The 144179-nt window shown below is 42.6% G+C and overlaps 2 protein-coding genes and 1 non-coding gene across 4 annotated transcripts; all 3 read right to left on the reverse strand.

Moving 5' to 3' along the window:
- Positions 1-4161: 4161 nt before the first annotated feature.
- LOC142196362 (U6 spliceosomal RNA) lies at positions 4162-4265 on the reverse strand. The gene has a single exon (XR_012715202.1). It is a non-coding gene; the product is annotated as a U6 spliceosomal RNA (small nuclear RNA).
- Positions 4266-13221: 8956 nt separating this feature from the next.
- On the reverse strand, positions 13222-66063 carry MTMR4 (myotubularin related protein 4). 2 transcript variants are annotated; one of them, XM_075263870.1, is made up of 19 exons: positions 65644-66063; positions 60421-60452; positions 40388-40474; positions 34452-34568; positions 33155-33237; positions 32465-32631; positions 32175-32271; positions 29582-29695; positions 28144-28343; positions 27917-28045; positions 26599-26710; positions 25560-25755; positions 25299-25484; positions 24951-25121; positions 24092-24243; positions 19560-20631; positions 18915-19025; positions 18310-18398; positions 13222-15728 (listed from the first exon to the last, which is right to left on the reverse strand). In XM_075263870.1, exons 2-19 carry the CDS (start codon positions 60421-60423, stop codon positions 15551-15553), a joined length of 3264 nt encoding a protein of 1087 aa, XP_075119971.1. In that variant the 5' UTR covers positions 60424-60452; positions 65644-66063; the 3' UTR covers positions 13222-15550. The 2 variants fall into 2 exon arrangements, with proteins under 2 accessions (XP_075119971.1, XP_075119969.1); XM_075263868.1 differs by lacking the exons at positions 60421-60452; positions 65644-66063 and adding an exon at positions 42826-43005.
- Positions 66064-75007: 8944 nt separating this feature from the next.
- Positions 75008-94325, reverse strand: LOC142194634 (caspase-1-A-like). The gene is made up of 10 exons (XM_075263891.1): positions 94301-94325; positions 91969-92229; positions 87141-87188; positions 86613-86660; positions 83402-83472; positions 81624-81803; positions 81077-81332; positions 78446-78580; positions 77199-77308; positions 75008-75587 (listed from the first exon to the last, which is right to left on the reverse strand). The coding sequence occupies exons 1-10, from the start codon at positions 94305-94307 to the stop codon at positions 75498-75500; spliced, it is 1206 nt and encodes a 401-aa protein (XP_075119992.1). The 5' UTR covers positions 94308-94325; the 3' UTR covers positions 75008-75497.
- Positions 94326-144179: the final 49854 nt, after the last annotated feature.

The raw sequence follows: 144179 nt of genomic DNA on the forward strand, positions 1-144179 counted from the left end.
TTTAAGAAATTATACAAGTTCAAAACTTGTGTCAAGGATCCCCATATCTTCAGGTCCTTATACAGTACTACTATCTAAAGCAATGGACTGAGGACATTATTATAAATCATCTCACTGACAAAGAAGTCACATTTACCTGATATCAGAGGAAGCCATTGTCTGCTTTATGTGACATCAGATAATATGGCCTCTTTACTATGATACAATGATTTATAATAATGTCATTTTCAGGACTTATTATTATTATTATTATTATTATTATTATTATTATTAATAATAATTTATAGAGCACCATTCATTCCATGGTGATTTACATTATTATAGAATTCCAAAGTGCTGTACATTATTATATTAATTCCATTCTGCTGTACATTATTATATAATTCCATAGTGCTGTACATTATTATATAATTCCTTAGTGCTGTACACTATTATATAATTCCATGGTGCTGTACATTATTATATAATTCCTTAGTGCTGTACATTATTACGGTATATAATTTGATAGTGCTGTACATTATTATATTAATTCCATAGTGCTGTACATTATTATATAATTCCATAGTGCTGTACTTTATTATATAATTCCATGGAGCTTTATATTAATATATAATTCCATGGTGCTGTACATTATTATATTATTTCCATGGTGTTGTACATCATTATATTAATTCCATGGTGCTGTACATTATTATATTATTTCCATGGTGTTGTACATCATTATATTAATTCCATGGTGCTGTACATTATTATATTCATTCCATGGTGCTGTACATTATTATATTCATTCCATGGCGCTTTACATTATTATATAACTCCATGGAGCTTTACATTATTATATAATTCTATGGTGCTGTATATTAATATATTAATTTCATAGTGCTGTACATTATTTTATAATTCCATGGTGTTGCATATTATTATATGAATTCCATAGTTCTGTACATTATTATATAATTCCATGGTGTTGCACATTATTATATTAATTCCATAGTGCTGTATATTATTATATAATTCCATGATGCTGTACATTATTATATTCATTCCATGGTGCTGTACATTATTATATAATTCCATGGTGCTGTACATTATTATATAATTCCACCGCGCTTTACATTACATTATTACATAATTCCATAGTGCTGTACATTATTATATAATTCCTTAGTGCTGTACATTATTATATAATTCCATGGTGCTGTACATTATTATATAATTCCATAGTACTGTACATTATTATATAATTCCTTAGTGCTGTACATTATTATATAATTCCTTACTGCTGTACATTATTATATAATTCCATAGTACTGTACATTATTATATAATTCCTTACTGCTGTACATTATTATATAATTCCATAGTACTGTACATTATTATATAATTCCATAGTTCTGTACTTTATTATATAATTCCATGGAGCTTTATATTAATATATAATTCCATGGTGCTGTACATTATCATAAAATTCCATGGTGCTGTACATTATTATATTATTTCCATGGTGTTGTACATCATTATATTAATTCCATGGTGCTGTACATTATTATATTATTTCCATGGTGTTGTACATCATTATATTAATTCCATGGTGCTGTACATTATTATATTCATTCCATGGTGCTGTACATTATTATATTAATTCCATGGCGCTTTACATTATTATATTCATTCCATGGAGCTTTACATTATTATATAATTCTATGGTGCTGTATATTAATATATTAATTTCATAGTGCTGTACATTATTTTATAATTCCATGGCATTGCACATTATTATATTCATTCCATAGTGCTGTATATTATTATATAATTCCTTAGTGCTGTACATTATTATATAATTCCATGGTGCTGTACATTATTATATAATTCCATAGTACTGTACATTATTATATAATTCCATAGTCCTGTACTTTATTATATAATTCCATGGAGCTTTATATTAATATATAATTCCATGATGCTGTACATTATTATATTCATTCCATGGTGCTGTACATTATTATATAATTCCATCGCGCTTTACATTACATTATTACATAATTCCACGGTGCTGTACATTATTATATAATTCCATAATGCTGTACATTATTATATTAATTCCATGGCACTGTACATTATTATATTAATTCCATGGCGCTTTACATTTGAGGGTTTACATACAGTACACAAAATACACAAACAAATATAATACTAACAGTGACCATCTGGCACAGTGGGACAGAGGGCCCTGCCTGCAAGGGCTTACAATCTATGATGGAAGAGGGATAGAGACAGAATGTGAGGGGAGAGACTGTACAGATGGCGGTGTGGTGGCAGTAGTGTTACTGGAGGTTGTAGGCCTTCCTGAATAGGTGAGTCCTCAGAGTCTTCTTAAAGCCTGTGATTGTGGGGGGGGGGGGGGGGTCAGTCTTATGCGATGTGCCTTGGTAAGGAGTTACAGAGTATGGGGGATGCACAGGAGAAATCTTAGAGATGGTTGTGTGAATAGTGGATAAGAGCAAAGCGGAGTAAGAGGTCTTGGGAGGATCTGACGTTACGTATGGGCAAGTAGCAAGAGTTTAGGTCAGAGATATATGGAGGGGACAGGTTGTAGATGGCTTTGTAAGTCAGTGTTAGTAATGAAGTCTATTGGGCAATGGGTAGCCAGTGAAGGGATTGGCAGAGGGGAGCGGCCGATGAAGATCGGGGGGAGAGGAGTATTAAGCGAGTAGCACAGCTTAAGATGGACTGGAGGGGGATGAGAGTATTTGCTGGGAGATCATGGAGTAATCTAAGCGGGAGATTATGAAGGCATGGACTGGACTAGTATCTTAGTAGTTTCAGGGGTGAGGAAGGAGCGGATTTGATGGATGTTCTTGAGTTGGAGACAGGAGGAGGTGTTGAGGGTTTGGATATGGGACTTGAAGAATAGGTCAGAGTCCAAGGTTATTCCAAGGCAACTGACCCGTGAGACAGGTAAGCATGGTTCCATTAACTATGATAGATGGGTCAAGTAGAGGGGCTGTATGGGGTGGAGCAAAGATAATGAACTTCCGTCTTCTTGTTCTGAGCGTGCCTCCTCCCATGTATGTTTTTACCTGGACATCTATAATAAAGTTTGGACTTTTTAACTCACAGGGTAAGTGCCAAGTTTTTTTCTATTCTTTATATTGCTTGAACTCCGTTTTCTCCATGCTGAATTTGAGAAAGTGGGAGGAGGGAAAGGAGGCTATGGCTGCTAGACACTTTAGAACTCTGGACAACAGAGAGGTAATGTCTGGTCCAGAGAGGTATATTTGAGTGTTGTCAGGAGGTAGTATGCGAGTGGGAAACACTGAATGTGTGGTAGGTGATGTATGAGGAGATCCAGGAAAGGGCCAGGTCTGAGATACCAAGGGATGAGAGCATTTCTAACAAGAGAGAGTGGTGGACTCTGTCAAAGGCAGAGGAGAGGTCAAGGAGGAGGAGGACAGAGTAATGGCATTTGGCTTAAGGTCATTAGTGACTTTGGTTAGGGCAGTTTCTGTGGAGTGACAAGGTCTGAAGCCTGTCAAAGAGCACATTGGATGAGAGATAGGAGGATAGTTTGGAGTGGATGTGTTTCTCAAGCAGTTTTGAGGCGTAGGGGGGAGCAGTAAGATAGTTGGCTGGAGACGTTGGGTCGAGGGACGGTTTCATAAGTTGTGACAGTGGCACGTTTGAACGCGGAAGGGAAGGATCCATTGGTTGAGGATAGGTTAAAGAGATGGGTTAGGGCCAGAGTAATGACTTCAGTGAGTTTGGAGATGAGTTGTGACTTTTAGACTGTCTTCAGCAGTAGATACTTTGTGTGACTACAGCATCTCCACCTCCTATAGTTTCATCCTGGGATAAATTGGCACCACAGGCCTCATGCATGTAAAACAAAAGCTGCCAGTGTTGCTCTTAGCAACCAGATTTCAGCTGTCCTGTTGCAATAAAATTTGGGCAAGTGACCTTATCGGTTACTATTAGTAACACTGGTGGTACCTTTAGTTAGAAGTTTGCATGCACAAAACATTTCACATTTTTCTGCTGCGGTTTCCCTATAGATATAATTGAAGCAGAAAGTCCGTAGAGAAAACGTCTGAGAACTTTCTGTGCAAAGTACTGCAGGAAGAACCAAGATGTGTTGTCACCGTGGTTTTTCCCGCAGCCCTTTTTTTTATGGAACACTTTGTCAATTTGCGTGTCATCCTTGCGCAGGGGCCATGCTAATCTTCTCCGTATCGTTACAATTATTTTTTAATATATGTGCTTGTAAAGCATGCACTCCCAAAGCACTTTTTTGCCATACACAGTTTTTTTCTTTGTTGTAGTCCATCTGTGTGGAAAAACTCATGACATGTCACTGTGAGCACCATTGACATGATGTAAACTTGCACTTCGTCTATGGTTTGTGGAAATGCTACCTTGTTCCTTCTGCTGATGGCTTATCTCAAAGAAGTTTTACCCAAAGTGTATGTTTTTTCCTACTGGGCACCATGATGGACATATGCCTTTCTATAAGTATATAAAGTAGTTGTATAATCTGTTGTATACATTTGACAAATGTGTTGGGAACAAATGAGAAGTTATTAGAATTAGAGGTAAAGTACAAGTTGATGATGAAGATACCAAACCTGCAGTACTTACCATTGTGCAGACTGTTCTCAATGCTCCCTGTTTATCTCCTACTGATAGTTTGCAGATAACTCCAAAGGACAGTTTGATGGAGATTGTTCACGTATAAACCAAGGCAAGAACACAGCGATTGGTCAGCTGAAAAACACCCTCTGACCCTCCGCCCCAATAAATCATTTTTGTGTGTTACTTTACCCTCTTCTGGGTCCCTCACCTTTTCCCTCATAGGGAATATTGTGCAACTGAATATAACCACATTATTATTCTGCTTAACTCATTCCTGCCTTACTGAATTTTCTAGTTTTTTTTTTTTTTTTTTAAACCATAACTTTTATATCTTTCTGTTCACAAAGCCGTGTCAGGGCTTGTTTTTTGTGGGACCAATTGTACTTTCTAGTGACAACCTTTATTATTCAGTGCAGTGTATTGAGAATCCAGAACCAGTTCTAAAAGGGGAGCAATTGGAATAAAAAACTCAGTTGATATATTTTCTTATAGGTTTTGTTTTTATGGTGTTCACTGTATGATAAAAATCTTACATTTATTCCATGGATCAGTGAGATCACAGCAATATCAAATTTAGAGTATGGTCCCACGTTGCGTAAACGCACCATTTTTTGTTGCAGGTTGTGCTGTGTTTTAGCCAAATTCATCGAGTGGCTTGAAAAGAATTGAAAAAAGTAATAGAAAATCTTAGGCCCCGTTCACACCAAAGTCAAGAATGGATACAAAAGTAATAGGAATTATATGGAGGTTCTTATACTTCTCCCTTTTGCTCAATGCACTCTTGGCTTTGGCTCAAAAATGCAGCCAAATCTGCAACAAAAAATCTGCGTTTCTGCAACATGGAGCCTCATCCTTACACATTTTTTTCTGTTAAATCCACACCTGACTTTGGCTCAAAAATGCAGAAAAAATTGCTGATGCTTTATTTGTACCATTATGGAGTGTATATAATTTTTGACAACTTTTTATTCCATTTGCCTAGAGGAGAAGTGAACAAAAATTAGCAATTTGTGCATTTATATGTTCATCATACTTAATCTATACTTGAGTTTGGACATTTTCAGATGTGGCAATATCTACCTAATTTGATCTATAACTATCTGATTTGATTATTTGATTATCCTTTTTTTTTTTTTTTTTTTTTAAATATTTATAATGTATTTTTATTCTTTTAATTTATATTTTAGACTGTTAAAGGGGTTCACTGCTTATACAATGTACTGCAATACTTTACAGTACAATACATTGTACAGTGTTGGCCAAAAGTATTGGCAGTGGCACCCTTGCAATTCTGTCAGATAATACTCAGTTTCCTCCATAAAATGATTACAAGCACAAACTCTTTGTTATATCTTCATTTATTTTGCTTGCAATGAAAAAACACAAAAGAGAATGAAAAAAAGTGGCCCCATAGTACAGTGCCCCCTAGTAGCCTCACCACATAGTATAATGCTCCCTCATTGGCTCTACAGAGTGACAATTCCTTGCTACTTATTGGATTATTTTTGTAGGTAATGGCCAATATTATACACAAGAGCATATCTCCCAACTGTCCCAAATTCTACAGAACAGTTCCGGATCGTGTCCTGGTCGTTGGGAGGTATGTCCCGTATTCAACTCACCTGCGTCTGGTGAGGAGACAGAAAAGTTGAATACAATGGTGAAGGATCCATCCACGGACAGCGCTTGCTTCACCACTGTTTCCCTCCCTATGCTCCGGCCCCTGTAGGTGCGATGTGATGATGTCACTCACATCATGCCTGCAGCTCCCTGTACACTCCAGGACACGAGACAGAGCAGCAGGGGAGCGAGGATAGGTATCAGTGATTTTATTATGTTAACCTTAGGAGGAGAGGGCAGTAGACTGGGGAGAGATAACGGGGGACATTAAACTGGTGGCAGCTGAAGGGGGGAAATTAAACTAGGGGCAGATGAAGGGGATGTAAAATTGGTGGCAGATGAAGGGGGGCATTAACCTGGGGACAGTGGGCTTTAAATGGGGGGGGGGGCAGATGGAAGGTGACATTAAACTGGAGGCAAATGGATGAAGACATTAAACCGTAGGGTAGCTGGAGGCATGTCTGCCTCTCGTTGCCCCCAGTTTAATGTCCTCCTCTGTTTGTCCCCCAGTTTAAACTGAGATACAAGGAGAGGGACTTAATACTGTAGTGCAATTGGAGGGGAAACATTATAATGTGGAGTCATGTAATATTAGGGTGACTATAGGAGCATTATACTGTGTAGGGCGCCACATTTTATCACTCTTTCTGTCCTTTGAAAGTCAGGAGGTATGCACAACAGTCCTTGATCCTCTACAGGCCTGCCTCCTGCTCAGGTCCAGCAATATTCATCTATTTTGTGTCCCTCCTGCAGCTAAGCAACCCCACAGCATGATATTGTCTTCCCTCTGCTTCACAGTTGGACTTCTGCAGGTCCACAGTCTGAAGACTACTGATGTCAGATGTTTCTAAAGCAATGACATAATTTTTGGAACTATTTAAGATAAGATAAGATAATCCTTTAATAGTCCCACTGTGGGGAAATTTCAGTATGTTACAGCAGCATGGTAGTACAGATACAGGATAATACACAGTAATATAATACGGAAGTAAACACACATAAGCTGAGAAAAAAATACTAGGAACCCATATCAGCTAAGGAAGACTTCAGGATCATTTAGTTCTCTGTGCGGAGTGCTCTTCGCTTGGTCTGATGTAGATTATATAGCCTGGTTGCGGTTGGAAGGAAGGACTTGTGATAGCGCTCCTTCTCACACTTGGGGTGAAGCAGACGGTCACTTACAGTGCTGCCAAGTGCCATCAAGGTCCCATACATGGGGTGGGATTTATTCTACCACATGGAACTCACCACAGACAGTATCCTTCTGTCACCCACCACCTGTACTGGGTCCAGGGGGCTCCCCAGGACAGAGCTGGCCCTTCTGATCAGCCTGTCAAGTCTATTTCTGTCCCTGGTTGATATACTACTCCCCCAGCAGGCCACACCAAAAAAGATGGCTGAAGCAACCACAGAGTTGAAAAAGGCCCTAAGAAGTGGCCCCTGGACTCTGAAGGCCCTCAGCCTCCTGAGCAGGTAGAGTCTACTGTGGCCCTTTCTGTGCAGCGCCTCCAGGTGATCAGCCCAGTCCAGTTTATTATTGAGGAGCACACCCAGATACTTATAGGTCCTGACTATCTCAATGCATGACCCTTGGATCATGGTAAAGTCAACTTGCTGCATGTAAATTTCTGATCCACTAGAATTTTGACTTAGTGAATTACAATGAAATGATTTATACAGTAGATATCCGAAACAATCTGCTTAAACTAGAGTTTCTTGCTATGGAATCCGTGGAGGGGATAAATAAGAGTTTGAAAGGCTTCAACCTAAATGTGTGGAAACTTTCTCAATTGCAGCTGTCACTCAGCTACATTACTTCAGTAGAGTAATGACTGTTTGCACAGGGCCTTTTATGAGATCATCGCTCTTGGCTTCTAAGCATCATCATTGAGACATGCTCCGTTCCATCTATGTAAAGTTCCAGTGATCCTTGCAGTGTTTGGGTCCATTCACACGGAGTAACGTGCTGCGTGATGTGGCACGTATACGGCGTGTGAGACTTTGCGCGCCATATACGCTCCCATTGATTTCAATGAGAGCCTGGATCGTATACGCCGCGTTACTTTGCGGCCGCAAAATTTGAGAAATAACTAACTTACCATATACCTTGTATGACTTTTATTTGGATGTACTATTTTTCTCCCTTCTGAATTTTCTTTTGTATGTTATAATGCTTTTTAATGTGATTTAATAAATATACAATTTTTATTCACATTCATGTGGTAGTTTGCCTCCTTTTGGTATCTAGTGTAGTTTGCCATTTGTCTACTGCGTTCATGCTTTGCTCCTGCTACTATCACCACCTTCCATTCCTTGTTACCTTCTACCAGATTTTTACCCTGGTTGGTTATTGATTCATGGTTTCTGACCACTGCCGCTAGTATTGCCTGGTTTTACTCCTGGGAAGCTCCTAAACGTTATTCCTGGCATTTATTTGGGCTTCAGTCTGGGTTTTGATCTAGTTGCCTCTCTTTGAATCTCATGGTTCCATCAAGGTCTTCTGGTCGCTTCTTCCAATGTCTTCTAGGTCCTTCCAAAGTCTAATCATAGACATTGCTCTCAGTAACTCCTGGTTCCATCCAAGGTCTGCTACTGGTTTATCTTCATCTCAGGCCTACTTCTGGTTTCACTGCTCCTGTGTTAGCCACATCTGGCTCTGCCATTCCTGTGTTGGGTTTATCTTCCTTGTTCTCCACATCCAATCTGCAGTTCACAGGTACAACTTAAAGGGGTTATCCAGCTTCCAAAAATTATCTATAAATACATCCCCAGCAGTGCTGAATACCTATTGTTCCCTTATGCACCTGTTTCTTGATTTTATTTTACTTGAGACTTCTTGTATCACTGTTATTTACATGCAGTGAATGTGTGAACAAACTAGATTTCCCATGATACATCTCCCTCTCTGTATTTGCTACTACAACGGAGGGTGGGGGATTATTGGGCAGTCTTTTTAAGCTATCAAATGAAACATCACAGAATCATATGACCTCAGATGCGGGAGCGATTCATTACCTGTGATTTCATTGGAGAGGAGAGCAGGGAGATATGTTGCAGAGGTCATTTTCACATTTTTAGGGACCCTAAAGGAACCTACCAGCTCTCCCCCCATGATTCCAGCCAAAAACATCACTTCACTACCATCTTGTCGACATTGCAGCCTTGCTGGGACATGGTGGCCAGCCACCAACTATCCACTACTCCATCCATCTGGACCATCCAGAGTTGCACAGCACTCATCAGTATACAAGACAGTTTCAAAATTCATCTTCCTGCTTGTCTATGTGGAACGCCCTTCTTAAGGTAAATTCACACTGAGTTTTTTGGTCTGGATTTTGACGCGGAATCAATCAATGGGTTCTTTTTTCCCACGAGCGGTTTGTTCCTGCTCACGTAAAAAAAGAAGCGACATGCCCTTTCTTGAGGTGGATTCTGACTCAGCCGCAGACATCCGCCTCACGACACTCCTGACCGACTAGGCCCATTCATTTGGGCCTAATACGGAGTGGAATGCCATGACTGGATGCCAGTGCAGTCCACCGGCATCCAGTCGCGGGAGGGGTTTCTTGGACCAGTTTCTGACACGGCTTCCCGCGTCAAAATCCAGACCAAAAAACCCTGTGTGAACTTACCCTTAAGTAAGTATTAAGTATATTGTACTTCAATTCAAGAGCCTGAGTGTGTACAAGCATCAAATTAAACAGTAGTAGACGCCATTTCTGTGTCCATTACACTTTTATAGCCGGAATACACATGTATTAACCACTAAATAAAAAAGGATAGGACCTGGACCAAAACATATGGTTGTATGTATCTGTTATGCTTTGGGGGACATGACAGGCTCCATACCTATGTGACCTAACATTGTTATCTTGACTGCTTGTTATGGAGAAGAACATTCTTGTCCGAAGTAGAATCCTTATAGCAACCAATCTAGTTCACCTTGATAGCTCTCTACTGTTATACGGCACAGAGTATATATTTCGCGCTCTTAATGGACCATTACAGTTTTGAGATTCCTATCACTTTAGTCCTGTGAAAAATTCATATTGTGCGACTAACACTGCAGTGGCACCCTGCTAATTTTTCACTAATGAAAGTTAATGAGTAGCATTGTGACCCCTAAGGTACTGCAACTGTGACTTTCAGTAACGTCAAGGCCTCAGCAGTCCCTGACATCAGACAGAAGACAACAAGCAATCGTGTGGGAGCCCAGGGAAGGTGAGTAACACAGATCATAACAGAGCCCAGAGTATAACAGCAGTTTCGGTTTGGCCATGTTTTGTCTGCATGAAACCACCGGGCGAACCTCACAACACATACGTTAAAAGGGGTATGATCTAAATAATCGTTATTAATTGTAATCAAGGTACAGCATTCAATTAATTAAGACTTTGATTTAGGCCATAATCACCCAGCCCTAATGCAAAGGCACCATGAGCTTAACAATATCTGAACCAGATCAAGTGAAGATTTGCTTTCGTGAACAGCTGCGTTCTGAAGCCCACAAGGGGGCGACAAACCATTGAAATAGAATTGAAGTCAATACATGGAGTTACACAGAAATCTTTCACAGTACGCTACATGTCCAGGTGTGAATACTGCATCTAGACTTTGTGGTCAAGGTTTTTGTAAAGGAGTGTGTGCTTCTGCCACTTCTAGGATGTTGCCATTAGTTTACATCATCTCTACATTCAAATTTGTCACATGAAAAATGCTCATTTTACCTGCAAAAGGCCTGTGCTTTTCCCCATAGAATATTATGTCAGTCCCAGTTTTCTTTTAGCAACTTTTTATGATCTTTAGGGTTGTGTCACGCAGTTATAACTACGTTCAAATCTGGGGCCATAGGTACTTATAAGTGAAAGATTATTTTACAGACCATGTATCATTACAGAATTGAATGCAGTTATAAGGGTGGTGCAGCTCCATGTACTAGATGTGCTATAGCCATATCTAGTCCGATTGTCACTTCTCTGTAAGTGAAACAGAAATTAATTTTCGCTGGATCATAATTAGCAGTACAATAAAACTGCATGGCCAGTGATGATATCCAGCTAAAATCACAGAGAAGAGCACCACTGGCCTGAGGACAGGATGAGACTATAGCTGCACCCAGTACATTACATTACACTACACACTGCAATAACTGCATTCACAACACTATGTGACATCCTCATTACAAGCGATTTATACCAATACACTGTATTTACTATGAGGGGTAACTCTACTATTGTTTATTTCAATGATGTAACATGGTTATTGTATGTATCGCTGCACTTAGCTTATTACTGGATTCATTTATGCTAATGATGTGAGAAGATATATACATGTCTGGACACTTGTATGACTTGTATTATACATTGCTTGATAATGACTTTAATGAGGAGATGAAACGTTACTGTTAACTGCTATGGGTGAATAAAATATATCCTTTTAGACACCGTTGGATGCCGCTTTGTTTTTTTTTCTTTAATCTCTTTTTGGAGTTACTTGCTCTTGGACTATGCAGGTGGTCTGACAAGACTTTGCATCCCTTTGATATTTGGATTAAAACTGCACCGCTTCCTACCTATGCTTTGTATTACTTAATGACTAAGTTGACCTCCATACTCTCAAGCTACTACGATAACCACCAGCAAAAGGAGTTTGCAATCAAAAAATTATTGACTGGTGACCCTTCCAACTTAGACACCTTGATTTATTACCAGCCCTTTCAGTCCACAGTCACAACTCAGTTAAACAACCTCCCTTTGTGTCCTGGATAGGCAGAATGTATTATATAACATCTTACACACCCCACAGATTTCTTCATCTAATGCAGACAGTCCCTATTTATATACCGTATACACTTGAGTATAAGCCGATTTTTCAGCACAGTTTTTATGCTGAAAAAGCGCCCCTCGGCTTATACTCGAGTCAGGGTCCCAAGCCACAACTATTAACCCTCATTTTGTTAATACAAATGCATTGGTCAGGGGCCCGATCGGTTCCCTAACCAATGCATTTGCATTGGCAAAATGAGGCACGGAGCACAGGACCTTCAAGGACCTGCATATATTAAGCGAAGGGGGAGTGTCCTTCAGTGGTTGCTACAGCAATGCTACAGGACACTCCCCCCAGCAAGAGAGAAGCAAGCCCAGGAGCCCCCTGCTTCTGTGCCTGCATCGAGGAAAGGAAGCTCCATGTAACAAAGTAAAAGTAAAACACACAGGTACCTGCTGGAGTTACTATTCCTAGTAATGTCAGGAATTTGGGGTTATTAATTAGTTTCAGTAACTCCATGTGCCTCACATTAATAGCAGATAACCCCATCATGTCCCTCATATTAACCCCTGTGTGCCCCATATAAGGGTTACTAATATGTGAGACATATGGGAGTACTAATAAAGGACCTTAATTATGAAGATACCTAATTATTACCTCCATATGTCCCACATATCAGTAACTCTTATGAGAGGCACACAGGGGTTTAATGTGAGGGACATGATGGGGTTAACTGCTATTATTATGATCCCCATGGAGTTACTAAGCTGCAATACACATGACCAGACTTTTTATCTGCAATGGTGGATAAAATTATGGACTATTCAATGGGCCCATACACATGCTGTAGATGCCGTTGCTTTTGCGGCTGTGTGTCCAGGCCAAATTGAAGAGCTGCAACTTATGTCTAGACTTATACTCGAGTCAATACCTCATCATTTTTCTTTCTTTTTTTTTTTTTTTTTTAAATCCCTGTTTGGGTCTACATAGTCCTTCCCCTACCTAAAAACTGAGGTCTTACCTTATCTCCTAACACAATTGGCTGTAAGTTAACAAATACTAGACAAGGCCCCTAATGGCCACATACTTGATTAATAATTTAATAGGGTACTTCATTTAATTAATAAAAAGGCAACACTTTTCCTTTACTTGGATTGTAAAATTGCAAACACAGACAAAACAAAATGTGAACAGAGACCATCCCCGTTATAGTTATTTTATTTGAAGTGTCGTATTGTCACAGCACATATCAGGTTGAACACATATCTTACAGAGATATAATCAGTATTAACATTTTATTTGCATTAGTTTAGATTGTTTTAATTCCGTTGCATCCCTGTTGAGCGAATTCCCATCCCAAACACTCTGCTTTGAGGGACAAGGTAGACATACATAATGCATTTTTTTCCACAGTACACAGATATGGAATATTTTTCCATGAACATTTCCACATCACAATAAAATGCCCTCCTGGGAAGGGAACATGACACGTTCTTCTGAAATGAGGCAGCAATAACGGAATTGTTTCCATCGCTTCTCGCAGGATTCAATTTGCAAATGAAAATGGATTTTGTGGCTGGGTGGTTAAATGAAGTCCATATTCTAAAATCTAAGCCTATTATCATGGATTCTTGTCAGATCTGGGTTGGCTACAGGGGTTAACCATTATGTGAGTGTGAACCAAGACCAAGGCAAATAAGTCTATATGCATAGATTCTGAACCAGTTACCAAAGTAACCAAGCTCCGAATCAGTAACCGTCTGGTTTGTTGCTCGCAAGAGTTCCTAATACAGTGAGCCTATAATATAAACTGGCCACTGTTTCAGTCAATATTAGTATGTTGTCTAAAGGTGGTGACTTCTTGTCGGAGGAATGGTTCAGGATCCTTACATCATACATAGAAGTACCCTTCGGAGGATACCGGCTGTGCTACATGCTTATGCTTTCCTGCACGTATGATAGGACTACACAGTATGAAATAAGAATGTAGAACTTAACCAACCATTCCTAGTGAGGTTACATGTACCTACGTGGCTTAAACCATGTTAAAAATGGCATACCTCTTTCAGTGAGCGATCGTACCAATATTCAACTACGTCCTCCCAGGAAGCAGCCATGCAAGTCGGATGAGACAATATTGTCTAACAAGTTTTCTACTACACGGAACCATAGTGTACCAAGGGTTGTTAAGCAGATTGGTAAAATAGGCGCTGCATAGAAATAATTGTACACGTTGCTTCTGGATTGACCTCACAATTGGTGTCACCAAAAGACAGCATAGTGCGTTCAGATCTAAGCTACGTTCATGTAAAAAGGACCCCACAGCCAGCAATCTCGCTGCTACATCTTTGTCTGGCGTTGTCAAAGTGGAGACTGGTTTCACCCCCTCAACCAAGCCCAACACCAAAGTGGTATTGGCTTTTTAAGACCGCTGAAAAAAAAGAAAATCCAAAAGCTAGCAAGAACCAAGTATTTACACGACAATGCTGAAGCAACATATGACACCTCATGGCTGATTTATGTAACAAAGTGGTACTTTACAGATCAAGAGTAGAACAAAGAATATCCATTTCTGGCATCACAAAACCTTTTGGTATCAACATTTCATCCCTTGTCTGGGTTACATTGGTTAAGTGCACAAAAATTCATATAGCAGCATTTAACGTGAAGCCCCTCAAACGGAAACCAGAGAACAGCCAAGACTCGAAGGAGACGCTTTAACCACTCAGGAATCAAGTTTTAAAGGATTCTAACAAAAGGTAGAGTTAAACTGAAGACATAGATAAGAAAGACAAACATAAAGAAAAGTAAATGTCCATAGACACAGATGAAATACCAGTATAGGGTCGAATCGCCCGAGAGCTGAAGACGTACAACTCCAATTAAACCCTTAGCAGCAAGAGGCCAACTACTATTTGCAGCAAATTCCTCCACCAAGAAAAGGGTTAATATTCACAGTTTTTTTTTTTTTTTAGCACTCTGACCCTAATATTTACATGTAAACCCTGCATATTACGATGAAAAGGGCCCAATCCAGGACATTCTAACCACGTTTGTAATTTACTCCAGATGAAAGGCAGCAGGGGCAAAAAACCCTATCAGGCCACGATACAGCACACTTAGACTTTTAAAAATAGGATAAAAAAATAAAAAGAGAAAAATAAAAATATATATAATACAGAAAAATGCAGCTTGAATTCTTGTCATCTATCTTCTCTGGGCTCTTCTGCAACCAGATTGTCTGTCCACATTCCTACAAATGTTACCCTAAACCATACCAAGAGAAATCGAATACCAAAATCTTCTAATTGTTACAGAGAACCCTAAAAGGCCATCACATATCCTACACTTTACATGGGGAACGACCCTGTCCTGGTGCAGAAATGTAATGCTAAGGTAAGCCAGTGTGTTGCTTACAACCGAGGGAGGCGTTCACCGACATGCTTACGTATTAGTAGTCACGCCGTTCTCTTAAATCTTCATCTTGGCTGCAAGGAACTAAAGAAGGAGCATTAAGCCAGACATCATTCAGCACTCAGCTTGATGCTGCAGCTAGGGGTTTCTTTAGCTGTTGGGACATAAGTTCCCTAGCTCGACTGACTTGAATGTGGTCATAACAAGTATTGCAAACCAAGACAGGATCGTAGAGCTGTTGGTCTGGAATTGGAAGCTTCAGGTGGCAACAGCCTGCACAAAAAACGTTTCCACAGTTCCTAAAAAGATCACAAAGAATTACTTGCACACAATGGAAATGCATCAACAGAATTTCATTCTCAGCTTTAAAGGGATTCTACCACTAAATAACTATTTTTTCTGCTTTAGACGTCGGAATAGTCTTTAGAAAGGCTATTCATCTCTTACCTTTAGATGTGGACTCCACGTCGCCGTTCCTTAGAAATCCCAGTTTTTACTGGTATACTAATGAGTTCTCTCGCAGCAATGGGAGCGGGCCCCAGCGCTCAAACGGCGATGGGAGCATCCCCACTGCTGCCCGAGAATTCTCTCCAGCGATGCCTTTTTCAGCTGCATCCTTCCCTTCTCTGTCGTCTTCCTTCTGAGTCAGCAACGACGTCTGTGCAGTTGGCTCTGCCAATGAGACACTAATAGAGCCGACTGCGGCCATATTTTTGAGGCCGCAATTGCGTGCACGCGCAGTACGCTCCTCAAAGTCTTCGCCGAATAGAGCGTACTGCGCATGCTCATAAGGTCTGTACAGACCCTCTGAAGCCTGGATGACTTCACTCGCGCGTTGGAGGTCTGTACAGACCTTACTGAGCATGCACAGTACGCTCTGTTCGGCGAAGACTTCGAGGAGCGTACTGCGCGTGTGTGCAATTGTGGCCTCAAAAATATGGCTGCCGGTCGGCGCAGGCGTCGGAGCTGACGCAGAAAGACGACGACAGAGAAGGGGAGGATGCAGTTGAAGAAGGAGGCGTCGCTGGAGAGAATTCTTCGGCAGCAGTGGGGACATCCCCATCACCGTTTGAGCGCTGGGGCTCGCCCCCATATGCTCTGAGAGAACTCATTAGCATACCGGTAAAAAAAACGGGATTTCTAAGGAACGGTGCCGCAGAGACCACGTCTGAAGGTAAGAGACGAATAGCCTTTCTAAAGGCTATTCCGACGTCTAAAGCAGAAAAAATAGCTATTTAGTGGTAGAATCCCTTTAATAATAGTGTTTTTATGAAAATATCCTTTTTTATTAAAAAACAAAAAGATGTAAACACCGGTATATTGTACTCGTGGAGGCCTAGCTAAGGCATGATAACCTAACACATGCACACAGGGTCTATAGGCATCTCTCCTGTGACTCTCCCAGGTCTCCAGAGCACAGGACTATATACACAGTCCAGTCATATTAATGTGATCACCGCCTACTTTTGACATCAACATTAAATAACCAATCGCAGAAAGTACGTGTCATCAGGGGCCACAAGGTGGCTCAGTGGTTAGCACTGCAGCCTTGCAGCGCTGGAGTCCTGGTGTTCAAATCCCGCCAAGGGCATAAAACCATCTGCAAGCAGTTTGTATGTTCTCCCTGTGTCTGTATGGATTTCCATCCCATATTTTCAAAAACATACTGATAGGGAAAAATGTACATTGTGAGCTCTATGTGGGGCTCACAATCTACATTTAAAAAAAAGAAGAAAAAAAAAAAAAAAAGAAAGTACGTGTCATCAGCCATCTGGGTGCACTCATCATTGTGGAAGGCACGATGGATCAGTATAAGTATGCATCTATCCTTGCGGACCATGTTCACCCCTACATGCGAAATGTTTTTCCTCAGGATGATGGCATCTACCAGCAGGACAATGCAACGTGTCATAAAGCTCGCAGTGTACGTGCATGGTTCGAGGAGCACCAGGATGAGTTTAACGTACTCCCTTCGCCAGCAAATTCCCTGGACTCGAACCCAACCGAGAATCTGTGGGACCACCTCGATCGGGTTGTTCGCACCATGGATGCTCAACCGCGTAACCTAGCGCAGCTGAACATGACACTGGAGTTGGCATGGCTCAAAATCCCAGTGAACATCATCACAACATCCCCTCTCTTCCTGCACGTCTCGCAGCGGTCCGCTCTGCCAAAGCTGGTTATTCTGGATTTTGACAGGTGGTCACATTAATGTGACTGGACTGTGTACCATCACATCACACCATTAGTTAATTGACACTTTTCCCATTTATTGTGGCTGCTATAGAGCACACACATCATGCTGCACTTTTCATACAAACAGGGTCATTTCAACGATGCTTTTAGAGAAAAAATAGTAAATACAAATTACACAATTTCTCTTCTAAGTACCAAGGCCGGATTCACACAAACAACTCCTCTCCGGGAAAAATAGTGTGTGTGCGGTCTGTATTTCCTGGACTGACCTTGGCAGTCTCAATGGAACTCATGGCATCATAGTAAGTTATGATGCAGTGAGCTCCCAAAAGGCTGGATCGCTACTGCACCCCTAGACAGGGCTCAGTCATGTGAATCGGGCCTAGAATTCAATTAAAGGTGGTTACAGCCCCATATACCTTCCTTTAGTCAATCCATATTATGATAGAAGTCCTGGGTCTAATGTATTTGTCATAGTATAACACATAACTGACTAAAATGTGTCAGAGCACATGGGACTCCTCTAAAAATGATTGGATTCCCAGTTACAAAGCAAATGGGTCTATGAATAAATACAGGTATAAAGATCAGCGTTCACTATACTGAAATGGAGGGCTAATTCTAATTTATGTGGAGTGGACCAGCACTTATAATGCAATGCCCTGCGGGCAAACAATAACTTACCTGCAGTGGTGCCTCCGTTTGGCTAGCCAGAATTCACTGTCACAATTGAAACAATGTGAAGCCATATGATCGGGAACCCATCTTGTGACCTTTGTATTGACGATGGGAGAAAAAAAGGAAGAAAAGAGACATTCTTGTAAGACTATTCCGTTTTCTCAGTCTAAGATTCTGTTTCTCAGTAGAGCGGCCTCTCCCCATCTGATATTAATGATGTTTCATAAGAATAGTACAGCCAACCTCTTTAGCCCAATGCACAAAGGTGGCAGCAATCCAAGACAGACCCACAGATTTCGGAGATGGATTTACTGCTTCATATTATAAAGATGATCCCTATACAATGCGTTTTACCGTTAATAAAATAAATGGACATGGTAATTACAAAGAAGTGATAAAGTATCTGACTAGTGAGGCGGTATGAATCACTAGAAGGGGGAACCCGAGTCCCTGCTTCATCTTCCTCCTAGGGGTAGTGAGGAGGTGTCAGCGGAGGTCAGCATGCTCCTTACTGCTCCAGTCATACTCTATGGCATGCACATGATCACAGAATCCCTTAGAAAAGGAGAACTTTAAAATTTCTACTAAAGGGACCAATGCTAAATAGTTACCTCGGTATCCTTCTTATCCACTGGCTCCCAGCTAGTCTCTGAAAGTCGGTCTTCACTTTTATCAGAATACAGGTCATCTATATCACTGCTGTCTGATTCTTTTACACAGGTCTGTAAACAGAAAAGCGTTATATGAAAACAAAGAAGAGTACAGAGAGTCCTTGATATACATGTACAATAGTTTATGTATTGAATTACTACAATGCAGATTTGGGGTTTGGAATCCGCACTGCAAATCTGCATCACTTTACAGAACAGTGCATGTGAAAACCAGTGAATTTTCAAGGATTCAAGGGTTAGGATGAAACACCCAACCACAAAGATGTAGGTGGAGAGAAGGGTTAGGCATGGTACACCATTTCAACATGCCTAATCCTCTTGTTCGTGGGCAAATGATCCCCCCTTTACCAAACGCATACATTCCTGTCATCAGAAAAGATAGCCATGTTAACAGCCTTAGGCTGTATTCACACAGAGTAACGCGCTATTTAGCGGTGGCGTTGCCCGGCGTTAACGCGGCGTATACGCGGCGTTAACGCGGCGCTACGCGGCGTAAACGCGGCGCTATGTGCAAAAAACACAAAAAACGCCTGGCGTTACTCTGTGTGAATACAGCCTTAGTGTATTTCCACGTAAGGTACTCACAAAATCATCTTCATAATCGGCCTCAGGTTCTGGAGGTGGAGCACAATACTGTCGAATTTCCAGCTGTAGCTGCAACTCCCACACCTGTCTACGCAACAGGTCAACCTCCTGCTTATAGCTGGCTTCCATCTGTCTCAGCCGCTGTTGCACAACATCATTGGGTATAGGTAAACCATCGTCATCTTGATATAAGAGAGGGGCAGGAGAAGGACAAAGCAAAGGAAAGAATCGCCCAGAGTGAAGAGGCCTGTTATGAGAAGCTATCGAACCTCTATAGCTTTTCATTGACGGGCCAGAGCAGTGCATTGAGGCAGGGAAGTTGTAGGGAATCTTTGCTGCATCTCTAGATACACATGAGCCGGCTGTATGTCTTCCATGCCTACTATGAAGGCTTCTTGTAGAGTACTCATATGACAAATGACGACGGAGTCCAGTTTCACCAACAGGAACAGATTTCATCATTCCTTGTAAACTCTCCCAGTTAGATGCTAAAAAAGAAATCTCATTCCTTGGTATCTGAGATACCACTTTCCTATCAGTCCTACATGACTCCTTTGCCATCTTGATAGATTTGGTCAAATCTCTACATGAACTATTGACATACATATCACCCGCTAAGTTTGGACAAGGTGGTTTTGTCAAGGCTTGACAATCCTGGTCAGTGATAGATATTGTTGTAATAGTCTGCTCTTGTGTATCTATGCCATTTTCCAAGTCAGTTTTAACATTGTCACATTTCGGATCTGAAGATTCGGCTGTGGGATTTGATGAAATATCATGTTTCATCAATTCATTATTATTATTATTTGGGGCTTCAGTGACTTCTTGCATAGCTCCTTCATCACCTTCACTGACATTATGATCATCATTGGCTTTTTCTTCCTTGGTTTTGATATCTGAGGCTTGCTGCAGAGGGCTGTGACTTTCCGTATCGCTGCCGTCGTCATTGCTGCTTCGCGAGTCCAAGCTAACTTGGTGATTATTTAGGTTCGGGTCACTAGAAGTACGTGTCAGTATTCCCCCACTGTCACAAGCAGTGAGAAGATTGTCCATTGAGCGAGTTTTGGGTAACCTGGCATAGGGGATAAAACATAAAAAAAATTAGGGAAAATAAAAAACAATAAAAGCAAATCAGTTTGGTTTATATCCTATCCTACTAATATTATAAATGTGAAAGTTTGTGTATTTGGATGTTTGTTCCTCAATCACGCAAAAATGGCTGCAGGGATTCGGCTGACATTTGCCACATACATGCTTTGGAACCTGAAATGAAACATAGGCTACGTATTCTGCCAGTACATGCTCGCACCTCGCGACCACTAACCCCGAATTCTCCTTGCCGCCAGGCTAATGGAGCTGAGATGACGTCATCCACTCTCCTTGAGATACTTTCCGATAGGGCCACAGGATTGTGTGGGTGGCACTATGAACGCTGTAAATGCTGGAGAACATGCTGCCGACTGCAAGCTCGGGAGCATCCGGACCACGTGCCTGTGGTGTGGGGCCGCAAGAAGTAGTTTGCCTGCGCCGGCTGTGTGCGCACGCCGGGGGACTGCAGTATTCGGCCTCTGCAGGGGAGGGGGTTCGCGTGCGTCACAGTCTTCAACGTCCGTTTAGCCGGCTGTGCCGCAGCGGCTGCTGGCAGATGCATCCGATGTGTTTGGGGTTGGGGGTGTCCATGGGGGCACGGGATGGGTGTGGGGCGAATGGCAGGGGACTTTTGGGATAGGGTGACCGGCGGAGAGAAGGCCACATGCACCCGTGCTTTGCAGGAAGCTCTGCATACATTGGTTGTGCCGCTCTGTGACTCCGGTGGCTGGGGGTGGGAGGACTAGAGGAAGGGGGCAGCGCGGGGGGAGCGGGACTACTGACGGAAGGGAGCGCGTTGGTGGGTTGTGCGGGTGGGGGTGCTAATATATCTATCATATATATATATATATATATATATATATATATATATATATATATATATATATATAACCCAAAATCTCTAGTAGTCTGCTCTATACAAATCCACAGTTCTCGCCCGATTTGGGTGAAATTTGGCACGCCCCCTCTCCATGCACAGGAGCAGAATACTGCGCACGTTACATCTTGCTAGCGTCCCCCCGTCATGAGATTGGAGCCCCTAAATTTAGGCCCTATACATATAATGGAGAAATGTGAAAGTGAAAGCGCTGAGGGGAAAACAACAGTTGTGACTGCCAGGGATGGATTATAGCGATGGCACCTAAAGGGGCCGCACCACCACACACAACACACAAACACCATATAAACATCACACAGGCAGCACACATACACCAACCCACAAGCACAACACCACACAAACACCAGACCCCTCTAGACACACACAACACAAACACCACCCCATAAAAACCACATGCACACCACACACACACACGCATGCATGCAAGGACCACACAAACACACTCAGATGGATGCACACTACACACACGAATGAACAGAGCACATGCGTACTCACACACAACGACCGCACGCATGGACACTTGCTCATATGAACACATACACGCATACATATACACGGACCACACACATGCATGCACACATGCATACATAATCATGGATCACACGCATGCACACACATACATATACACGGACCACACACGTGCATGCACACATGCATACATACACATGGATCACACGCGCGTGCACACACACACACACGCATACATACACATGGATCACATGTACACGCACGCATGCACTGACAAAACATGTCTAGTATTCTTAGTGGCTGCTTGCACACTACAGTATTTTTCATGGGCCTCCAGGCCATGGATTTGGCAGTTCCATAGACTTCTTTATGCACAAAGCTGTGAATTTTGCAGGCTTAGTGTTACTGTAGTGTGCAAGCAGTCTTACTGAGCAGCAATATTAATCAGGCGAAAAACTGCCTCATAGTAAGATTGCCATTATTGCTTACAGGGAGCTTTCATCACTGATGCCCTACAATAGACAGTTGTTTAACTGTAAACCAATTTTACACTTTTGCTCATGAACTACTTATAGATTACACTGGAGGGAGGAGGGGAATGGATGCACTATTGATGTTAATTGGGTGTAAATCAGTGGCATAACTAGGAATGGTGGGGCCCCGTGGTGAGCTATTGACATGCCCCTCCCCCCAACACTGAAGACCCCGACCAACCCCCCCCCCCCCCACATTGCTGCACACACTATTATACCCCATAGTGGCCCCTGCACACAGTATTATCCCCCATAGTAGCCCCTGCACACAGTATTATGCCCCATAGTGGCCCCTGCACACAGTATTATACCCCATAGTGGCCCCTGCACACAGCATTATACCTCATAGTGGCCTCTTCACCCAGCATTATGCCCCATAGTGGCCCCTTCACCCAGCATTATGCCCCTTTGTGGACACCCATGAACAATTATTATACTCTGGGGGCTTTTCAGACCACAGAATATAATAATCGGAGACCCAGGTGAGATACAAACATAAAAAAACACTCTTACTTACCTATCACTGGCTTCGCTGTACTTCCCGCTAATGGAAGCCATCTTCAATGACGTCTGGAACGTCACGTAACCATGGGGCCTGCGTCGCAATGCAAAGGACGCATGCCCCCGTCATGTGAAGTCAGGGACGTCACACAAGTAGGCCCGAAGCCTTACCGAGAGGCAAGTAACACAGTTTTTTATGTTCCCTTACCTCCCCTGGGCTTCCGGTCATTATATGTGGGGTCTTTTCAGTCCCTCGAGTATAATAATACTGTTTGTGGGGCCCGCAGTGTCACTTACCGATCCCGGGCGCTGCCAGGATTGGTAAGTAAATAGGGTCTGTTTCCATTTGAAGTAACTCCAACCAGTAACGGCCTATTAAAAAAAAAAAAAATGCAGCGGTAGTGGCTGTCACCAGGCCTCCAAATGTCCTGGGCCCTGTGGCAGCCAATATCGCTGCTACCCCGGTAGTTGCACCCCAGGTGTAAATGTTTTGTTTGTGTAAGGTACATAAGTTTTAATTTTTGATAAAAAAAAATAGTTCAAAAAACAGTTGTGATAGTTTATACTACATAATATGTATTGAATATAAAAAATCAATAAAAATGTCGAAATTAAACAAAAAAAAGTTGTTCACATCAAGGTTACGACAAATTAGTAAAATGCCAAAATAATAAAAATTTAAAGTGGAAAAAAAGATTTACTGTAGCGTTCTCAAAATGTCAATTTCAGTATGATACTGAAAATTTTACTTTAGCATAAGCAACAATTTAACATGTTTTCCACGAACTTCCTAAATGGCAGGCACTAAAAAAAAAAAAAAAAAGAAAACCCAAGCGGCTTCTACTCCGAAACTAACCTGATCCTGCAATCACATGTGCCACGCAATTCCCTTAGGAAGCAGGGGGCAGCAATAGTGGAACAATACATGGCAATGCATGTATATACTTTATAACAAGACTACGATATGGTAGTAAACAGGTTTGTAAAAGAAAATGAAAGCAGAGTGAGAAGAAAAGATTTTATTTCATCTTGAAACCGTATACCTGTCCAGTGATCTAGAATTGAAGTCTTGTCCTTGAGAAGCTGGTAGGTAGAGTTCCATCCCATCATCTATAGGCATACAAGGTGAAGATGCAGGAATGTATACAGCTGTCCACAGCTGAAGAGCCCGAACGTGACAAACTGGGTGCAGAACCTACAGAACAAGAGAGTTCATTCTGGTTATATATATATATATATATAGTAAAAACACATTGCACAGCATATTATCAATTCTAAGTTGGTCATTTTGTGGAAATGTAATAAAGTAATTCCCACTGGTCTGTTTAATTGGCTGCAGTGGGGATGTCACCATATACTCCATGTAACTGCTAATGCCTATCACTGGTCTCGCAGTCTCATGCTCTGAAGTGGTAAAGCGTGATATGTGATTGTCATGGTGCCAGAAAGTAATCAGTTACCAGAAGTAATGGGGTGAAATAGTAACTGACACTACTAACACTTAATCATTAAAAACAGACATGTGATGCTAGTGTGAACAAAACCTTATTTGTTCCACAAAAAAAGCTTGTTTTCGTTTTTGGAAACAATAGGCAACTATTGAAGGGATCTTCGCAATACTGATGGTCTATCATTGTCAGATTAAAGGGGGTGCCAAGATTTGGACCGTCATACCACTGTTTGGCAGGGCAAAGCTGCAATTCCCTGCACTGCTTTTCTAAGAAGAAGGCGCCCAGGGAGACGGACCAATGTATACAATAAATAGGTCAGCTGTACTCTGCTGTAGCAAAAAGGTCATTGTCAGGAGATGCCGAGAGTTGGATCCCCACTCATCCCAGAGAATCCCTTTAGCAGCAATTATTTCTATTTCAGAAGAGAGAGAGGTTCTTGCATTAGACTTACCATCTCACCACCAGGCATGTAGAGAAGATTGTGAAAGTTCTTGTTACCAGTTCTCAATAGTGACCAAACTGAGCAAGTTCGCTTGTAGATGTTTCTGGTCTCTCGTTCACATGGGTTATTGGAGAGGAAGGTTCCATAGAGGCACGAGTAAGTGTGCTGCACTAGCTTCACCTAGGTTTACATAACATGATATTATGGCTTACTGTGTAATATTTTTCCAATAATATACCTATAACACATTATAATTCAACTAAAATCAGATTGTTCATTATTGTAAAAAAAAACTGCACTAAATGTATGAAATAAAAAACAAACATTCTCATCTCTGCAAATCAATGTGTCCTTTACCAAGAAGGCATGGTTGAATTCAAAGTGGCAAGGAAACTGATGGAGAAGCTGGTGGACACAGTCGAGCCACTGCAAGAAGACAGGACATTGCTCATTTTGATCTTCAGAATTTTCCTGATGACCACAACGATCCCCAAACTTATGGCCATAATCTAGCCAGTCTGTCTCCACCAAGACTTGGAATCCCTGAAGAAGAAACATCCATCGTTAACTTTACAAATAAACAGACCAAAACATATGTCTGCTGTAATAAATGCTGACCTCTAAAGTCCGGTAATATGGGTCCAGGAGAAGCTTTGCGAGGGATACTATCTGTGGGGTTCTGTCCCAGCCATCTGAGCAGTGAACCAGCACCGGACGCTCTTCTCGATCCACTGCGTTGGCCACCACTGTGGCAGCTTTCAGCATGACAGAGAGGTGCTGCAGCCACTTAGTACTTTCCAATGCTGATAGCCAGCTACAAAACACATAAAGGGTTTCACCACCAAACAGGTAAGTGGCATCTTGAGAGAGAAAGACCATGACGATGGCATTAGTGGATGGAAATGAAAAAATGGTCAGGCCAAGGATCATGAGGGACAAAAAATAAAAAATTAAAAAGACAAAAAACACATGCAGTCTGAGAAAGCAAAATGACTATATTTTATGGTTTGTATTAAGTTGAAATGATCCTGGCTATTTTATACTTTCTGGCTGGTTGCAGAGGCGATGGCCAGAGAGTGCTGAGACCATTGCAGTGTCCAGTCATGCGTACAATTGGTGGGAGGCCCAGACGTCAGACCCCAATAACCAATAAGTCATGGCATATCCATGTTCAATAGTGGGGAAAAAAGTGGTCAAAATACTTAAATGGAATTTGTCGGATCTATTTGGGACAATGAACCACCCACATGTCCTTATGGACTGATGGTTAAGGGTAAAAAAAAAAACCTAACACTTTATATTTGCCTAGAGAGGAGACAGACGAGTAGTATTAGTCCCGACCCCTGTGAAACTGGCAACACACACCATACTAAAGCCAAAGTTTACTGTTCTGGATTCAGCCAAAAACTGAGCCAGTGCAGGGAGTACAGCAGCAGGGTAAGGTTCCACCCCCCCCCCCCTAACTGTGTACACAGACAGTGTTACAATACTGCCATTTGGGAAAAGACCCATGGGTGATTCAGTGTCCCAAATAGATCTGAAAAATTCCCTTACGTACAATAAATACTAAATGCTACAGACATTTGGCCACAGAAAAGGCCAAAGTTCCAAAGGAAGCTAAAAGTTCTTACAAAGACTTCTTCAGTACAGAACTTACTTTCCTGGATCAGGCACTTGGTTGCACACAGCTCGCAGGTACTGAAAGCTATTCCGGATGGAGTGAATATTTGCCATTCCCATGAATGCGACTTCACAGTTTGGATAGTATTCTATTGGGAAAAGAATGAGAAGATAAAGGACTTCGATACTCGGGGAAACTATATAAAACGTCAGAAAGAAGAGGGTCATTATAAGACAACTATAGCATATCCGGGAGATGCATTAAGTGTCTCATATATGCAGGTTACTCAGGGAAGTAGTTGCTCCATCCAGATAAACAGAAAAACAAAAACAAACCAAAGCTTCAAGGTGGCTTTCCCAGTTTGTTCCCTTGTTCCCAGTTAAGCAATAAGTCACCTCAGCACAGAAAGGATTGCAATGGATAGCTAGCATAGGGCCCACCATTCACAATGGGACATGGACTCAGCTTAGATTCCTCACAATGGCATCTAAACAGGTGCCTAGAAAATTGTCCCAAAGACTTCACTAAACATCTCCAGACTATGAATATCTCTGGTCTGAGTGACTGCTGTAAAACATCTCTCTATGAAAACAGTTAAGCAATAAGTCACCTCGGCACAGAAAGGATTGCAATGGATAGCTTGCATAGGGCCCACCATTCACAATGGGACATGGACTCAGCTTATATTCCCCACAATGGCATCTAAACAGGTGCCTAGAAAATTCTCCCAAAGACTTCACTAAACATCTCCAGACTATGAATATCTCTGGTCTGAGTGACTGCTGTAAAGCATCTCTCTAAATGCTGCAAACAGCAGCTGAAGCAATATACATGTACAGAAAACACTACCTGGTTTGTAGAAGTGCAACATATTTTAGGTGAGACATTCCATTATAGCCCTTTCCTACAGACACCATTGGTACCAGTATTTGTAAGCTAAACACAGAGGAGGTATACATTTTTACAATATACGTTTTCTTTCTGTAGGTTCCACTTTTGTTCTTACCTTGCAAAATACCTTGTGTCAGAAAAAAAAACCCAGTGAAAAATTACAAATGCAGATTTATCTGTGTATGTAGAGAGTTTCACGTCTACCTATTCTATCATCTTATTTCAGTATTCTCTATTGTAACTGCATTTTAAGCTGCAAGTCCTGAACTCTGTGAGTTTTTCCCACTAAATACATTAAACCTCAATCCAATAGTGTTACGGCTTTCATGGCCACCTCTCTGTAAAAACTGGGAACCAAATACCCAATTCTCATGATCAGTGGGAGGCCTGAAGTCAATCCCATAACATTCCTTATTCTATAGCAACATCTCCTAGATTACATTCAGATGAAACATTTAGTTACCTTCACATTCGCAGCCTCCACCTTTGGCTCTGTTTGCTACAGCAGCAGTATAAGATCTAGCATCCAGGATTAAGAGTTTCTGAGGTGCTCCGCTCCCCTCAATACCAGGGCAGGCAGTTAGAGAAGAGTCTGGAAATAGCAATGAACACTGTCAGTTCTATCAATCTATTAAAAGTTTCTAGCTTTATAATGTGAATGCCAATAAGTGTAATGATATACCGTCTTACCAAAGTCTGTATCGCCATTTTCATTTCCATCGTTGCTACTTTTGTTGCTGAAGTTAACAGCAGCAGCGCGTCCGCCTGGATTCAGTGCACAGGCCTTTGCAATAGAAGTGACCAAGTACTCATCATCTGCATTGCGCCATCCCCACCAGCTGATCTCTGGCTGACTGCAACGTGCGATCACTGCTCCTGTTCTGGTATGTCTACAACACAACACAGTAAAGAACTGAATCCTAGCTCTGGTGATTACCAAAAGTTTAGAAATAATAAATTGCCCTTTAATCATAAGACTTTTCATGTTATGCACCAACTTCTTAATTTTTGGAGTGGCCTATTAGCAGCTCAGTTGCACTCAAAAGAATAGGATACAGTTGTAACGCCAAGCTGTGGCTCCTTTAAACAGTTGATCAGTGAGGGTGCCATGTGTTGGATCCTAACTAGAGATGAGCGAACACTATTCGAATAGCACGCACCCATAGGAATGAATGGAAGCGACAGGCACGCCGACTTTGCCGGCGGACGGCCGCTTAACCCCCTGCGTCCATTCATTCCTATGGATGTGTGCTATTTGAAACGGGAGTTTCGAATAGTGTTCGCTCATCTCTAATCCTAACCAATCTAATAGTGATGACCTATCCTAAAATATCCTAGTACTGGTAAACCCCTTTCAACTAACGCCATTGTACTGAGGGGCTTAACTGGCATTTGTGCCACACCAAATGTTAGCATCCTCAATTAAACTTCTTGTACATTATATAAGAGCAGTGACCACACTAGATACTGGAGTCACCAGGGCGGTGTGGTTGTCGTGCAGAGCCAAACAGTGATAGTTGTTATCTCGCCCACACCTCCCTGATAGACATTCCCCTGTGTGAGTATCTCATACTGAAGTCATGCCCAGGGGAAAATCGATCAAGTAGTAACAGGTGTAATAACAGCTATGACTGTACACAGCACCCTGACGCCACAGTGTCTCTGGCATGTAGTAGTGCGCCTGTTGCGATTAAACTTTATTACTCTTGCAAACTGTAACTGCAAAGATTTTAACGCCAAAATGTTTTTTTCAAGCCCTTGAACACCAGTGATAGATTCAATGTATCCTGTGACTATCAACGATGATAGTTGCCATCATCTGAACGCCACATATAGGACTGCAAAGGCAACTGGCCAGCATGTGCTGGGGGTAGCCATGGCCAACTAGACATTTATACTGCCGTCAACATCTTCTAGTGGAAAAAGCAAGCAGCAACCTGACCTTTAGCTTAGCTAGTTTTCAACATGGTCAGTAAAACTTCGAGAAGGTCCTGTTATTATACAGTCACCAACGTACAACTATTCCGTTTACACAGATTGACTATTAGGGTTATTTGATAGTGCTATATAGAGGAGAAAAGAGGAAAAGATAGGAGGTGCACTAAAAGTTAAAAAATGCTAGCTCTACCTGTAAACCACAACAGGAATCCTTTTCCATGATCTGAATGAAGAGACATTCTCGAGCTCCTTGTCGGTGATCCAGACAGGGACCAAGAGCTTCTGCGGGTAACTTGCACACAATCTAAAGAGCAACCAACACAAGTGAACCATTATTACAATAGTGAATATGTTATTAATACAATAATCATGTGATGGTATACTAGGAAAGAACAAACATGTTACTATGCACTCTACTGCCACTTGTGTCAGAAAAGAGTATTACATTATAATGAAAAATAAGATACACACGCACAGGCACAGACATACATAATAGTAAGGGCTCGTTCACATCTGCGATCGTACTCCATTCTGCAGATTTCCATTTCCTGCACAAAACAGGGGCGATGAAAACCTGCCGGCATGTTTCAATCCCATTTATTTGAATGGGCTTGAAAAGTCTCCGGCCATGTGCGCCGGTGAGCGTTTTATGCTCTCCGCGGCTAAACCGGTTTTTTTAAACTGGACAGAGTCAGACATGCAGTACTCCGTGTCCGGTTTTAAAAAAAATCAAAAACCGGTTTTGCCGCGGAGCGCATAAAACGCTCCCCGGCGGTCACAGCCGGACTCGGCATGACAAGTTTCCATCTTCTGCATGCAGAAGATGGAAACCTGAAAACGGAGTTCAGGCGCTGGTGTGAACCCAGCGTCAGATGTGTCCACACCGATTTTGCCACACATTTTGCTTGCTTGTTTTTAATAGGAATCTATTACTGATGTCTGCTTAAGTTCAGCATGGAAAGTAAGAGAGACAAGTCAGAACACAAGGAAACCTTGGTTACTACATGCGGATTAGCCCCATTGTATGAGATTAATCTGCATGTGGATGTGCACAAATACGTTGCCCAAAAAAAAAAAAAAAAAATTTAATTAATTAAAGAGGACCTTTCATCTCCTGGGGCACATGCGGTTTTATATACCGCTAGAAAGCTGACAGTGCGCTGAATTCAGTGCACTTTCGGCTTTCACTGTCTGTGCCCCAGGTGAAGAGCTATCAGTACCGATACCGTAGCTCTTCACTGTCACGAGGGCGTTTCTGACAGTCAGTCAGGAACGTCCTTCTTCACAGTAACGTCTATTGCCCTGTACTGTGAGAGCGGTGAGGAACGCCTCCCTCCCCTTCTGATAGTGCTCATCCATAGACTAGTACTGGGGGGGCGTTCCTCACTGCTCAGCGCCATGGCTGGGCATTAAGGAACGCCCCCTCTCACAGTACAGCACTATAGACACTACTGTGAGGAAGGGCGTTCCTCACTGACTGTCAGAAATGCCCTTCTGACAGTGAAGAGCTACGGCACCAGCACCAATAGCTCTTCACTGGTGGCACAGAATGTGAAAGCCTTCAGTGCGCTGAATTGAGCTCATTGTCGGCCTTCTAGCGGTGTAAGGTCCTCTTTAAGCCCCACTTTCCACAGTCAACAAAAAAAATCCATTAATTGTATGTAGGGCCCATTCATGTCATATTTTGATCTTCAGTTTAACTAATCAAAAAAAAAAAAAAAAAAATGCTAAAAACAGATGAAAATAGATGAAAACTGATAACCATCCATTTAAAGAGACAGTCAAATAAAAACAGATTTAGGACAGAAAAATAGGACATCCTATATGTTTGTGTCGCACAAAAATAAATTGTTCCATTATTAACAGACTATATGAACACATACTGTAGTTCAACAGTGGAGATCCAAAAAAAAAAAAAAAAGGTGGAAAATGACGACTGCGGATCAAAATATGATGCGAGCGGCCCCTAAGAGCCTCCTCATATAGGGTTTTTATGCAGATTTCACAAGTGTTTTCCATTCCAAAATCCACATAAAACCTCCCATTGTTTTCAGAAGCAGTCAGTGACACATTTCTTAAGGCAAAAAAAGAAGAAATATACTATACTGAAAACAATGTTGTGTTAAAAACTTTTTTTTGGGTGACCACATACTGCTAAGCCCCAAATGGTTAAAAACCAGTGACATGTTTGTGACATATTTCCACATAAGGTGTTTTATGCATCCAGAAAAGTGGGACAAGCCTAAACATGGATGTAAATTTGTATTACCATGTAGAACAGATTTAAGCCATAGCTGAAAAAACTGGGAATTTCAGTCCTATCTTGTAAAATGGGCGAAGCCACCCCAGTGCTCTGTCACAGCTGAATAATTCTAAGAAACAACTGTAATAAAACGCTCTTTATTTTATACTTGTGTCTTTAAATACTGTAAGTCTCCAGCATTCACAAACTAGGAAACTTCCTCAACTAAAGCAAATAAAAAGCTAAAATCCAACAATCGGGTTCTGAATTTTTCCCCAAAGTTTTAAAGCACATCGAGCAGTAAACAGTTTGCTTGCCAATGTGCACAGTCTTGCTTTTCCTTAACCAGGTTTCCTAAATGTCCTCTTTATATGCGCGTCTGAGCCTGCAGCACATTCCTTCCTCATAGTTGTGCCAATGATAATTATAGGGGCGAGCAAGCCAAAAGAAATGTGTGTAACATCTGCCAATACATATGGAGCAAAAGACAAGGAGGTAATGAAAAAACATAGCAGCACGACGTATGCATTTAATTCCTCACTTGTAGTTGTGGTTGATGTCAGACACTCGCCAGGCATTCTGCATATCGAAACCCATCCGCAATAGCTCCATCTGGAAGCGATCCTTTATATGGTCACCTAAAATGAGGCCGGACACAACAATGGAAATGAGTAACCAGACAACTCATGAAATACATACAGTGAAAACTTGACCAGGCTCTTGATGTGGCCTTGCAACTTCAACTTAGATTTCAGTTAATACTGGCGTGAGCGTAACAGCTGGCAAACTTCACTAGAGCCTGCACTCTGTAATAATACGGATGCCATTTACCTGGGCGACAGAGGTGAACATGATGCTCTTCATCATCCGTGCAAATCCCCTGACACCAAGCATGGTAAGCAAATGCAAACAGATCTTCTTGTTTGGTAGGACGTGCGGAGGCTCTGCTCAGTCTCTTCAGCCACTCCTGGCATTGCTTGAAAGTGGAAAAGTGACATCTAAAAAAATGCAAAAAAATGTTATGAGATAATACAATAAATTATGATACTAGTTGCTACATGATGCAGAATGGATAGTGACAGAGGGGAGAAGTTGTTTGTAGGGGGCGTCACACAGGACAAGTGCAGTGCTTGGCTATCTCCATCAGTCTCATTGGCTGGAGCCGATCGGTGAAGGAATGACCATCACGAAGCACGGACCATAGTTGTGGAGCTCAGTGGGCCCGCAGTGCTCCTACATTCATCATCTATGCTGTGTACAGGCAAGACTGTCACTGTCAGTTTCATCCACAAGCTGTTACCATTGGTTAACAAAACCATATTCAGCATAAAATGAAGCTGAATTTGTAGGACGCTGGAGTTCAATGCTAAAAATACCATAAACAATAAACTTCTAGACTTGCGAGACTACAAACCTGGAGCGTTTAAGTAGCAAGTCTTGCCTTACAACACAACAATAAAAACATATATGTAAAATTTCACGTTGTGAAGAGAATTTCCAGCAAATACAGAGCGAGTTTACCTGACTACTTTAGAGTCCTTGCATATAATTTGTAGCTGGAACATATCACGGCTCTCCACAGTCTCAATCATCCTTAAAGGCACCTACAAAAGCAGAAAAATGTCATTATGGCTTCTATTTTTATAGGATTCATGATAGAAATAATCAGACATGGACCATTGACAAGGATATCACCCTCCATCTGATTTATAATGGGTCCGTTAGGATAGGATAAAGCAGCAGGCTATGCATACGGCTTCTGCCAGCGGAATCATTGATCAGTGCAGAATCTGGATGTTGGATCCCCACCGATCTAATATTGATGACCTATCCTGTGGTAGGTTATCAATATCTACTAACTATGTGTCTGCTAGTGTTATTAATGGGTTAATAATGAGTGATTTTGTGGTTTCTCTGGGAGTACCTAGCATCTTCTGCATTTGTTTACTTGGTGTGTGTAGCTACTTGCTGCAATGCATTCTGGTAGTTGTAGGCTTTCACTATCTCCAGCTCACTCTACCCCCCCCTCCCTGTCTCCCTAGCTATTCTTCTAGCCTTTTCTAACTCACTCAGCCCACCCCGTCTCCCACTCTATTATATTTTACCTGTCTTCTTCCTTCTGCTGGGAATGCACAGCACTGTGCCCGTAGCCTTCAATACTTCTCTAACACACAGGCTCCCAGCTTGCGCAATAGAGATGTATTGTTGGCTTCAGCGATACCAACGTCATCGGAGGAGAAGCCGTTCCCCGGGGAAGGAGGAGGCCCAGATAGGAAGAAGATGGGAAAATATGATGGTGTGGATGTGGGTGGGGGGAGTAGTAGTGATGATCCGTTTCCGTAAATGGGGAAATGGATCGTCACCGGATAGTCAGAAAATGTCCCTGGGGTGGTCACTTGACGGACACAGGGATATGGAAAATAGGTATTTTTGATTAATAATGTAAGTTAGAAAGTAGGAGAGGGGAGGGGGTTTAGATTATTGTAGGATTTTAGGGTTATCCCAGGTAACCCTTTTAAGAACTTTTTCCCTATCAGTATGTCTTTGTAGAATGGGAGGAAATCCACGCAAACACGGGGAGAACATACAAACTCCTTGCAGATATTGTCCTTGGCAGGATTCAAGCCTAGGACTCCAGCGCTACAAGGTTGCAATGCTATCCACTGAGACACCGTGATGCCCCCCCCCCCCCTTTAAGAACTTTATTAAGACAGGTTCCATACAGACTCTATAGAAACATCTCACAAATTAAATAAGGGCCTATTCAGATGGCCTGCAGACGGTCCTCACAGTCCCGACCACTAAGACTAAGACTTACATTGATGACAGAGTCTTTGAACTTGATGTGCAGCCTGTAGTTGGAGACTGCTATGACAGCATCATTTGCACTTCCTAAATACTCCACGCTCTCGCCTGGCAGCACTTGGAAAGGTACCTAAGTGTAGGAGAAAAAAATAAAAAGCGTAGATGACAAAAGAGCAGACGGATTACCTCTAAGGGAAACATAATTAAATGCAAAAGAACATAATTTCACTCGATTAATAATGTACTACAGCTCCTGCACAGTCTGTCTTTAATTCAAGGCGCTCCCATTTCACGGTGTTCTCATCTGCATAAACCATATACCATCCTGATGGTTCGCACAGGAAGACACAGTCTGTGACTGATCCTGATGGATTGTCCCTGTCCTCTAGATTTATGCATTTAATATGGAAAACATTTTCCAAATGAGGTTACTAAACATATACACACCTTCATATAATAACCATCTCCTACAGTAAAAAAAAATATTAAAAATGGGGCTGAATGCAAACACTATAAACAATAAGCAAAATCAATAGAGATTATGTATCCCCAGTAATACCCATACTAAAATAACCTTAAAGGGACTGCCCAAGACCCAGTCAAAACAGGTACAGATGACCTATACACAGTATCAGATTGGTTGGGGTCCAATACCCGAACTGATCAGCTGTTTCAGCTGTCAGAAGTTGTATACAATGTAGCCTGGGGGAGTAATGCTCCCCGGCACCACCATGACTGGTGCAGGTGAAATGCAGTTCAGTTCCCATTCACTTTAAGGCCGGGTTCACATGGAGTATTCTGGCTCGTCATTTGGTACGTAGACACCGCGGGAGGATTTGCGGGCCGTATACGCTCCCATTGTTTTCAATGGGAGCCGGTACCGTACACGCGGCGCTATTTTGCAGCCGTGATTTTGTGGTGGCCGCAAAATAGCGCCGAGTGTACGGTACCGGCTCCCATTGAAAACAATGGGAGCGTATACGGCCCGCAAATCCTCCCACGGCATCTACGTACCAAATGACGAGCCAGAATACTCCGTGTGAACCCGGCCTAATAGGAACAAAGCTGCTTCCGGCCATTTACCCTATATATAGCTGATCGGTCTGGGGTTTAGGTGTGGGACCCGCACTGATCAGATACCAATGATATATCCTGTGAATAGATCAACACTATCCATTTTGCCTTTAAAGGGAACCTGTGACGCTGTGCATTCAGAATGATATATTGAGGAGTCTTCTACAACTATATAACTTGGATTTCATATCTTATTCTGGGCCTGGTGGGTAGCGCCTTCCCTGTAGAAATCACTGACTAGCATCTCCCACCGGACTCCTCAGCTTGGAATAAAATAAATACATGACATGTTATACTGAATTTTCCCCTCTCACAAATCTGTATAAGATTCTGTTCAGCTACTCCTGCTCTACAATATGTTGTCTGCACATCAGATACCACTGTAAAGGGCACATGATACATAATGTTCTGCCTTCCACCCCAAGGAGTTGTAGGTTTGTACAGCCCTTGTCTTGGGACTGCATGGTGTTCCAATAGAGACAGTTCTGGGAATGAAGGTAATGTGTGCGCTTTCGACATCACACTGGGAGTAGACAAGAACTCACACGGAGGTGGAAAGGGACAATGGAAAAAGAAAAGAACAATATACACAGAACTTTTCTCTCTGCATTTATTTTTTAAGACTGTTCAGGGATGGACACCCCAAACAGATTTCAAGCCCTTGCGTGAACCCAGCCTAATATAGAAGAATCACAGGTCGAGGACCAAAGATGATGTGTACCAAAATCCGCCAGATCCCCTCACAGATCACACTGATCATTGGGTATTTCATACGTTCAACTTGTGTTGGGTGACAAGAATGTTGTAATGACGCAGTGTGACATGGTATCTAAGACTGTAATTGGTGTCACAACACCACACAACACGTTACTACGACAGTCATAGAAGAGCCGCACAAATCCAATCCAGTACACAAGTCGGAATGAAAGTTTCAAACCTTCCAAGCCAGGGCCACGTAGAAACAAAGCAATGCAAATACTATCTTTTTTTTATAGATATGCAAATCTGCACACAAGTGCACTAGGGGTGGGGCCAAATTTGGGAGATTTGCCTACGGATCAGAACAGACTCAAAATGTCAGTGACAGCTGGAGGGGCCGATGTTGGGTGCGATTACAGAGGAGAGGTAGGTAAATAAAGCCCACCGATGCACTTGCATATTCAATAAAACATTACCCTACACTGTTATTGGTTTACAAAGCATTTTGGACCTGACAGACTCTCTTTAATGCAAGTCACATGTGACAGTGCCTTGTTTGTAACCATCAGTAAAGTTTTGCTTATATGGTGCCCAAATCGAAGTGTCACAACAAGTGAGTTGCAAATGTTTTTTTGCTGTGTGACACTCATGACACGTGACGCCATGTAGCCCTAACCTGAATGTTTAAGCCCAATGCAGACCACTCCATAAAAGCTCGATTTATTCAACTTTGCAATTGCATACATTTCTTTCACGTGTCCAGTTTTAGCACCATAGAAAGCTATAACATTGTCAGCGAGAATCTTTATGTTGGCAATTACTTTATAAGTGTACGGGCGTAGCAGAAAACATTTGTGTCCATGAATAATTTACAATCCAAAGTGGCCAAGAATAAAAACACAACTAACAAGAGCCAAGCGAGAACATATCAGAATGTGCAATGATATAAAGGACTATCAATACACTGAAAGCCCAAAGAAGTAAAGGATAGCACACAAGAGAAAAGTTTTAATTAAAGCAATACTGGCATAAAAGCAAAACACAGCACAGCTAGAACCCTGCACCCTGCATTGGTATAAGCTAATCTCCTAAGGGCTCTGAACAATACCGAATATACAGCCCAGCTAGATATACACTTAGAGGAATCACGACATGCTACGGCACCATTTATTAACCACACAAGGACGGTTTTTAATTCTACCTGACACCCAATTCTGCTTACGGGTGTTGTATGAAAGTAGCAAGTACAAAGAAGCTCTCTGCTAAAAACAGTGCCATTGTTGTTCACAGGCTGAGTTAGGTATTGCAGTTCAGTCTTCTTCAAGTGAATACTGCAATACTAGAAGTAGCCCATAGATCAGAGGTCAAGTTTCTTGCAGAAAACCGACATGTTTTTCTAATTTCACGAAGCCATTTCAAGAACGGATGCCTGAAAAACAACACGTGCGGTGCGGGCCTCCCTGCCCTGATGACTGCTCAGAAACAGGAAGAACTTGTTTCTTGAACAATGGAATCAGAAAGACAAATTTACTTACAAGCCAATATTTATAGAGCAAGTATATACTCCATAATGCTATAGAGAATACACACAGGAGTTCACTTCTCTAATAGGATTCACAAAACACAACACCTATACCATGTGGCAAGTTTCTATAAGTCAGGTAACATTCAAAGAAAGACTCCAGCGATGTATATTTGGCCTCTATAGTGCAGCCTATGCTGTGATTACAGAATAACAGAGTACTGTATTCAGTTTCCGGGCCATTTAAAGGGCTTGTCCAGATTCAGTAAATAAAGGTCATTGTTTGTATAATAATATACTTTCTGCATTTCTTATGTGATAGACAGTCCATGGTCATGTGATGAACACACATGGAGCACAGTAGTCACAGATCTATCTTGTGGGGAGCCATCACATGACCATGAACAGATTTTTATCCACTTGACAAGGAATGAATGACAGCAAGCAGAGATCTAGAAAACCACAAGGAATTGATTCAAGTATAATGGAAAATTGTATAACTTCAGTGCACAAAAAATAACATTCATTAGCTGAAACTGGACAACCCCTTTAAAGAATTATCCAGGATTAGAAGGCACGGCTGTTTCCTTTCAGCAAAGCTCCAATTCCTCTTGTCCATCCCAAGATGTAATATGACCATGTGATCAATAAATTATGTCACTGCCTGAGAAGCGGAAGTGGAGCCTCTATTGAAAAAAAGCAGCCATGTTTTCTAAACCTGGATAATTCCTTTAAAATTATCTTAATTTCTTTTTCCCACAGATATGGTTGCCCTAAAACTACATTTCCCACAATGCCTGTGACTGTTCAAAGACACATGGTGGCACCTCATCAATCTGTTCTGAGCCCTATTTAAAGGGATCCTATCATTGGATACCATTTTTCTGACTAACACGTACGAATAGCCGTAAGAAAGGCTACTCTTCTCCTACCTTTAAAATGTCTTCTCCAGTCCGCCGTTCGGTAGAAATCTGGGTTTTCTTCAGTATGCAAATGAGTTCTCTCTCTCTACCGCACTGGTAGCGGTCCCCAGCGCTCAAACAGCACGGGGGCATCCCCAATGCTGCGAGAGAAGTCTCCAGTGACGCCTCCATCTTCTTCTGTAATGGCCGCTCCCTGTGTCTTCTTCCGTCCTGGGTTTCAGTCTTCTAGGCCTCGGGCAGAGCTGACTGTGCCCGGGGCCACAAGAAAATGGCCACTTACTCAGTAAGCTGTGTGAGCGGCCACAAGAAAATGGCCGCTTACACAGCCTACTGAACAAGCGGGCATTCGCAGTCATTTGCATACTGAAAAAAAAAAACGGATTTCTACTGAAAGGCGGCGCAGAGAAGACATCTAAAGGTAGGAGAAGAATAGCCTTTCTTAAGGCTATCCCTACGTGTTAGTTAGAAAAAAAGGGTATCCATTCCCCTAGCTACCAATACATCTTGTAAGATGCAGTTTCAGCCCATCTCCACTTCCTATTGTGATTGATAGATTTCTCACTGTCAGCTCTTACCAGCAGAAGGCAGGAATAGCAATGTGACGCATAGGAGTTTCTTTTATTCTTTTCCAGACTAATATGAAATATATGAAGGAGTCCTAGCTAAAAAGGAGTTTGCAGTGTCATACCTTCTCCTACAATTCTGTCAGCAACAAAGATACTGCAAGTTCACCTCTGAAGATACGGACAAACAGGAGGAACTTAAACCCACACTTCTGTAAAACTTTTTTCTCGCTCTTGATAGAAAAGGCCTTTTTTTCCCCTTTTTATTTTTTAATTTCCCCCATTCATTTACAGCCACATGCACATAACTTTATATATTAGGCAGCAGAGAACGGCCAGTGTTTGAAGGTGCTTCAGGAAAAACAGATAAAAAACTGATCATTTTGACATGGACCAAATTGTGATGGCTAAATGATGAGATCAGAGCATCTCCAATACAGCAGGTATTGTAGACTGTTGTTATACAGTTATACTATAGAAAATGTGGGGACCACTGGGAACCTACAACAGGCTCACTGATTCACATAGGAAGTAAAAGCTCGTCGGATCTGCTCTGATCCCACACAAGAAATATGGTTGAACAAACTGCTTACAAAGTTTAAGCAGGCAACGAAAGAAAAAAAAAACAACCAGGGATTCCTGGTGGTCCCATTAAAATGAAAAGAACAGGGGCACACGCTTGTCTAACCATCACTCCATTCAGAACGAGGAACAAAACACCCCTGTTCTCCTGACTGGTGGAACCTCTACCGATCTGCAATTATCCGTCATCCTGTACATAGGGGATACCTTGCTAAGATGGAAAAACTTCTAAAGGATCTGCTGCTAACATCTTAGTCCCACAGACCACCTTGTGCAGTCCATGCCTTAATGGGTCTAAGCTGCTTTGGTGGAACAAGGCGGTCCTTCATAAGTATGTTATAGCTGATCGTAGTATATGGCAGGACGTACAGATCAACAGCGTTGTGGTCTCATATTTCTGACTGGACTAGTAAGACCAGTCCTTAAACGTGTTGGTCATCTGCAATGAAGGAAATAGTTGTTCCTGCTGAGCACAATTTGGAAGGCACTGGTTTTTGAGTGCTTATAGCTGTCAGCTAAAATCCTGGCTTCTACACATAAGAAATACTAGAATACCATCTTCACCTTCCCACAGCAGAGCTCTTACCTGTAACTTGTCCTCCTCTTTCACTAGTTCCCTGGGTGGGAACAGATCCTTGGCTTGGATATATTCCAGACTGGGTGGCTCTTCACCCTGAGTGAAAAAAAAAATAATACAAGTTATTTCTAAAAAAAAATCTATGCTTTTTAAAAGGAACCCTAAGCTAGAAATGAATGATATAAGTAAATAAGAGATAATCAGCGGGAGTTCTGGAACATGCAGAATGTCCAATAGAGAACACAGGGGTTAAACTGGTTACACATAGCATAATATATGGCCAATATGGCGTGATCTGCTAGTCTGGCACACTGCTGTGGTACTATTTGTGCGGAGGATCTGACATATGATTAATCTCCCACATTCAGAATGATCATAACCTTGCGTGTATGGCCAGCTAAATGCTGGAATCACAGATCATGGCATTTAATGGAGTGGCTTCAGTGGTTACTCAGAAACTGCATTAAGGATTCCATGATTCACAAGAACAGGGACTATGCTCATGGTTCCTTCCTTCAGTTTCTCTTGACTAAATTGATAAAGATCAGCAGGTGTCCAACACCCCAGACCCCCATGGATCAGCTGTCTGAAGCAGCAGCAGGGCTCGTTATAGTCACAGCACAATAATCGGACATCTGCCTGGTAATCAGCTGTGCACCTGTGTGCTCATCACATGACCATGGACCGTAAATCACATGACCATGGACCGTAAATCACATGACCATGGTCAGAGTTTTATCCTCTAGAAGTAACAGAATGAATGACAGCAAGCAGAGATCTAGAAAACCGTGAAAGACTGATACAGAAAGTATATTGGAAAATTGTATATCTTTTCATTGTACATTTATTTGTCAATATCCGTCTGAAAGTGGCCAACCCCTTTAATCATATAACGCCCACAAACTGTGTCTATATATATATATATATATATATATATATATATATATATATATATATATATATATATGTCACAGCTTATCCAGATAAATCCAATGAAATGACAAGTGTGCTGTAGTGGTCTGTGGATGGCAATCTAATAAATCTAAGATTCTGCAGCTAGTCTATTGAATGTATAGATCTCTATGACCAGTGTCTTAAAGGAGAGGCATCCTGCTCGAGCACCGCAACCAAATGGAGTCCCATGCAAACCAAAGTCTCCTTCCCAGGTGCCAGCTAAGAAGAAACTTGCATGTTCTCTTCCCCTCACCACTCAGTTCCAAAAACAAAACAACAGTGAAGGATGAAGAAATACCAAGAGGGTCCGAGGAGCCATTTTCTTACGGTTATTTCTAAATCAATACCACTGTACATAAAATCAATGGACGTAATAAATCGGGCCTAGAGTGCTTTTTCCAATCTTCTTCTCTCTGGTGTCATACTTAGCCTTGTTAAATGATTGGGACTGAAGAAGGGACGGTGGTCAATGGCCGAGTTTTCTGGAACCATTAGTGCTTGTGAAATTAGTTACCCGATTGCAGATAGGTTTTATACGCTGTATATTTTTTATCAGATGTTTCCATTATCCTATTATACCTGTAGCATTCATGGTATTACAATTAATAAGACCGATATTTCATTGATTTACCCCATGTGAGTTTACATTGCTACGTAATAGATTCCCAATAATGAAACCTCCAGGACTGAGCCAAGCTCTTGGCTAGGTACACGGATCTATAAGCTTTTAGGAAAGGAAGGATAATGAAGTTCTTGTGAAATTTGCCTCCTCACTTCTATAGAGGAACACAAAGCAGGACATTTATCTATGTACCATAAAAGCGTTATATACAGTGGTAAAGACGTGGGAACGTATAGGGTTTGCAGAGCAATCATTTCTATCCGGACCACATCCAAACAGCACAACCTGCCAAGTGACGATGTACTTGGCAGACAGATGGTTTGCTGTCACTGGGCCTAGACAGGTAAGACCTCTGCACCATTAAAACGATACGTACTTTCTCCAGATCAGTCAATCATGAACAAGCAGAACACAATATCCCTGGGAATGGATATACGAGAACCAGCTGAAAGCTTTATCTCCATAAAAAAGCTCCTTTGTCACACACAGCACCTCCAAGGTGCCCAATCTATGTGCACACACCCCTCACAGGCAGAACGGGTACCCCCAGTGTGTACAACAGCAGGCACACAAACAAAGGCACGACTAAAGCAGGGTATCCCCTAGAAGGGAGTGGCTAAAAAGGATTTTCCACAACTATTCACTACAGAACACATAGAGGTGGCCTGGTCGCAATTGCATGCCAAGTCTAAAGACCCTTATAAGAGCGAGCAGCTACATAACACAGTATGCCAGGTGCCAGAGGTTGCTCAGAGGGTGTACAGGTCTCCAGTAGCACCCTATCAACCCCTCCCCCAGCAGATAACCAACCCTGATCTCTACCATGTAGAAGAAGCCCACCCTCCCACCTTGTGAACATTAGGAGACTCACAAAGCAGCTGAGCACCGAACAGTGTGGGCGCGGAGAGGGCTCAGTCATGCTGACAGTGTCCGGCCGCAGCTCACACACAAGGGCTGGGCCGGTGTAACCATCGCGTCTCCTCTTCTGCTTCTGCACCCAGAGCCAGCTCACTGCAGCCTCTCCATCGCACAGAAAAAGGGAGGAGGTGGAGGGAGGAGCAGGTGCTTCAGCTGTCTGTGCTGCCCGATGCCTCCTCCTCTGGCATGGAGTCAGGCACACACACCCCCTCCCATCTGCCGGGTAACCAGGCCTCAACAGGAACACCAACTACATCTAATGTGAAAATGGAGCTAAAACGTGGAATGGGATTCGGATTCTCCATTTTACCCAAACCCGGAACTGGCTAGTAAATGGAGGCCAGCATTCTCTTACAACACCATCTGCTGTCTCTCTCAGTCTATAACAAAGGTCAAAGCAACATATATGTGATGCCTTAGCAGTAACTTCTACCTCATGGCAACAATACAGGGCGTGTGTGTTTATATACATATAGGTGCACAAACACACATGTGTATATATATATATATATATATATATATATATATATATATATATATATATATATATAATCTAACAGTTACCGTTAGATGCAAATGGATATTTATTGCTCTTCTGTGCAACATAAGCATTTACTATTTAACTACAGGTACATTCTGGTTTATTGTGCGCCAAAATCAGGTAGATTTTTGGTGCAAAATGTCGCATCTCTCTTTACGAATAAGTATTAAAAAGATTGCACTGAAAAGAACAGGTTTCTCCAAAACACTAGCCGAACCTCAAGTATGTCTAGACAAATGGGCCTGGTCTAGAGCGTGACACTGTGCACCATAATAGTAAAACTTTAGGCGTAAAAACAAAGCCCCAACTAAACCGACATCAAGTAATACAACGTTACAGATTTATATTACCATATAAGCTACTGGAAGTTTTGTGCATTTTCTAACTATGAAGTCTACGCTGCTTATAAACTCGGGAAGATTAGTAAGTCTGCTCTTATATTCTTTAGGGGAGGGAAGCGGAAGTGTCTTACGTGCCCCTTTTTGTCTACCAAGTGCAAACAAAAGAACTGGCTTCATGAGCGAACTCCTCCAGCGTCTATCCTGTTAGCACAGCCACCGGTCGGCATTCACACATGAATGGCACTCAGTCATATGCAGGCTATACTAAAGCAGCAATATAAGGGGATGTGAATGGATATTGCATCCACTGCATAGTAAAAGACAAATATATAGATATTTTTTATGAATACGTCCAAAATACCTATAATCTCCCTCACGCGGTCTATGTGGCTAAACTATTGAGCACATAGTTTTGGGTCACAGTCAAATATGAAGAACCCCTTAATGAAGCCACAAAGAATCCTTAATGATCATTTCCATTGTTCTCATCAATGGGCCGCGCAGCCAGCTATTCCACTGTGAGACAAAGAAGATCTCTGCCAGGAGACCACAGCTCTCTGATAGGGGCAAAGAACAATATGTTCATTGTCAAGACCCACTTACACTATCCCAGCAACTCTTACAACTCTCCAGGACAACAAGTTTTCATTTAGAGTTACAAAATAAATATCTCTCGCTCATATATGTATATATATATATATATATATATACACATACACTGTATATATATGTGTGTGTTTGTATATAATATATATTGTGAGGAGGTGACAGGCAAACTGCTGGAGTCCAGATATATCAGCCCCTGGTTTCTGACATATGTATGGTCTAGAGAGGATCTGGAGTAGGCCTCAGCCCAGGTGTAGATCCTTGGCTCATTACTGCGTCAGAAAAAGGCTGCAGATTCCAATGCAGATCAATGAGGTGAAAGGAGGTGTGTGGTTCTGTCCTGTAACCCTGAGTCCAGTGAGACAATATTGCATCTGTTTTGTTCATGAGACTGAACGTAAGCCACACGTATAGTTATGTTATCAGTTCTGTTTAGTTAGTTGCTCAGACAAGCAGGTTTTTATTTTATTTTTGCATGAAGTTAAGGCTGTATTTTGTTTTGCTCATTTTGTGCCTGAAGTCAAGGTTTATTTATTTTTCTGTTTATTCCTAAATAAACCAGTTTGCTGCATATTTTGTGTCCCTGTCTTGACTGTTTAACTAACGCTAGGTTCACACCTGCGTTCTACTCTCCGTTCTGTGCTTTCCGTCTTCTGCATGCCATAAGACGGAAAGCACAGACCGGGTCCGGCCGTGAGCGGCAGTGAGCGTTTTATGCTCTCCGCCGCGAAAACGGATTTTTTAATCCGGACACAGAGTACTGCATGTCCGACTCTGTGTCCGGATTAAAAAACCCGGTTTCGCGGCGGAGAGCGCAAAACACTCACTGCCGGACAGCTTTCTCACCCATTCAAATGAATGGGTGAGAGACTCCTGCAGGTTTCCGTCTCCTGCTCTGTTTTATGCAGGAAACGGAAACCTGCAGTACGGAGAGCACAACGCAGATGTGAACGAGCCCTTAGGTCTGCCCGCATCTCAAGCGCCATATGTGGGAAACCTGGGGCTGATATATCTGGATTCCAGCACTCTGCCTGTCACTTCCCCACAATATATATTACATACATATGTATGTATACTATATATATATATATAAAATATATGTGCGTGTGTAAAAATATAAATAAATACAAATGCACAATGTATGGTTTACATTGTTTGCCCCCCCCCCTCCCCCCGGTATATGGTATAGAATTTCTTCAGTATATGACATGTAGAAGAAACCAGTGAGTCACAATACACGCCATGATGCCCACATTTCCATTTCACATGTCCCCCGTGATATTTTACAGAGTTTATATAGCTATACAACTGTTAAGCTGCCTACTGGAGGTGTAAATGAAATGCAAAGAAAACCCCAGACTGTCAGAAATAACACCTCGCTCTCCTATATACATACATATTACAGCTCACAGTTTACCCAAGTCTCCTGTATTGAAAGCTCAGCTCCCGCCTGCCAAAAATATGGCAAATAAAAATATTACAATGAAAGATTCTTTAAGACGAACACCCAAAACTGAAGCAACAAAATGGTCTTTGAGTAGGGCACTCTTCTGAAAGATGAGAGAAATATACATTGATTATACAGGAATTGAAAATCCGTCATAGGTCAAGCTCAGAGATGGTCTTTGGAGATTTTAACAAGATATATTGCTCGCTTTTATCTCATTCCAACTGGGTTCAGTCGTATCATGGCACATGAAACAGCAAAAGACAATTGCTGATGGACCAGTTGTTGACCACCCCTCTCCCGAAGAACACCCAGGGCCCTATGGTGCCCTGTAACCTGTACAGAATTACATTCTTGTGTTTTGGGGGATTAAGAAACATACCGGCTATTACAGAAATCCACAAAGAATTCACTGCCAATAGAGTTACTTCTATAACACACCAAATTAGCATTTAAGGAACCATACCTGCCCCCCCTCTCCCCGCATGCACCCTTAATCTGATTATTTTTCATACTGTGTACTTCAGCATTACATGACCAGCTACAGACAGTACCAACTCTACCTACTGGAGGACAATGTAATTATTCTTCTCTCTTTATATTCTCCTACACTTGCGTTGTGTAACCGTATGGAAATTCCATCACCAATTCTGCTTGAAAAATGCAGAGAAAAAAAGTCCTGCAAGCATTTCTCAAGCGGAAACCCAGCAAACCCCATTATAGTCTATTGGGTCCACAGGTAACAGCTTTTTAAGTGGATTGGGTTTCTGTTTTTCGGGTCCCGAGTGCAGATGTGAACCTAACGTAATCTGAGACCCCAAGTATACAGCCTAGTAGATCAAACTGTCCTCTCCTACACTATAACTGTGTGATAGTAACCGTCTTATCAGCAGTATCTAGTGATAGGGGTTTCTGTCCCACTTGTGGAGTGTGTGTGTAGTATAGTCCATGCAGTTTCACATATACAGGGCGGTCTGGTGTTCGAGATGGTGACACCATTGGGAGAAGACTCCAGCAATGCTGTTGTGTCAGGTACGTTGTACTGATGTCGTCATATATTGTCTATGTTGGACACAATGCACAGCGTGGGGTGTTCAATACTAGTTCCTTTCTTCATCAAAGTTAGAAATTGTAATCAACTACTTGGGTCTAAATCGTCACCAAAGCTCTAGTTATAAGAAAACGAAAAATATAGTCAGAGGGACAAGATTACACAATTGCACCGTCATGGGTTACTAAGGGAAGGACCCAAAGTAGAGCCTTTGTAAAATCATATGCCTAGAGCTCAAACAAGAGTGATTTGATAGATCCCTACAAAAATGGAGCTATACTCCCCCAAGGTAGATATAAATGTGTAAGCGTCCAGGGATATTACACACACAGCCAGCTGATACTATGTGGCAAGGCCCGTAGGGTAAATGGTATTCTCTCGGTCTGACCCCTCAAATCAGCCTCCAACACCCCAACCTGAGAGTCAATAAAGTATCCCTCATATTAAGGTGGTTAACATAAAAAAAACTTACTACGCATTTCACTAGCACCCTAAGCGGTGTGGGATCATCAGGGGATGAGATAGAGTAACCTCTCAGTCTGACTGGTACAAGGCAATGGCATCAGAGTCCCGATTCTGCCTTCTATATAAAGGACAGATCCCGCCCATAGGGTGGAGTAGCCTTGTGTAGCGACCAGTGAAGGGGTGGAGTTAAATGCAGATAATCCTTCCTCCATCCATCCCACCAGTCATATGACAATCCATGGGGCGTGAAGAAAAATGTGATGAACACATGATCGTGGATTCTTAGTGCCAGTACATATATAGATAGCGGCGCACAGACTGTACCACATTATCACACGTCATCTCCCGCTAGAACAGCTATATGTATCACATAGGGATACAATGATAAACAGTAGAGATGAGCGAGTACTGTTCGGATCAGCCGATCCGAACAGCACGCTCCATAGAAATGAATGGATGCACCTGGTACTTCCACTTTGATGTCGGCCGGCTGCTTAAACCCCCGCGTGCCGGCTACGTCCATTCATTTCTATGCGAGCGTGCTGTTCGGATCAGCTGATCCGAACAGTACTCGCTCATCTCTAATAAACAGTAAAGTACTCAAAATAGACAAAATGAACAAAAAAGCACATGGGGGTATTAGAGAAACAGTTAATGAGTAATCCATGATAAGCCATAACTATGACTTGTCCACAACTCAAAAGATGAGATGTTAAGACGTTTCTATATACAATTGTGGAGCAAAAGATGGCTAACAGTTATCTGGCTACCTTGTATCAAGGCATTTGGATAATAAAAACCAGAACCTTGCACAAAAGGGACTAGGACTTTTTTTTTGTATGGCCCAAACTCAATAAATACTGTATTTATATGTTTAAAAACAAGCATGCATGCTACTCCTACAGCCCCCAAACCATCCCCAAATCAGGGGAATAAAAAAGATGAAAATAAGAGTAACAACATAAACGTCAGAATGGAAAAAGGGTGACCATATACAGTTAGGGCCAGAAATATTTGGACAGTGACACAATTTTCGCGAGTTGGGCTCTGCATGCCACCACATTGGTTTTGAAATGAAACCTCTACAACAGAATTCAAGTGCAGATTGTAACGTTTAATTTGAAGGGTTGAACAAAAATATCTGATAGAAAATGTAGGAATTGTAGACATTTCTTTACAAACACTCCACATTTTAGGAGCTCAAAAGTAATTGGACAAATAAACATAACCCAAACAAAATATATTTTTTTCAATATTTTGTTGCGAATCCTTTGGAGGCAATCACTGCCTTAAGTCTGGAACCCATGGACATCACTAAACGCTGGGTTTCCTCCTTCTTAATGCTTTGCCAGGCCTTTACAGCCGCAGCCTTCAGGTCTTGCTTGTTTGTGGGTCTTTCCACCTTAAGTCTGGATTTGAGCAAGTGAAATGCATGCTCAATTGGGTTAAGATCTGGTGATTGACTTGGCCATTGCAGAATGTTCCACCTTTTTGCACTCATGAACTCCTGGGTAGCTTTGGCTGTATGCTTGGGGGTCATTGTCCATCTGTACTATGAAGCGCCGTCCGATCAACTTGGCAGCATTTGGCTGAATCTGGGCTGAAAGTATATCCCGGTACACTTCAGAATTCATCCGGCTACTCGTCTGCTGTTATGTCATCAATAAACACAAGTGACCCAGTGCCATTGAAAGCCATGCATGCCCATGCCATCACATTGCCTCCACCATGTTTTACAGAGGATGTGGTGTGCCTTGGATCATGTGCCGTTCCCTTTCTTCTCCAAACTTTTTTCTTCCCATCATTCTGGTACAGGTTGATCTTTGTCTCATCTGTCCATAGAATACTTTTCCAGAACTGAGCTGGCTTCTTGAGGTGTTTTTCAGCAAATTTAACTCTGGCCTGTCTATTTTTGGAATTGATGAATGGTTTGCATCTAGATGTGAACCCTTTGTATTTACTTTCATGGAGTCTTCTCTTTACTGTTGACTTAGAGACATATACACCTACTTCACTGAGAGTGTTCTGGACTTCAGTTGATGTTGTGAACGGGTTCTTCTTGACCAAAGAAAGTATGCGGCGATCATCCACCACTGTTGTCATCCGTGGACGCCCAGGCCTTTTTGAGTTCCCAAGCTCACCAGTCAATTCCTTTTTTCTTAGAATGTACCCAACTGTTGATTTTGCTACTCCAAGCATGTCTGCTATCTCTCTGATGGATTTTTTCTTTTTATTCAGCCTCAGGATGTTCTGCTTCACCTCAATTGAGAGTTCCTTTGACCGCATGTTGTCTGGTCACAGCAACAGCTTCCAAATGCAAAACCACACACCTGGAATCAACCCCAGACCTTTTAACTACTTCATTGAATACAGGTTTACGAGGGAGACGCCTTCAGAGTTAATTGCAGCCCTTAGAGTCCATTGTCCAATTACTTTTGGTCCCTTGAAAAAGAGGAGGCTATGCATTACAGAGCTATGATTCCTAAACCCTTTCTCCGATTTGGATGTGGAAACTCTCATATTGCAGCTGGGAGTGTGCACTTTCAGCCCATATTATATATATATATATAATTGTATTTCTGAACATGTTTTAGTAAACAGCTAAAATAACAAAACTTGTGTCACTGTCCAAATATTTCTGGCCCTAACTGTAGATAAAGGAGCTTATAAAAAAAAAAAAGAGGGAAAAGATAGATGTTCATTGATGCCCCCTGGGGATACTGACCTAAATTTGTGTATCCATCTACACGGTCTGTAGTAGGTGTCGGTCCAATCACCCCCGCGGGAAGTGGGATTAATTATAACCCCATAAACTGGAAAAAGTCTGGTTGTCTGTCATGGCAGGTACATGCATGATTTGCCAGAGGTACATTGGCAATGTTTTATAATGCGCTCTCATCCTCACCCGCAGTTCTCACTTGGTCTTTCCGATGTAGTCTCTCGGGCAGGAGCATTGGCCTAAATAATATATATATATTTATTCTCAGAGGTTCACCATGAGCTCATATGACTCAACTGAAGACGAGGTTCCCATGATTTTTTAGATAGAAAGGAATAAGTAGATGAGTTATATACTGGAGAATAGATACATATAGAGAAAAACATTCTGGAGAGCTTCTTACTGCAAGGCACTAAAAAAGCATGGCACTGGTCACCGAAGTGGTACAAAGACCTGTCCTACCCAGTTTATCAAAATCTGTACCACGGATAAACCATCAATATTACATTTTAAGGAGAAGGACAAACATTGCAGAAAAACAGTTTTTTGTTGCAGATTTTGCTATGTTTTTTTTAGCCAAAGCCAGGAACAGATTTCAAAAGGGAGAAGTATAGGAGCGTTCTTTTATATTTCCCATTCCTTTTGTAGACATTCCTGGGATTGGCTTGGTCAAAAAAAAACCCAAAACCAACCCCCCCAAAAAAAACAAACAAAAAAACGGCCAAATAAAGCAAAATCTATAACAAAAAAAACCAAGTTTTCCACAACATGGGAACTACAGGAGCGTACTGAGCGGAGTGTGATCCCAGCCGGAAGAAGACGGGGTTGCTGTTAAAGATGAAGACGCGCTGGAGAGAGGTCTCTGGCAGCAGTGGGGACGCCCCCATCGCGGTTTGAGCGCTGGGGCCCGCCCCCATTGCTGTGAGAGAACTCATTTGCATACCGGTTAAATTGGTATTTCTAAGGAACAGCGCCGTGGAGACTACATCTAAAGGTAAGAGATGAATAGCCTTTCTAAAGGCTATTCCGATGTCTAACGCACAAAAAAAACAAAAAACAATTTAATGGTAGAATCCCTTTAAGTAATTTTACATGTTTTCTAGGAAAAGGGGGTGATTTGAACGTATTTCTTTTTTTTTTTTTTTTTTAGACCCCCAGAGGTCTTCAACCCCAGGGGGTGTGATCACTTATGCAATGCATTACAATACTAATGCATTGCAAAAAAAAAAAAACAGCAATTCTATTGCAGGCTACTTAGAGTAGACTGCAATAGAATCCCTTGCATGACAGGGCAGGGAGCCTTCACAAAGGATCCCAACCCGGAGTTAGCTGGTGATCACCAGGAAAATGGTGCCTCTGTCAAAGCTGACCGAGGAGCCAGAGGGGTTAATATCCACGATCGGTGCAGGCACCAATGGTGAGCATTAGTGTTAGGGTGTCTGCTATATAAAACAGTGTACACACGGCGGCTATGGCAGCTGCCTGGCTCCCGAGCATCCGCCATGTTTAAACGCCCGGCATCCAACGTATTAGCACGGCGGATGTTGGAAGGGGTTAAAGAGGACCTTTCATGTCCTCAGGCACATGTGGTTTTATACAGGCCAACAGTGCGCTGAATTGTCTGCTTTTCCGTTATCTGCCCCCAGACTGGACATATTGGTGCAATTACCAATGTCTGCTCACTGTCAGAAGAGTGTTCCTGACAGTCTCACTGGACTGTGAGGAATGCCCCTCCTGATAGTATTGTCCGTAGTTCTGTACATAAAACCACATGTGTCTGAAGACATGAAAGGTTCTCTTTAAAGGGGATCTATCACTGGGTAGTATGTAGATTGCCTCAGTGGTTTCTGAATAAGTCTGTTTTTATTCATTTGCTAATGAGCTTCCAGCCAACCAAAAATTTCCCAGCAGCACTAGTCTCTGCTATTCTCTCCTATCTGTCTGTGCAAACAAGAAGCTGAGTCATCATCAGTAGCAGCCTGTTCTGTATACTACCATAGGAAACAATAGCAAAGGGGGTGCACGATGCATCGTGCACCCAGTCTAATTGGCATATGAATAAAAACGGACTTACTGAGAAACCACGGAGGCAATTTACATACTAAAGGTAGGTGTGGAATAGCCTTTCTAAAGAAATGATTTTTCCCAGTGACAGAGCCCCTTTAACTGTGGATTTCTCCACATGCATGTGTACTGGGTATCTGGGAAAGATAGTGGGCATCTGAATAAGCTTTTGGCTAACGTGTAAGGCCAGCTCAAACCTTACAAGAGATTCAGGTTCACAGGCCATATTATGGCTACTTAGATCAGGAAGAAACCATGGTTTTAGGCTGAATATTCAACCAAAAATAGTAGGTCCGCACTCCTTGGGTTCCATAAAATATAACTTTTAATAAGCCATTAAAAGCTCACACAACATATAACAAATTGTGAAAAGATTAGAAAAAGACGCATAGTGTCTAAAAACGCCGACGCGTTTCGAAGCTTTACAGCTTCTTAGTCATGGTTTTAGGCTGTTTGCAACTTATAGTGTCTCTTGACAAAGAGACAAAGTGGAACTTGAAAATCCCAACTACATTCATCATCTGATGTCACCCTGAGCCTTTTGGCGCTTTGAGCATCCAGATCATTTTAGCCATTCTGAAGTATAAGCTGAATTTTTCAGCACAGTTTTTGTGTTGAAAAAGCCCCCCTCGGGTTATACTCGAGTCAAGCAAAAAAAAAAAAAAAAAAAAAAAATTTGGGGGGAGGAGGGATCTCTGACCAGCCGCAATAGTAATGTATAGAATCTCCCATAAAATAGTAAAAACAACAAAAAAAAAAAGATATATAAAAGATATATATTTTATAGAATACATATAAAAGTAAAAAATTACAGTGAAACACATACACATTAGGTATCCTGTGTCTGACAGTGCCCGGTCTGCTGAATATAGGGGATCTGCCGTGCTCCTGTTCCGTCGGGAAAGGGTTAATAGGAGCACTGCAGATACCCTATATTCAGCCAGACTGAATTCCAAGTGGGGGAAAAATATCCCAGTCCTCAAGCTCAGGGAAGGGGCAGACAGACAACCAAAACACCCCCTCCCCTTCCCCAGCAACTACTGCACCCAAAAACTCCGACCATTTTAATTTTTGAAATTTTCCAGTAGCTGCTGCATTTCCCCCCCTCGGCTTATACTCGAGTCAATAAATTTTCCCAGTCATTTGTGGTAAAATTAGGGGCCTCAGCTTATATTCGGGTCGGCTTATACTCGAGTATATACGGTAAACCTTTTTAGTCAAGTAGGCAGTAATACTGCACCCAAAGACCCTGTCTCTATAGAAACCACAGTGTTACGACCCATTTGGCGGCACAGATCTGCTTTAAGGAGACACCTATAAAACAAAATGCAAAAACTAAAATATCCACTCTGATGTTTGGTGCACATTGTGCAATTTCTCTATAAACAGCACATTCTTCTGAGATTACTGATACTGGCAACCTTCAGGAGGTAAAAGTGAGTGGTGGTAATTACCGTACCAAGCCAGTGCTTATCCAGCCGGGTCATAAAATACCAGAGGTCAGTGATGTGTGGGAGGAGAGATTTGATAAATACTGTACAGGAGATCACAGCTATGTTTCATAGAAAATAACTTTAGTTAGATATCAAAAATTTGGCCAAGTGAATTTTGGCAGATACACTTATTTATAAATTGCGACTTGACCAGGCTGTGATATTATGGAGGACATAGGATGTGCATGTAAAACTGAAGTTTGGTTAAAAACTTTATCCCATTCCCGCCATAGGCACTTTTTGACACCCTGCCTTCCAAACGGCATAACTTTGTTATTATTCCGTTCACAGAGCCATATGAGGGCTCAATGTATGCGTGATAAATTGTACTTTTTAATGGTACCATTTAATATTCTCTATGATATATGGGAAGCTTTTCTGTTCTGTGCCCCTGGTTAAGAGCTATCGGTGCCGGTACCGTAGCTCTTTACTGTCAGAAGAGAGTTTGTCAGTCAGGAACGCCCTTCCTCACAGCATCGTCTATATCGCTGTACTGTGAGAGTTGTGAGGAACGCCTCCCTCACCTTCTGATAGTACTCGTTCCTCAGCGTCATGGCTGGGCGGTAAGGAATGACCACTCTCACAGTACAGCGCAATAGACGCTACTGTGAGGAAGGATGCCCTGAAGCTGATCGTGCGCTGAATTCAGCTTTCTAGCGGCGTATTAAACCACATGTGCCCCAGGAGGTGAAAGGTCCTCTTTAAAAAAAAATTCTAAATATTCTGACGCATATAACTTCTTTTTTTTTATTATATTGCATGGATGGGGTTGCACAAAGGGCCTGATGTACTTTTTAGTTATACTATTTTGGGGAATTCCTGACATTTTATTGCTTTTTATTAAAATTTAAAACCTGCGCAAGTCCATTTATGCTGTGTATTTGGAGAGGGGATTTTATGGAAGTCTGCACCACAATTTCCATATTCATTGCAGATTTAATCTTGTGAAGACATCCTGGCCAGGAGCCTCAAGAGCACAGAAGCTGTTTGCAGAAACACCTGCCTTAGTGGCTGCCCGGGTCAAGCAAGGCTGATATGCACCCAGCAAAATGACAAATATAAACCTGAACTACATTCCTGTAAAATGCCAAGCTCTCTGGCTCTATCAGCGGCTCCCCTGACCCAGAGTTGACGTTCTGCTAACTATACATTAATGGCCGTTTGTTTACTTTGCACCTTCACAAATTTAGATTCAATTTTGGGATTTGGCGTGAACATGACTACTTTCACGGCGTCGTACACAGGATAAGATCTTGAAGGTTATCTGATGTCTGAGCGGGCAGTGACGCAAAGGTTAATAAAATGTCAAACTTCTCAAGTTCCTCATGTACATGAATGTTTACATACTGTACATTCAATACTGGGACAGAGATTAGTTTACCGTTTTGTATACAGCAATCTGGGATGTAGTCTGGCTATATAAGACAAAAGGTATTAGGGCTTGGTTTATACCCCATCATCACGCACACCGCAAAAGAACGGTGAATTGAACATTGCCATTTATTTCTTTAAGTTGGTAACACCCTCACTGCACCAAATAGTTCATAATGATAAGAACTGCGACATCTCCGCAACGCGGGCAATGACTCGCAAGGGAAAAATGCGGATTGATTAGTTGGTTGATGTGCTGAATCTGGTAGCAGACGCCCTTCAATCTGCCTACACACAGCTTGAGATTACAGGAGATTTTGGTCGATGACAGACTTGGTAAACATTTTTTTTCTCAACTTTTCCCCCAATATGGCTTTAGTTTAGTTGGTTATGTTGGCGGTGCGATAGTCCAATCAAATATGTGATAGGTAAGTTAGCTTGAATGCACAGAAGCCAGATCTGTGGAGTCGATAGGCCAAGCCGACCAAAATTCCTCTATTTTTTTTGACAGACTGACTCCTGCTCGGACTCATTCACAAATGGCTAGTAGTCATGGTCAGCCAGAAGAAATAAAGATCCTCTCATTCATTAGAAAGATAGTGATTGTTGCATATTTATATTGATAGGAATTCAAACAATGCATGTAATTATATAATAACAATAATAATAATCATTTTATTTTGAAGACTGTAACTTTTTTCCAACTCCAACTCTAGCCAAGCTTGGTCCAAACTAGGACTCCACAGCCCTGACAGACACATCCACTGTGAGAAGGTGACAGGCAGAGTGCTGGAGTCCCAGTATATCTCCACCAGGTTCCTGACATATGTGTGATCCAGGGCAGGTCTTGAGTAGGCCTCAGCCCAGATGTGGGTCCTGGGCTGTAAAAGTCTGAAGAGCCTGCACTTTAGGGCAGATCCTGGGAGTGAGAGGATGTGTCTGGGTCTGTCCTGAAACACAGAGTCTGGAGAGACCATACTGTGCTATTTTATGTTTGTTTGGCTGGTAGTAAGCCACACATATAGTTAGATTTTTACTGTTTAGTTAGTGCTCAGACGAGCATGGTTTTCTTTGACATTTTAGCCGGAAGTTATTGCTGTATTTTATTTTGCTTATTCTGTACCTGAAGTCAAAGTTTATTTGTTTTGACTTTTTCCATAGAAACCTGTTTACACCAGCCATTGTGTCCCTGTCTCTGACTGGTTGGGTCTGCACCATTGCAGCCATCAAGCTACCTTTCCCACATCACTTAGCCTAAAACAACTGGCTGGAAGGATCCTTTGCCTTCTAGTAGGACACACAGAAATGAATCCCTCCCCCCTAGACTATGCCCTATCCCCTCAGTCCTTTCTAGCTGAAAAGGGAACTGATCAGCATAAATGACCTTATAGGTTCCCTGCAGAATTTCTATACGTTTAAGGGACAGACAGTGGATCAGAATCTCCTGTTCATTTTTATCATTCATAGGGTTAGTGCCCCCTTTACAGTAACCATATATTTAGAACTACAGAGTGACTGACAGCTATAATCTCAGGTCCTGTTGTGTCACGGTCATGTGTTCAGATCATTGCAGATAGCTTTCGGCATTGTAATGTATTTTCAGACACTTATGTACATCTGTGATCTCTAAAAACAGCAGAGACCAAATGCAAAAGCTAACATTTAACCGTCACAGTAGGAAGCAAACGTGAGTTCTTATACTATAACAGTATATAAAATCACAATAGTATATCCATGTGTTAGAGAGAACATGCTGAAGACGGGCACAGCCTCTCACCTGTGTGAATAAACAACGTGGCGATGTAAATAAATATTTTTTGTGCACGATGGTGTCAGATGAAAGAACCGCACGCCGCTTGTTAATGACTGACAAACCAAGGTTACAGCAAGATTAATATTTCACTGTACTTGTCTCCTTTGGGTGCTTGCCCTTTCTGTTACAAAGGTGAAAAACATTTGCTTACGTTCTATTATGTCTCCTAACCTTGCACAACTTCTGGTTTATACATTTTTTTTCATGTTACGTAATATTTTTGTTGCCTGTGTTATGTGAAGCGCCATCTTGGAGTCGCTTTGAATGAATCCACAGATTAAGGAAACCCATTTTCATGTTATCTGTTATTAGATGGGTCTTTTTGTACTTTTTTTTTGTTGCATTTTTTACATTTCAAAGATCATAACTTTCTTATTTATCCATCAACATAGAAATATTAGGGCTTGTTTTTCGCATGATACTTTGCCATGAAGTTAGAGTAGATACAATGTTTAGCTTTTAAAATTCTATGAAAAGATTTTGTATGGCAGAATACTGTATATTTTAGCAGTTGCCTTACAGACCGCCATACATGGCTACACTAACACCCCACGATCAGGAGCAGGCGCCATCCACTTAAAGGCAGTCTGTCACCAAAACCCAGCACACCAACCCACCATGCAGATAGACAGGTTAGGGTGACCCAAATAAAGTGATTGCGCTTATTAAGCTGAGCAGTTTTTGTCAACAAGCAAATGAGATCTTTGGAACAACTACTTACCGTACATACTCAAGTATAAGCCGAATTTTTAAGCACAGTTTTTGTGCTGAAAAAGCCCCCTCGGCTTACACTCGAGTCAAGAAAAAAAAAAAAAATATATTTTCCTTTGTGGGGGTCTATGACCAGCTGCAATAGTAATGTATAGAATCTCCCATAAAATAGTGAAAAAAAAGGAAGCTTTAAAAAAATATAATAAAAAATAAAATAAATAAAAGTTCTAAATCCCTCCTTTTCCTAGAATACATATAAAAGTAGAAAATTACTGTGAAACGCATACACATTAGGTATCCCTGTATCTGAAAGTGCCTGGTCTACTGAATATAGGGTATCTGCAGTGCTCCTATTCCGTCAGGAAGGGGTTAATAGGAGCACTGCAGCTACCTTATATTCAGCCAGGCTGAATTCCACGTCGGGAAAAAAAAACCCAGTCCTCAAGCTCAGGGAAGGGGCAGACAGACAAGCAAAACACCCCCTCCCCTTTCCCAGCACCAACTGAACCCAAAAACCATTTTAATTTTTGAAATTTTTCAGTAGTTGCTGCATTTCCGCCCTCGGCTTATACTCGAGTCAATAAGTTTTCCTAGTTTTTTGTGGTAAAATTAAGGGAGTCGGCTTATACTCGGGTCGGCTTATACTAGAGTATATACGGTACCTCTCTGTAGATGCCAACACCCTCATGTATGTGCATACTGACAAAATTGGTGACATTGAATGGGACTTGAGCTGCAATAGTGCAGCAAGTATACAGTGTGTGCATCTGGCTATTCCCAGCTCTGCACACTGTTGAAAACAGCGGATAGCTGAGAGTGATGTCGAACACCCACGGGTTTTTATAACAGGTTAACTCAATGATTAAAGAATGTCAAAGAATGACTATAATCACACAAGAATATAATAAAATAATAACTGTTTAATAAATGAATAGAGATAATTAATAGATGAGGTTACAAAAATGCAAATGTTCACTGGATGGGCAGAGTAACACAGACATTCACCAAACATTCAATGACATACAAAGGATTTGCAGGGCATCCAATAATCTCAACTGAAGCTAAACTAGCCATAACCTATAGAGATTTTATAATACATTTGGGGGAGGAGGAGGAGGGTCTTCAAGGAAGTTTATGAGTTGTCAACTTATAACATGACCCTCTATGGTACAGGAATTTGGGGGGAATGTTTATCAAATACAGAGTGATCAGTAACAGAAATTATCCTATAGATGGACAGTATGAAATACATACAGACTTCTCATTAAGATATTAACCTGGTCTATCACAGAAATAAGACACTATCATTTTGTGGAAAAATCATGTTCTATTATAGGGGTTCCTCCGGGCTCCATGTGTAACTGCTGTTTTAGTGGTCTGGCTCTCCATTGTTTGGGACTGGGACGGTCCCGAACAACATAGAGCAAGTGCTTGTGTGAACCCAGCCTAAGCTATAAGACATTACAACAGTTTGTGTTGGTGGTGCCTAGAGAGAATAAGGACTCATAGAGAAGACTAAATAGTGTACACAGACCCTGCTTAGCAGCAAGAGTTCCTGTTAGCAATGCTTCAAAGGGTAAACTTCTTAAAACAGAATTCAGATTAAACATAAATGAAGAAAGCGTGAACGAAAAAAAAAAAAAAAAAAAAACATTTGCAAAAAATTTGATATATGCAACTAACAAAACTACATATTACACTTCTGTGTTTATTCTGTGTGCCATAACTTTCAAAGACAAAGGCTACACAGCGGATCTGGCCAAGGAATGTGCCACTACACTCCCGCACAACTGATGAACATGAATGATGGATGTCATTGTGACATGTGAGAAGAGCAGCGCTACAATGTGGTCTTTGGTCACATAACATGTATCACAATTTAATGGGGTTGTCCAGGATAAAATCTTATTTTTTTTAATTAGACCACGGGAGGTGAAAAAAACGTGAACAAAAATAACACCCTCACCTGTCCTGGTCCTGCAGCTCTGTTGTTTTCTTCCATTTTCTTCTCGACGGCACATGATCGCTGAGGCCAATCAGTGGCCTCAGTGGTCACATGACACTATCTGTGGTGTCCCCAGGTCCTATTCTTAGCCCACTTATTGGCCTCAGCAATCGTGTGACACCAGAGGACACCGGAGCACCAAGGACAGGTGAATGTTTTTTTTTGTTTAATTATAAAATAAAATTTTAGCCTGGACAACTTCTTTAAGTGATGAAGCTGACATATTCCAACAAAGCTCCATGAGATGGGAGAAAGCTACGCTACTGTGCAAAGGTTTTAGCCTGATGTGGAAAAAATGCTGCAAAGTAAGGATGTTTCCACAAACAGAAATATTAATTGTTATTTTAACACTTATTTACTTTGCAGCATTTTTTCAACACCTACCTGAAACTTTTACACACAATTTGCATACTTTTTTCCACACAAAGATGATTGTCTACAACATATCTTAATTCACCAGCTGCACCTTGACAATGAGAAGTGAAAACAGATTTTTTTTTTTTTAATTTTTACAAAGTCTCATTAAGTTACCATTGTGTACATTTTTTTTAAAATACACACACAAAAAAGTCATAATCCTGGCACGTGTAGAATTTGGACTAATAAGCTTAACTTTCTTTTTTCTCAAACCACTTAAGGAATGGTTAGAACGGGAGAAAAAGGGGGGGGGGGGGGGTGTAGGGGGGACATGGCCCAACACATCAAGTATAATTTCAGCTAGCAAATTCTCATTTTATGTTCTGGTCGATGGGGCAGCCCAAAGCGACCCACCAACAATGTTGAATGTCTCCCAACTAAGGCTACATGGAGAACATATAACAGTTAGCTGCGCCAAGTTATTGACGCTCAGTTCCACCTTAATAAGGTGAATGGCTTTCAATAAAATCTAGGACATCAAAACATGAGAAAAGGGTTACTTACCATAATGTGGCCTTATTTAGTTGAACACAAACCTAGAAGAAAAAGACGTGACTTTCAATACGTTGCACAATCTTAGACATAAATAACACAATATCACACAAACACTTCTGTGCAAGACAACGCATAGGGTGGAGTTGAGTAAAGATTTCATCAATTCACTTCCGTCAGCATAAAATATGATCATCAGCAGCAAATACCCAAAAATATTGACCCAAAGTGTTAGGATAGCGCTACATAGTGATTGTGGCTGCAAATAAGGATCACATTTTCAGCAGGCTGCTTTGCAGCGTAATGAAAGTGAATGGGTTGTGTAACATACACTCACCGGCCACTTTATTAGGTACACCATGCTAGTAACGGGTTGGACCCCCTTTTGCCTTCAGAACTGCCTCAATTCTTCGTGGCATAGATTCAACAAGGTGCTGGAAGCATTCCTCAGAGATTTTGGTCCATATTGACATGATGGCATCACACAGTTGCCGCAGATTTGTCGGCTGCACATCCATGATGCGAATCTCCCGTTCCACCACATCCCAAAGATGCTCTATTGGATTGAGATCTGGTGACTGTGGAGGCCATTGGAGTACAGTGAACTCATTGTCATGTTCAAGAAACCAGTCTGAGATGATTCCAGCTTTATGACATGGCGCATTATCCTGCTGAAAGTAGCCATCAGATGTTGGGTACATTGTGGTCATAAAGGGATGGACATGGTCAGCAACAATACTCAGGTAGGCTTTGGCGTTGCAACGATGCTCAATTGGTACCAAGGGGCCCAAAGAGTGCCAAGAAAATATTCCCCACACCATGACACCACCACCACCAGCCTGAACCGTTGATACAAGGCAGGATGCATCCATGCTTTCATGTTGTTGACGCCAAATTCTGACCCTACCATCCGAATGTCGCAGCAGAAATCGAGACTCATCAGACCAGGCAACGTTATTCCAATCTTCAATTGTCCAATTTCGATGAGCTTGTGCAAATTGTAGCCTCAGTTTCCTGTTCTTAGCTAAAAGGAGTGGCACCCAGTGTGGTCTTCTGCTGCTGTAGCCCATCTGCCTCAAAGTTCGACGTACTGTGCGTTCAGAGATGCTCTTCTGGCTACCTTGGTTGTAACGGGTGGCTATTTGAGTCACTGTTGCCTTTCTATCAGCTCGAACCAGTCTGGCCATTCTCCTATGACCTCTGGCATCAACAACGCATTTCCGTCCACAGAACTGCCACTCACTGGATGTTTTTTCTTTTTCGGACCATTCTCTGTAAACCCTAGAGATGGTTGTGCGTGAAAATCCCAGTAGATCAGCAGTTTCTGAAATACTCACACCAGCCCTTCTGGCACCAACAACCATGCCACGTTCAAAGGCACTCAAATCACCTTTCTTCCCCATACTGATGCTCGGTTTGAACTGCAGGAGATTGTCTTGACCATGTCTACATGCCTAAATGCACTGAGTTGCCGCCATGTGATTGGCTGATTAGAAATTAAGTGTTAACGAGCAGTTGGACAGGTGTACCTAATAAAGTGGCCGGTGAGTGTAAAAGTCGCAAATATTTCAGCAATGTTGGATTTCTTTACACTGTAGCGTTGCCTTCATGGTAGATGTGTAGATCTAGCCTAAAAATGTGTAAGAATAGCAATTTTTGTTTGCAGTGGATGAAATAAGTGACTCAATATAAGGAGATGGGTATCCTCGAGGGGCCACAGCTTTACTACTCTACTAGCAATAGTAATGGATATGCCAACACTATATTACTAGTAGTCCCCTCTATATACTACAAGCTAAACCCTGCATGTGGTACGCAGCAATGATAGAATACAAAAATCCATTCTAAGCATTTTTTTTTACATTATTGGTCAACCAGTCTCTTCAAAATTAGCAAAATTCTTACCTGAATGTGTCTAGAATCCTATGTACCCCGGCATAGTGCTTGCACTTCTACAAGGTGAAGTGAGCTGTCTATTGTGCCAGCCTATTTATAAGGAACTGGTCATCAGCAGCCAATAATTAGAGAAATAAGATTAGGGAGTTTTCAATTAGGGATTTTACATTTCAGGGACATTCCAAACTGTATAATACCTAAAAGTTTAATATCAAACTGTGCGCTACTAGTAAATAATGGGTAATAACTGGGGGATCCGCTCTGGTTAAGGCCCGTTTCACTTCTGCTTTTTGGCCATTCTGTTCCCAAATCTGCATGAAAGATGCAGAGAGAAAAGCACTTCTCTCTGCACATTTTTTGTGCAAATCAAGAGAAGGTGTCTGTGTATGTTTGGGGAGGGGGTTGTTGTGCTGCATTGGATAGGCCTCACCAGTGGCTTGAAAAGACCTGGTGACGTCACAAACATGTTACTGGGTCTATTCCTGTGGCCGCTGTGTCCTCAGACACAGGATTGGAGCCAGTGACATATTTGAGTGACATCACCAGGTGTGCACCACAGCAACAGTGCGCACCTGAACTGACAGTAGCATCAGACACCAAACCACCAGGGACAGGAGAATGTGATTTTTTTTTTTTTTTATGTTACACCTTTCCAGCCTACTCTAACTCTTCCAGTTCCTGGACAACCCCTTTAAACAGCATGGAAACAAAGCAAGAAAAAGGAGGAAGTTACTCAACAAACGTAACAAAGATAAAAAAAAATGTTTATTGATAAATACAACAAAAAAGGGACACATACAGGTAGATACTTTGACTGAGGCACCAGAGGGATTAATGCCTGCGATCAGTGTGGGCACTGATCGCAGGCATTAGTGCCAGGTCTCTGCTGTATAAAACAGAAAAGGCTCGGTTAAAATGGCGGCTGCTGGACAGCCGAGCGGCTGAAATATTTAAACACTCCACATCCACTGTACTAGTGTTCATAAGGAGTTATTATAGGGGATTATTGCTACAGTGAGGTTTTAACATGTTACAGTACTAGCAAAGTGAATGAGTATTTGTTAAATCACATCCATACAGTCTGGAAAAACAAACATGTGAATTTTAGCTGTGGAATTGCGAACAATGTCTGTGCTCCCAAGAAAAGGCCTAGGTCTTTGCATGCAGCAGAAACACAATCGTACTTTACTAATAGGTAGTAGTAAAAAAAACAATTACTGATGGGGCCGAGTGCATTATGTGGGGGCCACATGGAGGGGACATTAAATTATGTGGGGGCCACTTGGGAAACCTTTGAACAGGGCTTGCATGACCAGCACTTCATTCACGATTATAAGGCTAACAGGACTCTAATCTCCAGCAGTGGCCACAGCCCCCACGTAGTGAAGGATAGGTCACGCAAGTGCACTGGCGTTCCAGTCACAAAAATGCTTTACGGGAACTTAGAGCCCCCCATCTTGAGGGAGCCAGTGGTTGGTATCCAGTGATCAGACGCTTATCTCCTTGCCTTGTACCTGTCAGAGCCTTCATTATTAAATCCGCCCAAAGTTTTCATCTGCGCTGCACATCAGTTTATGCTCAGAAATTTTGGTGCTCATCATATGGTTAATACAATATTTTCTGCATGCATTTCTGAAAATCCAAACTGCATGTAGGCTAAGATTGAATATACCCATACAGAGAAAAAACTCCAATTCATTACACATCAGGGCTGCACCCAGTAATGATCCAATGCAGGAATGTACTGCTATATACTACAATAGATATATAAGATATATGCATTAAATAATAGATGGAGGAGGCTGTATGCAGAATAAAGAGGAGCATTCAGACATGCTGTATGGTGGAGCAGGAGATTCTGGCTAATCCCATCCACACATTACAGAAACAAAACCTACCGCAGAAAATCACAGCATGTCAATTACACCTATAGAAACGCTGGCATTTTCCGTATAGATATAACAGGGGCAGAAAATCCGCAGAAGAAAACTCTTAACTTTCTGCGAAAAACGCTATGGGAAAAAAACACAATGCTTTTACGCAGCGTTTTTTTTTTTTGCTACAGTTTGCTTATGCGTGACCGTAGCCCCATTGCACGGGCCTATGCCGACTAAAGCAGCAGCGCGATCCAGGGCTCCTAAGCGCTGCTTAGGACGGATTCAGACCCGCGCCCGGTCTCCGCTTTGTGGGTTTCACTGACTGCCGACAGGAGACGGAAACTCGGAAGTCAGTGTCCACCCGTGAGTGTCTTCTGGTCTCCGAGGCAAAACCGTTTTATTTTTTAACCAGACACAAAGTCCTGCATGTCCGACTTTGTGTCTGGTTACAAAAAAAAAAAAAGGTTTCGCCGCAGAGACCAGAAGATGCTCACAGGCGGACACTTTGCAAAAGTGGGTTTGAAAAGTGAGGGTGCCTTCACACGATGTAACGCTCCGCTCATTTTGTCCATTTTACACGTGTAAAAATACATGTGTAAAATGTAGTTAGCCATTGAGTTCAATGGCTTTTTTTTTAACGCGCGTATTTTTGAGCGCGTTATTTTGCACACGCAAAAATACTCGCGTAAACCATTGTACTCAATGGCTTACTACATTTTACACGTGTATTTTTACACGTGTAAAATGGACAAAATGAGCGGAGCATTACATCGTGTGAAGGCACCCTGACTGCCGATTTCCATCTCCTGTCCAGTTTCTCGGGCAGAAGATGGAAACCTGAAAATGGAGAGCGGGCGCTGGTGTGAACCCGCCCTTACTAGACTGGTCCTCAGCATACTTCTCCCTCCAATGATGCCCGTCCCGTAGTCAGGACCCCGCCCAATGACCTGGCACTCAGCACGTACTTTATCAGACTGGTCACTGACGTTGTAATAAACTACAAGTCCAGTAACTGTTGTCTTGTCATACAATGAAGAACAGGGCGGTTTATGGAGGACGGACAGCTTTATGTTCTGTGGAGAGATATAGGGACATATAGGGCCGCAGATATATGGGGCACGTCTGTTTTAAAATTCTTAAAACATGAAGAATACCAAATGGGCTACTTTATTTTTTATTATTACAAACCACACAACAGCCATGAAGTAACAATAATAATTAACCCTGAGGCCTAATTTTATCCACAATGTCCGACTTGTGTGTTTTTCTTTGTTCAATTGGTATTTTATTGATTTCCTCTATGGGACTCGCAAATCTGTGCAATGGGCCCCCTCCATCCCTTTGGTTGGGGCGGGTCACACAGAATTGCAGTCCCTCTTCTTATCACTTCTCCTTCCCATAGAAATGGTTTCTTCTGGTATCTGCCCCCCCCCCCCCTTTTCTGTATTACAGGTGGACTTACCTGAATTGCTCGTGCAGTTTCTAGAAGATTCTACAACTCTCCAGCCTCCCGTGAAGGCTTCCCTGATTGGCTGGCAGGATTTGAGCACGAATCCGCCAACAGTATAAATTCATCCTCTCGTCAGATAACGGTCAGTCAGCTGACAGGACTCGCCGGAGCCGCCGCGCAGCGACATGGAAGAACTATTACGTCAGGGGAATAACAGAGCTGAAAGTGCTGGCGGTGAGGGGTGGTTGAAGGGATGTTTGAGGTAACCACCTAGTGCCTCAGCTCCACTGTTAGCATGGTTCTTCCGAGGTCTGAGGAAGAGGCGGGTCCGAGCACTGCCCTGCCGGATATTGTCAGTGGTGACGCAGTACCTGCGGAACAGAACCCGGAGAAGAGGAGACGCAGTTCCTGACAGATTTACTCCCCTCCGACGTCACCGACAAGGAGCCGATCACTCAGCAGGAAAGGCTCCACCCCTGGACAGAGGAGGGTGCTGAAGGAGCGAGGACACAGCATCGAGCTGCAGAGCCTGGTGCTGGGGCGGGAACCTGACTCTATTGTTAACCCTCTTGTGTCTGATCTGTTTAGGAACCAATTATTTGACCGTATGAGTAATGTTCCTACAGCTCCCTCTGTTGCTAATATTTGGCTGGTTTGTGGGGTTACAGCTACACAGGTTGCTTCCCCTTTGATTGAAAATTTAGTTTCAGAGCCTTCTGTTCTAGTCCTTATGTGGACAAGGCTGTTGGTGTGTCTGAAGTTTGCATGAAGGATGCCATGACTTGTCAGGTCTGCCTGTGAAGAATATTGACTAGCAAAGCCGCTTGGCAGACCTGCAATCACCCTTCTTAGGGCTCGTTCACACGGGGTGGATTCTGACACCGAATCCAGCTCAGAATACACTCTCTCACAATGGAGGTCTATGTATACCGCTAGATTTGTTTTTTTCCTTGAGTGGTATTTTCCAGCTCACAGAAAAAAAGAAACGAGCTACCCTTTTCTTTAGGCGGACTCTGCGGCGGTTTCAGCCCCGGCGTCCGCCTCGCGGCAGCACCCTCCGGACTACACTCGTTCATTTGAGCCTACTCTGGAGGGGGAAGCCGCGACAGTTGTGGCAGGTGCATTTTGGTCCAATTCTGATGTGGCTTCCCGTATCAGAATCAGGGCCAAATGCACAGGGATTATCCCCGTGTGAACTAGCCCTTAGGGTGGGTTCACACCTGCGCCCAGTCTCTGCTTCGAAGGTTTGTTTCCTGCCTGAGAAACTGGACAGGAGACAGAAACCGGCAGTCAGTTTTCAAACCTATTCATTTGAATGGGTTTGCAAAATGTCCGCCTGTGAGAGTCTTGCGCCTCTCTGCAGCGAAACCGTTTTTTTAACCGGACACAACGTCGGATATGCAGGACTTTTTTCCAGTTTAAAAAAAAAAACTTGCCGCGGAGACCAGAAGATGCTCACGGCCGGAAACTGCCAGGTTTCCGTCTCCTGTCCAGAAGGGCAGAAGATGGAAACCCACAAAATGGAGACTGGGCGCAGATGTGAACACACCGTTACCTTCTACTCATTCCCCCTGAGTTCATAGGATAATATATCACAAGCTTTATATATTTATTAAACTGAGTGGCAGTGCTAGCCATGAACATACACAGAGTATACATCAGAGGATCGTAAAGCAAATACAGGCAAAAGCACAGTACAATGCAGAAAATAAAATGCGATGAAAAGAATGATACCAAATGAAGTTGTGGTCTGTTTCACTAAACCCTCACTCCTATGCTTCAGTGTGCTTTCTTCAGGCAGTACCCAAGCATGTGCTAACATGCTTCCCAGAATCAGTACTCTCCTTGCTGAGTCACCAAGAATCTTGGTATTCCTTTTAGCATGTGGCTAGAGCACCACCCACACCTCCGTTACAGATAGCCCCCTCCTCCTTCCCTCACTGCAGAATCTTGGGAAAGAGGGGTGGCTTCCTAGGTGCTGTTAAAGATGTGTTTGGGGTAACTATCCCCGCAGCATAATGAATTTATTGACATTCTTCCTCAATTACCATATTTAAACTTTGACCGCATTCTTACCCACATGGGTAATTGTCAGCCAGGATTCAGTGGAGCTGCTGCGCCCATCTCTGGGGGTTTAGTCACCCAGACATGGGTCTTTTACAGTTTGTGGCCATTATTATCGGTATTATTTATAGATTGATGACTTGTTTCCATTTCAGTAGATGCCAAATATGTCTGTGTTCATATTACCCATCATAAACAATGTGGCCTCATTTTATCCACAATCACTTGTGTGTTTTTTCTTTGTTTAGAGGGGCATTTAATTGATCTACTGTATGGGACTTGCAAAGTCCTTGTACATTACACCAATTTTATTTATTTTTTTGTAAAAAATGCCTCTAATAGTTTTCAAAACTGAGCATGGCTTTGTAAATTGGGGGTCATTTCACCCTCAGGAGTCATGTAACGAAGTGGGGAGGGGGGGTTTATGAGCCACTTACAGATTTTTGATGATGCTCCTTGGTCCTGATGTATCTGCTGGTGGACGGGGGGGGGTCACATGAGGCCCTCGCCATTGCTACCCTTTCTGGATGTCTTGCTGTCCCTGCTGATGGCTAAGTATATTATCCGCTAAGTAAGCAGCTGGGAGGGCAGTATATGAGGAAGGGTATGTTTACATACCACAAGCCGAGTGTAGGTACTGTAGTGCTGTCCCATAGACTTTAATGGGGCAGTGCCTATACTTGCCTCTATAGTCTGTATGGCGAGTGAGCAGCATATCTTGCGGTCTGTATACTTTATAGAGAGCTGCACTGTCTTGGTACGAGAGGTCTGTGGGTGTCCTGGGATTTAGGTGCACGCAGATCTTATATTTATGGACTGTGCTAACGCTAAGGCATCAATGCTACAAACTGAATAACCCCTTAAAGCACAATTGTAAACAGCAATTACTTGACTATTTCCCTGAAGAAACTCAAGAGAGTTATGACATCCACATAAGGAAACTGAATCTATTTTTAGACATATGCCAGAAATAAATATGAAGGAAAAACTCATTGAAAACTCAGACCAAAGAGCAAAGTCCTGGCAGAAGAAATGTCCCTAAAACCCTTTTCACCTAATTTACATAATAATGCAACACTGAATTTCATGAAAATGGACCTGGAATACAGAATAAGAAAGGCATCTTTGGAAAGTGTAGAAGCTGCTCTACAAGGTGCTGTCATTAGTTTAATACAGATTTTTCTACTGATAGACTCCCCCACCTACACTAGCCATACACCTTAGACTTCTGAAGTGGCAGACTAAAGTTGGTCAGAACCAAAATCTGTTGTGTTGGATTTTTTTTCTGCCATGATCTGTTTGTGGGAGATTATTGTATTGAGGGCCTGTGATTATATGAACTTTATTAGTATTGGACGACTTTCATTTGTTAATTAATGTATCTGGGATAATTGACTGCTTGTTAAAAAGTATGGGATTGTTCATGTTTTTGGGACGATTGGCTGTACGACTGACCAACCACATGCGATTTTCTAAATCTAATGTTGATGGAGAGCTTTACCCTTCAGATGTCCCTGAGGACAGGAATTTACCTGCTTATGCTATCCTATGTACTATTCTTCTCATTTGTACATACCACAATAACAGACATCAACAGTAAACGCTCCGTCATTCCGGGCCATTCATGAGGGCTATATGGCGTCTGAACCAGCTGCAGCCTCATCTTCTACCTTGAAAAGGATTTTACTGATGCTTATCACATTTATTGTTTTCAGCAGCAGTTGTTATTCTCGTTGAAGTTACTCATGTGCATTTGTCTATACGTGTGCACCTAGAAAAGATACACCATAGGACAGGAGGATATAAAAACCTCACATCATCCTGGTACATCCTGTACTGCCTGTTGTGATGCTTCCTGCATTCTGCTCCATTATAAATCCTCTGGTGCAGAAGGTCACTGTAACAGGAAATAATTGGTGCACTAAGTCAGATAGATGAGCAAGCATGGTTACAGTGGTCAGCCGCACCTTTAACCCTAGCAAGCATGGACCTGTGCTGTAAGAGGCAGCTGTGCATCAGGACATTATTATGTATTAGTATCACAGATGTTGTGAGACATGGTGTTCTTATTATGGAGCAAATACAAGGGAGTGGGTTTACCAGGTCAGGACCTCTCCAACAATATATTTGCTGACTAGATTCATAGATAGTCATACTTATAACTGGTATTGATTTTTTTTTTTTTTAATTAGATGAGGAAAAATATTTAAGTACCATAAAAATACTTGTGTCTTGTAACTTTGCCCCCACCCTGTTCTTGTAAGTGTTGATATGAGAAAACCAGATAAGACTGGATTCAAACCAGCCTAAAATAAGCACAGAGAAAAGTCCTGCCAGGAGGACTGTTCTCTCTACCTGTTTCAATATGAAACCGGCAGAAACCTGGTGGACCCCATTATAGTCTATTCTTAGTTTATCCTTATGCAAATTAGCTGAAAAGGGCTTTAGGGGCGTTTCTTCTCCTGGGCGTTTCTTCTGCTTGGGCTTCACTCTCTGCTCTAGAGAACTGTCCCTAACTGTAGACAAAGTGTGACAAAAATGTAAAAGCTGCTCTGAAAGGTGCTCACATTAGTTTGATACTGATTTTTCTTGCTGAGACTCCCTTTAAAAATCGAAACAAACAAATATAAATTTACAATTGTATTTACCCTTTTTCATTAGATTCATGATACTCTAGCAATACAGAAATAATCTTTGTTTTTTATTTTTATGGATATGCAAATCAGCCATCGGGTGCATCAGGGACAGTCCGAATTTGCCTCCAGCGTTCCTCTGGAATTTTTGTGTTAAAATTCACATGCCCTGTTTGTGTCAAAACGCAGCCTTGCTGCCGATAAAATGAACTTGAAAGGGAATCTGTCACCACAAAAATCGCTTTCACACTACATATATTATGCTTGGGGCCAAAACTGACATGTTCCCCAACTGATGGGGAAGCTATACAAAAAACACACTCCCCCCCCCGCCTCTTCTGCCCCCCCCATCTTGTTAAAAGACTGGAAAATACAACTATCCATCTCTTTATCTTATATGGAAATTAAAAGGGTCCCCAAGAATTCACATGGCATCTCTAAATGTATTAAGCTATACATTGGCTATGGGATGCAATAAAATCCCTAAGTGGCTCCACAAAATTAGAGGATATTCACACTACATCCATGATAGGATGAGAGCAAGGAACATTAATAGTGATAGTGACGGATGCAGACAGAGCCCTTTCGCTGGTGTCCATTTCCATGAACTCTTATATAACAGACAGGACAGATGCTTTCTTTTGTCATGTTTGCTTACTTTTGTAACAGAAGAAAAAAATCCTTCATTCAGGACGTTTTATTCCATTAGGAAAATAAACTTCAAAAAAGTAAGCTTCATGACTTTTATAATAGTGAATGGAAGTGGACACCAGACAGAAGGGGCTCTGCCTGCATCTATCAGGACTATAGGAGGTCACTAGAGAGATTCGTCTTCATCCTGCCTTATAATTTTATTTCTTTCAGCATAAGGCTGTATTCACACTGAGAAACGCTGGCGTTTTTTGTGCTTATTTTTGCACATAGCGCCGCGTTAACGCCGGGCAACGCCACCGCAAAATAGCGCGGCGTTAACGCGCCGCTATGTGCAAAAATAAGCACAAAAAACGCCAGCGTTACTCAGTGTGAATACAGCCTAAGATTGAAGTCTCCCTTTTTTTTTTTTTTTTTTTTTTTTAACTTCTATCTGCATATGATTCATTCATCAAAATCATTTATTCTTCTAACTTGGGCTAAAGAACCTGCCCCATCTGTTTCACAATGGTTGTGTAAAGTGAATATCTTTCTAGGTCTACATTGAGTCCACTTGTACAGTTCAGCTCTCCTTTACAGTCATGGCTGGTTTCTGACAGATCCCAAGATTCCCACATTTGATATTGGAAGCCGGTCCTCCTCCTACCATGGTCATCTTCTGATGGTTTGCTGTCATCATTGTTTGTTATTTCCACACTGGGTATATAGAGTCTCTTGACACCTGTTTCTATGTATACCTTACATCTCCTTGCACACCAGTGTTTACTGTTTCACAGTGGTTAGATTTTCCTCTTTTCTCTTTTTTTTTTTTTCTTTTCATTTTCACGCTAGTTGTTTCTGTGCATTGTTTTTCACTTGAAATAAACAATCTGTATATTTCTGCACTTTTAAAAGCATCCCAATGTATATGATGTTATATGCTTACTGTCTCAATAATCAGGGATTTACAGAAAATATTGCCGATTTCTCTATTTTCTTTGGTTTGTATAATGTTCTTTGAAAATTGTGCCTTTAGGGCAAGGTCACACGGGGCTCTGCGGGTACACATTCTGTCACGGCTGCCGCGACAGGATGCCTGTACAGTGCACTGGCATCCCATCATGGCATTCCACGATGGATTAGGCCCGAATCAATGGGCCGGAGCCTCGTGCCGTGCACGCCGTGGCTGATTCCGCAGCACGATACGGCAGCTTACTTCTTTTTTCCGCTAATAGCCAGTGTAAAAAAGAAGCAAGCAGCTCCGCTGCCAACTTGCCCCGTGTGAACTAACCCTAAAGAGGACTTTTCATGCCCTTGGAGATCGGCATACGGCCTGTAAGGCTGTGTGAGAGTGGAGGGGTATCAGTGCCGAATCTGACGGCACCTATATCTCTGACACCTAGGTGTATCTCCATGGACATGAAAGCTCCTCTTTAATGCATAAAAGTGATGGTGAAAAAAACTGCAGGTTGTCTTTAGCCCCAAAATACATTCCAGTGTTTAACAAGGACAACAGTACACAAACATAAAATAAATCATTCTCTTTATTAATAATACATATTATCAAAATTCTAAATAAGGCTCTCATAAAGGACAAGTGATGACACATACATGATAGGTATCTAATTGGTATCAAAAGATGCTAAATTGCAGAACAAAGTTATAATAAGTCAAATAAAATGCCAATGCTAACTGGACATAATGACTGGTAAAATGTGATACAGCACACTCCTCACCTATTCTCACCCACAAACTAAAGTGCAGGCCTGTTTTGACCTACATGGCCCTATAATTCCCGAATCAAGCTGCTCGCTAGCACCATTTATGGGGAGGTATATGCACTATTTCTGTGCCTACTATATGGTCTAGTTTAAATCTTACCCCTGACACTACTGTCTACTACTAACCCTTTTCCCAAACTAGTGTAATACTAACCATCTTACTTGATATGGTGCCATCATAATCTGTGGCACTTTACAAATAGAAAAGAATAAAGAAGTATATAACTAGTAATAAAATAAAAATGTATGAAAAAACAATAAGACATAAGGTAACCAATCTTCGATGGTAATCCATTGTTAAAAAATTGCAGACAATAGAATTTTTGTTGTAATTGTTGCTACACTAGGGGCATAGCTGTAGGGGGTGCAGAGGTAGTCAGGTCCTGGATCCTTAGTGGGCCTCAAAGGTCCCTTTGCCACATGAAATATACCACTATTCTAAATGTTACAAGGAGGGTAGGTGCCCCATTATAGCTTCTGCATTGGGGCTCAGGAGCTTCAAGTTATGCCTGTGGGGCACGCAGATGTTAAAGGGGTTTTCCGGGCCTTTTTAATTTTTTTTATTTTTAAAAAGGTATTGTAGTGCTATTAATGGGTTAATAATTGCACCAAAATATATGTAGCAGTGTTTTGAGTGATTTCTGGCTTTCTCTTGGAACTCCTGGCATCCTTTGCATTTGTTTACATGTTTTCCTACCCTACAACTTCCATGATCCCCCCTCTCACTCCCTCTCTCACACCCCCTCCCTGTTTCCCTAGACAGCTTGTGAACTATTAGTCCTATCTACCTACCTACATACCTAACTCAGCCCTAATCCCCCTGCCCCTCTAATCATACAGTGATGGCTAAAAGTATTGGCACCCCTGCAATTCTGTCAAATAATACTCATTTTCTTCCAGAAAACGATTGCAATCACAAATTCTTTGGTATTATTATCTTCATTTAATTTGTCTTCAATGGTAAACCACAAAAAGAATTGTCAAAAAGACAAATTGGATATAATTCCACAGCAAACATAAAAAGGGGGTGGACAAAAGTATTGGCACTGTTTGAAAAATCATGTGATGCTTCTCTAATTTGTGTAATTAACAGCACCCATTACTTACCTGAGGCACCTAACAGGTGGTGGCAATAACTAAATCACACTTGCAGCCAGTTGAAATGGATTAAAGTTGACTCAACCTCTGTCCTGTGTCCTTGTATCTACCACATTGAGCATGGAGAAAGGAAAGAAGACCAAAGAACTGTCTAAGGACTTGAGAAGCAAAATTGTGAGGAAGCATGAGCAATCTCAAGGCTACAAGTCCATCTCCAAAGACCTGAATGTTCCTGTGTCTACCATGCGCAGTGTCATCAAGAAGTTTAAAGCCCATGGCACTGTGGCTAACCTCCCTAGATGTGGACGGAAAATAAAAATTGCCGAGAGATTTCAATTCAAGATTGTGCGGATGGTGGGTAAAGAACCTCGACTAACATCCAAACAAGTTCAAGCTGCCCTGCAGTCCGAGGGTACAACAGTGTCAACCCGTACTATCCGTAGGAGTCTGAATGAAAAGGGACTGTATGGTAGGATACCCAGGAAGACCCCACTTCTTACCCAGAGACATAAAAAAGCCAGGCTGGAGTTTGCCAAAACTTACCTGAGAAAGCCAAAAACGTTTTGGAAGAATGTTCTCTGGTCAGATGAGACAAAAGTAGAGTTTTTTGGAAAAGGCATCAACATAGAGTTTACAGAAAAAAAAAAAAGAGGCCTTCAAAGAAAAAAACACGGTCCCTACAGTTAAACATGGCGGAGGTTCCCTGATGTTTTGGGGTTGCTTTGCTGCCTCTGGCACTGGACTGCTTGACCGTGTGCATGGCATTATGAAGTCTGAAGACTACCAACAAATTTTGCAGCATAATGTAGGGCCCAGTGTGAGAAAGCTTGGTCTGCTGGAGAGATCTCAAAATGACAGTTTGGAGAAGGCCCCCTTCAAATCTCAGGGACCTGGAGCAGTTTGCCAAAGAAGAATGGTCTAAAATTCCAGCAGAGCATTGTAAGAAACTCATTGATGGTTACCGGAAGCGGTTGTTCGCAGTTACTTTGTCTAAAGGTTGTGCTACTAAGTATTAGGCTGAGGGTGCCAATACTTGTGTCTGGACCATTTTTGGAGTTTTGTGTAAAATGATCAATGATTTGACTTTTGTTTCATTCTCTTTTGTGTTTTTTCATTGCAAGCAAAATAAATGAAGCCATTAATACCAAAGAGTTTGTGCTTGCAATCATTTTCTGGAAGAACATGAGTATTAGCTGACAGAATTGCTTGGGTGCCAATACTTTTGGCCAACACTGTACTTACCTATTTTCTGTGTCCTGGAGATCAGAGTCTTCGGTCCCGCCGGCATCTTCTTCTATGGACTTATTGCGCATGTGTGGTATTCGCTAGTCACGTCTGCCTGTGACTGTACAATAAAGCTCTATTGTGCAGGCGCAGACAGAAGCAGAGGAAGTGACGTTTCTTGCCAGAAGACTGAAGATATGTAAGTATGTTGGGTATGGCTTGAGTGAATATTGTTAATGCTTTGTTTCCAGAAATACAGAAACGGAACGTCACCGGAACATCAGAAAATATGCCTGGGGAGGTAATGTGGCAGCCCCAGATAGATATAGGTAATTATTATTATTTTTTTTTTTATGAAGTCAATTATAAAGTACGCTGGGGTGGGGGGGGTAATTGGGTAATTTACGGATTATTTTTCAATTTACGCCGGACCCATTTAATACCCTGGTAACAGGAAAAATTTCTTCAGAAGGGTATTCCTGTCTTGTGTTGGCATCTGTATGTCATCCTTGAATGAGAGTTGGACCTAAGAGGAGAAAAGAAAATTAGTGAAGATCAGAAATACATTTTAATTTTTCAAGGTATATAATCAATATACATACCCGTATATACTTGAGTATAAGCCGAGTTTTTCAGCACAGTTTTTGTGCTGAAAAGCCCCCCTCGGCTTATACTTAAGTCACCCCTTTGGGGTGAGTTGGGCTGGGTCTATGTCCAGCCGCAATAGTAATGTATAGAATCTCCCATAAAATAGTGGGAAAAAAAAAGAAGCTTTTAAAAAATATATAATAAAAAAATTAAATAAATTAAATTAAAGTTCTAAATCGCTCCTTTCCCTAGAATACATATAAAAGTAGAAAACGACTGTGAAACACATAGACATTAGGTATCCCTGTGTCTGAAAGTGCTCGGTCTACTGACTATAGGGGATCTGCAGTGCTCCTGTTCCGTTGGGAAGGGGTTAATAGGAGCACTGCAGATACCCTATATTCAGCCAGGCTGAATTCCCCCCCCCCCCCCCCCCCTACCCGGCTTATACTACAGTCAATAAGTTTTCCCAGTTTTTTGTGGTAAAATTAGGGGCCTCGGCTTATATTCGGGTCGGCTTATACTCAAGTATATACGGTATATGTATAGAGTCAGTATACACCTGTATAGAGTCAATACAAACATACATATACGTATAGAGTCAGTATACACATGCACATATGTAATAATAATAATAGTAATAAAAAAAAAACAATCTGTATTTATATAATCAATGTACCCAAACTGCATCTAAAGTCAGGGGACAGAGACGCATCACACATTACACAATGTGCACGTGTTTGGCATATCTGTGCATGTGAGTATTAGAGGAATTATTTTACTGGTTAAATATTATTCAGTGAACAAACTATATTAAAAAATATACTGTAAAAAAATCGGGGAAAAATGTTTTTCTGTTTCTGAAATAACCTACAGTACAAAATAAATTGACAAACTTTAATGCGGTTGTCCATGAATTTCACCACTCACTCGGGAAGGTGAAACAAATTAAAAAAAAAAAAAAAAAAAAATCACTCAGCTGTTCCTGGTGCTCTGGTGCTCCATCCCTGCTGAAGCGACTGATTGGCCTTAGTGGTCATGTGAATCGCAGGACTTCTGGCAGCAACTTTACATTGTGCAATGAAACGGACAGTGGCGGCACACACCAGAGTGCCGGGGACAGGTGAGTGTGATATATATATTTTTTTTTACCTTCCCTAGGTTCCTCTGTGAATTGTCAAATTCCTAGACAACCCCTTTAAATTTTAAATAGGAAAACTCATGTGACCCGCGTGAAGCAGTCTTAACTTCTTTTTCTTTTACATCAACATAGCCATATGAGGGCTTCTTTTTTGTGGGATGAGTTGAGTTTTTCAATACCTCCATTTTGGCAAATACATGAAAGGTATTAAAAAATGTTGTAAAGCAAAAATGATTTAATATGATAATATCTAAGTTTGTATCATTACAGATGCTGTGATACCAGCAATTTTTTTTTGCTTTTTTATTGATTTTTTTGTTTTTAACATAAAACTGCAATTTGTAAGAGGGAAAAAGCTGATTTACATTCTCTTTGACACTATCTAATACATTTTGTATAAGGCCTTACCTTTTGGAAGATATCTCCTACAGATGAATTGTGCGCCTCTCTTTTTATAAAGCCAATCAAACGTTGAATAAATAGGGAGCCCTGGTTTACATGTCTATAAGAAACCGTATCTGGAGAAAGAAAAATCATCCCTTATTATCATCTGTTTGTTAGAAAACTGGCATGTCTACACCCAAGCTGCAGTTTGTACATCTGAGCGATTTGTATACTTGCTGTCCACTGGTTTAGGCTAGGTTCACTCTGTTCTCCACCCACTGCCCAGCATTCTGTCTTCCATTTTGGGTGGCCATGATGCAAAACCATCAACATTTTCACCCTGTGCAAACTTTTCCTTAAGCCGCTTTCCCATGGTCAGTATTTGGTATTTTGCATCAGTATTTATAAGAGGTGCAAACCTTCACATTATAATTTTTCCCTGTGTAGATTCTACTTCTGGTTTTGATACTGATGTTTGCCAAGCTGCTATACACTGTACCCACATAACCTAAGGACAAAGGGTCAATTTAGGGTATGTTCACACGGAGGTTTTTGCACGGACTCCGCCTCAAAATGCACCTGAAAAAACGCCTCCTATTCAATTCAATGGGAGTCACTATCAGTTTTTTTCCACTAATGATTTTTTTTCAGCTAGCAGGAAAAAAAAACACAACATGCCCTATATTCAAGTGGAGTCAGGTGCGGTGTCTACAGCTTAAGTCTCTCTCCTCATTAGGCCTATTCATTCGGGCCTAATCAGGAGCAGGATTCCGCGACGTAGTGGCGATGCACTGCATCGGCATCCCATTGCGACTACCCCCTCGAAAAAGGTTTCCACATGTGAACAAGCCCTTATTGATACAATTTCACACCTCTAGCTGGCACACAATGGTAACTTGTGACCAGGGATGGCCTTTAGGTTGGACAGTGGCCTATGGGAAATCAATTTGTGATGACCCTCATCCGTTAAAAGAAGACATTAGCAATTCTTGTTGAAACATTTGGTGCCCAATGCCTCATTAGGCTGCCCAATCCCGATGAGACCTCGGGTATAATGGCCAGAATTTACTTTATGATAGATCCCTATGTTGTTTTACGTTCAGGTCATAAAACCAGAGGACATCAGCAGAATCTTGGATGACATTATGGAGAAGTACTGACCTGTACTGGTGTGAATAAAGCATTTGAGCTGCAGCAGCCTCTGTCTCTCCTGCTCACCCCTCCCCTTCCTATAGACCCTTCATAGTAAGTATGTAAGTAAGTTTATGTACCTGGTGTTGTTGAATAGAAGCAGATTAAGTCACTCTCCTTCTGAATCATCCGCATAGCATCATCTTCCAAATCTTCTTGTTTGATGCTTGGGGACTCCTGACCATTATCACTGACCCATACCTGACCCTTTTTATCTGCAAAACATATTTGTGTCTTAGTACATGTGTTCTCAGAAAAATGCTCTTGTTTTTTGGTCCAAACCCTATCCTGGATTCTAAAGGAAAAATATAACCAAGTACCTCATCCAAATTGGGCTCTAGCTTAAAATCTGTATAAAAAACAGCAAGTGGTGTTTTCAAAGAAATTCTGTGTGTGAAACCAGCCTTACCTTTACAAGGAGTGTTTGTCACCAAGGACTCCACTTTCATACATTTGCCCTTTACTAAACTTTACTATCAGCAACCCCCCCCCCTTCTTTGGAAGGATGGAGCAATAGTAGAGATTATATAATACATTTTAGGAATAAGAAGAAAAATCACCTTTTAAGTCATTGTAACTTTTTTTTTTTTTTTATCATTAAATGTAATATATACTTTTTATATAATTTCTTATTTCTAGGTTTCCATTGGAAGGATTTCGCAGCAGAAACCTCGGATATATATATTTAAATAAGTGACATCTGTCACCCATTCATTATTTTACAAGATGCTTCTCTATGAAATGGCGCAGCCATCTGCGCTATTCTATTGAGTAACAAAAAGTGGAAGGTCCAGTGAATATTGCTGAGAGGAGACCAAAGGCTTCTATTGGTATAATGTATAAGAATGTAGGTGACCCCTGGGTCATGTGATCCAAGGTAGCATTTGTCCCCCTGATTCTTTGCCCTTCTGTCTTCCCTACTTTCACAGAGGAAGAGGAGGGAGGGGGAGGGAGTGAACACAGGGGTCAAATGCCGTCTTGGATCACATGACTTGGGCATCATAATGTTGCTTTGTCCCCAGACCCATCATCAGTGATTCTTGGGACCAGGTACGTAAATTAATACTCCATGGACAACACCTTTAAGTGAGCTGCTATACTTCTGATTAGATATAAACATCACAGAATTGGGCCAGACTGTCAATGATCTGTGTTATAAAGGCCTGTATTTAGAGCAGAGCTGCCATACTACATTTCCATTGACATTCAGCTGTACAGCGCTGCAAACAATGTGGAGAATGCTGCAGTGACTGAGTAACTATATTTAGTTACCATTGCCCTGCTCTTCTTGTTAGCTACGTGTCAATAAATGTTTGTAACTACAGGTCTGTGACAAAATGGCATGGAGAACACGAGTGATATCAATGTACCATCCGCGCCTTCACAAACCCATTTACTGCCTACAGTGAGCCTGGGCCATAAAAAGTACTGGAACAGGTCCTGTCCTGTCCTGAGGAAGCCAAGTGTGATATTTGCCTGATGGCTGGTTGGTACTTTGGTTGTAGCAACCTATTGGAATTTATAGGTTCAAGAGCGGAAATCCAGCAGACTGAAGATATTTTTTTTTTTTAAAAAAAATTTCTTTTCTTTATTTGATCACTTTATTTGATTTGATTTTTTTAAAAAAAATAAGAATATCTTCAGTCTGCTGGATTTCCGTTCTTGAACCTATACTTGTGTTGTCACGTTCTCAGCTGGGAGAATCTTTGGAATTATCTGTGCAGCTCCATCATATAAGAAATGAGTGTCTTTCTGTTTTGGTTATTACGGCTCCAAGTGAGCCATTTTTTGGACTGTTTAAATTGTAACATCACAGAGGAGGCTGTATTTTTTCCTTTTTCCCCTTTCCATTTCAATGTGTATTGGAATTCATACTGCATGTTGCGCTGATGCACCTTACTTCTTGGTGACTATTACTTGCTGCCATTTGGGTTTTTTTTGTGAAATTCTGTAATATTTGCTTTTCCATATGAAAGGTCATTTATTTTTTGATTACTGGTATATTTATTTATTATCTGGTGATGTTGCATGTTTTTGTTAATGTGCATTGACATATGTATTTGTGTATCATGTGCCTAATTTTGATATGATCAAAACTTGTGTACCACCCTTGTCCAGTTTGTTTTTTAATTGTTTTCAATTGTTTTTATGTCTTCTTTTTTGCGACATTACTTTTGTAATTATAGTTTGAATAAAGATGAATTTTGAATTATTTATTTATTTATTTGCATCGTCTTTGTGAACAAATTATTGGCTTCTTAAAATATTATTTTTTAATTAGGCCTAGGGAGGTAAAAAAAACCCAAACAAACAAACATACTCACCTGTCCCAAGTGCTTCGGTGTCCTCCTAGCACAGCCCTGCCCTGTGACGTTCCAGTCCCTTTTGTTGAGACCTCTGATTGGTGGTAGTGACGTCACTGGGTCTCTTCTTTAAGCCACTGATTGGCTAGAGCCAACAACTGAGCTGCAGGACTGGAATGTGCTAGGAGGCACTGGAGCACCAGGGAGAGGTGAGTATGTGTTTTTTGTTTGTTTTTTTAAATAAATAAATTAACCTTCCCCAGGCTAACTGAAAAATACGATTTTAGCCTGGACAACCCCTTTAAAAACACATATAGCACACTGACAAAGAACATGATCATGTGGATGAATGCTCATGCTGTACTATAATATAACAAATTTCATATATCTCATAACCCTCTAACTTACGTCCACGACAAGCCTGGATAATTATCACTTTTGGTTTATTCCGCAATCCTGGGCAGTTTTCATTATTAAATGTATTGAAGATGTCATCAACATGGATCCTGCCAGTTGCTCTTTCCCGGCCTTCTACATCTTCTGATTTAAAATCAGTCCCATAAATGATATCTCTTTCTCCATGAGACATAAAAACCAGGAAAGTACTATCAGAATCCTTGTGATGGCTATGAGCAGCAAAAGTCTTCATTGTGGTCTGCATTTCCTGGAACGTAAGAAGAAAATCATAAAAATACTGTAAATCATTCTGTTACATAAAGCAACTATACCAAATGAAATACAGCTCATTGACATAATTCTATTGTAGAAACATTATTTAAATTTATAGTGGATCACAACTTTATTGCACTGTGATCTTTCCCAATAGGAATAATGTGATGATCACACACATATCGTCCTCTTGCAGTCCTGGTCTAAGGAAGTTTCTGGGACTGTAAACTGGTCTCAAGGTTTATAACAAATTATTATGTATATATATCTATATTACATTTCTTACCTCAGCTGTTAGATCAGTGCTCAACTGTACATTGTAGTCAAGTCCTTTTAATATTTTTTTCATTCCCTCAATGTCACAGTTTGCCCCTTCGCGCTTCCCAATTTTGGAATCTTGGAAGTTAATATTACAAATAATCAAAGCCAAGCGTTTGCGTCTGCCCTTCTCAAGTATAGGATATCTCTAGGGGAATAAACAGATGTTGCTATAAGATCCAGTATCACATTCTTCTGAAAAAATAAATTGTATTCAGACAATGAAAACATCTCCATACATACGATTCCCAGCATGCCCTTAAAGCTAGTCCCTATTTCTGTCTGTACATCAGCCATGACAGAGAAGGGACTGGCTAAATTTAGGAACATCCTACATGTCTCCAACAGAGAGTGGGGAGGGGGCTTCCTTTCTACAAAAGGAGTGCTGCTGTGACCACAATACCAGTAGTGAAATTGGGCCATCATAAATTACGTATATCAGTTTTAAGTTCAATTACTTTATAAAAACAACATTTTATGTGGCTGGATAACTCCCTTAATCTGGCCATATAAATTAGATATATTTTGTCAAATTCACTGATTTCTATGGGTTCAGTTGAGTGTATTGTGTATGGATTTCAAGTAATGACTCTTTTTTTTCTCTAGGGGATAAGCCACTGCAAGAGGTGTCTATTTCCCATCTCACATTCTAGTATTTTTATATGGAAGGGGAAGAGGGGGGGAGGATAAGGTGAGACAGCTGTGGGTGAAACCCGCCGACAGTCACCGTAAGTGTATGATCTACTGTAATAGACATATTCCTTGTCTGTTGGGTCTATTCCAGTATAAAACATCTGATCATAATGAGGTTTTCTCAGAACAGCCACATTTGGATGTGCCCTCAGTGGCAGATCGGTAGGGGTCTGACCCATATGACCCTGTTCTCAAAACCCTGTAGAAATTGTCGCTTTATGATCAACCATCTCTGCATGTAAACACTTTGCTCTTGCCTTTCTTCCAGCTTTACCACCACCCACCAGGACATTACAATTATCAATCCACAGATATACATTTATTGTTACCGAACACTATATGCCAAGGTTATCATCAAATATTCAATGTGCCTTGGTTAGTTTGCATGTTGAATACTTTAATGTCATTACAAGACAAAGCAAAGTACGCTTAGGCTGGGTTCACACTACCGCCACTGTCCGCCCCAGGGTTTGCATCGTGAACCTCAGGAACCTGGACACAAACACAGACAGACACAAAGTCCTGCATGTATGACTGTGTCCATTCCAACAAAATGGTTTCCAGGTGGAGAGGTCACATATGGACACCAGCAGTCAACTTTAAAAACCCACTCAATTGAATGGGTTTTAAAGCTGACCACTGGCAAGCCGTCCCCTGTTCAGTTTCCCCAAGGTTTACAACGGAACCCCGAGCGGACAGCAGCAGTAGTGTGAACCCTGCCTTAGACTTCCGAGTAGACACACATGCAATTCTACCAGACTGAAAGACATGCAAAGAAGAGAGGTAGGAGAAATAAGGGACAAGAATCTGCTGAAACTTCCCATCCGTACAGTAAGATGAGCAGCTCTGGAGCCCATGTTTTATGTGCCACCGAATAGTACTGCAAAAACATATAAAGACATTTCATCTGTTAGAATTAAACTATATGAAAAACCAAATGTCCATGTCATGTTTATACACATGACAATCTGAGTACTAATGATCAGTGCAACATAACATTGATGCATCCTGTACGATGTGAAACCATAGTATTCCAATGGCTCGTATATTTACCTCACTTTCCTTAGACAGTTTAGTTATTTCCTCATATTCGGACTCTGTGCACAGCGTGATTCCATTAACTTCTTGTAATAAAAGAAAACAAAAAGACAATGATACAAATAGGGAGGATTGAACAAAGACTTCCAGACATCTATTACAGAAATGTATCAATTAAACACTTCTGCACTCAAAGGGGTTTTCTCACAATAACAAGTTATCTCTTACTGGATTAGAGATAAATTTCAGATCTGTGGGGGGTCCAACTGCTCGTGCCCAACCTGATCAGGAGAACGAGGAACTTTCTCCCACTCTGAATGGAGCAGTGGTCGGGTGGTGTGTGCCCCAATCCATTCATTTCAATGGGAGTGCTAGAGAGAACTGTACTTCATCTATCTCAGATAATCCCATCTGATTAGTGGGGGTCTGAGCGATTGAGCCCCCACTGATCTTCATGTTATCCACTAGCTTATGGATAGAAGATAACTTGCTTTTGTGGGAAAACCCCTTTAAGATGTAGTCAACATAAGAATGGCTATACACACTAATGTTGGCTGAACTTGCAAAATTCGGACTGACCGACCATCTAGTGGGGGCCATTTAAGTCTCCCTCCATGGCAAATGTAGAGAAAAATAAGGCATTTGGATTTTAACATGCTTGATCCTTTTGTTCTAAAAAAAAAATAAACTGCCTGCAAGGCCACTTTAACCATAGGGCAAATAGTGCACCCGTGCCAGGCCCTACAACAGCATGGTCTCTTCCTCAGATGTTCACTGGGACACTTCTATATTTTGGGTGCTGTGCCACTGTTATGTGTGATGGGTCCCAATTTCAACTCTATCTATGTCCACAGGATGCAGATCCAGTTAAATACAATGATGGAGCGCAGAGAGATTGGCTCCATGCTCCACCAGTTAGGCCTTGACTAGTGCTCTCTGAAATATGGAGGAGCAATGAATGGAGAGCCAGAGATAGCACTAAAGCCAGACCCTGCAGATATTTGAGGTAGGGGAGCTAGGTAGGCATGGTTTACTTATATATTATATTCTGTGATGGACCACCAAAGGGGCATGATACTGACTGATGGGCCACTGAGGTGGGATTAATATTATATGGAGCCATTGAGGAGGCATTTTACTCTGTAATGATCACTGAGGGGGCATTGTATTGTATAGGAGTCACAGATCGGACCACAGCAGTCTCCATTGTGGTCCGATTTTAGGTTCCGCCTCCTCACAGACGAGCCTCCTGCAGAACCAGTGTTGATTGGCCGAATGCTGTACACTGGGCAATCAACACTGGTCAATTCATTCCTATGAGAAAAAGTAAGCTCCCTCGTAACAGCAAGCTGCCAACTCTCCTGACTAGCAAGGGCGAGCCTGCTGCAGAACCAGCGTTGTTTTGCCGCAGGCTCATTTTTGCTAGCCAGGAGAGCTGGCAGTTTGCTGTTATGAGGGAGCTGACTCTTTCTCATAGGAATGAATTGACCAGCATTAATTGGCCAGTGTACAGCATTCAGCCAATTAACGCTGGTTCTGCCGGAGGCTCGTCTGTGAGGAGGCGGAGTCTAAGATCGGACCACAGCATTCTCCTTTGTGGTCCGATTTTAGACTCCGCCTCTCACAGATGAGCCTCCGGCAGAACCAGCGTTGACTGGCCGAATGCTGTACACTGGTCAATCAACGCTGGTCAATTCATTCTTATGAGAAAAAGTCAACTCCCTCATAACAGCAAGCTGCCAGCTCTCCTGACTAGCAAGGACGAGCCTGCGGCAAATCAACGCTGGTTCTGCAGCAGGCTCGTCCTTGCTAGTCAGGAGAGCTGGCAGCTTGCTGTTACGAGGAAGCTTACTTTTATCAGTGCAACTGCAAGCACTGTGCAGTTAAGCGTGTGGACGCCATAGACTATAATGGGGTCCGTGCGCTTTAACTGCACAGTGCTCCTCCTAAACACTCTCCCTCTGCTATTCGTGGACTTGGTGACTCTCCTTTAGTTGAATAGTGGTTTCCCCTGAAACGAGCATTTTTTCCCATAGATTATAATAGGATTCGATATTCGATCGAGTAGTCGAATATTGAGGCTCTACTCGAAACGAATCTCGAATATTTCACTGTTCGCTCATCTCTAGTTAAGAGCACAACTGAACACAAAAAAATTGCTTTCCTTTCATGTGTTTTAATTCAAGGGCATGTTATGTACCATTGTATAGTTGGTGGTGCCGAATCCAATGCACTTTAATTTTTGATGCCATCTTTTCTTTTCTAATAGTTTCGGCTCTTGCAATCATTGCACCTTTAGGGAGATGGTTTTGCAGTTGAGCATCATCACTGGATGATGGGGAAAGCCCCTTCACAGTACAAGACTATAGAAGTGTACCATCAGTGGGCATTCTCCACCACTCAGCAATGACAGTGAGCCCCCCCTGATAGTACTGAAATATCAGTAGCCAAAATGAATGGCACAAATATTTCTGCACATGAGAGGATACCAAGAAAACTGAAACTTTTGCAATGGCATATAACATATCCTAGAGGACATGAAAGGTCGTCTTTAAGTGCATGATTAGCGTAAAGCTAACCTCCAGTTATAAACAACTTTGTATAATAGTACAGGTAAAAAATAACAAACTTTGAAATATTTCTTATTAAAGAAATATGTTCTCTTCTCCACTTTTCAGGCAAAGTTTCTTTCTATATATTAGTCTATGAAGAGGGGAAGTGGATAGAATAGACAACTCAAATAATTGCTCCTCTACACTCTACTATTCTGAGCACTTTTAAAACTGCTAGGTTTGTAGGTAAGAGGCTAAGAGTGCGCAGAATGAGGTAATAAATAAATTAACCAGCTGACAGAAGAATCCTTCTCCATCCCTCTCTTCTCCATAGAGCTCTATGAGTAAGGTGAATACAGAGACAAATATAATGTTAGCAAGCAGCCAGATTGACGATAAGGAGCAAGAGAAAATCTTACTAAGTGGAGAAGGAAACAGATCTCTTTAATAAGATATATTACAAAGTTTCTTATAGTCACATGCACTGTTCATTTATGAATAGTTGTTTATAATTGGAGGTATGCTTTAAGACTATGGCCACCATATTTTTGTACTATTGAGTATCCCCAAACTTTCTTATATGGTAAACACTGTTCCCTAAGTGACATCAATTTCCTTCTAGACACATTACAAGTCTAGGCACAATTCTTCATATCATACATGTATGTCAATACCTTGTTGACCAAATTTTTCCTTTTTTGGTAGTGGAGGTTCTACAGAGGCTGGAAATAAATGAATGTTTCATTAGATATAGAACTTTGGAATCTTTAATTTGTTAGTACAAAGACTGCTTACAACTCCCCTCTTTCCATTCAGGAAACATGCACACTTGGCTGAGCTATCTGAAATGAATGTCCAGCTTAAGTCTATGGCTGTCATATTTGTGTATGCTATTGAGTTTCCCCAAACATTGCTTATATACTAAATACTGCTCCCTAAGGTCTCTATAATCGCCTGAAGTTTGTCGCCTGTCGTTTTCAGTTTAAAAACAATGGACCCCTTTATAGTCAATGGGGTCTTTCGCACGCCTTATGTATCTGCTATTTTAGCAGTCCATCTGTCTTTTGTTCTGGTTCTCAGATGGACCAGTATAATGGACAGGCCGATGCAGATGGGAATGTAGTCTAAATGGCACCAATTTTTCTAAGCACACACTTCCAGCACAATTATTCATATTTTCCAATAATCTGATATAATAATACCTTGTTGGATGGATTGTTCTTTTTTAGGCAGTGGAAGTTCTGGAGGGTCTGGAAAAAAAAAAATCATACATCATTAGGTATGAAACCTTGTAATGCAAAGGCTGCTAACAACTGACGACATGATTTATAAAGGGTTAATGGATTATTTAAAAAGGGGAAAATAAAAAGGAAAAAATGGAAGTGTAATAATAGATAGAAAAATCTTCATGTCAATATCAATAATACAAACAAACACCATAACTTTTATTCCATTCACATAGCCTTATGAAGGTGTAACGTCTCTGCCTGTTCGGGTCACTGCGCCACCCTCTGCTCTCATGCTGCGGTGCAGGAGGCATGTGCAGTTTGATTCCTTGCTTAGAGTTTTTGGTTGCACTATGTGAAGATGGCTCTAGTTCTGTAATTGAATTTCCACCACACCTGTCTTCTGCCCTTGTTTACCTCTGTTCATGAAGTGGTTAATTCTAGTCTTGCTGTGTGATTGACAGCCTATCCACCTATCAACTCTAGAGCAGGTTCTTCCTCCCTATTTATTCTTGGTTCACATTCACATAGGTGCTTGCTATTGCCTTGTGCGTGCTGGATTTTCTCTCGCTGTCTATTCTTGTGTTCTGATTCTTGACCTCTGGCCTTCCCTATTGACTACTCTCTTGGATATCGATTTTGACACTGCATTGCTTGACTATTACTGGACCCTGGCTAGCTGACCTCCCTTTGTTTTTGTTTGTCTTGTCTGCGTTTTGTGTTTTCACATATATAGGAAGGGATCGTTGCCTAGTTGCTGCATATTACGTAGGATTGTACCAGGTAATCAGGAAGGGACAGTGGGGGGCTTCAGCTTAGGGCTCACTGTCCCCTGTGTCCCTTTCACAGGGTTTCCAGCAGCTACTGGGGAATTACCTGTCCTACCAATTCCCTAACAGAGGGCTAGTTTTCTGCAGAACAAGCTTCACTTACCATTTGCCCCATTTATTATTCCATACAATAGACTGGAACCCCCCCCCCCCTCCCCTAAAAAAAAAAATTCTAAAGGGGTGGAACTGGGAAAAAACCCTCAGTTTTGCCATTTTCTTATGGGTTTTGTCTTTACGATGTTCAATGTGCAATTGGATAAACCAAACACCACAATGTTTTAATGTAACAACTTTAAAAAAAATTGTTTTTGCAACTGCAATAGTGGTGCTAGTAAAGAAGGGCGTCTCTTTTGAAAAGGGAACAATTTTAGAAGAACAACAAGACCATTGTAAAAAACATTCAAGATCCACTAATCTGAAGCTATTATCTTTTAAAAACTAACGGGAAGAGAGTACAACATTTATGATGACCTGCAATATGTTTTCTGGGAACAAAACATCATTTTATTTGGAAAAACCTGTTTGATATCAGAGAAGGACTGTGTTGCTAATTTTAAAGTAGCATCTGGCTGTTTTTTGTTTAATTCTGTACCATGTAGTACAAGGTATTCTGCTGCGTAATGAATGGTGATTCACCTACGGATTCTTCTTCTAATACACAGCCAAATTGACCTGCTGATTCACACCAGCCAAAAGTTACTATTACTATGTAAGTCTATGACAGCCTGGATGTTACACCCTCATAGATTTGAATAGCAGTGAAGGACTTCCGTGCAGTTGGTGCTTAGGTTTACTGATGTCATCTTTAAAAGTGGTTGCTAAAAGTACCCCATTTAGGGTGTACACGGATGTAATGTGAAATTTGCCTAAAACATGAGGTTGTGTGCAAGTTTTGCAAAAGTCACTTGCAATTTAATAATCCAAGTAACTCATAAATCAGTAAGTTGTTAAAAGGATTGTCTCACAATCCCAATTTGCCACCTATCCACAACATATGTGATAAGTGCCCGATCAGTGGGAGCCCCATCTATCCGAGGAATAGGGATTCCAAATACTTTGTTTGAATGGAACAACACGAAGCAGTAGAACATATATACATACTGTACCTATATAGAAATATATATCGTGCATAACATATATTACACAAAAATAGGTGGCACTCCAATGAAGTAGTGAAAAAAAGTAGGTTCTATTCCATCAAATACACAAGCATCACTTTTGCTCATACCTGATCCATCATTGGAGTGCCACCTATTTTTGTATTTCTTTTTTATTGGACATGCATGTATCCTTTGGCTGGCACCATAGCTTCCTTGCACACCACCGCTCACACTGCCTCTGCTCTCGGCCGCCATACCCCCTTGTACTACGGCGCATGCCGGCACTTTCCGTCTGCCAGGTGGCCGGTAGCCGTACGCCCGCCATAGCCCTTCCCTTACACAATCGCACATACACTGCGCTACCCCCATCATGCCTCTGGTTCCTGCCAACTTTGTGTCCTCCGCCGCCTTCTCTTACCTGTCCCCGCGGCTCAGACTTCGTCTGCGGTGATTGTAGAAGTGTGTAAATCGAGTCGTGGGTGAAATTTTACGATCGGGTTTACGCGGCGTACAGGCGACTGTAAACGCGCACCGTAAATAGTGCGGCACAAACGCTCCCATAACGGAGATTGCAGAGATCGTGATGTGAGATTGTTTATTTGTGGGGTTCGTGTGGAAAACGTATGTGTGCTATTGTGTTCAAAAGTAGCCTATTGCGCAATCGGGGGTATTAACTATGTTTGTGGAAAATTTCAGCCAAATTGGTGGAGCAGGTTTTGTGTGATTGACCACCAAACATCCGAATATCCAAAGTCACAAACCCACAAACTCACAAATATTTCACACTAGCTGGTACCCGCGACTTCATCTGCGGTGATTGTAGAAGTGGGTATATACAGGCGTGGGTAAGGTTTTCGTACTGTGTATAAGGGATGGGATATGAAATGTAAGTTTGTATCTTGTTTTTGCTGTAATTCAGAGAATACGTGAGACTTTTGTGTTGAAGTTACTTTGTATTTGAGCTGCTATATATACGGTGTTGTGAGAAACTTTACATAGTGACTTTGGGACAGAGGTATTTGAAGTTAACCCTTTCCCGCCGATGGTATTTTTTGATTTCGGGTTTTCGTTTTTGACTCCCCTCCTTCTAAACCCCATAACTTTTTTATTTCTCCACTCCCAGAGTCATATGAGGTCTTAATTTTTCCTGAGACAAATTTTTCTTCATGATGCCACCATTATTTATTCTATATAATGTACTGGGAAGCAGGGAAAAAATTCAGAATGGGGTGGATTTGAAGAAAAAATGCATTTCTGCAACTTTCTTACGGGCTTTGGTTTTACGGCGTTCACTGTGCAACCAAAATGACATGTCCCCTGTATTCCATGTTTCGTTACGATTCCGGGGATACCAAATTCATATGGTTTTATTTACATTTTGACCCCTTAAAAAAATCCAAAACTGTTAAAATATTATTTTTTGAAAAGTCGCCATATTCCGACAGCCGTAACTTTTTTTATACGTGCGTGTACGGGGATGTATAGGGCGTCTTTTTTTGAGGGACCGGGTGTACTATGTAGTTCTACCATTTTCGGGAAATGTTATTGCTTTGATCACTTTTTATTAAAATTTTTATCAGAATCAAAACAGTGAAAACATGGCAGTTTGGCACTTTTGACCATTTTTCCCGCTACGGCGTTTACCGAACAGGAAAAATATTTGTATAGCTTTGTAGAGCGGGCGATTTCGGACATGGGGATACCTAATATGTATGTGTTTCACAGTTGTTAAGTACTTTTATATGTGTTCTAGAGAAAAGGGGGTGATTTGAATTTTTAATCCTCTTTATTAAAAGAGAGCCTCCTGGAGTAGCGTTAAGGTGAGGGGCAAAGTGGTAAAGTATATGTATATGTGATTGTGTGGGGTTAGGGGCGAGGCTGCAGAGGGCAATATGAATTTTGTGGCTTGCTATGGTCCAAAGTGTGTGAGATTGCAGAGATGGTGGTGTGAGTTTGGGTTTTGTGGTGGTCCTGGCACAAACGTATGTGCGCTATTGTGACGAAAAGTAGCCTATTGTTTAATCGGCTGTATTAACTATGTTTGTGGAAAATTTCAGCCAAATCGGTGGAGCGGTTTTTCCGTGATTGAGGAACAAACATCGGAACATGAAAACATCCAAACACACAAACCCACAAACTTTCACATTTATAATATTAATAGGATTTATAATATTAATAGGATTATAAATGGAACAATGTACGAATGGGGCGCCATTATAGATTTTGCACTGGGGCCCATGAGCCTCAAGTTACACCACTGCACACTTGCCTTAGTAGTGCAGTAGTAGTAGTCTTAATCCTACATCACCTGGTTGGACGGGTTGAGCATCGATTCTGCTTTGCTCCTGTGCTGACGGGGACATAGACGGGGCGGACGCAGCTGAGGAAGAAGGCGGCGCTGGCTATGGGAACAGGTAGGAGACGAATAGCCTTTTTTAAGGCTATTCCGACGTGGTCAGTGGAAAGAACTTCTTTTAATGGAAGAATCCCGTTAAGCGGCGGCTGCCGGCAAAGTCTGCCTGCCGCTTCCATACATTGCAATGGGAGCGCGCTATTCAAATAGTAATCGCGCATCTCTAACTTCAATTGTAAGAAGTTACAATTGAAGTTAGAGATGAACGAATACTATTTGAATAGCACGCTCCCATTGCAATGTATGGAAGCGGCAAGCAGACTTTGCCGGCGGCCGCCGCTTAACTCCTCGTGTGCCGCCGCTTCAATCCATATGATTGATGGGGGGGGGGGGGAGAGGGTGGTTGGTTTTCCCAATACAAGACATACCCCGAAAGTAAGACATAGTGGGACTTTTGGGGTATTGCATTGCATTCTGGTCAGAACTAGAAAATACCACATGATTACATTGTATATATATACCTGTTATGCCCAGATCTTCACTAAGCTTCGGATCCTTTTCTTTGATTTTCTCGAGTAGTACGTTGCTGCTTTTGTCTCCCTTTTTTATCACTGTATCAACCAGTGCTCGACATTTGTCAGCACGCAGAGTGTTACCTTCATCGATTTCCTCCGCCTCTGCATCACTGAGTATATGTGCATGACGCAATTCATCTAACAACTGCTTGAATACCGCTTTGTTGCACTGTAGCACAAACCGTGGTCGGATATTATGGAGTTTATCTAGAAAATAGAGACTAAAGATTGTTAGAGATCAATACAACATCATTTACAGGTTCATGCAGATGTCTCTGTGCTTGTCTACCAAATATAATTTTCCAAAATATGTTATAGTTATATTATACTGTATAATCCTGGTTTTAACCCTCATGCTGTAGTACATGGAGATTAAAGATAAATTACGGCTTGTAGAAGCAGACGCCATAATACATGCAGCCTCCTGTAAACTTGATTGAATCAAAAAAGATGACCTGACATCTCTAGAGTTTATCTCAAGCCCTACTGAGGCAGGAGGAGAAGTACAACAGTGTCCTGCCCCAGTACAGCTGCTCCAGCATACGTAGACTTGGCACTTGTGACCAATATACCAGTGTCATTAACTATTACACTGGTCTACATTAAAAAAAAAAAATCATTGACTTAAAAATTTTGGCTGATTTTAACCAAATAAAAGTTGCTGAATCCAGATATGAAGTCGAAAATTATGCAAGGGGTCACATTTCTTCGCAAATAACACATCCTGTATTAAAGGTGTTCAAGTGAAATATCAGGTGTAATAAGAGGTTCTGCAGAAGTTATAATATGTAAAATATCAGTTCCAAGCAGAAAACAAATCTAAGGGAGCTTTCACACGGAGTAACGTGTCTCGATCTGGCACGTATACGGCGTGTGAGAGTTTGCGCGCCGTAAACGCTCCCATTGATTTCAATGGGAGTTAGGATCGTATTCGCTGTGTTATTTTGCAGCTGCAAATAGATTTTTGGATTTTTTGGATTCAGCACTCCAAATTGCATAGAGATCAAATGTTACTGTTAAGTCAATGAAATTGATGTAGACCAGTGTTATTATTACATATATTATTAATACATATAATTATTTGAATAACCTGAGCCAAAAAATGTTTTAGTCAATACCACGTGCACAAACCACCCCCGAAAATGTGTGTAGTCCTACACAACCTTTTCCTGCGATTAGGCTGTACGACTAACATAAGGCTAAGCGAAGATCACTTTATACAGAGAACTGAAAGATCTTTAAGTTGTGACATCCTTCCTACTACCGTATTTTACGGACTATAAGGCGCACTGGACTATAAGCCGCATTGCCCATGAGCGCCTTATAGTCCGTCTCGGTTCATATATAAGGCGCACCGGACTATAAGCCGCAGTCCGGTGCGCATTATATGTTATTGAAAGCGGCGGCAGGCAGACTTTGCCAGCGGCCGCTTAACCCCCCGCGTGCCAGCCGCTTCTATTGGAAGCGCTCGGCAGGCGAGGAGGGGCTCTATCAGCAAAATAATGCTGATAGAGCCCAACCGTAAAAGTTAGATTAAACTACCCCCCCCCCCCCCCCCTTGTTTTAAACTAAAAGCCTGAAACAGAATGTGAAACTTACCAAGCGGTGCAGGGTGGGCGGGCATTCAGGCCTCCTCTTCCTCCGATGTTCCGTCCTCCTCCTCCGGCGCTCGCTAACTGAGAATGGCCTGGGCGCATGCGCAGTAGAAGCATTATGATATTGCGCATGCGCCCAGGCCATAATCAGCGAGCGCCGGAGGAGAAGGACGGAACATCGGAGGAAGAGGAGGCCTGACTTTGCCGCCGCTTCCATCCATATATAAGGCGCACTGGACTATAAGCCGCACTTACGATTTCTGAGGAAATCGTAGGTTTTTATGTGCGCCTTATAGTCCGGAAAATACGGTATATTCTTTACCTTTATCTTTTTGTGTGTACCTACTATCACTGTAATGCTCTACCGTGGAGCTTTTGTATTATTATTGTATTATCTATGCTGCTGTAACACACTGATAGCAAAGTACTTTAGTTGGACAGAAGGCACTTTGGGCAACTGGAGAGCACTGTTGCTTTTTGGGTGTTAGTAACGTAACCCCTTAATGCAGAATGCTGTACATATATAACATGTACAATCTTGAATGTAACCAATCTTTTTCTCCTGTAACTATGCAATCTATATAGATACATGTGAAGCTACTTCTTTCACTACAAAATCTATATATCTACTGCAAATCTATAGATCGGGTGTAGAAAACACACTCCTGGCCAGGATACATTACCCGCCATCTAGGACAGAGCAGCAGCAGCAGCGTCCACACTGTAGTACATACCAGGATCGATTTACAGGAAGTAGGAAATACTTTGGTATAACTATCTAGTAGAGGCAGCCGGGATAACGTGTTATGTCTTACGACAATACTTTCACTTTCACAGGATGTCCTTATGTGGATTTATTCCAATCAAGAGCAGAATATTGCGTTATGTTCATGTATTAGTGGAGTCACAACAAGCTAAAAGTAAAAGTAGAAGAGGAGAGACACAAAACTGCTGGAGGACAAGACAGGACTGTTTTAACACATTGGTGGGCTTAGTGCAAAGGTTATATACATGCCCCCTTATCACCGCCCCTTATAAATACCTAACCTGCACAAATTGTAATGTCCTGTCAGTCGCTCCGACATGGTATAATGCCCCTAGGTGGTTCTCATGCAATATAATGCCCCTGACACTATCAAATGCCCCTGCAGAGGCATCAGACATTAACAATTCACCCCCCAGTGGACACTAATACATTAACCTGTCCCACCCCAATGGCCCCTCAGACATTATATTATAATGTGCCTCTGCACTTTGCCCCCACAGTATAGTGTCCCTTTTGCAGTTTGCCCCCACAGTATAATGTCCCCTTTCCAAGTTACCCCTACAGTATAATGTCCCCTTTCCTAGTTGACCCCACAGTATAATGTCCTCTTTCCAAGTTGCCAACACAGTATAATGTCCCCTCTCTAAGTTGCCTCCCAGTATCATATCTCCATTCCAGGTTGACCGCACACCAGTATTAATCAAATAAAGAAAAGCAAAACACCCAATACTCACCTTTCCCCTTTCCTCTGCAGCAGGCGCAATCATAATGATTACTTTGCGCCTACTGTTCCTGAACGACTCCCTGCTTCACTATTGTACTCCACTCATTTGTGCCCGGAGGACATATTAGAGCAGTCCAGTGTATTTTACCAAGGGATGATATGTCAAGGTGCTCACCTCTTCTGCAGGAAAAATGTATTTAAGTATGTAAAGTGATGTCCCCCGGGTAATAGAATGGGGTTGTGATCTCGAGACCCCTCTGACATTTATGAAAGCAAAAAGGGTAAAGGAAGAAAAGTTTTATTTACATGACAATCCTATTATTCCCCTAGGCCTATGTAGCTAGTGAGTGGAGTAGTTGGGACCTGATCGCTGCTCCTACTAAGCTGGTCATGAAAGAACCGTATTAAGTAAATGTCAACATACAGTGCCCGTTTTGGTAGGTAGGTGCAGTGAAAGTGTATACACAAAAGTGAAAATGTATGCATGTATAACTTTGAAAACACTGGCAACTGTTACATTGTTTCCTGATAACATAAAATGTATAATATGAATATTGTGAGAGAGTGAAGGGTGTGGTCTGGGAAGACAGGTACATTCCAGCCAGGCACCTAAAGGGTGTATGGTAAAGACCCACACCAGGGAGGTCAGCTGGGTAATCAAGGCCTGATAAAGTCTGTGTGTGAAGACTGGGAGTTGTGGCACCACACTGACAGAGCTGACCTGTTCAGACCGAACATACAAAGCAGGTACTGTGCCACCAGTTATTGTTGCCAAGGTGTGTCTGATAGCCAGGCTTCTGTATAGACAGGGAAAAGTTTGTTTGTGTTTAGTTTAGTTCTCAGCCGAGAAGGGTTTTGATTTGGTTATTTGTGCCTTTACAAAGGCAATTAATTCACTGCAAGTGAATAAAGCCTAAACTTGTGAGCAATCCAGTGTCTGTGTCCCTTTTTCCTGCACTGCTACTGAGCATCTAGTGTACCTGAGCGTTTCCCCACATATGGTGCTTCGGATGCGGGCATAAGTGCAGTGAGACTTACACAAGCTGAAATAGAAAGTCACAGCTATGGAGGAGATTGTGAAACAGCTGATACTGGCTAATCATCATCAGCAGAGACATGCAGAGGCTAATGCAGTGCAACAAGAGGCTAACAGGTTGCTGCAGCAGAGACTTGCAGAGGCCTGTCAGCAGCAAGCTAATGCAGCACAACAAGAGACCAACCGACTTTTGGCCAAGCAGATGTCCATGTTGCTGGCTGCTCAGCAAAAGGCCAATCCAGCAAAGCCAGAGAGGGACGCCAGGAAAGAAGTCCATAAAGCATTGACCAAGATGACGTCAGAGGACGACATAGAGGCCTATCTGGCTGGTTTTGAAAGAGTGGCCACCCATGAGAGGCTTCCACCGCAGCTCTGGGCAGAGATGTTGGCTCCTTTCTTAGATGCTGAGCCCCAGCAAGCCTATTTCGATCTGAGTGAACAGGATGCAAGTGACTACCAGCGGGTGAAGGCGGAGATCCTGGCCTGACTGGGTGTGGACCAGAATGTCTGGGCTCAAAGAGTCCATGATTGGGAATACGAGGAGGCTTTACCACCAAGGTCACAAATGCACCACCTTGTACAACTTGTCCATAAATGGCTCCAGCCAGAGACATTGGCCCCAGCGCAGATTGTGGAGTGGGTCGTCGTGGACCAGTACCTTAGATCTCTACTGGGTAAGATCCAGCAGTGGTTGGGGCATGGAGACTCGAGTAGTGCCAATGCATTGGTGGGGTTGATGGAGCGATACTGGGCTACACAGTCCCTTAAGAAGGAGCGGCCCCACAAGCTCCCAAGGCCCAGAGGGCCATAATAACTCAGGCTCCGCAGGATAAGGTAGTGACCCAGGGGAGAAGGACTGTCATTTGCTGGGAGTGCCAGGAGTCTGGAAAAATGGCGTCTTATTGTCCCCGTGCCACTGAACCCATGGACTGCAGTCTGGGTCGGAGGGTGTCCCTCTATGCCGCCCCTGTTTACATTGCCGCCACCCCAGACATTGCTGATGAGCGTCACCTGTGCCAAATGACTGTGACTGGATGCCCAGTGGTGGCACTACTGGATTCTGGCAGTCGGGTGACCCTTGTTAATGAGAACTGTGTTAACCATGGGACTGTCACTGGACGCACAGTTGGGTTCCTGTGCATACATGGAGATATAAGGGACTACCCAACTATGATTGTCTCCATCCAGACCCCCTGTGGAAAAATCCGACACGAGGTAGGGGTTGTTAAGAGCTTGACCCATGACTTTCCCTGTTTTGGACTTTGTGGCGGGGAAAACAAGGGTCAGAGGACGCAGCCCCAAGAATACCACAAGTGTTATCTGATCAGGTCCTTGAACTTGAATCTAATGACCAGGACTCCAGGGTTCCTACCGTAGGGGTGACCATGTTAAAAAAGGAGAGTGGCTCTATGTCTCCCCTAGAGGTAATGGCAGCTGAAGCCAAGGAGGCTGGTACTGAACTTCAGATGTCAGACTTGAAAGTGTCTCGTGATAACTTTGGTACTGCACAACACCAGGATCCTACTCTGCAAAGGGCCTGGGAAAATGTTATTGAATTCAATGGTGTGTCTCAGCGCCCAGGCGCTATAGAGGTGTTCCCCCGCATGGTTGTCAACCAGGAGTTGTTATACCGAGTTGACAGGGTGCGAAGTGAGACCTTAGAGCAGCTACTGATACCCCAGCCTTATCGCCGGACGGTGCTGGAGTTGGCACATAAACATGTGCTAGGGGGTCACCTAGGTGCCACAAAAACGCTGGACCGCATATTGCAGCATTTTTATTGGCCGGGGGTATATCATGAGGTTAAAGTGTTTTGTGAAACATCTCCAGAATGCCAGTTGCATGCCCCATGGCACATTTTCGAAGCCCCCTGGTACCTTTGCCCATTATTGAGGTGCCCTTTGAAAGGATTGCCATGAACTTGGTAGGTCCTTTAGTTAAGTCTGGTTGAGGGCATCAGCATATTTTGGTAGTCATGGACTATGCTACCTGATATTCTGAAGCCATCCCTCTACGGCACACGTCGGCAAAGTTGATAGCCAAAGAGTTGTTCGCCCTGTTTTGCCGAGTGGGTCTACCCAAGGAGATCCTCACAGATCAGGGTACCCCGTTCATGTCTAAAGTCACCAGGGAATTGTGTAAACTTTTTAATATCAAACAGTTGCGTACATCTGTTTACCATCCCCAGACAGACGGGCTAGTAGAACGGTTTAACAAAACCTTAAAAAATATGCTGAAAAAGGTGGTAAGCAAGGATGAAAAAGACTGGGATGTTCTGTTACCCTATTTGATGTTTGCCATCCGTGAGGTACCGCAGGCTTCCACTGGGTTTTCCCCTCTCGAGTTGGTTTACGGCATACATCCTAGGGGTCTATTGGACATTGCCAAAGAGACGTGGGAGCAAGAACCCACTCCCCACAAAAGTGTTATTGAACATATTGCTGGTATGCAGGATAGCGGCAGTCATGCCCATGGTGAGAGAGCATCTGCAGGAGGCCCAAAAGGCTCAAAGCCGTGTTTACAAGAAGTCGGCAAGGGTAAGGACCTTTAAACCCGGTGACCGAGTACTTGTACTCATTCCCACAGTAGAGAGTAAGTTTCTTGCCAAGTGGCAAGGCCTCTATGAGGTAATAGAATAAATAGGGGAAGTGAACTACAAGGTTTATCAGCCAGGTAGGAGAAAACCTGAACAGGTTTATCATGTAAATCTGCTAAAGGCATGGAAGGACAGAGAGAGTCTGCTTACAGGGAACCAAGAGAGTCTGCTTACAGAAAGGTCTCCAGCTAAACTGTCTCCTATAAGACCCCACAGGCTGTAGTTGGGACTACAGAGGTAGTGGCATGGGTAGGAATATCAGAGACCCTCACAAAAAGCCAGCAACAAGAGTGCAAAGAGTTTGTAGGTAGGAATACAGATGTGTTCTCTGAGCAACCCGGGCGTATATCTCTAACCAAGCATGATATTGTTACTGAGCCCCATGTAAAAGTACGGATGAAGCCGTACCGGGTCCCTGAGGCTTGCCGACAAGCCATTTCAGGGGATGTACAGAAAATGTTAAAATTAGGAGTCATTGAGGAGTCCAAAAGTGAATGGGCCAGTTCCCTTGTTTCTAGTTCCCAAACCAGATGGGTCATTGCTTTTCTGCAATGACTACAGGAAACTAAATGAGGTGTCTAAGTTTGATGCCTACCCCATGCCTCGGGTAGACAAACTTATTGAAAGACTGGGAGGCGCCCGGTACTTCTCTACGCTTGATCTCACTAAGGGATATTGGCAGGTACCCCTGACAGATAGCGCCAAAGAAAAGACTGCCTTTATCACTCCTGAGGGACTTTTTCACTATGTCGTGTTACCGTTCAGACTCCATGGGGCCCCAGCCATGTTCCAACGGCTGATGGACATAGAGTTAAAGCCACATAGAAAATACGCCTCAGCGTACGTGGATGACATCATTTTCAGCAATGACTGGGAGAGTCATTTGTCCAAGGTACAAGCTGTAGTGGATTCTTTGAGAGCAGCTAGCCTGACTGCCAACCCCAAAAAGTGTGGTTTGGGGATGGAGGAGACACGCTATTTGGGGTATGTTATCAGCCGTGGCATAATCAAACCCCAAGTCAACAAGGTCGACGCCATCCGGGAATGGCCTCGACCTCTGAGCACCAAACAAGTTCAGTCATTCCTGGGCATTGTTGGGTATTACAGGCGGTTTATACCCAACTTTGCCACGGTATCTGCTCCCCTGACTGACCTTCTAAATGTAAAAGATCCGTTATGGTGCAGTGGAATGACCAGGCTGAAAGGTGGCCTTGTGTGGATCTCCTGTCCTCATTACGCCCAACTTTAGGAGGGAGTTTGTGGTCCAGACAGATGCATCAGATGTAGGGCTGGGAGCTGTCCTGTCTCAGGAGGTAAATGGAGAAGAACATCCAGATACCTACCTGAGCAGGAAACTCACGCCAACAGAAAAGAACTACAGCATAGTGGAAAAAGAGTGTCTGGCCATAAAATGGGCATTAGAGGCCCTGAGGTACTATCTGCTTGGGAAGCAGTTCTGTTTAGTGACCGACCACTCGCCCCTCACTTGGATGAGCAGGACCAAGGACAAGAATGCCAGGGTGACTAGGTGGTTCTTGTCACTTCAGAACTTTATATGTGAGCTGTGTGTGTGTGTTGTATGTATCCTAATATGTTAGCGGTGTGTAGAGCATATGTCATATATACAGTACAAGTGAGCAGAGCGTGTGTTGCATGCATCATATACAGTATATGTGAGTAGTGGGAGTGCTGTATGTGTAATAACTATTATATGTGAGGGGCATGTGTGCTGCACACGTCTTATGTTCACAGTGGAGCACAGAGCCGGGAAACTGCAAGTCAATGCGGATACCTTGTCCTTGGGCTTATTGTTTGGTGTCTGAAGTTCGCCTCGAGGGGTCAGAACTGAGGGGGGGGGGGAAGGTATGTGAGAGAGTGGAGGGTGTGGTCTGGGAAGACAGGTACATTCCAGCCAGGCACCTAAAGAGTGTAAGGTAAAGACTAGAGATGAGCGAACAGTGTTCTATCGAACTCATGTTCGATCGGATATTAGGCTGTTCGGCATGTTCGAATCGAATCGAACACCGCGTGGTAAAGTGCGCCATTACTCGATTCTTCTCCCACCTTCCCTGGCGCCTTTTTTGCTCCAATAACAGCGCAGGGTAGGTGGGACAGGAACTACGACACCGGTGACGTTGAGAAAAGTAGGCAAAACCCATTGGCTGCCGAAAACATGTGACCTCTAATTTAAAAGAACAGCGCCGCCCAGGTTCGCGTCATTCTGAGCTTGCAATTCACCGAGGACGGAGGTTTCCGTCCAGTTAGCTAGGGGTTAGATTCTGGGTAGGCAGGGACAGGCTAGGATAGGAAGGAGAAGACAACCACAACAGCTCTTGTAAGAGCTAAATTCCAGGGAGAAGCTTGTCAGTGTAACGTGGCACTGACGGGCTCAATCGCCGCAACCCAGCTTTCCCAGGATCCTGAATGGAATACACTGTCAGTGTATTCCCGTATACCCGATATATACCCCGATACCCGTTCCAACGGTGTGCCCCCCCACCTTCACCCCAGAAATACCCTGCAAGTCCCCTAGCAATAGAATTGGGGCTATATACACCCACAATTTTTACTACTGGTATACAGTGCCATTGTCGGACTGGGAATTCAAAGAATATATCGGGGTTATAAATACCCTCATTTCTTGCTACTGCCATATAGTGCCAGTTTCTGACTGGTAATTCAAAGAATATATTGTGGTTACGTGCACCCACAATTTTTACTACTGGTATACAGTGCCATTGTCTGACTGGGAATTCAAAGAATATATTGGGAATACAAATACCCTCATTTCTTGCTACTGCCATATAGTGCCAGTGTCTGACTGGGAATTCAAAGAATATATTGGGGTTACGTGCACCCACAATTTTTACTACTGGTATACAGTGCCATTGTCTGACTGGGAATTCAAAGAATATATTGGGGTTATAAATACCCTCATTTCTTGCTACTGCCATATAGTGCCAGTGTCTGACTGGGAATTCAAAGCATATATTGGGGTTACGTGCACCCACAATTTTTACTACTGGTATACAGTGCCATTGTCTGACTGGGAATTCAAAGAATATATTGGGAATACAAATACCCTCATTTCTTGCTACTGCCATATAGTGCCAGTGTCTGACTGGGAATTCAAAGAATATATTGGGGTTACGTGCACCCACAATTTTTACTACTGGTATACAGTGCCATTGTCTGACTGGGAATTCAAAGAATATATTGGGAATACAAATACCCTCATTTCTTGCTACTGCCATATAGTGCCAGTTTCTGACTGGTAATTCAAAGAATATATTGGGGTTACGTGCACCCACAATTTTTACTACTGGTATACAGTGCCATTGTCTGACTGGGAATTCAAAGAATATATTGGGAATACAAATACCCTCATTTCTTGCTACTGCCATATAGTGCCAGTGTCTGACTGGGAATTCAAAGAATATATTGGGGTTACGTGCACCCACAATTTTTACTACTGGTATACAGTGCCATTGTCTGACTGGGAATTCAAAGAATATATTGGGAATACAAATACCCTCATTTCTTGCTACTGCCATATAGTGCCAGTTTCTGACTGGTAATTCAAAGAATATATTGGGGTTACGTGCACCCACAATTTTTACTACTGGTATACAGTGCCATTGTCTGACTGGGAATTCAAAGAATATATTGGGGTTATAAATACCCTCATTTCTTGCTACTGCCATATAGTGCCATTGTCTGACTGGGAATTCAAAGAATATATTGGGGTTATAAATACCCTCATTTCTTGCTACTGCCATATAGTGCCAGTGTCTGACTGGGAATTCAAAGAATATATTGGGGTTACGTGCACCCACAATTTTTACTACTGGTATACAGTGCCATTGTCTGACTGGGAATTCAAAGAATATATTGGGAATACAAATACCCTCATTTCTTGCTACTGCCATATAGTGCCAGTTTCTGACTGGTAATTCAAAGAATATATTGGGGTTACGTGCACCCACAATTTTTACTACTGGTATACAGTGCCATTGTCTGACTGGGAATTCAAAGAATATATTGGGAATACAAATACCCTCATTTCTTGCTACTGCCATATAGTGCCAGTGTCTGACTGGGAATTCAAAGAATATATTGGGGTTACGTGCACCCACAATTTTTACTACTGGTATACAGTGCCATTGTCTGACTGGGAATTCAAAGAATATATTGGGAATACAAATACCCTCATTTCTTGCTACTGCCATATAGTGCCAGTGTCTGACTGGGAATTCAAAGAATATATTGGGGTTACGTGCACCCACAATTTTTACTACTGGTATACAGTGCCATTGTCTGACTGGGAATTCAAAGAATATATTGGGAATACAAATACCCTCATTTCTTGCTACTGCCATATAGTGCCAGTTTCTGACTGGTAATTCAAAGAATATATTGGGGTTACGTGCACCCACAATTTTTACTACTGGTATACAGTGCCATTGTCTGACTGGGAATTCAAAGAATATATTGGGAATACAAATACCCTCATTTCTTGCTACTGCCATATAGTGCCAGTGTCTGACTGGGAATTCAAAGAATATATTGGGGTTACGTGCACCCACAATTTTTACTACTGGTATACAGTGCCATTGTCTGACTGGGAATTCAAAGAATATATTGGGAATACAAATACCCTCATTTCTTGCTACTGCCATATAGTGCCAGTTTCTGACTGGTAATTCAAAGAATATATTGGGGTTACGTGCACCCACAATTTTTACTACTGGTATACAGTGCCATTGTCTGACTGGGAATTCAAAGAATATATTGGGAATACAAATACCCTCATTTCTTGCTACTGCCATATAGTGCCAGTGTCTGACTGGGAATTCAAAGAATATATTGGGGTTACGTGCACCCACAATTTTTACTACTGGTATACAGTGCCATTGTCTGACTGGGAATTCAAAGAATATATTGGGAATACAAATACCCTCATTTCTTGCTACTGCCATATAGTGCCAGTTTCTGACTGGTAATTCAAAGAATATATTGGGGTTACGTGCACCCACAATTTTTACTACTGGTATACAGTGCCATTGTCTGACTGGGAATTCAAAGAATATATTGGGAATACAAATACCCTCATTTCTTGCTACTGCCATATAGTGCCAGTGTCTGACTGGGAATTCAAAGAATATATTGGGGTTACGTGCACCCACAATTTTTACTACTGGTATACAGTGCCATTGTCTGACTGGGAATTCAAAGAATATATTGGGAATACAAATACCCTCATTTCTTGCTACTGCCATATAGTGCCAGTTTCTGACTGGTAATTCAAAGAATATATTGGGGTTACGTGCACCCACAATTTTTACTACTGGTATACAGTGCCATTGTCTGACTGGGAATTCAAAGAATATATTGGGAATACAAATACCCTCATTTCTTGCTACTGCCATATAGTGCCAGTGTCTGACTGGGAATTCAAAGAATATATTGGGGTTACGTGCACCCACAATTTTTACTACTGGTATACAGTGCCATTGTCTGACTGGGAATTCAAAGAATATATTGGGAATACAAATACCCTCATTTCTTGCTACTGCCATATAGTGCCAGTGTCTGACTGGGAATTCAAAGAATATATTGGGGTTACGTGCACCCACAATTTTTACTACTGGTATACAGTGCCATTGTCTGACTGGGAATTCAAAGAATATATTGGGAATACAAATACCCTCATTTCTTGCTACTGCCATATAGTGCCAGTGTCTGACTGGGAATTCAAAGAATATATTGGGGTTATAAATACCCTCATTTCTTGCTACTGCCATATAGTGCCAGTTTCTGACTGGTAATTCAAAGAATATATTGTGGTTACGTGCACCCACAATTTTTACTACTGGTATACAGTGCCATTGTCTGACTGGGAATTCAAAGAATATATTGGGAATACAAATACCCTCATTTCTTGCTACTGCCATATAGTGCCAGTTTCTGACTGGTAATTCAAAGAATATATTGGGGTTACGTGCACCCACAATTTTTACTACTGGTATACAGTGCCATTGTCTGACTGGGAATTCAAAGAATATATTGGGAATACAAATACCCTCATTTCTTGCTACTGCCATATAGTGCCAGTGTCTGACTGGGAATTCAAAGAATATATTGGGGTTACGTGCACCCACAATTTTTACTACTGGTATACAGTGCCATTGTCTGACTGGGAATTCAAAGAATATATTGGGAATACAAATACCCTCATTTCTTGCTACTGCCATATAGTGCCAGTTTCTGACTGGTAATTCAAAGAATATATTGGGGTTACGTGCACCCACAATTTTTACTACTGGTATACAGTGCCATTGTCTGACTGGGAATTCAAAGAATATATTGGGGTTATAAATACCCTCATTTCTTGCTACTGCCATATAGTGCCATTGTCTGACTGGGAATTCAAAGAATATATTGGGGTTATAAATACCCTCATTTCTTGCTACTGCCATATAGTGCCAGTTTCTGACTGGTAATTCAAAGAATATATTGGGGTTACGTGCACCCACAATTTTTGCTACTGGTATACAGTGCCATTGTCTGACTGGGAATTCAAAGAATATATTGGGAATACAAATACCCTCATTTCTTGCTACTGCCATATAGTGCCAGTGTCTGACTGGGAATTCAAAGAATATATTGGGGTTACGTGCACCCACAATTTTTACTACTGGTATACAGTGCCATTGTCTGACTGGGAATTCAAAGAATATATTGGGAATACAAATACCCTCATTTCTTGCTACTGCCATATAGTGCCAGTGTCTGACTGGGAATTCAAAGAATATATTGGGGTTACGTGCACCCACAATTTTTACTACTGGTATACAGTGCCATTGTCTGACTGGGAATTCAAAGAATATATTGGGAATACAAATACCCTCATTTCTTGCTACTGCCATATAGTGCCAGTGTCTGACTGGGAATTCAAAGAATATATTGGGGTTACGTGCACCCACAATTTTTACTACTGGTATACAGTGCCATTGTCTGACTGGGAATTCAAAGAATATATTGGGAATACAAATACCCTCATTTCTTGCTACTGCCATATAGTGCCAGTTTCTGACTGGTAATTCAAAGAATATATTAGGGTTACGTGCACCCACAATTTTTACTACTGGTATACAGTGCCATTGTCTGACTGGGAATTCAAAGAATATATTGGGAATACAAATACCCTCATTTCTTGCTACTGCCATATAGTGCCAGTGTCTGACTGGGAATTCAAAGAATATATTGGGGTTACGTGCACCCACAATTTTTACTACTGGTATACAGTGCCATTGTCTGACTGGGAATTCAAAGAATATATTGGGAATACAAATACCCTCATTTCTTGCTACTGCCATATAGTGCCAGTTTCTGACTGGTAATTCAAAGAATATATTGGGGTTACGTGCACCCACAATTTTTACTACTGGTATACAGTGCCATTGTCTGACTGGGAATTCAAAGAATATATTGGGAATACAAATACCCTCATTTCTTGCTACTGCCATATAGTGCCAGTGTCTGACTGGGAATTCAAAGAATATATTGGGGTTACGTGCACCCACAATTTTTACTACTGGTATACAGTGCCATTGTCTGACTGGGAATTCAAAGAATATATTGGGAATACAAATACCCTCATTTCTTGCTACTGCCATATAGTGCCAGTTTCTGACTGGTAATTCAAAGAATATATTGGGGTTACGTGCACCCACAATTTTTACTACTGGTATACAGTGCCATTGTCTGACTGGGAATTCAAAGAATATATTGGGAATACAAATACCCTCATTTCTTGCTACTGCCATATAGTGCCAGTGTCTGACTGGGAATTCAAAGAATATATTGGGGTTACGTGCACCCACAATTTTTACTACTGGTATACAGTGCCATTGTCTGACTGGGAATTCAAAGAATATATTGGGAATACAAATACCCTCATTTCTTGCTACTGCCATATAGTGCCATTGTCTGACTGGGAATTCAAAGAATATATTGGGGTTATAAATACCCTCATTTCTTGCTACTGCCATATAGTGCCAGTTTCTGACTGGTAATTCAAAGAATATATTGTGGTTACGTGCACCCACAATTTTTACTACTGGTATACAGTGCCATTGTCTGACTGGGAATTCAAAGAATATATTGGGAATACAAATACCCTCATTTCTTGCTACTGCCATATAGTGCCAGTTTCTGACTGGTAATTCAAAGAATATATTGGGGTTACGTGCACCCACAATTTTTACTACTGGTATACAGTGCCATTGTCTGACTGGGAATTCAAAGAATATATTGGGAATACAAATACCCTCATTTCTTGCTACTGCCATATAGTGCCAGTGTCTGACTGGGAATTCAAAGAATATATTGGGGTTACGTGCACCCACAATTTTTACTACTGGTATACAGTGCCATTGTCTGACTGGGAATTCAAAGAATATATTGGGAATACAAATACCCTCATTTCTTGCTACTGCCATATAGTGCCAGTGTCTGACTGGGAATTCAAAGAATATATTGGGGTTACGTGCACCCACAATTTTTACTACTGGTATACAGTGCCATTGTCTGACTGGGAATTCAAAGAATATATTGGGAATACAAATACCCTCATTTCTTGCTACTGCCATATAGTGCCAGTTTCTGACTGGTAATTCAAAGAATATATTGGGGTTACGTGCACCCACAATTTTTACTACTGGTATACAGTGCCATTGTCTGACTGGGAATTCAAAGAATATATTGGGAATACAAATACCCTCATTTCTTGCTACTGCCATATAGTGCCAGTGTCTGACTGGGAATTCAAAGAATATATTGGGGTTACGTGCACCCACAATTTTTACTACTGGTATACAGTGCCATTGTCTGACTGGGAATTCAAAGAATATATTGGGAATACAAATACCCTCATTTCTTGCTACTGCCATATAGTGCCAGTGTCTGACTGGGAATTCAAAGAATATATTGGGGTTACGTGCACCCACAATTTTTACTACTGGTATACAGTGCCATTGTCTGACTGGGAATTCAAAGAATATATTGGGAATACAAATAGCCTCATTTCTTGCTACTGCCATATAGTGCCAGTGTCTGACTGGGAATTCAAAGAATATATTGGGGTTATAAATACCCTCATTTCTTGCTACTGCCATATAGTGCCAGTTTCTGACTGGTAATTCAAAGAATATATTGGGGTTACGTGCACCCACAATTTTTACTACTGGTATACAGTGCCATTGTCTGACTGGGTATTCAAAGAATATATTGGGAATACAAATACCCTCATTTCTTGCTACTGCCATATCGTGCCAGTGTCTGACTGGGAATTCAAAGAATATATTGGGGTTACGTGCACCCACAATTTTTACTACTGGTATACAGTGCCATTGTCTGACTGGGAATTCAAAGAATATATTGGGAATACAAATACCCTCATTTCTTGCTACTGCCATATAGTGCCAGTTTCTGACTGGTAATTCAAAGAATATATTGGGGTTACGTGCACCCACAATTTTTACTACTGGTATACAGTGCCATTGTCTGACTGGGAATTCAAAGAATATATTGGGAATACAAATACCCTCATTTCTTGCTACTGCCATATAGTGCCAGTGTCTGACTGGGAATTCAAAGAATATATTGGGGTTACGTGCACCCACAATTTTTACTACTGGTATACAGTGCCATTGTCTGACTGGGAATTCAAAGAATATATTGGGAATACAAATACCCTCATTTCTTGCTACTGCCATATAGTGCCATTGTCTGACTGGGAATTCAAAGAATATATTGGGGTTATAAATACCCTCATTTCTTGCTACTGCCATATAGTGCCAGTTTCTGACTGGTAATTCAAAGAATATATTGTGGTTACGTGCACCCACAATTTTTACTACTGGTATACAGTGCCATTGTCTGACTGGGAATTCAAAGAATATATTGGGAATACAAATACCCTCATTTCTTGCTACTGCCATATAGTGCCAGTTTCTGACTGGTAATTCAAAGAATATATTGGGGTTACGTGCACCCACAATTTTTACTACTGGTATACAGTGCCATTGTCTGACTGGGAATTCAAAGAATATATTGGGAATACAAATACCCTCATTTCTTGCTACTGCCATATAGTGCCAGTGTCTGACTGGGAATTCAAAGAATATATTGGGGTTACGTGCACCCACAATTTTTACTACTGGTATACAGTGCCATTGTCTGACTGGGAATTCAAAGAATATATTGGGAATACAAATACCCTCATTTCTTGCTACTGCCATATAGTGCCAGTTTCTGACTGGTAATTCAAAGAATATATTGGGGTTACGTGCACCCACAATTTTTACTACTGGTATACAGTGCCATTGTCTGACTGGGAATTCAAAGAATATATTGGGAATACAAATACCCTCATTTCTTGCTACTGCCATATAGTGCCAGTGTCTGACTGGGAATTCAAAGAATATATTGGGGTTACGTGCACCCACAATTTTTACTACTGGTATACAGTGCCATTGTCTGACTGGGAATTCAAAGAATATATTGGGGTTATAAATACCCTCATTTCTTGCTACTGCCATATAGTGCCAGTTTCTGACTGGTAATTCAAAGAATATATTGGGGTTACGTGCAGCCACAATTTTTACTACTGGTATACAGTGCCATTGTCTGACTGGAAATTCAAAGAATATATTGGGAATACAAATACCCTCATTTCTTGCTACTGCCATATAGTGCCAGTGTCTGACTGGGAATTCAAAGAATATATTGGGGTTACGTGCACCCACAATTTTTACTACTGGTATACAGTGCCATTGTCTGACTGGGAATTCAAAGAATATATTGGGGTTATAAATACCCTCATTTCTTGCTACTGCCATATAGTGCCAGTTTCTGACTGGTAATTCAAAGAATATATTGTGGTTACGTGCACCCACAATTTTTACTACTGGTATACAGTGCCATTGTCTGACTGGGAATTCAAAGAATATATTGGGAATACAAATACCCTCATTTCTTGCTACTGCCATATAGTGCCAGTGTCTGACTGGGAATTCAAAGAATATATTGGGGTTACGTGCACCCACAATTTTTACTACTGGTATACAGTGCCATTGTCTGACTGGGAATTCAAAGAATATATTGGGAATACAAATACCCTCATTTCTTGCTACTGCCATATAGTGCCAGTGTCTGACTGGGAATTCAAAGAATATATTGGGGTTACGTGCACCCACAATTTTTACTACTGGTATACAGTGCCATTGTCTGACTGGGAATTCAAAGAATATATTGGGGTTATAAATACCCTCATTTCTTGCTACTGCCATATAGTGCCAGTTTCTGACTGGTAATTCAAAGAATATATTGTGGTTACGTGCACCCACAATTTTTACTACTGGTATACAGTGCCATTGTCTGACTGGGAATTCAAAGAATATATTGGGAATACAAATACCCTCATTTCTTGCTACTGCCATATAGTGCCAGTGTCTGACTGGGAATTCAAAGAATATATTGGGGTTACGTGCACCCACAATTTTTACTACTGGTATACAGTGCCATTGTCTGACTGGGAATTCAAAGAATATATTGGGAATACAAATACCCTCATTTCTTGCTACTGCCATATAGTGCCAGTTTCTGACTGGGAATTCAAAGAATATATTGGGGTTACGTGCACCCACAATTTTTACTACTGGTATACAGTGCCAATTTCTAACTAGGAATTCAAAATGCGCAAGGCTCCCGGAAAGGGACGTGGACGAGGCCGTGGGCGAGGTCGGGGGAATGGTTCTGGGGGGCAAGGTAGCAGTGAAGCCACAGGGCGTCCCGTGCCTACTCCTGTGGGGCAGCAAGCATTGCGCCACTCCACAGTGCCAGGGTTGCTTGCCACATTAACTAAACTGCAGGGTACAAACCTTAGTAGGCCCGAGAACCAGGAACAGGTCTTGCAATGGCTGTCAGAGAACGCTTACAGCACATTGTCCAGCAGCCAGTCAGACTCTGCCTCCTCTCCTCCTATTACCCAACAGTCTTGTCTTCCTTCCTCCCAAAATTCCGAAGCTTTACAGAACAATAACCCAAACTGTCCCTGCTCCCCAGAGCTGTTCTCCGCTCCTTTCATTGTCCCTCAACCTGCCTCTCCACGTCACGATTCCACGAACCTAACAGAGGAGCATCTGTGTCCAGATGCTCAAACACTAGAGTCTCCTCCATCTCCGTTCGATTTGGTGGTGGATGACCAGCAACCCACCCTCATCGACGATGATGTGACGCAGTTGCCGTCAGGGCATCCAGTTGACCGGCGCATTGTGCGGGAGGAGGAGATGAGACAGGAGTTGGAAGAGGAAGTGGTGGATGATGAGGACACTGACCCGACCTGGACAGGGGGGATGTCAAGCGGGGAAAGTAGTGTGGATGTTGAGGCAGGTGCAGCACCAAAAAGGGTAGCTAGAGGCAGAGGCAGAGGTCAGCAGCTTAGGCGAAGCCAGGCCACACCCGGAATCTCCCAAGATGTTCCAGTTCGTACCCAGCCCCGAAAAACTCCCACCTCGAGGGCACGTTTCTCGAAGGTGTGGAGTTTTTTCAAGGAATGCGCCGAGGACAGATATAGTGTTGTCTGCACAATTTGCCTCTCGAAATTGATTAGGGGCTCTGAGAAGAGCAACCTGTCCACCACTTCAATGCGCCGTCATTTGGAATCCAAGCACTGGAATCAGTGGCAGGCAGCAACGGCAGGACAAAGGCCGCCTGCCGTTCACGCCACTGCCACTGCCTCTGCCACTGCCTCTGCCTCTGCCACTGCCACTGCTGACTGTGCTGGCGATGCACTCCAGAGGACGAGCCAGGACACCACTTCATCTGCCTCCGCCACTTTGTTGACTTCTACCTCATCCTCCCCTGGTCCTGTCTTATCTCCTTCTCCTGCACCATCAAAGGCACCATCAGGCATTTCTTTACAACAACCCACCATCTCTCAGACATTGGAGCGGCGGCAGAAATACACTGCTAACCACCCACACGCGCAAGCCTTGAACGCCAACATCGCTAAACTGCTGGCCCAGGAGATGTTGGCGTTCCGGCTTGTTGAAACTCCCGCCTTCCTGGACCTGATGGCAACTGCGGCACCTCGCTATGCCGTCCCTAGCCGTCACTACTTCTCCCGGTGTGCCGTCCCCGCCTTGCACCAGCACGTGTCACTCAACATCAGGCGGGCCCTTAGTTCCGCGCTTTGCACAAAGGTCCACTTGACCAGTGCATGCGGACAGGGACGCTACATTTCACTGACGGCACACTGGGTGAATGTAGTTGAGGCTGGGACTGCTTCCCAAACTGGCCCGGTGTACCTCGTCTCCCCGCCTAACATTCCTGGCAGGGACACGAGAAGAACACCCCCCTCCTCCTCTACCGCCTCCTCCTCCGCCACCGCCTCCTCCTCCGCCACCGCCTCCTCCTCCGCTGTTAGATTGACCCCAGCTACGAGTTGGAAACGTTGCAGCACTGGCGTTGGTAGACGTCAGCAGGCTGTGCTGAAGCTGATCAGCTTGGGGGACAGACAGCACACTGCCTCCGAGGTGAGGGATGCCCTCCTCGATGAGACGGCAATATGGTTTGAGCCGCTGCACCTGGGCCCAGGCATGGTCGTTTGTGATAACGGCCGGAACCTGGTAGCAGCTCTGGAGCTTGCCGGACTCCAACATGTTCCATGCCTGGCCCACGTCTTCAACCTAGTGGTGCAACGTTTCCTAAAGAGCTACCCCAATGTTCCAGAGCTACTGGTGAAAGTGCGGCGCATGTGCGCCCACTTTCGCAAGTCCACAGTAGCCGCTGCTAGCTTAAAATCTCTCCAGCAACGCCTGCATGTGCCACAACACCGGCTTTTGTGCGACGTCCCCACACGCTGGAACTCAACGTTTCAGATGTTGAATAGAGTGGTTGAGCAGCAGAGACCTTTGATGGAATACCAGCTACAAAACCCTAGGGTGCCACAAAGTCAGCTGCCTCAGTTTCACATCCATGAGTGGCCATGGATGAGAGACCTTTGTGACATCCTACGGGTCTTTGAGGAGTCCACAAGGAGGGTGAGCTCTGAGGATGCGATGGTGAGCCTTACAATCCCGCTCTTGTGTGTTCTGAGAGAATCCCTGATTGACATCAGGGATAACTCAGATCACACAGAGGAGTTAGGGATAGCATCCGATCCGTCACAGCTGGAGAGTAGGTCCACACATCTGTCCGCTTCACTGCGTTTAATGGAGGAGGAGGAGGAGGAGGAAGAAGAGTTGTCCGATGATGTGATGGTGATACAGGAGGCTTCCGGGCAACTTCGAATCGTCCCATTGTTGCAGCGCGGATGGGTAGACATGGAGGATGAGGAGGAAATGGAGATTGAACTTTCCGGTGGGGCCAGAGGAGTCATGCCAACTAACACTGTGGCAGACATGGCTGAGTTCATGTTGGGGTGCTTTACAACCGACAAGCGTATTGTCAAAATCATGGAGGACAACCAGTACTGGATCTTTGCTATCCTTGACCCCCGGTATAAAAACAACATCTCCTCTTTTATTCCGGTAGAGGGGAGGGCCAATCGCATCAATGCTTGCCACAGGCAATTGGTGCAGAATATGATGGAGATGTTTCCAGCATGTGACGTTGGCGGCAGGGAGGGCAGTTCCTCCAGTAGGCAACCAAGTTCTCACCGGTCCACACAAACGAGGGGCACACTGTCTAAGGTCTGGGACACCTTGATGGCACCCCCTCGCCAAAGTGCCGCCACGGAGGGTCCTAGTGTCACCAGGCGTGAGAAGTATAGGCGCATGTTGCGGGAATACCTTTCCGACCACAGCCCTGTCCTCTCCGACCCCTCTGCGCCCTACACGTATTGGGTGTCGAAGTTGGACCTGTGGCTTGAACTTGCCCTATATGCCTTGGAGGTGCTGTCCTGTCCTGCCGCCAGCGTCCTATCTGAGAGGGTGTTCAGTGCAGCCGGTGGCATCATCACTGACAAGCGCACCCGTCTGTCAGCTGAGAGTGCCGACCGGCTCACTTTGATAAAAATGAACCACCACTGGATAGAGCCTTCATTTTTGTGCCCACCTGTGTAAAGCACCCCAACATGAAACTCCATGTCTGTACTCAACCTCTCCAATTCCTCCGCATCCTCATACTCATCCACCATAAGCGTTGCACAATTCTGCTAATACTAGGCTCCCTCCAACATGATTTCCCCCAACTCTGCTGGTTAGAGGCTCCCTCCACCCTGATTTCCACCAACTCTGCTGGTTAGAGGCTCCCTCCACCCTGCTTTCCCACAACTCTGCTGGTTAGAGGCTCCCTCCACCATGAATTTGCCCAAACTGGGCTGGTTAGAGGCTCCCTCCACCATGAATTGGTCCAAACTGGGGTTTTTAGAGGCTCCCTCCACCATGAATTTGCCAAAACTGGGCTGTTTAGAGGCTCCCTCCACCATGAATTGGTCCAAATTGGGGTTTTTAGAGGCTCCCTCCACCATGAATTTGCCCAAACTGGGCTGGTTAGAGGCTCCCTCCACCATGAATTGGTCCAAACTGGGCTGGTTAGAGGCTCCCTCCACCATGAATTGGTCCAAATTGGGGTTTTTAGAGGCTCCCTCCACCATGAATTGGTCCAAACTGGGCTGTTTAGAGGCTCCCTCCACCATGAATTGGTCCAAACTGGGGTTTTTAGAGGCTCCCTCCACCATGAATTGGTCCAAACTGGGCTGGTTAGAGGCTCCCTCCACCATGAATTGGTCCAAACTGGGTTTTTTAGAGGCTCCCTCCACCATGAATTGGTCCAAACTGGGGTTTTTAGAGGCTCCCTCCACCATGAATTGGTCCAAACTGGGGTTTTTAGAGGCTCCCTCCACCATGAATTGGTCCAAACTGGGGTTTTTAGAGGCTCCCTCCACCATGAATTTGCCCAAACTGGGCTGTTTAGAGGCTCCCTCCACCATGAATTGGTCCAAACTGGGTTTTTTAGAGGCTCCCTCCACCATGAATTGGTCCAAACTGGGGTTTTTAGAGGCTCCCTCCACCATGAATTGGTCCAAACTGGGGTTTTTAGAGGCTCCCTCCACCATGAATTTGCCCAAACTGGGCTGTTTAGAGGCTCCCTCCACCATGAATTTGCCCAAACTGGGCTGTTTAGAGGCTCCCTCCACCATGAATTCGCCCAAACTGGGCTGGTTAGAGGCTCCCTCCACCATGAATTGGTCCAAACTGGGGTTTTTAGAGGCTCCCTCCACCATGAATTGGTCCAAACTTGGCTGTTTAGAGGCTCCCTCCACCATTAATTGGTCCAAACTGGGCTGGTTAGAGGCTCCCTCCACCATGAATTGGTCCAAACTGGGGTTTTTAGAGGCTCCCTCCACCATGAATTGGTCCAAACTGGGCTGTTTAGCGGCTCCCTCCACCATTAATTGGTCCAAACTGGGCTGGTTAGAGGCTCCCTCCACCATGAATTTGCCCAAACTGGGCTGTTTAGAGGCTCCCTCCACCATGAATTTGCCCAAACTGGGCTGGTTAGAGGCTCCCTCCACCATGAATTGGTCCAAACTGGGGTTTTTAGAGGCTCCCTCCACCATGAATTGGTCCAAACTTGGCTGTTTAGAGGCTCCCTCCACCATGAATTGGTCCAAACTGGGGTGGTTAGAGGCTCCCTCCACCATTAATTGGTCCAAACTGGGCTGGTTAGAGGCTCCCTCCACCATTAATTGGTCCAAACTGGGCTGGTTAGAGGCTCCCTCCACCATTAATTGGTCCAAACTGGGCTGGTTAGAGGCTCCCTCCACCATTAATTGGTCCAAACTGGGCTGGTTAGAGGCTCCCTCCACCATGAATTTGCCCAAACTGGGCTGTTTAGAGGCTCCCTCCACCATGAATTTGCCCAAACTGGGCTGGTTAGAGGCTCCCTCCACCATGAATTGGTCCAAACTGGGTTTTTTAGAGGCTCCCTCCACCATGAATTTGCCCAAACTGGGCTGGTTAGAGGCTCCCTCCACCATGAATTGGTCCAAACTGGGTTTTTTAGAGGCTCCCTCCACCATGAATTTGCCCAAACTGGGCTGGTTAGAGGCTCCCTCCACCATGAATTGGTCCAAACTGGGTTTTTTAGAGGCTCCCTCCACCATGAATTTGCCCAAACTGGGCTGGTTAGAGGCTCCCTCCACCATGAATTGGTCCAAACTGGGTTTTTTAGAGGCTCCCTCCACCATGAATTTGCCCACACTGGGCTGGTTAGAGGCTCCCTCCACCATGAATTGGTCCAAACTGGGGTTTTTAGAGGCTCCCTCCACCATGAATTTTTCCCAAACTGGGGTGTTTAGAGGCTCCCTCCACCATGAATTTGCCCAAACTCTGCTGGTTAGAGGCTCAATCCACCCTGATTTTCAAAACAAATGTTGGTGCCAACCTCAACTTACTACAAGGGCCAAATTCACTGCTGGTGACAAGCTCTCCTCACTGCAAGTGCCAAATACACATGTTTCAAGGTGTTTTCCTACTGTCAGAGATGTGGTATTGAGTGTGTAAAGTGTGTAGTTGTTAGGCTGTGATGTTGGGGTAATAGAGGGTCTTTGGTGTGTTAGATGCCCCCAGACATGCTTCCCCTGCTGTCCCAGTGTCATTCCAGAGGTGTTGGCATCATTTCCTGGGGTGTCATAGTGGACTTGGTGACCCTCCAGACATGGATTTGGGTTTCCCCCTTAACGAGTATCTGTTCCCCATAGACTATAATGGGGTTCGAAACCCATTCGAACACACGAACATTGAGCGGCTGTTCGAATCGAATTTCGAACCTCGAACATTTTAGTGTTCGCTCATCTCTAGTAAAGACCCTCATCAGGGATGTCAAGGTAATCAAGGCCTGATAAAGTCTGTGTGTGAAGACTGGGAGGTGTGTGGTACCACACTGACAGAGCTGACCTGTTCAGACTGAACATACAAAGCAGGTACTGTGCCACCAGTTGTTGTTGCCAATGTGTGAGTCTGGTAGCCAGGCTTCTGTATAGACAGGGAAAAGTTTTTTGTGTTTAGTTTAGTTCTCAGCCGAGAAGGGTTTTGTTTTGGTTATTTGTGCCTTTACAAAGGCATTTAATTCACTGCAAGTGAAAAAAGCCTAAACTTGTGTGCAATCCAGTGTCTGAGTCCCTGTTTCCTGCACTGCTATCGAGCATCTACCTGAGCGGTTCCCCACAATATACAGTGGCTTGCAAAAGTATTCATACTCCTTGAACTTTTTCACATTTTGACACTTTACAGCCACAAACTTAAATTTATTTTCTTGAGATTTTAATAATAGACCGACACCATTTTTATTCATATGCTAATTAGCCTCCAGCGAACACAGGAAGTCCTCAATGAACACAGAAAGTTCTCAGCGAGCACTGCTCTCTCTGCTGTGTGTGTGAGAGCAGGGAAATGAGTCATCAGCAGCATCAGCCTGTGCTGTACACACAGAAGAGACAGGAGAGCTCACTGAGAACTTCCTGTGCTCGCTGAACCTAATTAGCATATACAAAAAAACAGGCTCATTCAAAAACTACTGAAGGGATTAACATACAAAAGGTAGGTGTGGAATAGCCTTTCTAAAGTGTACTTAGTTAAAAATGACTTTTCCCAATGATAGAACCCCTTTAAATAGGGTTGTCTCATAACTAACACTGTGGATAGATGATAAATGTATTATTCAGCAGCTAGAGACCCTATATAGTGACACAAAGTCTGCAGTGCACCTGCGTAAGAAGTTTTACAGCAGGAGCCAGGCAAATGAGAAACTGTGCAATAGTTTTGATAGGGTTGCAAAGACTATGGAAAAGATTATGTGAGAATAATAAAGGGGGCTGCACTGCACTGCCAGAACCTGACCATCATTTTGTATCTGGCCTCTATAACCACTATATGAAAAGTTTAACAGGGGTATGAATTAGGCCAGAATGGAATGGACTGTCACCCAGCATCCGTAATTCTCATCTGACCCTGTCTTCCACCTTCAATCCACAGGTATGTTTCTGCCATTTGGACCCAGCGTCTAAAGTTATTCCTGCTTTAACCATAGCTACACCTCTGCTTTCTGTTATCAATCATTTCTGTTGGTATGAGGTTATCCACTTTGTTGTAGCTATATTAGTTTTGATGACCCTGTCTCTGTATCCTGCTGTGTCTTCTCCTTTTCTCACTTCATCGTTCCCGGTGTTTGATTCTGCCCTGATTCTATCTGCATGTATCCACACCCCTATTCACACCTGATACACATTATACAGATGTTTGTTAGTTTGTATAAACGTAAGTGCTTAGGTCAGTGTTTGACCATGGTCATTGTGAGCTAAAAGTGTGAATCTAAGTGTGCAGATCAGAATTAGGCCAGAATTGGACCAGAAGGTAACACTAACCAACTATGACAAACTTACCTATTGTCTAATAGAAATGCTTCTCACTATAATCACTGTTCGTCCTATACTTGTGAAAACCATTTTTTCCACCCCAAACCAGCCTTGTCAGTAAGAAAATCTTTATCTCTACATCTATCCTACCCCACCATCTTACCTTCTTTACACAGCTACTCACAAACCTACAAGTATTCCGCCCCAGAAACACAACCTCTTCACACTCTCCAACTTACACCTGGTGTCCCTCTCCCTGCTACCCCTTACTTCTGGTGACATATCTCCCGATCTTGGACCACCTCAGCAAATGCCTACTGTCGGCTCTTTACACACAACCAGCATCAGCACCGCCCTTGCCCCTCCCCCTGTCCTCTCCGATGCATTATGGAATGTTTGTTCCATATGTAATAAACTTGACTACGTCCACAACCTCATCATTTCTGATTAATTTTCATTTCTTGGTATCACAGAAACATAGCTAACGCCCTCAGACACCGCCTCCCCTGCTGCCCTCTCTTATGGAGGTCTACAATTCTCACACACAGGGGTGAGCCTGCTCCTTTCGCCGCCCAAGGCTAACTGCAGAAAGCCGCCCCCTCCCCCCCGCCGGGAGGAGCGGGGGCGTGACCGGGCGGGTCAGGGGCGTGGCCGAGTGAAGGGGGTGGGGCTTAGCGCCGGCAGAGAGTAGGCCCGGAGACTGCCTGCTCTCTGCCTGAGCGTGCGGGGAGGCGGCTGGAGCAGCACTGCTCCAGTGGCCTCCCCAAACCACCGCTTGGTGATAAGCCAGTCCAGGACAGCTTGTCCTGGACTGGCTTAGGGAAGCAAAAATGCCGCCCTCCCTGAGGCCCTGGCATAGTGCCGCCCGAAGCGCTCGCTTCAGGTCGCCTCATGGGAGGTGCGGCACTGCTCACACACTCCCCGCCCCAACAATAAACCTGGTGGAGGCATAAGCTACTCCTGTCTGACAATTGCTCCTTTGCCCCTATCCAACCGCTACCTGCTCTTGCCCTTCCCTCCTTTGAGGTGCACTCTGTCTCACATCTACTCACCCATCCTCCAACTGGCCATCCTATAACAACCGCCAGGACCTACCGCTGCCTTCATCGATCATTTCAACACCTGGCCATGCACTTCCTGAGCGATTTCAACATCCCTATCAACACAGACCACCCCCCTGCTTTCAGTCTCCTGTCCCTTACTGCCTCCTTTGGTCTTTCTCATTGGTCCTCCTCTGCCACCCACATAAAGGGACACACGCTGGACCTCACAGTCACCTGCCTCTGCTCTCTATGCAGCCTCTCTAACTCCATCCACGCTCTCTGATCACAACCTGCTGACATTCTCTGCCCTCTACTCTGTGATACATCCCCAAATCCCTAAACCAACACACCCTTGCAGGAACCTTAACCGCATTGACATCCGCACACTCTCAGACTCTCTCCTACACACACTGACATGTCCTCATTCCAGGACGCAGATGTCGCTGCTGCCTTCTATAATTCCACTATTACTTCAGCTCTTGATTCTGTCGCCCCCTTCACAAACACCAGAGCCCGACGATCAATAGGAAACCCTGGCACACTGACCAAAAAAACTGAGACGCTCCTCACGGGTTGTAGAACGCCTCTGGACGAAAAGCTCCAGGAGGACTTCCTCAGGTATAAAGAGGCAGTACTCGCATTCAAGAATGCACTCACCTCTGCAAAGCAAGTCTACTACACCACACACATATCCACCCTATCCCGCAACCCCAAACAGCTATTCACTACCTTCAACTCCCTTCTCTGTCCTTCTGTGTCCTCTCCGACATCACTTATCTCAGATGATGACTTTGCCTCTTATTTTAAAAGTAAAATTATCACCATTAGAGACAGTCTCACCCTAAACCCCTGGCAACCACTCTACCCAACGGCTCGGTGCCCTTCAATTTTAACCTTTTTCTCCACCATCACTGATGAACAGCTCTCCACCCTAATCTCTAACCTCCTGCTACTAGCATAGCAGCCTGTTTGGGGGTGGGACTTTCACTTTAAAGGAGTGTTCACATTGCGTTTTTGGCCTCCCTTGCTGGAATACATTGGTAACCAGTCACAATCAGCTCCCCACTTATCCCTGCACGGAGAACTGCAGGCCCCCCCCTTTTTTTTTTTAATGGCCAGTTCTTCGTGCAGGGATAAGTTGACAGCTGATTCTGACTGGTTACCAACGTATCCCGGCAAGGGAGGCCAAAAACACAATGTGAAAAAGCCCTGAGGATTTATTAGGAGGGCTCTTATAAATGGTGTTGGCTCTCTATAGGCGCTGTCACACGTAGCAGATTTTACCTGCAAATAGAATCTGATTAAGCCTTGTAATGCTGCTAAATAAGGGGAAATGTAATACAGAATTGGTATGTCGCAAAATAATGTAGTTTTAAAATGGCGGGGGAGGGGGGCCCCAGACACTTAGGCTGTATGGGGCCCCAAACTTCCTGATGGCGGCCCTGCTCCTCGCCATGCCGTCTTTTGGTAGGTGTCCCCCAAGGCTCCGTCCTAGGACCCCTCCTGTTCTCCATCTACACCCTTGGCCTGGGTCAACTCATAAAATCTCATGGTTTTCATTATCATTGCTATGCTGATGGCACTCAAATATATCTCTCTGGATCAGGCATTACCTCTCTGTTGTCCAGAGTTCCAGAGTATCTAGTGGCCGTAGCCTCCTTTCTCTCCTCCCGCTTTCTCAGCACCATGAAGTTAATATAATAATATACAGCACCATGGAATTAATATAATAATGTACAGTGCAATGGAATTAATGGTGCTATATAAATAATAATAATAAATATATCATTTATATGTGCGATTAGGGGATTTCTTGATAGCTTTACAGATCACACCAACCTAGGTGAGATTGTCCAACAATCTACTTTGTGTGTAACCAGATAGACAAACCTGACAGAAGATGCTCAGGGATAGAAGGATCAGACATGTTGTATTTCAACATGCATGAGATTTTATTTCGTCCAGGACGATGACCAGGGCAACGAGAAGCTTCCAGTGGTGTTTTGCAATAGATGAATATATTGTCCCCTTCTCTTTCAAAATAAACATGCAAGTTTGAGGCCCGGTTCACATCTGCGTTCGGGTTTCTCTTAGGGGAGTCCGCTTGGAAAACTAGTTCAAAACCAAAACCAGTGGATCCCATAGACCCTTGATGGCGAACCTATGGCACAGGTGCCAGAGAGGCACTCAGAGCCCTCTCTTTCAGCACCTATCTGTGGAACAGATTATACCGTGTGGGGGCCACTGTGCAGCAGATTATACTGTGTGTGGGCCACTGTGGAGCCGATTGAACTGTGTGGGGGTCACTATGAAGCAGATTGGAATATGTGATGGTCACAATGGAGCAGAAAGCTCTATAAAGCCCCATTCATATGACCATATTTTGCAGGTCTGTAATTGTGTGCAATTGTGGATCTGCACATTAAGGTTAAATTGCCGTGTTGGCACTTTGTGATAAATTGGGTTTTGGGTTGCAGTTTGGGCACTCAGTCTCTAAAAGGTTCACCATCACTGCCATAGACTATAATGGGGTCTGTGTTGTTTCTATTTGGTTGCAGGAAAATCTATATTAAATTATAGTACAATACTAGTAGGTTGGGTTATGAAAACGCCATCCATATACTTAAAAAAATCCCAGCTTGCTGCAGATTTTCTAAGCCTTAGCATGTCTATTATGTTGTGAAAACACAATGGCGTCGTAGAGATAGCTGTCAATCAAACAAAAGGCATCGGATATTTGGTCAGGTCTGTTCTACAGTATTCTGTCAATTTGTTTTGCTTGTTTAAGGGTATGTTCACAGGAGCAGTGATAGCGAAAAAGTAAAAAGACTGACATTATGGCATATTTAAAGGGGTTGCCCAGGACAAAATGATATCTTGATAAAATTATGCTTTCTAACTTACTTAGTTTTCAAAAAAATCTATACTTATCTACATGTGACCGCCCCAGGCACATTTTCAGATTTGTCAGTTACATTGCATTTCCCCATTTCCGGAAGCGGAACTTCACCTATACTAACTGCCACCCCCCACCCCCCACCCCATCATACTTTCCTATTTTCCGGTCTGGACTTTCTGGGCAAGTGTCACGTTCGTGTCAGAGTCCAGACACAGATTCCAGGCTGCAGATAGCACCACTAAGGAGACAGGGGAAGGAGACTATCCCTGGCACTACGTTGGCTAGCTAAGCCCTGCCTACGGGTGGTGGTCAGCTGTCTCCAAGCTAACCTTGGCCCCGACGACTCCTGGCTCTCTAGCACGAAGACCTGACAGACAGACAGGGCAAGAGCTGCAAGAAAGCTAGGGACTGGGGATTCGAGGGTGGTGACCCCTACAGAAATAAAGGTGCAGCTGCAGACAAACAAACCGGACGGGAGGTGCTGGACAACTGACACGCAGCACAACAAAGTACAAAACAAGAGGAATGAGGAGAGGGACAGTGGAGAGGTGAGGAAAGGGCAAACACGAGACTGGGGTAAAATAAACTGGAACCCACCTCAAACAACCGGATAGTGCCAAGCAAACAGACGTGAAGGGAAGGGCAGAATAGAAGTGTGGAGGGAAAAACCAACTCACACACAAACAACACTCAAACTCCTTTTTAGTCAGTAAGCACAAGCAAATCACTCCTCTTCCTCCTAAAGCCAAGAATTCTAGGTTGGGACCACAAAAACCGGCAACTGGTGGAGCCAGCCCTCTTCCTAATAAAGGCCCCCAGATCCTCCCATAGGATGATGGCGACCCATAACACCTGAGGTTAGACTCGTATAACCTCAAGTGTGTTCAGAAGTCCAGAACACTATGTGCACACTGATGGCTCCATGGCAGGGAACCCAGCAGCCGATCACAGAAGCCCGGATCAAATCCCCGACAGAACAGTACACCAACAAACAATCAGGTCATGACAGCAAGGACATCAATTCCTTCTGGACAGCCGACTCTTTCTCTTCTTGACGTTTGCTGGCGACTGCGCAATACAGCCAGAGTACCGGCATGCCCAGTAGCTGGCACTCTGGTTCTATTGGGCAGGTGTGGGGGCGGCTGGCAGACATCAAGATCAAGATGATGTCCCATGCCCAGAATATTCGGACAGGTAAGTATGATGGGGATGGGATGAGTTAGTTGGGCAGGGCTAGTAGTATGCAGGATAGCTATAGAAACAGGGAGGGGATATTTGTGTGTGTGTGTGTGTGTGTGGGGTGGGGGTAATGTGAGTCAGCTCTGAGCGAAGCGCAAGGAATCATGGTAGTTGTAGGAAAACAGAACAGAAAGCTACACATGTACACAAATGCAGAAGATGCCAGGAGCATCCCAAGAGGAGAACCCAGAAATCACTCAAAACATGGCTAAATGTATTTGGTATGCACCTATTAATAGTCTGGAAAACCTCTTTAAGCTGTGATACTTTATGGCAGTAGAGTGGCAATAAAATGAATAAATTTTTCTAAAAATCTGAAACAATAAATTCAATATAGCATTTAAATCCCTTTAGGCTCGGGCTCCATGTGGCGTAAATACTGTGGAAAAAAACGTTACAGTCACAGAAAAATTTGCGTAGCGGTCACGCTGCGATTTTCAAAATTGTGGTTTTTGATATTGCAGCATGTCAATTATACCTACGTAAGTGTTGGCAGTTCCCCTTTTGAACTTTCTGTGATTAGCGCTGTGGGAAAAACCATGATGCGTTGCTGCCACGGTTTTTCCTGCAGCGCTTTTTTTACTATGAGACACCATGTGGAACATTAGCCTCAAGAATGCATACTTTTTTTTTTTTTTCCGCATTCCGAGAGCTGTAATATTTTTCAGACTACATGGGTATGCAAGTTTTTTGTGTTACAGCTTGTATATTTGTTTATTTAAGGCAGCATAATAGGATGATAGATAGGTCTATGAGGACGTGTAGTGATCCGCTGTGGGAAATCCCACATTGCTTATTTGAAATCTGTTGCTGAATCCACAGCAATAGCTAATATACTACTGGTTCCAGTATTTCAGCGGAAAACACTGAATTGCAGGTTTTTCCACAGTGTGTGGATGGAATTTATTGAAATCAGTGGTTTTGCAGAGGCTAACCTGCCATGTACTTGTGACGTGTGTCCCCGGCAAATGGGTTTGGCACCTGACCCCTCTGTTGATCAGTTATTCAAAGCGGTCACTGCATTCTGGCTAGCACCATTTTTGCTTCACAGACCTGTGATATAACATTCAAGAGTCACACGGCCTGTCTGATGCTTTTTTTCTGACATCAATCACTCCAAGCACACAGCTGTGACGTGATTTGTGTGGGGCCACTGCTGGTGTGGACATTAAGCTATGTGGGGCCACTGCTGGGGGAACGAGGGGATATTAAGCTTTGGGGGGCCACTGCTGTGTGTGTGTGTGTGTGTGTGTGTGTGTGTGTGGGGGGGGGGTTATTGAGCTATTTTGGGTCACTACTGTAAAACTTTAAATTGTAAGGCCCCACTCTTGGAGGACATTAAACTGTATGGGCCATGGCTGGGGTTATTTAGCAATAAACTTATGTTGTATAGACTCTGTAAGGAATGAGACCCTTCAACTTCAAATTTTTATGCAGCCCATTTGCCCAGCCAAGTTCGAGATTCCTACATTAGACCTTGCAATTTCAGAATGGTGCATAAGGAAATATTTGTAACAAGCTATGGTTATGTTTTTCCTTTTTACAATAAAGGGACAAGTTTTATTAATTTTTTGCCATTTGCCATGTATTACCCAAGGGTGGAACCTATTCATCTCTTACTGCCTTATTATACTGTCCACATTGACTCAAGTAGCTGAGCAATGTAGGGCAACCATTATTCTCTCAGTAGGCTCCAATGTAGGGCATCAAATGTTCCCCAAACTGTAAATATATCTGTAAGTTTACAGGTGTCCACTAGATGTCACTGTTTATCTTCTGGTAATCACATTAAAGTGTCTTAATTTATGACTTGTAATTCAGTTTTTCACCACCAGGGAACAGTTTGTTTCTATACAAAACGTATTGGGGCAGATTTATATATTAAAAAAGTCAGGATTTTGGCTGCATTTTCAAGAGTTTTTTAAAATTTTACTTTGTAAATGTTGCACGCACCCACCTGATGCATGTTTGAGACTTTACAACCATGCACAAAGAGAAAACCTAGATAAGTGTATAAGAGGAAAACAAGTGTAATCTATATGCTTTAGTAACATGTACCTGTCTGTACTGTTCTCTACACCCCATTTTATTCTGTTCTCACACCTTCTAAGGGTAGGTTCACACTAGCGTTCGAGACGTTGTCCCAGATTTGGCTTAAAAGTCCTGCAAGGCGTCTGCAGGTTTCTGCGTGTAACTGCTTTTTATGTGGACAGGGTCGCCATCTTTCGGGTTCCCATGCAGAACCTAGTGTTAAAGGGATCCTATAATTCACACACTATTTTTTTCTAGGTACCACGTCGGAATAGCCTTTGGAAAGACTATTCGTCTCCTACCTTTCCTTTTCTTCTTCGTGCCGCCGTTCGCCTACAATCCCGGTTTCTCTCGGTATGTAAATGAGCTCTCTGGCAGCACTGGGGGCGGGCCCCAGCACTCAAACAGCACTGGGGGCATCCCCAAAGCTGCCAGAGAACTCTCCAGTGCCGCCTCCATCTTCATCTGCAACGAGGTCTTCACCACGTCTTCTTCCGGCGGCGTCTTCTTACTTCTAGGCCTTGGGCCTCGGGCAAGCCGACTGCGCATGCTCGCAGCCACAAGAAAAATGGACGCTTCCACAGTACTGTAAGCGGCCATTTTCTCGTGGCACGGAGAAGAAAAGGAAAGGTACTTTCTAAAGGCTATTCCGATGTGGTACCTAGAAAAAATAGTGTGTGACTGATAGGATCCCTTTAAAGGAATTATATAAATGAGCACATTATGAGTGAATGTTTTATATATATAGATATTACTTTGTAACATATAATAGTGATTCCTAACACTAGGGGGCAGCGCAGAGGTTACCAGTTGTGCAGCGCTGAGTCTTGTGTTTCAATCCTGCCAAGAACAACAAGGAGTTTGTATGTTCTCCTCATCTTTATGTGGGTTTCCTGCCACACGCTACATACATACTGATAGGGAATGTAGATTGTGAGCCCCATATGGGACAGTGGCTGATAAAAGTGGTATATGATGTTCCTATGAATAATAGGGGCATTCCGGTTTTAAATATAGAATATGCAGTAACTTCATGACTATAGGGGAACTTAAATTTTGGACAACAATATCCACTGTGCAGAAAACTGTGTCCCATCTTCATTTAAGCTCTCCTTGCGGCAGGCAGGCCCCCACTATCAGGAGGATTTCTTCTATCGGTGGGAAGTCAGGTGACGCCTTTGGCACCCACTAAACACCTCCGCAGCCCACCTTGCTTTCCTCTACTCCCATAATTACTCTGCAGGAGGTGCAGTGAGAGAACATTTACCTCTCTGTCTGCTTGTATCATTTGAGCGATGCTTAGAGGGCATTTGTAAAGGCAGTTTAGCCAAGAATGTGAGGAATTAGGCGAGGAGCTACTCATACAGCGTCAGCTTCCTATCAGACACAAGCACTAGGGGGGATATACCGGCTGCTCTGGCCCTCCTATTCTTCAGACTGACTGCATGTTACCTTTTTACCTTTCCCTTTGCAATATACCTGAAATAAAGATCCAGACCACAATTTTTTTTTTCTTTTTTGATCAGAATGTTGGCCACAGTTTTTAGTTTTATTTATCTTATAACATGATTAACATTGACTCAACAACTTGGTATCAGGAACAAGAGAGTGCGTCCGACTCTCCGTTTGCCCCTTATCTTCTCTGCACCGCCGCACTCCTACTCCTACTAAATCACAAGGTGAACCAAAAACGGTACCAAAAGAAAATATGAAGAAAACAGTAAAAAAAATCCAGCACGCCCAAAAATTTGAAAAATAAAAAATAACTTTTACTTCAAATCATTAAAAACGAACAAAGCTCCATAGAGCATGGATCCAGGATAAAATCCCTCCAGAAGTAAAAGTTATTTTTTATTTTTCAAATTTTTGGGCGTGCTGGATTTTTTTTTACTGTTTTCTTCATACTTGATTACCACCTGACGGTCGGAGGTTCCGTGCAGCCCGCAACACATTGGATACCATCTGGTTAACAACTCAGGTAGAGCGATTTCCTTTTTGAACTTTACCAAAAGAAAATCTCCCCAATCAAAGAGAGGTGGGAGGCCACCCCAAACAACCGAACACTGATACACAACATTAATGTTGCTCAACAGAGAGAAGAGGCCAGCAGTGAACAATAACAACTTGTAAAAAATGTTTTTTCATTTTAATATATATATATATATATACAGTCCTATGAAAAAGTTTAGGCACCCCTAAACCCTTAATCATTTTTAGTTCTAAATATTTTGGTGTTTATAACAGCCATTTCAGTTTGATATATCTAATAACTTATGGACACAGTAATATTTCAGGATTGAAATGAGGTTTATTGTACTAACAGAAAATGCGCAATATGCATTAAACCAAAATTTGACCGGTGCAAAAGTATGGGCACCTCAACAGAAAAGTGACATTAATATTTAGTAGATCCTCCTTTTGCAAAGATAACAGCCTCTAGTCGCTTCCTGTAGCTTTTAATCAGTTCCTGGATCCTGGATAAAGGTATTTTGGACAAACAATTCAAGTTCAGTTAAGTTAGATGGTCGCCGAGCATGGACAGCCCGCTTCAAATCATCCCACAGATGTTCAATGATATTCAGGTCTGGGGACTGGGATGGCCATTCCAGAACATTGTAATTGTTCCTCTGCATGAATGCCTGAGGATTTGGAGCGGTGTTTTGGATCATTGTCTTGCTGAAATATCCATCCCCGGCGTAACTTCAACTTCGTCACTGATTCTTGAACATTATTCTCAAGAATCTGCTGATACTGAGTGGAATCCATGCGACTCTCAACTTTAACAAGATTCCCGATGCCGGCATTGGCCACACAGCCCCAAAGCATGATGGAACCTCCACCAAATTTTACAGTGGGTAGCATGTGTTTTTCTTGGAATGCTGTTTCTTTTTGGACGCCATGCATAACGCCTTTTTTTATAACCAAACAACTCAATTTTTGTTTCCAAAATGAAGCTGCCTTGTCCAAATGTGCTTTTTCATACCTCAGGCAACTCTATTTGTGGCGTACGTGCAGAAACGGCTTCTTTCTCATCACTCTCCCATACAGCTTCTATTTGTGCAAAGTGCGCTGTATAGTTGACCGATGCACAGTGACACCATCTGCAGCAAGATGATGCTGCAGCTCTTTGGAGGTGGTCTGTGGATTGTCCTTGACTGTTCTCACCATTCTTCTTCTCTGCCTTTCTGATATTTTTCTTGGCCTGCCACTTCTGGGCTTAACAAGAACTGTCCCTGTGGTCTTCCATTTCCTTACTATGTTCCTCACAGTGGAAACTGACAGGTTAAATCTCTGAGACAACTTTTTGTATCCTTCCCCTGAACAATTATGTTGAACAATCTTTGTTTTCAGATCATTTGAGAGTTGTTTTGAGTAGCCCATGATGCCACTCTTCAGAGGAGATTCAAATAGGAGATCAACTTGCAATTGGCCACCTTAAATACCTTTTCTTATGATTGGATACATCTGGCTATGAAGTTCAAAGCTCACTGAGGTTACAAAACCAATTTTGTGCTTCAGTAAGTCAGTAAAAAGTAGTTAGGGGAATTCAAATCAATAAAATGATAAGGGTGCCCATACTTTTGCACCGGTCAAATTTTGGTTTAATGCATATTGCACATTTTCTGTTAGTACAATAAACCTCATTTCAATCCTGAAATATTACTGTGTCCATCAGTTATTAGATATATCAAACTGAAATGGCTGTTGCAAACACCAAAATATTTAGAACAAAAAATGATTAAGATTAATAGGGGTGCCCAAACTTTTTCATAGGACTGTATATATATTTATTTATTATGAATATTTTTTTTTAAACATTAAAAAGGGGAGTGAGAATGGGAGCTCGTGCAAGGAGGCAGCCGGAAAGGGGGCAGTACCACCTACGGAGAACGCCCCCCAGGGGATCCAAGGGCCTTGAATGATTTTTAGCGCATATTCACATGCTCAGGGGGCGTTCACACTACCGTCTGTGTCCGACAGGTAGTGTCCGCTCCTAGTGTCCGTTCAAAATCTGGCACGGACATTAGGAGCGGACACTAGCTGTGTCCGCGACACCTGTCATTTATTTAAATGGCGATTGGGTGCGTTCTTTTGCACTCCATGCCATTCCTTCACTGTCCGCATGTAAAAATGTCCGACTTTTCAAGTGGACAGAAAATCCCGACATGTAGGTTTCTTCTGTCCACTTGAAAAGTCGGACATCTTTACATGCACCCGATCACCATTTAAATAAATGACAGGTGTCACGGACACAGCTAGTGTCCGCTCCTAATGTCCGTGCCAGATTTTGAATGGACACTAGGAGCGGACACTACCTGTTGGACACTGACGGTAGTGTGAGCGCCCCCTTAGTCTTCTCCCTTTCACGATCCACTCTTCATTTTGGTTTCATAACCCTAATCAAAATCTGAACAAAGCCTGACTGAAAACTGATCATAACTTGAACAAAAACCTTGAGGGTACGATTACACGGAGGAATCTGCCACAGATTTGGGAGTGAATTCTGCCCCTGAAACCGTGGCAGATTGCACCCTGAACCTGCCTCCCATTTTTGAAGAGATCGCAGCAGGACATGGAAAAAATCTGTGTCCTGCTCGATCTAGCTACAGATTTGCTAGCAGAAAAAAAGAAGCCATTGAAGCCAATGGGAGGCTTTTTTTTCAGCGCTGAAATTCCACACCAAATTGCTCACCATTTTCCTGTGTGTGAATGGACCCTTACAGGTACTGTAAAATGCTATGTTTTTGCAACGTTCGGTCCCATCCTCAAAGTTTTTCCTTAGCAGTTTGTACTATTAAAAAAAAACTGTTGAAAAATGTAAAAAAAAAACATTTTTTTTAGTTTACAGGTTCTCCAATATTAAAATAAAGAAAAGACATGGAAAAGTAAAAGTAACATAAAAATGAAATTATTAGACTTGTCCTGCTCTCTGCCTTATGTTATAGTCAAATATTTAAAGTTTTGACTAGTCAGTCCAGAGAACCTGCTGCCATTTTTCTGCACCCCAGTTCCTATGTTTTTGTGCATAGTTGAATTGCTTGATGTTGTTTCCATTTGGAGGTATGGCCTTATTTGCTCGATTCTTCACTGAAGACCACTTCTGACAAAACTTCTCCAAACAGTAGATGGGTGTCCTTGGGTCCTAAGGGTTCTACCTGTTCTGATCTGTTGCCACTGATTTTAACAAGTCACAGTTTATGCGGTTTTGGTTTATGTTCTGAACACCAATGTCTGTATGAAGAAGAACAAGGACTCCTGGAAGTGATGACGTCCCCACAGAGCCCTCATCTCAGGATCATCAAGTCTGACTGGGTTTATATGACGAGACAGAAGGATTGGAGCAAGCTTACATCTACAGAAGATCTGTGGTTACTTCTCCAAGATGTTTGGAACAATCGCCTTCCTGAGTTCCTTCAAAAAGGAACCGAATATCGATGTGTTATAGATTTCTCTTTTGTTCACTTTGCACTTTGTTAAGCTATTAACACTTCTATTTTTCATGGCATCCTTACGTTGCATCATCTTTTCCACACCTACCTAAAGCGTCTGCATAGTGCTAGATATGACAATATCTGTTGTGTTAATATACAGAACATGCTATGTAATGTCTAATCCTGGTAATATTAATAATACATCACATCATCTGTATCGAAAGATATATTAGCTGGGAGGCAAAATTTCAGAGTACAATGCCAGGTGACCTCATAGATGTAGCTATTCATCCGAATACCATTAAAGAGTTACCATATGGTAGTTATGTAGAGAACATGTTCACAGAACAAGCAGAAACAGGGGTGAGATAAGCCGCCCACATTAATTGCACCCCTATAAAAGTAACATGTTTAATACTTTGGTGAATTAGAGTCTGGCACACGTACATGTAGTATCAGATCTATTTTATCTTACGTTTGTTGATATAATAAACATGGTGCAGAGCTGGAATCATTCATTTAGAGAGAATGTGACTCATGCAGCCTCTCCTACATCATGAAATGATAAAACCTTGTATCTGGACACTGGGCAGTTTAATGAGTACACGATGTGATATTTGGCTTTCTTCTCTCTTCACTTTCTAGTTTCCATGAAACATGAAGGAATGCAGCGCATTACAGAGACATCGGTTATCAGGGCAAGAAAATAAAGGTAGTTTCTATTGGTAAACATAGGTGATTTCTTGGACTCTATTGAATGAGACAGTGTCTTTCACAGGATCTCCACAAATGTACCAACCACACTGCCATAATGTCCCCATACCAGAGACAGCAACTTTGCTCTGCCACTGTTACAGGGGCACAATTAGAATTTTCAGCAGCGTAGGATCAGCTCTCCAGGATGATGTGGGCTCTTGGGTGCACCCAAATTGGGTATTTTTTTGCTGAAGCAGACCTACTGGAGTGGACGTTAATATAGTCTATTCCATACAGGTAGATAGAACCCATTCAGATGTTGGATAGTAAGGCTAAGGCCCCACGTTGCGGAAACGCAGCTTTTTTTGTTGGAGATTTTGTTGCAGTTTTTTGAGCCAAAGCCAGGAGTGGAATGAGTAGATGGGGAAAGTATATGAACTTTTTTTAGAGAACCCATTCCTTTTGTGGCCATTCTTGGCTTTGGCTCAAAAAGCTGCGTTTTTGCAACATGGGGCCTTAGCCTAAGGGTGCATTCACACTGAGTAAACGCTAGCTTATTCTGAACGTAAAACACGTTCAGAATAAGCGGCGTCTAAAGCAGCTCCATTCATTTCTATGGGAGCCGGCATACGAGCGCTCCCCATAGAAATGAATGGGCTGCTTCTTTCACTCCGTGCAGTCCCATTGAAGTGAATGGGGAGTGCCGGCGTGTACGCTCCGGCATGAGCAGAGCTTGCCGTATACGCCGGCACTCCCCATTCACTTCAATGGGACTGCACGGAGTGAAAGAAGCAGCCCATTCATTTCTATGGGGAGCGCTCGTATCCCCGCTCCCATAGAAATGAATGGAGCTGCTTTAGACGCCGCTTATTCTGAACGTGTTTTACGTTCAGAATAAGCTAGCGTTTACTCAGTGTGAATTCACCCTAAAGAGGAATTTTAGGTGGATATCTGCCTCATATTCCTTTTATTTTCTGCCCCCTGGTGACCTCCCGTCAGCGCCGCTCCTCCCATGAGGCGACCTGAAGCGACCGCTTCAGGCGGTGCTATGCCAGGGCCCCGGGGAGGGCGGCATTTTTGCTTACCTAAGCCAGTCCAGGAAAAGCTGTCCTGGACTGGCTTAGTGTCACCGAGTGGTGGATTGGGGAGGCCCTGTGGATGCAGGGCTGCTCCAGCGGCCTCCCCTCACGCTCAGGCAGAGAGCAGGTACTCTCCCTGCCTGCTCTCTGCCTGCTAACGCCGCTCCGCCAAACCCCTTTCGCTCCACCCCGCCCCCATTCACTCCACCTCGGGGGGCGGCTTTCTGTCGTCCGTCTCGGGCAGCAAAGAAGGTAGGTTCACCCCTGCCTCCCGCAGCTTTTTTTTTTTAGCATCCTGCTACAATCTCTGACTCCTATTGAGAACAATTTGAGGCAGAATGAGGGCAGAATCTTCTGCTGATTTGGGGGTGAAATCTGCTACAAAATCAGCACCAGATTATATATCATATATCTACACATATACAAGTCCTGTATGTAGGATTTTTTTGTCCACTGGCAAAAAATGGACATGGGTGTAAACGGACACTAAAGGACACAAGATAAAATCCCATTGAATTGATTGGAAATGTTAACGGACTACTGACAATTCAGCTAGTGTCCGTTGCTAAAATCTTGTAATGGACAATAGCTACAGACACTGCTGATGATCACCAACGGTAGTGTGAACGCCCCTTATAGACATCCTTAGATTAGTCCTAGATAACTTGTTACCATCCACATGGTTTAGCAGGTTTACCCTGTTAGTAGTGTACATCTTCACCCTGGTTGTTAGTGATTATTATCTATGACCGGCCTGCCCTAAAGGGCAGTTAAAGGTCATAGAGAGAGATAGTCATCATAATACATTAGAACAATAGAATAAAATGTGTCTCTTAAATTATAAATTCCTTGAGTTTTAGATATGGGATGTCCCTCACTCCTTCCTAAAACCACCCAAACTACGGTAAATATTGACTTTGGAATAAATGCACAAAACACTTTATTTTGGGTGTCAAAATGGCCACAGCTTTATTAAACTCACAGAAGTAAAATAATGACAGAAGGAGTCAGGTGAAGTGCTAGACCATTGGGATTCACGAATACTGTGAGATCCCCAGCTGTCTGACATACAGCACCCGGCCAGACAGCAATAAATAAAGGGGGGCGGCACGCTCCGGCTTGCAATTCTAGCAGAGCCAGTGCACTTTAAGGGCACCAACGTCCCTGTGCTTAACCACTGTGCCCGCCCCTGGATGACGTTACTATTACGACATCCTTCAGGCTGGCCATTTCTAAAGCTCAGCCTGTTCACCACTATGAGGTTTAACCTCCGCTATTAGTTAAAATAAGTCCACAATAACTTGCCTGCAACTTCCACCTGACACCTCAACCGCAAAAGTAAAGCTGTGACAGTTTACCAATGGACCATGTGACACGTGATACTTTATTACACACGACTGACTAAACATGGCAAACCCTACAGCATTCAGGAGAGTTAAAAAACCCCTGTGGAGGAAACCTCTAAGGAACCATGGCTGGAGGACTGCCCTTCCCTTGGGCTTAGAAGGATAATGCCCAACAATAACTCATCAAAGTCATCTCATAATTGAATATATAGGGCCAGATATACAATTACAGTAACAAAGCAATTATACAATAATACATTAGGCAGGAAAATGTGAAAAAAGCAAGTGTCACATAGTGATTAAAAGAGGGCGGGCGGGAAATGCTTCATCCAGGTCTTGTGATGAGAAAGAGGATGAAGATGGAGGAGACAGGAAGTGACATCTATTCCTAACTCCTCCCTCCCTAAAGTAACACACTAAGAACTATATACTAAAGCTAAATATACACAGATATATACTCCTAAAGCTGAATATACACAGATATACACTCCTAAAGCTGAATATACACAGATATATACTACTAAAGCAGAATATACACAGATATATACTCCTAAAGCTGAATATACACTGATATATACTCCTAAAGCTGAAAATACATTGATATATACTCCTAAAGCTGAATAAACACTGATATATTCTTCAAGCTGAACCAGTCTGTATAAATCTACACAACTACTGCACGAAGAAGAAACTGCAGAAGTTATTAGTTCCCCCATCCCAAAGTCATGTCCCCCTTTGCTGATGGCTCCGGGGGTGTTTATTCCCATAGAAAGGGATGTCATTCTCTTTATTGTGGTAGTAAAGGCTACCTGGTTTGTTGGTGATCCTCGTGGAGATTTATCTCCCGAGTGTATCCCACCATCTATACCTACTCATTAACTGTAATTATGTTATTTTTAGCTGCTGTGGATTAGTCTTGTTTTACACTGAACCCCCCCCCCAAAAAAAAAAAAAAAAAAGAGGCAACAGGTAGTGGAATTAACTGAAAACTTAGATGCCAAGTAGAACGTCCCTGGATGTGGTGTCTATCTCTACACGCCCTGTCTGCTGCTAATAGGATGTTATGTATATGAGCAAAGAATTACCTTTGTTCTTTTAACAGACACAAACAGTCACCTGCATTTCAATACAACTTACTGCAAGGAAAGGATCTACTGGATCTTCTGGCCCCTGGGCACAGTAACAGGGCAGCTGCAGGCTACACTTTGTATGTCCATCTCGTAGACAGAGGGCTGATTCTACTGGTTCATAAGTGGGATCTTTTATGTTGTCAGAGATGTAAACAGAGATGTTCTGACAATGAAGCTGTATGCATAATAATAATAATAATAATAATAATAATAATAATAATAACACATTTTATTTATATAACGCCAACATATTCTGCAGCACTGTACAATTTGTAGGGTTCAAGTACAGACAAAAAGATACATTACAAAGAAATAGTCAGTTCATGTAATGGGAATAAGGGCCCTGCTCGCAGGAGCTTACAATCTATGAGGTAGAGGGGGTGACACAAGAGGTAGCAGGGGCGACGTTGGAGGTAGCATTGCTTATACAGTGGTCAGACAATTTTGCAATAGAGGTTACTGTCATTACACAAACGTAAAACTTTATGAGCCGTCACCAGTCGTGTCCTTTAATGTGCAGATATAAAGTTAGTCTCAAATTGCATCATGTGGGGTAATGTGGGAGCTTGAACAGAGGAGGGATTGTTTTAGGGATTCTAGTTACGGTATGGAAGGGTTTACATTAAGAATTATGATAGGCCTGTCTGAAAAGATGTGTCTTTAGTTTGTGCTTGAAGCTGTAGAAATCGGGAGTTAATCTGATTGTCTGGGATAGAGCATTCCAGAGAAGTGGTGCAACTCGGGAGAAGTCTTGTATATGAGCATGGGAGGTATGCTTCTGATCAATCACACAAATAAACGGTTACATAGTACCCATAATTTTTATGTCCATTATGTCCTTATGCAATTAGGTAGCAAACAAACATTTATTCATTGGTTGGCTGACTGCAGCTATATGTACATATACCAATGGTGGAGAGTGAATGTTCACCCACCTGATCATCTGCTTTATTGGCTTAGAAGACTGTTCCTGAAAAATATTGAGATGAATTGTATGTTCTCCCCATGCATGTGTGGATTTCCTCCCATTCTACAAAGACATACTGATAGGAAAAAACAAAACAAAAAAATGTACATTGTGATCCCTATATGGGCTCACAATCTACATTTAAAAAAAAAAAAAAAAGCTGCACAAATAAAACCTAATGTTTCGTTAAATGGTAAATTTCCCTCATTGAATTGCTTTCTCCGCTTTGCGCTTTTGAAGGTTTCTGGTAGGTAAAACCACCCTGTTTGTGACCTATGACCTGTATATTGTAACCAAGCATATGCTAGTTATTATTGTCCGCAACATATTCTTTGATAAAATTGCTTCTCCTAAAGGTTAGTGGGGCCCCGCGTTCTAGGGCTGCCAACGTGGAAAAAATAGCCATTGTCTGAAGATTGTCCTAACTACAGGAACCTCGGCATAGCAGGGGATAGGAGCCAGGTACAATGGGAATCCTGCAGCGCTGGACTTGGCTTATACTGTATTGTGAATAGAGTTCAAAAGCGTCAATCTAAACAGGAATTTCCACTTTCTATTTAAACAAAGCAACAGCTTGGGCTAAACCTGTAGCGTAGCAAATATCGCATAACACACAAGTGACTGTAATCCTTCTAATAACTAGTACATTAGTCCCTACATTATACAGTAACAGTAATTCAGAATATGATGCAAGCTTGGGAATAGACGTGTCTGTATAGCTACTAGTACATCATCCCTGTGCATTACAAGACATAATAGGTGCTGCATAATACGTAACACAAGCTTTGGCTAAAATATAGTGTGAATATGTTACGTGGTGCTACCCAGTAGGCAATGCTGCCCATAGGATGAGGAAGAGGTTAACCACTGTGTTACCCTCCACCCCTCCCAACTGCACCTGCTGCAGTATCGATCATGTGACACAAAAGTTTCACCTGGCTACGGAGAGCGGAACGTAATCCAGAGGGAACCTTAGCTGGAGTGATGGGAGGAGGGGGGGGGGCAGTCACACAGCAACAGGACTCTGCAATTACACAAACACAAGCTCAACTCAGACAAAGAACTGCACAAAAGCAAAATTAGTTCAGAAGCTATAATCAGGAAATGGCCCCGGGGGCCCGCTGCCAAGGGCCAGGAGGAGTGTGTCTTGTGAACCCTCGGAAATATTTCTGCATTAACCATTATAATAAAATGTCGGCTTTGAGATCGGAATGTTAAGTGGAATCTTTGGAATCAAGTGGTTTGGAGTGTATTATTATATTTATATTATTATATTTTTTTCTGTTTACTTGATCTGGCCACAAACTAGACTAGAATCTTTCTTTTTTTCTGGTGTTTTATGAGATACAAACATTTGTAACACTATACATACAACCCTCAGTGGCCATACACTACCATACTTACATATGCCCTACTTTCATACTGCTGTATGTGAGGCTTGTTATAGTGGATTTGTATTGAATCTCACTGAAAGAAAACTGGCATATTACCCCTCGTTCACATCTGCGTTTGGTAATCTGTTTGGTTAGTCCGCATGGGGAGCCCCTGAACGGAATACCAAACGCATTGGCAAGCGGTGCGCAGTGAAAGCACACGGACCCCATAGACTATAATGGGGTCCGTGTGCTCTCTGCGTGGTGTTTGCACAGAACATGTGGACAGAAAAGTACTTTGTGGTCTACTTTCATGTCCGCATGTTTCGTGAGAGCACACGGACCCCATTATAGTCTATGGGGTCAGTGTGCTTTCACTGCACACCACTTGCCAATGCGTTTGGTATTCCGTTCAAGAGGGGTCCTCATGCGGACTCCCCAAACGGATTACCAAATGCAAGGGGTTACACAGAAAGTTATTCATATGCAGATGGGGAGATGTGCGTTGCGTTGTGCCTTAGCTTGCCTGGGCTTTGGTCTCTATTCTAGAATAAATCATCACTAGTAGATCAGCTATGGTGCCTGGGTGCTGTGCTATCTTGGAGCAGCTGATCTGGAGGGGTCCCAAGCGACAGACCCTCACACATCTGATATTAATTACCTATCCTAAGGACAGGTTATCAATATTAGTAAGTGTATATCTCCTTACATGCTAACATACTCACTTTAAGGCCCCAAACACAAAAGAGAAATATTTTCTGGGACCAGCCAACTATATAATGTGTACGAGCACCTCACACAGTAAATAATGTTGGTGGACAGAAGGATTGGTCATGTTGAATTTCAACTTCAAATCCTTATGTTCTTTCTGGAGATCAAACATCAACAAGGACCATATTTCCATTAAAAACACACATGCTTGGCTGGACCAAGATCGTATGCATGGGGTAGTTGGGAGAAATATCTGCAAACCAAATTGAAGATACTGTATATGAGCACTTTTAGGACAGGCATACATATTGGATAGTTGTAAGGCAAATACTGATTTGGTGGACTATTTCTTAAGCTCACTGAACAACAAATTAGTCACCCAGTGGACAAGCATATATGATACATTCAGACTGTACAGATGGGGCAGCGGTTGAGTCATGTGCTGAACTGTGCGTGCTCTGCGTCTACGTGATCATAAGCAAGTAGCGATCAGACAGTTTGTTTCAAGCGGTAATTGCACGTAAACATGGGTAAATGTAAGGACGTAACAAAGAGGGACAATCGTGTTTGGCCGTGCCCACGGCCATATGGTGAGTGAAGTTGCTGGATTTGTTGGTGTTTCGCTGTGGACTGTTCAACGTGTCTACAAGCAATGGTACGTGGCTACGAAACACAATATCAGAGTTGTGGTCTAAAAAAACATCCTAACTGAGAGGGACCGGAAACAAATTTCACGGCTTGTGGATCAAAATCGGAGGAATTGCTGCAGTGAGTGAATGAAGGTCCTTCCCAACCTGTTAGCAAGCAAACGTTGCAATGGGAACCGCATGCAATGAACATTTAGAGTTGTTGACTTCGCAACAGGCCGTTGCTCACACAGGCAAATAAAGCTGCACGTATTCAATGGGCTAGATATCACCGAATGTGGACAGTAGCTGACTGGTGGACTGTAATGTGGTCTGACGAATCATGTTTTTTCCTTTATTCCAGTGATGCACATCGTCAAGGCCAAATGAACCATTTCATCCTGATTGTCCTGCAAAATCACATGACTTGAACCCCATCAAAAATCTGTGTGACATATTGGAAAAGTGGGTAAAACACCGACATCAGCATCCCTGCAATTAGGTGGAATTGCGCAATCAACTGCTCAGCGAGTGGCTTACACTGGATGCGACATACCTGCAAAACCTTGTGGACTCACTTTCTAACCAAATCAAGGTGGAGTTACACAATATTAAATGATGATTTTTATGATTTCTTTAGGGGGTGACTAATTTTTTGTCCGGTGAGCTTATGTCCCCTCCACCATACACAGGTAAGACATGCTAAATTCTTGAAGGAAAACAACTATGCCAGGTTCAGTTTGGTGATGAATCTGTCAATAGTAGTATTTCCTATTCTGACTCCCAGGTGACTCATGGCAGGGATTTTCCATTGCTATAGCTCAATGTTTCATCCACTACCTAATATAGAACAGTAGGGATTTCCAGGGTTAGTCTGTTCTGATCAACACTCCAGTAATAGGTCCATCAAGCATACATCATGAGAAACCTAGCAGCTTCTACAACGCAGATCATTTCTTGATTTATTTTTTTTCTTGATGTAGTAGTAAAGAAAGAAAAAAAAAAAGGAACACCAGTTTACTCAACATTTGTGTCTTCCCGGCAATAAGATGGCAGTAATATGTAGAATGTATAAGTCATACAATTACAATAATACAATCAATAATCAGACATTAGTAAATAAGAAAGAGAAGTGTATCTCTAGTTGGTCCATAAATAACAATAATTCATATAAGAAGGTAAGATTATAAAATAATAGATAAAATGTTGTGCTCTAAAATAGGCTGGTTGAACATTTTTTTTTAGGAATTTTTTCCGACTTTTCTTTGTTGAAAAAACACTGGGTGAAATTTATGAAGACTGGCGATCCTTCTGCCAGTCTTAATACATTCCCCACCAGTGCCACGACTTACCAGAATTACTAAGAGGCACTAAAGTCTTGTGTGCCCCAATGCAATCTTTTTGCCCAAGGCCCCTACCTCATTCCTACGTTGAATTCTTGATAGTGATGGTTACGGGAGCTAAGGAGTTTAATCCACCTTAGTGTGGTTAGGGGTAATCTGTGGGTCTCCTTGGTTTATGAGCCAGATGGAAGCTGCAATCTCAATACTGATGCAAGTGCTTATAGACCCATAAGGCTCCTGCGACTGCATCCTCTGCGCCCCCTCAAGTTACGCTCCTGCCTGGTTGCAGATCTACGCCAGCCAGGGCTGCTGTAGAACTGTGGTATAACTCAATCCAGTTTTGCGTTATGGGTATGTTCATACTACTGTTATTACAGCTTACTACTCTCATCCATCGTAGCATGAGAGCAATTGACATAAATGGTAGAAGAGTAACGGACACGGATGGAGCCCCCTCTGTCTGTATCTGTTCCCATTGACTATAATGCAAAAATCATATTGGATGTTGTCTCCTGCCATGTTTATTTACATTTTTGATGATAGAAAATGCCCTGCATAAATGGAGGGGGCTCTGTCTACATCTGTCATTTAATGTCTGTTACTCTCATCCTTAATAATGGTAGTGGGATTCTACACTTTGGCTAAGGCCCCACACTTCAATTATGTCTATAGGGCAGGGGTCAGCAACCTTCGGCACTCCAGCTGCTGTGAAACTGCAACTTCCGACATGCTCCATTTACTTCCTTGGGAGCTCCAAGTACAGCAGAGCAAGTATGCATGCTGGGAGTTGTAGTTTTACAATAGCTGGAGTGCCGAAGGTTTCCTATCCTTGCTATAGAGAAACCACCAGCATTTACCGACCATCTAGTGAATCCCATCATCCACTTTGCAGAGACTGTAGAAGGCTGCAGTTTACGCCACGTGGGGCCCCCGCCTTAAAGGTTTTTTTTTATCCTTATATCAATATCAGGTTGGTGGAGTCTGTCCACTAATGATCTTACTGCAAGAGCCACATCATGGTGAGTGCCTTGTCATTTGTCTTCCAGACACTACTATGTACAATTATAGTGGCTATGCTGGTATTGCAGCTCAGTCCCTTACACTTTAAGTGGGACTGGTCTACAAAGAGTTTCGATACCAGACACAGCCAACAACAACAACACTTTGCAATGCTCTTTCCTTACTATGGACTACAAAAAGTGCTGTGCCTCAATGGAAGTGATCGCATGCTTACGAAAGCACCATGGCGTCCTCAGTCACCTGATATGCCGCATGCCGGGACCTGGCAGCCTTTGCGTTAATATTAATGGTCTATATTTTATTCAAAGAATCCTGCATACCTCAACTTGAGAACAGGAATGATGTTAGAGGAGGGCAAGGATGTTCCCATATGAGACAATATAAAATCGTTCATTGGGCTCTAGTCTTTCTGTTGAATTTACATCATTGTCCACTTTGATGGGATGACACGCATTACTTATAAACTGTGCAGCTTGTGTGGCTAAGCCACAACACATGCATGCAGCATATGCATACACTTTTAGACATTCTACAAGATAATCCTGTGTAAGTCACATGTCTATAATTAAAATACTTACGTGATAAGCTTACATCCAGTAAACTAAAGTAAGGTGTAATTATCAAACATATCAATTATTGTAATTACGCTTATGATTGATATCAGTGTTTTGTTTGGCATATCTGCATTGCATGTAGCAACGAATGTATTCTGAAGAATAAAACCAGTATTAGGACATCACATATAAATGAAAATATTCTATACTGTCTTCATATGCAATATGCTTAGACTGTGTAGTACGCAGGTATGAAAGTATCTCAGGTTAAGGTTGTCAAGGCAGCTAGAAATGTGCTGAAACCTAACTGTCGAAAAGTTGACTTGGGTTTGGTCTGTCTATAGTATTTTGTTCTCATCTGCATCAATGTCTTCCCAAACAGCACTAGACACCAATGGCTGTAAAAAAAAAAACAGTGGGGGAAATAGTTTACATACACTCCTCCAAATTGCCTTCTATAATGATTCATAAGGATTCTTTGCATTGACCAGCCATTTCCAAGAGTCTTTGGACTACCTCTGTCCCTGGCAGGGAGGCCTTGGAGGCCTTGGAAATTTGCCAGGGGGCCACAACACATGGGAAGAGAAGTTGACCACATGCCTTCATGCAACATTATCTGTTTCTTTAGGATGATTTTGTTTGGTAAAAACTGAAAAAAATTGGTAGTGGTACCATGAGGAATTTTTTGTCCAGGCAGCCGTGGGTTTGAAAAGGTTGGGAAACCCTGACACAGACTGATGGTCAAAAGAAAGATCATGAAAATTGGTAGAGGAAAAATTCCTGCAAGGACGAAAACTATGGACACCTGACGGACCCCATTGTAGTCAATGGACTTCATGTGTAACTGCTTGAACCAGAACAATGACTAGGAAACACTAGTGCAAACTTACTGTAATGTATAATATGGATTGAAATACCAATCTAAGAAACAAGCCATGCAAAATAGAAGTAATCGCCATGGCCATCATTTTACCAGGTCATGAATTAGATTCCCTAAGACTAATGCTAGACCGGCTATTCCGTTATATGTGATATTTAGACATTTCTATTATTACATTTCTCTAGTAACACATAAAGTGCTCCAGCATGAGCACTATAGTGAGGGATCTTGATTAGAGATGAGCGAACACTAAAATGTTCGAGGTTCGAAATTCGATTCGAACAGCCGCTCAATGTTCGTGTGTTCGAACGGGTTTCGAACCCCATTATAGTCTATGGGGAACAGATACTCGTTAAGGGGGAAACCCAAATCCGTGTCTGGAGGGTCACCAAGTCCACTATGACACCCCAGGAAATGATGCCAACACCTCTGGAATGACACTGGGACAGCAGGGGAAGCATGTCTGGGGGCATCTAACACACCAAAGACCCTCTATTACCCCAACATCACTGCCTAACAACTACACACTTTCCACATTCAAAAAAACCTCTATCAAAGTGGGAAAATACCTGGAAACCTTCTTTACTCCCCAAATGGATGGACACAAACCCCAATTTAAGCTCAACAAACAGTAACAACCACCCCTTTAAATCACGTTCCCCATGACAACCACAAATGGAATAGGCAATGGGAATTCCAAAAGCCCTCACCCTTAACTGTCATTTTGAGTGTGTGTGTGTGTGTGTGTGTGTGTGTGTGTGTGTGTGTGATGTGGTAAGACCTTCCAAAATTCACTTTTCTAGCCCTTAACATGAGCCCTTCCAAACAAAGTTACATGACCTTAAGCTGAGCTACCAGCAGAGATTGAGGCCCTTGGCATGAGTAGAGCCTTGCACCAGCAGTGTTTTTGGCACTTAGGGTGAGTTGAGCCTTGTACCAGCGTGTGTCCCTTAACATCAGGCGGGCCCTAAGTTCTGCGCTTTGCACAAAAGTTCCACATTAACTAGGCTGAATGGTACAAAGATTAGTAGGCCCGAGAACCAGGAACAGGTCTTGCAATGGCTATCGGATAACGCTTAAAGCACATTGTCCACCAGCCAGTCAGCCTCTACCTCCTCTTACCCAACAGTCTTGTCCTCCTTCCACCCAAAATTCCCAATCTTCCCAGAACAATAACCCCAACTGTCCCTGCTCCCCAGAGCTGTTCTCCCTTCCTTTGACTGTACCGCAACCTGCCCCTCCATTTCGCGATTCCACGGACCTAACAGACGAGTATCTGTGTCCAGATGCTCAAACACTAGAGTCTCCTCCATTCCATCTCCGGTCGATTTGGTGGCGGATGACCAGCAACCCACCCTCATCGACGACGATGAGACGCAGTTGCTGTCAGGGCAGCCAGTTGACATGCGCATTGTGCAGGAGGAGGAGGCGAGACAGGAGTTGGAAGAGGAGGTGGTGGACGACGAGGACACCGACCCCACCTGGACAAGGCAGATGTCAAGCTGGGAAAGTAGTGTGGATGTTGAGGCAGGTGCAGCACCAAAAAGGGTAGCTAGAGGCAGAGACATGTCCAGAGGCAGAGGTCAGCTGCTTTGCCGAAGCCAGGCCAGACCCGGAATGTCCGAAGATGTTCCCTTTTGTACCC

This window comes from Leptodactylus fuscus, chromosome 2, assembly GCF_031893055.1.
Source record: "Leptodactylus fuscus isolate aLepFus1 chromosome 2, aLepFus1.hap2, whole genome shotgun sequence".
Classification (NCBI taxonomy): Eukaryota; Metazoa; Chordata; class Amphibia; order Anura; family Leptodactylidae; genus Leptodactylus; species Leptodactylus fuscus.

Excerpts from the sequence above, each read along its gene's own strand:
- MTMR4 (XM_075263868.1), bottom strand. The coding sequence starts at position 42,873 with ATGACTGAGCCCTCTCCGCGCCCACACTGTTCGGTGCTCAGCTGCTTT. Across the intron at positions 33,238-34,451 it reads TCAAAGACTCTGTCATCAAT|GTGCCTTTAAGGATGATTGA; the intron begins GTAAGTCTTAGT and ends CTGCTTTTGTAG. Across the intron at positions 25,122-25,298 it reads AATTCAACCATGCCTTCTTG|GTGAAGCTAGTGCAGCACAC; the intron begins GTAAAGGACACA and ends ATGTAAACCTAG.
- LOC142194634 (XM_075263891.1), bottom strand. Across the intron at positions 87,189-91,968 it reads TGAAGATCTGGGCATAACAG|ACCCTCCAGAACTTCCACTG; the intron begins GTATATATATAC and ends TTTTTTTTCCAG. Across the intron at positions 77,309-78,445 it reads CTTCTATTCAACAACACCAG|ATACGGTTTCTTATAGACAT; the intron begins GTACATAAACTT and ends TTCTTTCTCCAG.